The following is a 144,179-nucleotide window of genomic DNA, read 5'->3' as shown; positions in this document are numbered from 1 at the left end:
TTTAATTAATTATTAAACTTTATGCATTAAGTTTATACTATTCAATTATTAACTTTCTAATGATATTATGACTGACAATCAACATCTAAACATGTAATTTTAGATCTTATAAAAAAATCAAAAGTTAGAACAAAAGAACGTAATTTTGATCTAAATAAATAATAATATTTGTCTTTTTCCCTATTTTACGTAATTTCCTCCTTCTATTTATTCTTCCCTTCTCTCTCCACTCTCTCCTCAACCTCAATAATTTAGTTTTCAGCCATTACGTCGGCCTTCTTCCCTTCTCTCTCCATTTCTCCCTCAACCTCAATAAATGTAGTTTCGGCAATTACGTCGGCCGCTGTTTTAACTACTACGGCCACTTTTATTGGATACCAATGACCAAGTATGAGAATAAGGATACAAAACTACTACTGGAAATAAGGATACAAAACTACCCCAACCTCAATCCCCCTCCACCATGAGCTGCTACACCTGGTTATTTCAGCGGTCAAAATAACCATTCTTCTACAAACATGTTTTCTACTCCCCGAGCAAATAGCGTCGCATCAAATTATCCCACGATAACCAAACCCTCGCAACATAATAGTTCATTCCCTGCAAGAGCAACAAACGGAGGAACACCAATGAACGGAGATGCTTGGACGAGTACCGGTCCTAGGAACGCTGCTCCTGCAACAGGACAAAAGCCCTTTATCACATCATATTGATTGTTGAAGATTTGAATGTTGGATGGAAGGCATAAGATGACAACAAACAGTAGTGTATCGCCCAACCTGTAAGGTAATAATACACAAAGCATGGTTGGTGGGAAAAGTAAAGAAATTGTAGTTTGGGGTTCAGCTGTATACGTAAGATATATGTCCATGTGAAATCTGTGGTGTAAATCCGTATCTAAGATGATCGTATATGTCGGCTTCAACAATTAACATGGATTTTGTGAGACGTTTGAGATTCTATGCAAATTTTTAAAAAGAGGTCTTTAGTAAAAATTACAAAATTTAAATGCAATATATAGAAAGATTAGTGATATTCCTAACTCAAATTCTAACAGTGTAGAATAGAAAGATAATAAATATGAGTTTATTTTTTATAAATTGGAGTTAGACAAAAAAAATAAAATTTTTATTATAATAAATCTAAATTTTTAGGTCCTTACTCTTTCGGGGCCTGTGTCGATGCTCAAGTTGTACATGTCACAACCCCGCCTCTGGTTTCTGCAGGGGGCAGGCTTTTAAGAAGTCTACCTTGTCAGAATCTCCAGCAACAATTAATTACATCGTACCAAAAAACAACTTAAAACAGATTGATTTCAGATTACTCAGTTGTATATCAGATTTTACGATGCTAACAGATGGATTCGATTTGACAGCAAAGAACTAGAAGAGAGAAACCCAAAATCCTTGTTGTTGCAAAGAAATAACCAGGAGTAGCAGCCCATGTTGGAGGGGGGTTGAGGTTTGGGTAGTTTTGTATCCTTATTTCCGGTGGTAATTTTGTATCAGTATTCCCAGTATTTGGTCATTGGTCTCCTGTGAAGGTGGCCGGAATAGAATAGTGGTCGGCGTAATGTCGAAATTTGGATTCATTGAGGTTGACGAGAGGAATGGAATAGAAAGGAAAGGGGAGGAAGGAGAGCAGAAAAGAAATGAAAGGAAAAAAAAATATTTTTTACTTATACAAAACTACGTCATTATGATCTAAATTTAATTTTTTTCTAAGATCGTGTCGTAGCCGTTTTTTGGGTGGCCTAGAATCGGGCTTTGACTTGTATAAAATGTGTTAGAGTTGCTACCGATTATTTTAAACAAATTAGGTTGACCGAACACTTTAATTTACCATTTTATATTATCTGTGTTTTTCCATAAATATATATCGGATTCGAGAGTCGATACAGTCAATGAAGGAGCACCCCAGTTGCTCTTTCGATACCAATTTAATTTATCGATTGTTAATTACGAAAATAAAAAGTCAAACTGAAATTAAAGATTCGATCTGAATTACTTACCTGTGATCGATTAAAATTGCCCCTAAAACAATCAAAATTGTTAGATTGTAAGATAAATATTAAATAAATCAAAGAGGGAAAATAAAAAAATAAAATTACATTGAGAAAATTACAAATAATAAAAATATTAAAATATAAAAGATAAATAAAAAATAAAAATGTTTTTTAAATATAATAGTAAATAGATGAAAGAACATTTTAAAATTTAAAAAAGAAAGAAAAAGAAATAAAATAATAAAAATTTTAAAGGATCAAATGAAATTGAGGGATCAAATTAATGCTAAAAGTGAACTGCAAGGGAAAAACAAAATGTTAGGGGGTAAATTGTAAATATAATAAATAAATTAAGGATTAATTTGAAATAATACAAAATTCAAGGGAAATTTACAACAGGTGACCAAATGAATAACATATCAAAATACCAAGGACTATAAAAATAATTTAACTATTGTATATTTACAATTTGATCCCTCGATTATAACACCCAAAACCAAAAAAATCATTTTAAACAAACAAAAAAACAACAACAATAAAAAAAATCTCTCAAAAAACACTATCCCCTTTCTTTTCTCCGGTCGAACGATGGCCTTCCCATCATCGTAGCCCACCACCAAGACACGGTCGACCGCCACTCGGCCGTTGATCCGGCGGCCAAAAAATATTTCAACTACACCCATTCGACCCAAGACACAAAACCGAGGCCCAAATCTCGAGAAAAAAAACCCCTCTCTACGTAGATTTAAAGAAGAGTTTTCGAGTTTTACCATTTTGGCGACGATCTTCTATTTTTTGACGACCTTTGGCTTCCCCCAACCTGTTTTTCCAACGCAAGACCGATTATAACATTGTTTTTTTCCTTCAAATGTTATCTTTTGCTTTATTTGTTTTGGTTCTTGCTTTGGTGTTTCGGTTTTTTGTATATTTTGTTGATATTGCTTTTTTTTGGGATTTTGCTGCTCGATTTCTTGGTGTTTTGGTATTTCGGTGATGCCTTTTCTCGGTAATGTTCTTGATGGTTTTTCGGTGCCTTTTCCTTTGCTTGGCCTGCCGTTGAGGTCCCAAATATCTCGGGGTTATCTGACTCATTCGTTCACGTTCCCGTTGTTGGTGGTGTGGTCAGAAATCTCGGCCGACCTTGGTGTCACTCCTTGGCTGTTGACCTCCTTTGGCTAAGCATAAAACCCTAATTTGATTTTTGAGATGGATCAAGCCCCTTAACCGGGTTTATTGGGTTAGACTACCAGGTTGGGCTATTTGTTGGACCATTACTAGACTGTTTGACCCGATTAGACTGTTAGACTTGGATCTTGCCTTTAATTTTGACTTGAAATGGTTAATAAAATATATAAAAAATAATAATAATAATATAATATAATAATAATAATAATATATATAATATAATATATATAATATAATATATATAATAATATATAATATATATATGATATAATATATAACTATATAATAATATATATAATATAAAATATATAACTATATAATAATATATATAATAGCATAATAACTATATAACATAATTAATATATATACTATAATATATCTCCGAACGAAAATAGTGTCTACATATCCAAATCTATGTTATTTTGCTATTAGCTGTAATGTGATTAATATTAGGGTAAAGTATAGTAATGGTCACTGAATATTTTTGAAGTTTGCATTTAGGTCCCCCAACTTTTAAAACTTGCAATACAATCCCCTAATATTTATTCCGTTTCCAATATGGTCCCCTAACTTAAACCACCGTTAGAAATTAGGGTAAATTATATAAAAGGTTATTGAACTTCTCAGACACTTGAATTTATGTCCACCAACTTTTAAAACTTGCAAAACAGTCCTCAATTTCATTCTAAACCCCAATTTCCAAAGTAATTCAATTTCATTCTAAACCCTAAATTCCAAAATAAATCAATTAAATTCAATTATGTCAAATTATTATTATTTAATTTCATCTTATTTCATGTGATACGTATTTTTATATAAATATAATAGTATAATTCTTATCTGTTGAAGAAATTTTTTAATTAAAAAAAGTAGTTAGGATATAGAAGAGGTTGAAAATAATTCGAATTTTAAATTTATAAAATGTTATTTTAACGTATAAATAAAAGTGTAAACTACTAGGTTGACAACTTAACTATCTAGCCCTTTTTACTTTTGTCATCGATCTTTTAAATTTATCAATCATACAACATAATTATTTAATTGTTTCAACTAAGCCACTAGTTGTTACCAATTGATACAAATGATGAAGTGACAGTTAAAAGGAATTGACATTATTATACATTCAGTCTTTATTATTTATATAATCAATTTGGTCCTAAATTAAATAGAATTTAATAAATTAATCATTTAATTAGGATCTGACATGTGTTAGCACATGATCATGACATGTGTCATTGGTGACCCATGTCACCGCCTAATTATTTATATATGCTATCAATTTGGTCCTAAATTAAATAAAATTTAATAAATTAATCATTTAACCAGGATCTGACATGTGTTAACACATGATCATGATATATGTTATTGGTGACACATGTCACCACCTAATTAGAAGAAAATTAAGTTACAAAGAAGTAAAATTTGGGTCTTGGGCAAACTCAAACCTGAGTCAAGCAAATGAAAGATACAGGGTGGAGCCACTAAGCTAACACCATCGTTTGTGTTAAGAGATATACAATAATACATACTAATAGTATGACCAATGCCAGAAAAAAAAGAATATAATAGAAAATGGAAATAATGAGATTTGAACTTCGGCAAAAAATTTGAAAGCAATAAATTATGGGAAAATATTATATTTTTTTACAATAAAAAATATTATATTTGATAAATTGTTTGATAGATTTAATATATTTTTTAAATATTAGTTGATACAATATTTTAAAAGAATAAATTTAAGATTTATATTTTTAAACTAAATTTAATAATTATATTTTTCATATTTATAATTCATGATTATATATATAATCTTAAGTTGAGTATTTCTAATATAATTAATAATTTTAATTTCTTATTAAAAATAAAATATTCAAAAAATATAAATGATTCATACATTAATATATGAATATATTTTTTATTTATATATCTAAATATAAATATACATTTATAATATATTTTTATTCGTATATAGAAATATTTTGATTAAAATATAAACATATTTTAAATACTAGTTTATACAAGAAAAATAAAATATATCAAAAATATAAATGATTCATAAATTTAAATATAAATTGAATCATTTATATTTTCTATACATCTATATTTAATAAGAAAATAAAATTATTGGGGGACTGTTTTGCAAGTTTTAAAAGTTGGGGACCTAAATTCAAGTGCCTGAAAAGTTCAATGACCGTTTATATAATTTACCCTAATTTTCTAACAGTGATTTAAGTTGGGGGACCATATTGCAAACGGAATAAATGTTGGGGGTCTGTATTGCAAGTTTTAAAAGTTGAGGGAACTAAATGCAAGCTTCAAAAATGTTCAGTGACCATTACTATACTTTACCCTAAATTTTAATCTAATACCCATAAATATTTTAAAATTTAATTAATTTTAAATACAAATAAAAAATTTCAAATTAATTAAATAAAATATAATCATAAAATTGTTAGGAAAGAAAAAAAATATATATTCATTTATGTTTGCTTATTTTCATTTATTGTGTTCGTTAAACTTTGTTGACTCTAGAGGGGATAGAAATGGTGGACTCTAGAGGAAGGAAAGAGAATGCTCCTAAGGAATTTAAAATTTGTTGACTTAAAAGAATGAGAAAACAAAGATGACCAACTTGATCGAGTATTATAAAAAAAATTCCGATTAATATGAGGTAAGTAAAAGTCAGTATCTGTTCGAAGATAACTCTCAACCATTCGACATTAAACATTTATATCCGTGACATTTTTGACAATTGAACCCGAAATCTCAAAGAATAACAATAATTTTTTACTACCAAGATTATTTGGTTCGTGGAGTACTATATAATTATTAAAAAAATCTCTAGATTAATTTATAAACATTATAAGAATTAAGAGAGAGGATATAGTTCTTTTACGGTAAACTATATTGTTAATCAGTAAACTGTAGGTTACATATTTCAATATTTTTTATTTAATTAATTATTTGAATAAATATTTAAATATATCTTAATCAGATTCATATAGTAAAAAATATATATTTATTTAAAGTTAAATAAAAGTATAAATTTTTTAGTCTGCTTTTTAATACAAGACAAATATTCTAAATTAGAAATAAGAAAAAAAAGCAGATAAACTTAGGTGTCTTGTCATCCAAGTGATGCTATGCAATGGTTGAGTGGATTCGTTAAGCCTGTAAATGAATTGAATGAATATGAATCGGATATGTTTATGTTCGTTTATTTAATTTTAATTGAATAAATGAACGAATAAAAAATTTATTGTTCATGTTCGTTCGTTAAGGAATGTAGCTTGTTTGTGTTTGTTCATGTTCATTCATTTAAATGATAAATGAACACAAATGAATGAACATAAACGAACGGGTATAAACAAACATAAATAAACACAATAAATGAATGTTAACGAACAAAAACGAACGAACGTAAACGAACACAAACGAAAGAATGTAAACGAACACAATAAATGAAAATAAACAAACATAAATGAATATAGATTTTTTTCTTTCCTAACAATTTTATGATTATATTTTATTTAATTAATTTGAAATTTTTTATTTGTATTTAAAATTAATTAAATTTTAAAATATTTATGGGTATTAGATTAAAATTTAGGGTAAAGTATAGTAATGGTCACTGAACATTTATGAAGCTTGCATTTAGGTCCCTCAACTTTTAAAACTTGCAATACAATCCCCCAACATTTATTCCGTTTGCAATATGGTCCCCCAACTTAAATCACTGTTAGAAAATTAGGGTAAATTATATAAACGGTCATTGAACTTTTCAGGCACTTGAATTTAGGTCCCCAACTTTTAAAACTTACAAAACAATCCCCCAATAATTTTATTTTCTTATTAAATACAGGTGTATAGAAAATATAAATGATTCAATTTATATTTAAATGTATGAATCATTTATATTTTTGATATATTTTATTTTTCTTGTATAAATTAGTATTTAAAATATGTTTATATTTTAATCAAAATATTTCAATATACGAATAAAAATATATTTATATAAATGTATATTTATATTTAGATGTATAAATAAAAAAATATATTCATATATTAATGTATGAATCATTTATATTTTTTGAATATTTTATTTTTAATAAGAAATTAAAATTATTAATTATATTAGAAATACTCAACTTAAGATTATATATATAATAATGAATTATAAATATGAAAAATATAATTATTAAATTTAGTTTAAAAATATATAAATCTTAAATTTATTCTTTTAAAATATTGTATCAACTAATATTTAAAAAATATATTAAATCTATCAAACAATTATCAAATATAATTTTTTATTGTAAAAAAATATAATATTTTCTATTGTAAAAAAATATAATATTTTCCCATCATTTATTGCTTTCAAATTTTTTGCCGAAGTTCAAATCTCATTATTTCCATTTTCCATTATATTCTTTTTTTTTCTGGCATTGGTCATACTATTAGTATATGTATTATTGTATATCTCTTAACACAAACGATGGTGTTAGCTTAGTGGCTCCACCCTGTATCTTTAATTTGCGTGACTCAGGTTTGAGTTTGCCCAAGACCCAAATTTTACTTCTTTGTAACTTAATTTTATTCTAATTAGGTGGTGACATGTGTCACCAATAACATATATCATGATCATGTGTTAACACATGTCAGATCCTGGTTAAATGATTAATTTATTAAATTTTATTTAATTTAGGACCAAATTGATAGCATATATAAATAATTAGGTGGTGACATGTGTCACCAATGACACGTGTCATGATCATGTGCTAACACATGTCAGATCCTAATTAAATGATTAATTTATTAAATTCTATTTAAATTAGGACCAAATTGATTATATAAATAATAAAGACTGAATGTATAATAATGTCAATTCCTTTTAACTGTCACTTCATCATTTGTATCAATTGGTAACGACTAGTGGCTTAGTTGAAACAATTAAATAATTATGTTGTATGATTGATAAATTTAAAAGATCGATGACAAAAGTAAAAAGGGCTAGATAGTTAAGTTGTCAACCTAGTAGTTTACACTTTTATTTATACGTCAAAATAACATTTTATAAATTTAAAATTCGAATTATTTTCAACCTCTTTTATATCCTAACTACTTTTTTTAATTAAAAAATTTCTTCAACAGATAAGAATTATACTATTATATTTATATAAAAAATACCTATCACATGAAATAAGATGAAATTAAATAATAATAAATCTGACATAATTGAATTTAATTGAATTATTTTTGAATTTAGGGTTTAGAATGAAATTGAATTACTTTGGAAATTGGGGTTTAGAATGAAATTGAGGTCTGTTTTGCAAGTTTTAAAAGTTGGGAGACCTAAATTCAAGTGTCCGAAAAGTTTAATAACCTTTTATATAATTTACCCTAATTTCTAACGGTGGTTTAAGTTGGGGGACCATATTGCAAACGGAATAAATGTTGGGGGACTGTATTGCAAGTTTTAAAAGTTGGGGGACCTAAATGCAAGCTTCAGAAATGTTCAGTGACCATTACTATACTTTACCCTAAAATTTATTGAACTTTAATATTTTAAATGGGTCTAGAGAAATTGGGCTAAACATAAATGAACGCACATAAACAAACTAATATAAATGAACATAAATGAACGAACATATTACAAAACGTTCACGAACGTAAATGAACGAACGAGCCCTCTGTTCATGTTCGTTTATTTAATTAAACGAACACAAAATATTGTTAATGTTCTTCGTTTAATAAATAAAAGAACTTCCTGCCTAACGGTTCGCTAAACGTTTAGTTTGTTTATGGGTCTAGGATTCAGGTTAAGGAAGCGCGAATAAAAAAGATGGGAAAACTGCTGCACTTACTTATATATTTTATAATCATATTTAATATTAATATATTATTTTATGTGTTTTATTTAATTTATAAAGAACGTTTTAATTTTATAGATTAAAGTTTATCACTTTGTAAAGTTGACAGAAATAATTGTTGAATTTTCATACTTGTTTATATAAAATAATTATCGACTTTGCTTAACATTTTATTAAAATTGAAGCATAATGGATAATATGAATTAGAAATTTGAGTTTTCGTTTGAAAATAATGGACAGAAAAATAAATTAGAATGCCTAGAGCTCCAATGCAAACATCACAATTAATTAATATAAGTGATAACTCCAAAAACATTCCTTCTTCTGTAGGGTTTTATATTTCGACCATTTGGAAGTTTGTAAGATGATGTAATATATCGGTACAATTTAACGATAGTCTGACGCTGCGAACTATTCCACGGGCTTCAACAATCGAGAAGGCAACTCAAGAAATGCGTGCAAATTGGCTTCGAGCAATAAAACAACTTCACTTGAAGCATTCCAATATCCATACTTTTTTAGACATCGGATGTTCTGTTGGTGTCAGTACTTGCCCATGAGTTCCCTTCTACCAAACTCACTGTAAGTGCTATATACATACTGGAATTCGATCATAATCTATGCTACGTACTCAAATTAAGGTGGGAGCAGCGACAGAATTTAAAGAATTAACTTAAAAGTTTAAAAGGTTTAGAGGTTTAAATTAAAATTTTGATTTTGTTTTGAAGAATTTTAGGGTTTAACTAAATTTTTTGAAATTTCGAGAGATTTAATGAGAAATTTTAAAAATTATAGGAGGGCTTAATTAAGAACATTAAAAAAATTTAAAGTTTAATCTGATTTTTAAAAAAATTTATGAGAAATTAATTATTTTTTTAAAAATTTTAAGGGTCTAAATTATAATTTTTCAAATTTTGGGAGCCATGGCCTCACTAATCCTAACTATGTTCCGCCTCTGGGTGTGATTATTGGATACATGTCATATGCATGCAGGGCCTAGATTTGTCACCCTACTCTCTTTCAGTAGCTCAATATAAGGGAAAATAAAAGACCCCCGTCAGATGGATACATGCAGCCTGAGAAAACACCGGCTTGCCATCGGAATCGTTCAATCTCGTTTCTTTTGGTTATGCAACAGAATCGACAACATATACCGTCGTATTGATTTCGATTTTGGTTTGTTTCAGGAACTGCCTACATCTCTTTTCGCATTGTTCAAGAGAATGAATACTACCACGACCGCATGGGTGCCTCGTCAACATGTTTGAGTATTTTCATTGAAATCGGAAAGCATTTACGAGTTCAAACTTGGAATCGGAAGCCTTTTGATGGCTTCATTTCTAGCGTCTTCAAATGTCAATATAAACTATATTATCATTGGTCATATATGAACTAAATTCTTCATTGCTTCATATTTGACACCTTTTGGCAAAATTATCAATTCACCCTTGATATTTTGAAATATCTTGAACTTGCCGTTTCTTCACTCAAGACAACGTACTTGCCCTTATTTAGTTAGCCTACTATTATTGAATAGATTAATAATGGACTCAATATTTAGGAGTAAAAAATATTAAAATATTGAATTGAATCCAAATCTACCACTAATATTTTAAGATGTTACATCCATCATTTTCATAAGAACAAAATTATTAAAATAAGAAGAGAACAATAAATGTTAAATGCAATGACAAGGTATATTATATTCCAAAAAGAAGACTCAAGTTCAAACCTTGGAGAAGACATTGATGAGAGGGGAGACACGAACTTTAAACATGGACTAGAAATTCTAGATCTGTAAAATAAATCATACAATATCTAAAATAAAGATCCATGGTGATTGTGTTTATTTTATCTCATTTTTTCCGATTAAATTCAATTCTAATACGGTAAATTTAATATTATAATATTATTACTTATAGGGGCGGAAAATAGTGAAGACATGTGGAGACCATGGCCTCCAAAATTTGAAAAATTAAACTTTAGACTCTTACAATTTTAAAACTTTTAATTTGTCTCCCACAAAATTTTTAGAAATTCATATTAAGATTTAAATTTTTTGAATGTTTTTAATTAAACCTCTCCCATAACATCTCAAATTTTCAAATATTTTAGTTAGAACCTATTTTATTAAATATAAACTAAACCCTTCAAAATGTTTAAAAAATTTAATTTAAACCTCTAAGTTTATTAAAAATTTAAGTTAAACTCTCAAATTCTATCACCAACTCCCACCATTGATTACTTATTAGTACCAAGTTTTAATATTCTCATAGCCAATGTATTTATTATTAAATGAAATCTTCAAAGAAATGCTATTTTTACTTTTTGAAAAAATCATCCCAAAATTTAAATTTGTTATAAAATTTAATTAAAAGTTGATATAAGGTTTAAACTTCATACAACTTTTAAATCTTCAAATTAAAAATTATTTGATACTTAAATATATTCAAACTCGTTTTTTTTTACTTTTAATACTCTAAAGTAATTATAAGATAATGTATGCTTATTGACAATACACACCACCATACACAATTGATTATATTCGATATTCTAAAAAAAATTATATTTTACTGCTAAAATCAAACAATACAAACCTACTACTTTTAAAATGTAGTAATATTAGTAACGTCCTTATCATATCAAAATTCGAAATGATAAATGTACTCAGGTGGCGTTTGGTTCGCTGGAATGTTTCTGAGGGAATTGGATCTGTGAAGGAATTAGAATATGTAGGAATTGGAATATGGATCTGAAACCTGTTTGGTTGGCAGGAAATTGAATTAGAATCCAATTCCATATTTTGTTTGGTTCGTAAACATGTCAGATGAATTTGATTTCAGTAATATAAAATGACAGAATTGCCCTTCTTATTTTTTTTTGCTTAATTTTAGTTTGTTTTATAACTTACATGTAACAATATATTATAAAAATTTAAAAAAGATTACATTTTCATTTTATTGATTGATTATTCATTTTAATAAATTATAAAAATTATACTAATAAACATCATAAGTTAAAATCATCCTTATTAGGGATGGCCATAGGCCAGGTTGGGTTTTTAGTCCACTCAACCCGACCCGAGAACAAGGGAACCTCCACCCGAGACCCGACCCGACCCTACCAAAATAAAATTTCACCCGACCAGACCAGACCCGACCCGAATATATGAATTAGAAACCCGACCCGACCCGAAATAATAAAAAATTATTTTTATTCAATAAAAATTGTGACTTAATTGAAAAAAATTATATATAGATGGGTATTATTGTAATTATTCCTAAATATATAAGGTAAAATTATATATTTTTTCGGGTCAGGTCGGGTATTTTTCACCCTAAACCCGACCCGAATATCACACTTAAAAAAACCGACTCGACCCGAATATCAAACTTAAAAAAACCCGATCCGAATCTGATTTTTTTCTAAAAAACCCGACCCGATCGGGTCGGGTCCAGGTTGAGTGATCATCCCTAATCCCAACCAAAATATGTTAATAAGATATCAAAATATTGATGAGGGTAGTATGATCAAATTTCACATTCCCTCTTCCAAAAGATTTCAATTCCATCATATTATGGATGAAAATTACTCTCTCCCTTGTTGAAATTGGATTCCAATTCCCCCTTTAAAAACTTGAACCAAACATGGAAAAGTAGTAGAATTTGATTTCAATTCTCTCTAATTCCAAGAAATTCCAACGAAACGCCACCTCATTGAATAGCCTCAACAGTTAAAAAATTATAAACAGACATTACACTATAATCACTCAATGTTATTTTAAAAAATAACAAATAAAAATGTTGTGAAAATTTTATCTTTAATATAAAGTATATATTGTGGATTGAATTTGCATATAAATGGAAGCACGTGCGAAGAGAATATGGCCGACAGCATGTGGAATGTGGTGTTACAAACGCATTGGCCGCCATGTGATTCGGTCATCCAACAATGTTTCTGGTGTGGACCCGTCTCAACAACGTGTAACTTGATTCTATTTGTCAAACAAAATGGCTTAATATATGAATAACCCATTAATTTCCTTTTTCTAATAAATTAGTCCTGAATTTTTGATCAAATTGTCTCAACCCTTAAACTTTATCAATTTATTTATCACTTAAACTTAAACTTCAAATCAAGTTTAGGAAGTTTGATCAGTTTATCCCTTAAACTTTAAAAACACGTAATAAATCTTAAGATCAATAATGTTAATTTTGAAACATTCTATCGACATAAACAACTAAGGTGATAACATAATTAACAAAAGAAGAGAGTTTTAGACTATATTTTAATATTATTATGTTAATCTCGAGGTGAGTTTGTATCATGTTTTCAAGTACCAAGGGTAAAAAGTTAATCTTATTTAGGGAATAATTTGTTTGAAAGACAATTTAAGAATAATTTGTTTGAAAGACAAATTTAATAACTAATTTATTAGAAAGATTAAGAAATAACAAAAGTATATTAATTTTGAACCCAGGTACTATAATTAAGCTATACAACTATTGTTTATAAAATGATATTTAATACATTTAAGATTTCATGACCTCAGTTATTAAATGGAGAGTTGTTCTCCATTGAAGTCATGGGTAGTAGATGTGTGTGGTATGTGTGCTTATTGTCAATGATTAATAAATAATATGAATATATAAAATTATTATCTTATAATCATCTTAAACTATTAAAAAATATTTGATCATAATTTAAACATTCATAATATGAATTTTCATCGTTTATTTTTTTCTTTCTCAATTATTTGGGATGATTACAAGATAAGAATTATTTATAATTTTTTAATTATTGATAATATATATTTTACAAACGTTACTTTTTAAATTTAAAATATTTAAAAAAATAATATTTTTTTAATCACTAAAATTCCATTATCGACTTTCCATTATGAGGGGGGGAAAATACAACGAGGTATCCGAATTTGACGTGACTTACTAATGATAGTTTTCTTTTTCACCTATTGCGTGTATACATGTATAAGCGAAGTTTGGCCTTTAATATTTGACACTGTATAAGCGAAGTTTGGCCTTTAATATTTGACACTTCATTCTATCTCACGATAATAGAAAGTTTGACTGAAATTTAAATTTTTATAATTTTTTAAAATAACGTGGATGATTATAAAAAAATATTTATTTAATATTTTATATATTATGAATATATACATATCATATAAACATAGTTATTTGAATAAATTTTTTTAAAAATAATATTCTATTTTACTATTAAAATCACTGAATATATTTTTTTTCTCTTTTAGCCTAAATCTTACGTGTTTAATTGTTTGGTTAAATTCCGAGGACTAGTTTACCTACTGCTATTACACAATTTCAAGTAGTCTCAAAAGACAAATTCAAAGGTTAAAAAGAAATAAAAAGAGAAAATGATATTTCAAAAAGAAGAAAAAATATCGGAAAGGATAGAGGGATAAGAGATATTGCTTTAATTGTTATTTCTTAGAAGTGAAAACAAGTTCTATTTATAAGCTTAAGGATTAAAAACGAATACAGTAAGACTTAAAAAAAGTAAAATGATCCATAGGGGCTTTTTTTTTTAATCAAAATATCACCATTAGACCCAATAATTACCTATCAGGCACTCTCTCTCAAATATTATCGATCTGACACTCTTACTGACACGGTGACAATAAAGCGCATATCGCCATCTGCACCTTCGCAGGGTTCTGTCCGAGCTGGCACCATGTAAGGGGAATGCACGGATAGCCATCCGCGCCTTCGTCGGGTTTTGAAACGTGGTATCGAAAATGCTATCGACAGATGTCTCATTCTTCTCCAATCTTAGACGTGTATCACATGTCCTTTTTATGTTCGGTCGTGAAAAAACTCGTTGGTCTTGCCACTATTTTTGAAGTCATTTCAATACTTAATTCGTATATAAATAATTTTACTGAGTATATAATGATTTTTTTCATTGAATTGGTGGTCAATTGTAGGAAAATATCATCATGATTTACCTGAGCAAATGGAAGAAATATCATCAATGGCTGATACAGAGGTATGTATTTAAATTTTATTATTTACTTTTAATTGTCGTTATATAATTAGAATATTATTTTGATAAGAATTATATATATTTGTTTTAGTTTCAATGGACTCTTTATTCTACTAAAAAATGAGGATTTCCATCCCACATCACTTGAGAGGCCAATTAGATGTTTGGATGGCGGTGGTCCATATGATATGTTATGCTATTATCGAGTGGCATCCTATTAAACGCGTGCTCCGCCAATTTGGTTTCGTACAATCTATTCCAGAAGCACCTAAGAAACTCGACGATATGCATATCATCGATAGACAAGGAAAAAAGTCGATTGGCTACTGAAGCACATCGAGTGGGTAATGATATGGGAGGATCGACGTGGATACATTCCTCGTACGAAACCCATTTATGTGGATGATTATTGTGAATGATTCAATATGAACGGGAAACCGTTCTTACTTTTCGAGGAAACACGAGGTGGGATCATTCATCGACGTCAACAAAGACATCCATTGTCACTGCATCATCATCCCCCGACTCGTGGACGAAGAGCAAGCGATTATAGCTCGTCCTCAGCTGTAGCACCAGAATCATCGCAGTAACTACCGTCTACACCGGTGTATATTTCGCAGTCGTTTTATATGGCATCGTATCCATTTCATATGCCACCATAGTCGGGTCAGACGTCAACCCTTTCATATTAGATGCCACCGCAGCCAGGTCAGATGACATCACAACTGATTTAGATGCCACCGTCAGAGGTTTTTATGACCCCTCATCGCAGATATTATACTTCCATGCTTGTAGATCCAGCGTGGGGTTCGTATGCTGTTTTTTGGCGGGTGAAGATGCACCATATACACAAATACCGGACCAAATACCTCCGGCACAAATTTTGCACTCATCGATGTCCGTGTTTTCGCAATTTTCACAGTTTTCTAATGAGCGGTGGGATAATTAGTCATACAACTTCAAGGTCCTTATTCTATGGATGTGCTACATCGTCATCTGTCCCTCATCAACAAAATGTAGCTTCTCTTGATGATGATGATGAACAAGTTATATGAATAAATCCTCATCTACAGAGACTATCATTACCCTCCGGAACACATTTAAGACGCAAGCATTAATAGAGTTGTTTAGTTTGTAATGTTATTATTTAATTTTGTTTGTTTGCCGGTAATTGTAAAGTTTTTATTTAATTATGAAATTTTTATTTATTTTGTTTGTTAATGTTTTTATTATGTAATTGTTTGAATTGTATCGTTTGCATTTAATATTTTTATTTAGTTTTTTTATTGTTTGAATTGTATGTTTTCTTGTATTTAGTTTGTAATGTTTTTATTTAATTTTCACTTGAGTAGTGTAACACCCCAACCCATATCCGACTCGAATACGAGTCCGAGACGTCGCATTGACTTTTTAAAACACTTTTTCTTACAAAATAACAAAGACATTTGAACTTATTTTAAGAAAATACGATAATATACTATTATCTTATATTCGAAATAAAATTTTGAGGTAAAAACGTATTTGTGAACAGTAGCCTGCTACAGTACCAATTAACAAAATTTTCCAGATTGCAAATAGGGAATCGGTATCCTGTTACAGGAAATTGATTCCCCTGCTATAGTACTGCTACAGTACTTTCGTAAAACGTACATAAAACTCGTAAAAATTTAACCGTTCATTACTATACATTTACATAAATACGTTCAAAACATTAGAAAAGTCGATCAAAGCGTTCGTACTAAAACATTTCTTATATTTCTTACATTTATTACATTTCTTATATTTCTTACATTTCTTATATTTCTTACATTTATTACATGCCAACATATTATACACAATCAAAATACATACTTTATCAATTACTTCTGATATGATATTCTAGCAGTGTTGTTGTTATTGCTACTCCTATTCAGTTATTCTTGATTCCTGGTACCTACGTGTAAATCACTTACACGCTAAGTCATAGACTTAGTGATGCATAATGATAATAATAAAAATGTCATAATGAAATGCAATATCATGAAATCATATACTCAATCTATGCAATTCACATAACCATGTATCTTGCCAATAATATGATCAAATCAACCATCATGAATTCATATAATAAGTTCAATATATTCAATAGGTTTAATAGATTCAATAGCCCATGAAACAATACTGAGAACCCGAGGTATGTGAGTATTGTGAGGTTGTGCAAAAATGCTGTCACCACAACTCTTATAAATTTGCACTGAAATGCCACGTAGAATTTGTCCCAAAGGACCGCGTAGAAATGCACCGAAGTGCCATATAATATGTCCCTAAGGACCACATAGAAATTCCTTAAGAATCATATACATATACCAAGGATCCAGTAGGTGTCTCAAAAGACCTCATACATGTTCCAAAGAATACATATATGTCCCAAAGGACCACGTAGAATTTGTCCCGAAGGATCGCGTAGACCCTCTACTCTTGGCATACCAACTATACATATAGTTCTCATCTACATAACATGGGCTTTTACAGTTCACATAGTTCATATCGCGTAGACATACTGTTTCCATACTTTTATCACATACACACATAATTTTCATACCTCTATCACATAGCTCATACAACTTTTCCTGCATATTCATGTTACATAATACATATAATATAAATTCATGTCATGTATCATAATATGGAATGTGATAATGTGTCAAAATATTGAATCTAGACTTATCACAAGTCTAGAATGGAATATACTATTATATTCATGCTATGCATATGCACTCACCTAGATATCTTTTCCTTTTACTCGATCAATCTTACTTGTCCCTTGTTCCGAAACTCGTTTAGGCTCGATATCTACATAAACATAATTTTTGAGATAATTGTCAAAAGTCTAAACCTTATAATTTGATACTAATAGCTTAAATGACTTAATGAACCAAACTTTAACTTTTTATTTTAGGGGGAATCGGTTCCCTCTGCATAATCTGTAAATTTTATCCAGAAATCTACTGTTCAAATCCGAAAATCATCAATTCTTCATTAGATTTTCCCATACAAAATTCCTTTCATACCACCAAACTTAACTACAACCATTTTAACTAACTTCTATCATTTCAACACTTTAAAATCTCTCATCCTCCATTCAAATTCTTAAAGCTAAGAATCATACAAAAAATTCAACATGTTCTAAATCCGATTCTAACACTCCATACTCCTTAATTAACCTCTTGACAAGTCAAAAATCATATTCAAACTTCAAAAACTCATCCATATCAAAATTTCATCTAAAAACCATTCTTCAAATCCACCTCTAAAACACTTATCTTGTTGTTTTAATGTCATATAAGCTTTCCTTTAGCTTATATAACATCCAAACTTTCATTACTAAACTAAAAATCAAAGAAACAACCAAGATTTAGATTCTTACCTTGAGCTTGGATGCTTCGCGTTGAGAGAAGAAGATGAAGAATATAAGTTTCTTATCTCTTCAATTCATCCACATGGGTATTATAATACCCATAATTAATTATTTTATTCTTTTATTTGTTCAATGACCCTTTTACCCTTTTACTTCTCATTTATTTATTAATTCATCCTACGCTAACATCTTTTAATTAATTCCTTCACTTTTTGATTTATTTAATTTGGTCACTGAATTTTTAAAATCTTACACTTAAATCACTAACCCGGTATTGAGGATGTTACAAGTAGCCTATTACTCGGTGATGCTCAAATGATGGAACACATTAAATGAAATAAAATTTTAATTAAATAACACAAACTTAGATTTCATAAACAACTATTACATCATCACAACATCAATGGTTACTTGATGACAAAATATATGGACATTTTTCTTATTGTGTCCTAGGTTTCTACAATGCCTTCCTTTATATAACTCATAATCATTGACTGATGAGTTAAATTCGTATTCATCAACATTAGGTATATCCACAAATTCTGACCCATACATTGCACCATAGTCAACTTTATATATGTGTGCTAGAGGTTCGGTGTGTACCGTATTTGTGGGAATTTCATCTACATCGTCATCATCGGAGTCCATGTTGAACTGTGCTGATTATGGCATAATGAATAATTCAGTCTCAGCACTATCCACACCTAGGTCACGAAGAGGTTCTTCTGGTAGAGATGAGGATTCTGATGTCGACATTTAGGTCGAACAAGCTGGTAGTTGAATGTATTCCCCTTGAAATTGAAGACATCTCGACATTGAGGTCGAAAAAGCTCTCAGTTGAATGCCTCCCCTGGAACTTGAAGGCACCGTGTCCGATGGGTACTGCACAGATTGTTGCATCGAGGACATCTCCATATTCAGGTCAAAAAATTGGCAGATGAATGCCTTCCCCTTGAGCTGGAAGCGATGTTGCCATATAGATTGTTTGTGGAGTCACCTCAGTACAGATCCTAACAAGTTGCTGATGAATGTCTCCCCATTGAACCTGAGAGGATGATACCATGATGTGGATTTCCCATTAACGAGTTAAATTCATTACGCATTACTTGAGTTGGGCTGTCAACTTGATCAGCTTGTTGAGCCAGCCCATAGTGGGAGCATAATGACATACCACGAATTGCAGACACTTCAACAAATATCGCATACATATGTGTATCAACGTCTCAATATTGATTGTGAGAATCAACCATCATATCAACATCATCATCGCTGAAGAGTTCGAACGTTGTATAAGTTAACGAAAATGCTACGGTTGTAAATCTGTACTGAAGTGAGGACAGTCCTATAGTACTTCCAACATAAACCTTCATTGAAATTTTAGTGATTAGCGCCTAAAGAATGATGTTTCTCTTGAATGATATTCTGACAGAATGATTTGATGCGAAGACGACGCCGATTCCATCTTCTCGAATTTCTCCATCATAGTAAACAATAGCTGAAATACACGTCATTTTGAGAGTTTGAAAGATTGAGAGTTTTATATTTACAAAAACAATAGCTTAAATATTTCTAATTAAATAAATGATATATGAATTAAAATATAAACTAATCCAACTTTTTTTAAAAAACTAACAATAATTTAAATAACACAATTTCATGTTGTTACAGTATCAGCAAAATGTCTCGAGGTATGATATCGCTTTCCAATTTTACAACCGTAAAAAATAATATAAAATAATGTGTACAATAAAATTTGTTCAAATAATTAAATATAATAATAATTAATTTTACCTTATAAAACAATAACAATATATACTTAGTTTGATCGAATGATTTGATAGAAATGAAAATAAGCAAATAATTTTAGTGTGGTGATGTTTGCATTCAGAGGAATTGTTATTTATAGGGGAAATGATCGTTTAAAAGCTACGTTTTTAGGCACGGATAATAATCGAGTATCAATAATTCAACGTGCATAATGGAAGGCGTGTTAGAATCCCATGAAGGCGTGAATGGCGATCTACACCTTTCTCTTACGTGGCACCAGCTCGGACAGAACCCCGCGAAGGCGTAAATGGCGATACACGCTTTATTGCCACCGTGTTAGAAAATGTGATAGATCGGTAATATTTGAGGATAAAATGTCTGACAGTTAATTATTAAATCTGAGGGTGATATTTAGATAGAAACGCCTAGTAATGGATGACAACTCAATTGGAGGGACCCAACATTGAAAGCTTATCGTGGTTTGTATCTTTCAATAATTTGGATATAAACGTATTCCATAAAATCAGGACTTGGACTTATCAATCAAAAAAAGATAACGACATAAACTATTATGACTTTGGTCCACTCTCAAATTTTGTTAGTTTACACCTGTATTTTAAATTTATCGCTCTACTACTTTTCTGTCATTTTTTTTTTGAAATTTTTATTAATACATGTTTCGTGATTAATTTTTTTATATATAATAATTAAATAATTTTAATTTTTTTTTATAAATTGACAGTATAATTCACATATGAAACATAAGAAGTCATTTTAAATCTCAACTGATAATTTAATATTTCAATGAGCTACGCATAAAAATTCGATTTATTTTTCAATATGGTCTTATATATATCATAATTAAATTATATTTTATAACAATTAAATACATATATTTAAAAATAAATATATAACTATCATCACATTCAATTATACCTGTAACAAATACATCAAACACAAACAAGGGTATATTAATGTTCGTTTGTTTAACTTTAGCCGAACAAATGAACGAACACGAACTAATAAATTGATCAAAATTTATTGTTCATGTTTGTTTATTAAGAAATGTAGCTCGTTCATGTTTGTTTGTTAAAATGATAAACGAACACAAACGTGCGAACGTAAACCGAACACAAACGAACGAGAGTAAACAAACATAAACAAATAAACATAAAATTAATTGCGTTTGTATTTGAAAAAAAAGTTTTTTTCCTATTCAAATAGTTTTAGGGTTTCATTTTCTTTAATTGATTTGGGTATTTTTATTTGAGTTTAAAATTAATTGAATTTTAAAATATTAATGAGTTTAATGTTAAAATTCATTAGGTCTTAATATTTTACTCAGATTTGGAGATTGGACTAAATATAAATGAACGAACATAAACAAACAGATTACCAAACTTATATGAACGAACGAACATTTTATTCATTTTCATTCATTTAATTAAACGACCATAAAATCTTATTTATATTCATTTATTTAATAAATAAACAAATATAAACTAATTTTTTATCGAAGAATGATAACGGTTCGCTAAATATTGACTCGTTTACCTGACTCATTCAATGTAGAAAAACAAAACAAATCAATCAATAAAGAAAATTATGATTGCTACACATAGGAGAGTTTTTGGCCGTCTTAATTGACCTTACAATACTAAGCTGGGACACTTTATGCACCTGTTTTAATTTAGTTAATTTTTTAAATATTATAATTTGTAATTAATATTTTATTTTTTTTATATTATTAAATAAAAATTAAAAATCGTACATAAGAATCAAACAAATAATCATACATTTATATAAAAATTATTTATCACTCACTAATAATACTTTATTAATTAAATTTTGATAGATATATCTTTCATTTTAAATAATTAAACTCTGATAAATATATTTTTTACTTCAAATATGTCGCTCGTTCAGGGGATATGATAATAATTAGTAGGAATAAAATAGTAATTAGAAATAAAAATATATATGAAATAATATTAAATTACTAATTGTAAAATAAACTCTTATATAATAAATTTTATTCCCAACTTTTGAATTTCCAGGGAAAGAAAATTTGTGCGAAATAAATTGTGGAATTTTATCATATTCTGACGAAGTCATGTTAGTTTATACACCTAAAATTATGGCGAAATCATTGCTGCCACAGTCATTATTCCTGAGAAAACTTTTCTCAATATTTTAAATTAGATATTGATTTTTTTATTAAAAAATACATGTATAATATGATTAATATTAAATTTATCCCATGTTTCATTAATGCTGTTAACGTAAATATTACACACGTATAAATAATAAATTTGTCATACAAGCATGTGGCCTATTAAATTGACCAGGAGAATACCAATAAAATTACAGCTAATGCATTAACGTTTTCTAATTTTATTAAATTTAATAATACTTAAATATTATAGTTGAAATTTATTAACATAAAAAATTTATTACTCGAACTTGAAATCTCAAAAAAAATATATAATTTATCACGTAGATTACTTAATAAACTCAACACTATTGCGTATTAACCATATAGAATGAGAGAGAGTATAGGCTTTATCAAGTAGTAATTAATAACCTTTTTGGTTACACCTGTTGTGAGTATATATATTTGAACATTTTGATTCATGTCCTTTTTGTGGTAAACAAAAACTAGCAATTTAATCATCATGGAGTTGATATGAAGACATAATCAATTGTGTCTTAATGGGGATAAAAGCGATCTACTTCTTCCATTATTCGCTTAATTTCCACTTTTCCTTTCTTTCAACTAACGACATTTTGCATTAAGTTCAACGTTTAAATTATGAGACGTATACAAGCAGCAAACCATGACACAATATAGTAATCACATTTTTTTCTATAATATTTATTTCATTTTTTTTATAATTTTTAAAACAATTTTTTTTATCTGTGTTAAATTTAACTTTTAATCATTTTAATAACTTAATATTTTAAGATCGTATCCTGACATTAAAATAATTTAAGATGAAAATATTTATTAATTTTTAAAATTATTGTGGATAAAAATATTAAATTTAGTGACTTTTTTGATAAATTAAATCTAGAAATTAAATATTATTATATTTCTTTTAATATAATATAATATAATATCAAATATGTTGTTTCTAGAGTTCGATAGGAGTGTACATAGATTGTGCTCGGTATTCATATTTAATTCATATCCGTTTAAATTTTTAGTATCGTTTTCATGTTCATTTATTTATTTTTGAATGTGATCGTTTCCGGTTCGTTTAATGTTCGTGAACATGTTCGCTTAACGTTCACGAACATATTCATTTAACTTTGGTGAATATATCTGTTTCATGTTCACGAACATATTCATTTAATATTTATGAACATTAACCAACACTCTCTTTTACCCTTCTATTTTCAAAAATGGCTATCTCTTGTTCTCATATGTAATGGGGTAAGGGGGAGGTAAGATAGTAGGCTGCCCCAACACTATGTTGAGAGCAACTTCCGTAGGAGACCTCTAAATTATGAAATACCCTCCATGGGACTCGATCCCATGACCTCAAGATTAAGAACCTTGTGCTCTACCAACTGAGTTGGATGGTCATTTCTTACCCTTCTATTTTCAAGCTAGAGAAAAATAATGAAACTACATACTAGTCTTTAAGTTTCTTAGGCTTCACAGTTTAAACTCTAAAGTTCACTCTATGTTAAATTTAACCCCTACATTCATCATTATTTACTTTAAATGTAAGAAAAAATGAAAAAGAGAATTAGATAAACGAGCCGATAAATAAGTTTGACCGTAAACATAAATGAACTGAATACACATATGTTCGTGTACATTTCTATATTAAATGAACAAAAATATTTTATTCATACTCATCTATTTAAATTAATAAACAAATATTATACGAATAATTTATCGAAAGTTCTGTTAATTTACATCACTAAATTTTTGTTACTTTTGAAATGGTTTTACGAGAGAAATGAAAGGGAAAAAAGAAAAGAAAATTGAATTTTGTCGAATCATCAGCTTGGAGGGAAAGCAAAGCTTTAATGTTGTATCCTTAAACTTAAAGGTGTCCAGAGGTAGGGAAAGTCATTCTATTATTTTTATAATAAACCTCATAATGCTTGCTCCTATTTTTTCAAAGTGTCGATTGGATCCCATCCCCCACACGACACACACACAAATAACAAGCATTTTACTATTTTATTTTATAAATTCCGAGATTGGATCTTCTGAATAAAAAAACAATAATATTAATAACATATCAGTTGTTGTACTGACTTAATAAAAATAATAATAATAAACAATAAAAATTCTCCAAGATAACATTGAGTTTAGGTGCAGTTCCATGTGAAACCTTTTCTTTTTCTCCCTTTCCATCTTTATATAAGCTAAACCACTTTTCCTTCACAACTCGTCCCTTTCTGTTTAACAGTTTTGAGCAGCAAAATTAACCCAAACCCCCATGGGTATGGGTTTAGTGTTATTCTCTCTGTTTTTGTTGTTTTTACAACACACAAAAGGCGAGGATTTCAATGCCATAAATAACAATGCCAACAACAGAAGCAGAATCTTAGCTACAAGCTGCAACTGGTTCAGAGGGAAATGGGTTTACGACCCTTCGTATCCTCTCTACGACCCTTTCAAATGCCCCTTCATCGAGGCCGAATTCGATTGCCAAAAATATGGCCGACCCGATTCCAATTATCTCAAGTACCGATGGCAGCCATTCTCCTGCAGTCTCCCCAGGTAAGTGATTGCGATTCATTTTTTATATATACACCTACAGAGTTTTGAAAGCTTTTTGAATCGTGTAGGTTCAATGGGCTGTATTTCTTGAGGAAATGGAGGGGGAAGAAGATCATGTTCGTGGGCGACTCACTGAGTCTGAATCAATTCCAGTCTTTGACGTGTATGATTCAGGCCTGGGTTCCTAATTCCCAGATTTCGTACATCAAACGAGATGGTCTTACATCGGTTAGCTTTCTGGTAGGTCCGATCTTCTTGATTTGATGCGTTATTAATTATGTTTAGTTAATAATGGTTGATTTGAATCTGGGCTGGGGACAATGCATTCATGCCTGTCGTTTCGTCTTCCATTTCTTTTTCAATCTGTTGGGAAGGTAAAGCTTCCATTGTGTAATTGGTTTCTGTTGCTTACAACAACAAACAAAGCACCCCTTTTGCTCATAAAAGCAGTATCATCTCTTTTGTTCATAAAAACAGTATCACCTCGCTTTTTCAAAATCCTTTTTTCGGCGCATTAGTGGAAAAGATTAGTAATTCTAATCCTTTTTCAAATGTAAATTTTTTATATTTCGACGATTAAGATTTTTTTAACTTTTTACTACTTCAAATGTTTAATATCTAATTATGTCTAGAAAAACATTTAAATGCATAAAGAATTTTTCGTTAAAAATAGATGTCTAGCATTTTTTATGTTACCATTTTAGGTGCTCGGTTCTTAACACCGTTAAGAATCTCTGTTAAGTGACATGTGTCACGTTCTTATAATTTTGAAAATTTTTATTTAAAATAAATAAAAAACCTAAAATCTTCAAATCTTTAAAAAAACTCAAAACTTTTAAAACATTATTTATAATCCCTTTGTCACTGCCGATCACCCCCAACGCCGTCAATCGGTCGAACACTCAACGATGTGTGATTGACCAACCACCCACGATGAAAATCTCCATACTTTTGCAATTGATCGAACACCAAATCCCCATAAATTTATAAATTCCTAAACATAAATCCTTTAAAACCCTAAAACAAAATCTTTCATTTACATCATTTTTTGGTGTTCGATCGGATGTGAAAATATGAGGGTTTTGGTTGTGGGTGGTTGGCAGGTCACACGTCGTCGGGTGTTTGGCCGATTAACGGTGTTGGTGGCGGCAAGCTGTGACAACGAGATTAAAATTAAATATTTGAAAAAATTAAGTTATTTTATTTTATTTTTTATTTTAAATAAAAATTCTTAAAATTATCTGAACGTAACACGTGTCACTTAACGGAGATTAACGTCTGGGCACCTAAAATGATAATAGAGAAAACGTTACACACCTATTTTTAACGAAAAATTATTTAAGCATTGAAACATTTTTCATATATAATTTAAACACTTATTTTTTAATTAAGCCTACTTCAAATTATTACTGATTTTTTTCCTCTCCTAACATTTGATTCAACATTTATTCGGGTCATTATTCCTTCTTCTTCAAATGATTGGATTTGTAATTTTTCATATTTAGTTAATTGATTTTTATTTTGTCCATATAAAATACTGAATTTGAATTTTTTTTGTCATTGTAATGAATAATGACTAGATATTTTGAGATAGTGGTAACTCAAGTTTAGGTATTAATATGAAAAAAAATTAAATATTAAATTGAAAATAGTATAATTTAAAGACTAAATGTGATATATTTTTTATGAAGAATATAGAGTTAAATAATTATGAATAAAAAATAAAGTTGCAGGGGAGAGGTTGGTATTTACATCTTTTTAGGAGAGAGTTTTGGACATTGGTGGAAAATTACTTGACGACAAGTACGGTACATGAGCAATAGAAAAGGACAATTGGGAGGGACTGAAGTGAATTAGGGAGGTGGTGTTTTGTTGAATATAAGGGTGGAGAGAGGTAATTGTGCATTAAAAGTGGGAGCACATCACATGTCAGTCTGCTATTTTCTGTGGCTCTCACTTATCCATTCATACCTGTTTTTAATTATCATAAAGGATTAATATAATCTTTAATATTTAAAAAATTACAAATTTAAATGTATTTAAATTTATATTAATTTTAAATTTACTGACTTGTCTTAATGTGCTGTAATTTAAATGAGTTTACATGTTAAATTTGATTAATGTTTGTAGGGTGTGTGCATTACTAGTAGACTAAAAAAATCTAAATATTTTTTATCTTATAGTTATAACATATTATTTAAAAGTATTGTTATGTTAATCTTCAATTTAAAAATTTTAATAAGTTAGGTATACATATGTTAACTTTTTTTAATTCATATTATATAAACATATCTTACAATTCATTATATATATATATATTTTAAAAAGTTTATTAAATTTTAATTTAATTGATACGGTTATTATTACAATATACAAGAGAAAAGTTTGTTCAAACTATTTAAATGTATGCTATTTTTAATTTTTAAATCTCAAAAAATTATAATTGCAGAAAAAGATTAAAAAGTATGTTTATAAAAATAGTATAATTTTTCTTTTGAAATATGTAATAAAATTTGCAGGATTACGATGTGAAGATATTCTTGTATAGAACTCCATACCTTGTTGACGTAGTGAACGAGAGATTTGGAAGACTGTTGAAGCTTGACTCGATCAGGGGTGGAGATTCATGGAAAGGGATGGACATGCTGATCTTCAACACCTGGCACTGGTGGACCCACACCGGAAGATCCCAGCCGTAGGATCACTTTCTTTTTTCTTTTCATACACAGTACCCGCTCCCATTGGTCCCGACATATTTCAAACACAAATCGCCATTGTGATCCCGCCTTGTCTATTTTCTCTTAACAAAATAATTCTAATTCTATTATTTTAAGATTTAAAATTTAAAAATCACTTACCAAATTAAAATACATGTTGATGCCTTTTACTCTTTTCAAAAAAACATTGCATGCATTTAAAAAGTTCTCTCATCACGTGACTATTTTTTGAGCTTGCAGGAATATCTTGCATAATAATAATAATGTTAATAACAATAATTGGTGCGGATATTGTGCAGATTTGATTACATAGAAGACGGTGGTAAAACGTGGAAAGACATGAACCGTATGATTGCATATTACAAAGGATTAACAACGTGGGCCAGATGGGTGAATCGCAACGTTGATCCTTTCAAAACCAAGGTCTTTTTCCAAGGCATTTCTCCTACCCATTATGAGTAAGCAACCTTAACTCTCTCTCCTAAACTTCTCCTTTGCCTTGCAATTTTTATTCAATTTAAGTAGTTTTAATCATTTTATTATACATAATTTTCATTCATGGAGTTTTTCTCATGGAATGTCGATTGTACTTATGATAGGAGATAGGTCTAAAAAAGTTGGCGGAGTAGTTGCTTCTTTTAAAAATTTTATATTTTAGTATAATTTAGATATTTTTTATTGATAATCTATTTTCGCTATACTCGTTTTTTAAAATTTTATAAATTTGTTATCTAGTATAAAATCATGTATCTATTCCTACTTATGATGCGGAGAAATAATGTGATTTGCAGGGGGAAGGACTGGAACCAACCAACACAATCATGTACGGGACAGACGCAACCATTCTTCGGAATGAAATATCCAGCAGGCACGCCTATGGCATGGGTTGTAGTGAAGAAGGTCCTTAGTCGGATCAAGAAACCAGTGTATTTGCTCGACGTTACTGGACTCTCTCAGTATCGAAAAGACGCACATCCGGCCACATATAGCGGCCTACACAACGGTAACGACTGTAGCCATTGGTGCCTTCCGGGTTTGCCAGATACTTGGAACCATATATTATATGCAAAACTCTTCAGTTAAGAACTCAATGGAAGCTTCTTTGGAGAAAATTAGGTTTAGGAGAGGTATAATTGACTGATTTTGTAAGGAAAACCATTTGTTTTCTTTCGACCCTAACGAACTTCCATTTCTCTGATTTATGGTGTGGGGCAATAAGAGAAAATTAATCACAACTGTAAATTTTAATTTGTTTGTTTTAGTGGAAAGTTGAACAAATCTTATCAGCCCATGTTGTAATTTTCTTGTTCTTCTTTAAGTCAATTACATTTGTGCGTCATTTATAAAAATAAATACTCTGATTTTGTCGCAGGTTTTCTCTTACATTGTTGCTTTATAAATTTCTTCCTATAATAATTTTATGGGTAAACTACATGTTTAGTATCTAAATTGTCAGTTTTATTTCGTTTTAATATCTGAACTTTCATTTGTTTCAAAATCGAATGACTTCCACTGCTAGTATCAAATCTATGACGGTATCCAAATATTTGTTCGTTAAAGAACTTCCATCTGCAAATTCAAGATAACAATAATTAAGTCAAGTCAATGGCAGGGAAATGGTGAAAGTGGAAATATTTAAGCTAAAAAGGATCTTTACAAATACCTTTGGGAGTCGTATAACCCTTTTCCATTAGTCGGTGGTAATGAACATAAATGAGGAAGTCGCAAGAAACAGAGGGACGTTGGATGTTGACGAGGACTCATTTAGGTTGTGGAGAAGTTGCGCTTAAAGTAGGGTAAAACGTGTTTTACTGGTCGACTTGCAGAGGGAAGGAATGTCTTGGATGGCATCGACATCCATTGGCGTAAGGCCGTCGGGAATGGTATGGAAATGAAAAGAAGGAAGATCGTCATGAGGTCCTTAGGATTTTGTTGTTGTTGTTGTTGAAATAATCTCGGGTGATTACAATACAATATATGTACATAATCTTTTTTAACCATTGACAATACACACACGCTTACAGATGCAACTACTTAAGCCTAGGCCTTCAAGGAAGAACAACACTTCCTTTAACCACTGAGACCACTCAATAAATTTGAAGTCATTAGGACTTGAGCAATAAATTTGAGGTCTTTGGGACTTAAGCAAATGTTTGTAGTTAAACTCAATGGGACTTAAGTAAATGTTTGTGGTTAAACTCAATGTTGACAAAGGTGATATAGAAGCCCCTGTGGTGAAGAATCTTAGATAGTTGCATCATGTGATTGATTTGCCTCCAACCAGATATATAATATATGCTCTAATTTATAAAATATGAGAGTTAACTCAATGGTAGCTCCTTCAAGACATATGTCATTATTTGATTAGAAGATTAAATTTATCAAATTAATTTAACGTTAAAATCAAATTGATAGAAAGTATAAGCAATGAGAATTAAATGTGTAATTATTCTAATTTTAGTAATTATCACGTCAGCTCATCCATTAAATATTAACAATAAATTAATTAATTAACACCATTTAAATAATTTAAATATTTTATTAATAAATTTGCTTGCTTTAATATAGCAATTCTACACAATGATTAAAACTTTTTATATCATCAGTAAAGTGACCCTAAATTTGTTAATTAAGTTTTTACAATTCATTGATAATTTATTATATAATATTTATTAATTTAATTTAGTTTAATAAAATATGTATTTCAAAACATCACCCTGATTTGGGAATGTTTCTAACAATAGAAAAGTGATTTTTTGCCTCATAAGCAACGTTGAACACCTAAAAATTGATTTAAAATCATGGCTGGAAAATTGATTTTTAATCTAACCTCATAAGATAAAATTTCTAGCTTTTATTGTGGAAAATCACTTTTGGGTGAAATTATAATTTTATCCCCAAATACTATATTTTTAATTGACAATATAATGTCTACATTTTATCTTTTTGAAATCAACTTTTAACATCAATCTTAAATAATTAAATTTTAAATTGCACTTTTCAAAAATATTTTCAAAAGTATTTTTACAACACTTTTAAAATCATTTTTCAAAAACAATATCAAACTGACCCTAGGTATAAAAAAATAATTACCATTTTCAAGAGTATTTAAAATTTGATCGCATAATAATAACCACCAAAAAACCTCGACTTAGTGTTCCCTCCATACTCGGAATATTAGACAATGTCAAACAATCGTGATTCTTTTAAACAAAACCTAAAGAACTTCTTAGTAAGATAAATAGAATAGAATATATTGAGTGGTTTTAGTAGTAAAACAGAGTTTTTATTTTTCTAGAGGTTTTAAATTTGAATAAATGTGTCTACATGATGTATATGAGTTATAAATAAATTAAAAAGGTTCTTAATATATATCGTATTATAATCATCCAAACTATTCAAAATGAATAATATAATATATCAAGCAAAGAAATCAAGATCGAGATAGGCCAAATCCAAAATCATCAAACTTATTTTTTACATTCGTCCTTAGGATTTAAATTATATTTTGACCGTTTGAAGATTTAAATTTTAAATTGTTGTATATTTTAGATATTTTTTTGTATTTCTATTATAAATATGTTTCTGTCTTCTAGAATTTTATAAGTATATCTCACCTTAAAATTTTTATAAACTCATCTCCTAACAGAAAATTCTGCGTCCGTCCCTATCTATATCATTCATCTTCTAAAAATACATTTTTCTTCTCATCAACTACAATCTTTTCATCATTCGAATTATCGGGTGGAGTTTACTATATTTAAAAAAACAAAACCTAAAACAAGTTTTCTTCTTTCTTCTTTTTCAAGAGGCTTTGGAATGGTGAGGGTTTGTTGATGTGGTTAGGTTTAGGTACAAGGATGAAGAATCGGCGATGGTAATGGCTGTGATTCTTTTCTTGATTTTTTATTTCTTTCTTTCTTTCTTTCTTTTTTTATTTTTTTCTTTTCTATATTAGGTGAGTATTATTTGTAATAAGAAAATTATTTAAAAATGTTTATTAATAACATCTTCTAACGTTGTTTTATTCCTTATAATAAAATAGGGTAAACTACACCATTCATCATAGAACTTTACCATCTTTCCTATTTTACTCATTATACTTTTAATATTTTTTAAATTTACTCATTGAGCTTTCGAATTGCTCATGTTTTAGTCACTACAAATTATTTTATTATTACTATTATATGATGTGATATTTTTTATTATTAAATATAAAATTAATTTAAAATAAATAATAAAATAATATTTTATTATTAAATTTAAAAAGATATCATCGGCACCGCTCATTCTTATCACTGTTGACCACCTTTGACCTTTGGAACCGGCAATCGTTTGATCCTAAATTGTACTCAGAGACTTGCTTTGACACGTTGAGTCAAAATCTGGTGGTTGTTTCACCGAAAAATATCCTAAAACCCGCAAATATCGACTGAAATATTTTAATTTCCTCACTTTCGATCTTTAAGTAGACTTCGGAGCATGTTTCGACAAAATGAAGTTTGGATTCAGACTCAGGAAGTTGAGGCGAAGCGACCCATAAACTTTGAGATTAAAAGACCACCATCTACGACCATCGATGTTTCAGTTTCCTCACTTTTGATCGGATTCGGAGCATGTTCCGGTAAAATTAAGGTAGGTTTCAGACTCAGGGGTCGAGACGAAGCGACAGATGAAAACTGGGACCAAACAACTACCATATATGACCGTCGACGGTAGCATCCAACGACGATGAACACTAGATGACCACCGTCTGATTTTAATATTATATATTAAATTATTTTTATATTAAATAATAATAAAAAATACCACATCATATTAAAATAATTCAGAGTGACCAAAACAATTACAATTAAAAAATTCAATAAGTAAATTGATAAAGTTAAAAATACAGTGAACGAAATAGGAGAGGGAATAAAATTTAATGAAGAATGATGTAGTTCACCCTATAAAATAATAAAAATAATAATGAATTAATTGAATAATTTAATTATATTTTTTAATATAGTTATAGTCTTACCAATAACTAAGTGACTTATGATATAATTTATTTTAAAATAAAAACATAAAAAAAGAATATGAAGAATCGAAATCCAAGTTTTGTTTTTATAAATCGACAACTCTAAATCTATTATTAACCGTTTTAATTTTTTAATAGTTTAGGGTGATTGCAACTTGTAAGGATGTATTTGTTTAGATTTTTTTTAATTTTATGACAATATACATATTCTATAGACGTATTTGTTCGAACTCAAGATTTTTAAGAAGAATGACCTCTTTTTAGTCATTGAGACAACTTGACGAGTTTAACAGAATTTAAATTTTAGATTAAAGTAAAATAATATATTTAAAATAAAAATACCTCACAGGTATCAAACTAATAATAGAATATGAAGTTTTAGTTTAATAACGAGATCATAAAATGATTAAAATTTGAAAATTTCGAGATTTCATATTTGTTATTTTTATGATGCATATAAATCTTTGATATATATAGTAAGATAATTCTGATTGTATACATACTTTGATAATTGATATTGCTCCATAATTGAGAATGACCCCAACTTGTGTAGAAAGTCAATAAAGATAGAATAAAGTCATTCATCTTTTTATTAATTGTTTTAGTCAATAAAGATAGAATAAAGTCATTCATCTTTTTATTAATTGAAAACACGATAAGAGTTAAATATATAGAGTGGTTTCAGTAATAGAAAAATATGTTATTTTTATTAGAGATTTTAGTTTCGAGTAACATCAACATGGTGGATATATATTATCAATTTATTATAAAAATAAATAAATATTATATTATAATCATTTTAGATTATTTAAAATATATATATACACGTGGGAGATTTAAGCAACGCATTTGAGAATGGAGTCTTTGGATTAACACCATGCATAATATTATGAGAAAATAACCTCAGTGACCAAAAATCCCATATAATATACGATTTTAACTAACTTTTTCCGGATTTGCCAAAATGACCAACAAAATCGCAATGCGATCGCTAATTCGCAACGCGATCTCCATTATAGCAAATTCGCGTTGCATTTTCGCAATGCGATAGTTGAAAATCGCGTTGCGATGGTCTACAGTGTCGTTGCGATTTTCCCAATTCGCAATGCAAATAAGTAAATCGCAACGCGAATTGGGAAAATCGCAATGCGAATAAGTAAATCGCAACGCGAATTGGGAAAATCGCAATGCGATACTGACTATCGCAATGCGATAATACAAAATCGCAACGAGATACTTACTTTCGCAACGCGATACTGACTTTCGCAACGCGATACTGACTTTCGCAACGCGATTCTGACTTTCGCAACGCGATAATACATAATCGCAATGCGATTTTCAAAGCGCCATTAGTATCCTGGCCAAGTATTTTATTTTTAAATTCCAAACACGAATATTAATATATTGGAACACTGAACCGTCCACAGTATATCCCGTAATCGCAACTCATAACCTAAAACCTAAAACCTAAAATCACAACTCAGTCCCATCTCCATCTCTCACTCTCTCACCCATCTCCGACGAAATCCGTCCCCATCTCCGGCAAAATCCGTCTATCTCCATCTCTTAGAGCCACCCTCACAATCAGAAATGGAAAATCAACCAAATCAACCAACGAGGGTTAGTTTTTTTAATTATTTTCTTTTTGAAATTTTTGCATTATTATTAGGTTTTTCATATTGAAATTGATGATAAGTTTACTGTTAATTTCAATAATAGATTAACCATTTCACTTAGATTGCTTATTAAATCAACCGAGAATCGCAACGCGAAATGCAAATCGCAATGCGATTTTAGTTTCGCGTTGCGATTCTCGTTGCGATAGTCAAATTCGCGTTGCGATAGTCATTTCGTGTTGCGATTTTCATTTTCAGAAACTATTCTTCTTCTGCAAATTGAAACTTGAATGAATTGCATTAATTCAACCAAAAAACAAAGACAAATACGAAATTCACAGTGTTGCAAATTTAAGTTTGAAGAATAAACTACTACTCTTTATGTTTATTATTGTTTTTGGTATATCTTCACAGTGTAGTTTTTGGTATATCTAATTTAGTATGTTTATTGTTTTTGTAGAACTTTTATTCGGCTCAATTGACCTTGAGAAATAAAGTCAGCCTGGTCAAAACAATTGCGTCGAAGCTTTCACCTGCACAAAGAAAAATGTTTGAGGATACATGCTTCAGGCCATGGCTGAAAGTACAACATCCCGGTGGAGATGCGATGTTGACACACCTGTTTCTTCAAACCATGACTAGCGATCTACCAAGACTATACACGTCGTGATGAAGAGATATGGTTTGATTTTCCACCGGCGTATACGTGTTTTGGGCGGGAGGAGTTTGCTTAATCACCGGTCTACGCTTCGGACACGATGATGTAGGTCGGTACACTAGACACCTTACCCGCCCATCATGGCTATCCCGGGTTTTTCCTGAGCTGGAGAGGCCGAGTCTACACGTAGAAGACCTGACAAGATTGTTGAATAATAAAGACGGTTTTACTCGGATGGATGACGTCGACGTTGTCCGAGTATGCCTTCTAATTCTTTTGCATGCCGGCTTTTTAGGCAGAGAGGCCAGACAACCTATTCCAAATGATCTAATCAAATTGGTAGAAGACCTAAATGCGTGGAATCTGTTTCCGTGGGGCTCGTATTTATGGAAAGCTACATGGAATAAGTTATCGTCTGCCTTAGATGATAGAAAAAGTTTGCATGGCGATGGTTCCAAATACACTTTGACAGGCTTTATTTGGGCCTTTAAGGTAAGAATTTTTATATGATGTTTCCAAAATTATAAGTAATTATTTAACAATTACTAATGTTTGTTATTATATTGTTTGTAGATTTGGATATTTGAGGCCTTTCCCGCCATGAAGACATATGCAATAAAAACTTCAAATGATATTCCCAGGGCTATTTCCTGGAAGAGGAAACGGACCTTGCAATGGGAAGATTTACTACGGTATACGACAATAAATAATGTAAGTTAACATAAATACTACCATATGTTTATAAACAAGTTATTACTAGTACACGTTTAACTTTGTTTGAGCTTTTATATTGTTAGGAGGCCAACACTCCTCTACAGAGGCTGACACCCACGGAAGCTGAGCTTGCCACTGATTGGCCATCAAGAAAACGCTGACTAGCTTGCCACCAATCAGTGGCAAGCTCAGCCTCCGTGGGTGTCAGTCTCATTAATGGAATGTTGTCCTCCTAAAAATATAAAAACTCAAACAAAGTTAAACGTCTACTATTAATAACTTGTTTATATATGATAGTATTTGTGTTAACTTACATTATTTATTGTCGCATATGGTATTAAGTCTTCCCAATCCAACAGACGTTTCCTCTTCCAGGAAATAGCCCTGGGAATATCATTTGAAGTTTTGATTGCATATGTCTTCATGGCGGGAAAGGCCTCGAATATCCAAATCTACAAACAATATAATAACAAACATTAGTAATTGTTAAATAATTAATTATAATTTTAAAAACATTATATAGAAATTCTTACCTTAAAGGCCCAAACAAAGCCTGACAAAGTGTATTTCGACCCATCGCCCCGCAAACTTTTGTGGTCATCAAAGGCAGACGACAACTTAGTCCAGGTAGCTTTCCATATATACGAACCCCACGGAAACAGATTCCATGCATTTAGGTCCTCTACCAATAATATTAGCTCCTGATGAATAGGTTGTCTGGCCTCTCTGCCTAAAAAGCCGGCATACAAAAGTAGTAGAAGGCATACTCGGATAATATCTACGTCATTCATCCAAGTAAAACTATCTTTCTTATTAAACAATTTCTTCATGTTGTCGACGTGTAAGTTCGGCTTCTCTATTGACTCATCAGGAAAAACCCTGGATAACCATGATGGGCGGGTGATATGACGAGTGTACCGGCCTACATCATCGTGTCCGAATCGTAGACCAGTGATTAAGCAGAACTCCTTCCGCCCAAAACAAGTATACGCCGGTGGAAAATGAAACCATATCTCTTCCTCACCACGTTGTATACTGTCGGGTAGATCGCTAGTCATGGTCTGAAGCCACAAATGGGTCAAACTAGCATCTCCACCCGCATGTTGTACTCTCAGCCATGGCCCGAAGCAGGTTTCTTCAAACAATTTTCTTTGTGCAGGTGAAAGCTTCGAAGCAATTGTAGTGGCTAGGCTAACTTTATTCCTTAATGTCAATGAAGCCGAAAAAAATTTCTACAAAAAAACAATAAACATACTAAGTTAGATATACCAAAAACTACACTGTCAAGATATACCAAAAACAATAAACATAAATAGTAGTTTATTCTTGAAACTAAAATTTGCAATATTGTTTTGTCTTTTGGTTGAAATGAAAATCGCAACGAGATAATGAGAATCGCAACGCGGAAATGACTATCGCAACGCGAAATGACTATCGCGACGAGAGAATCGCAACGCGAAATGAAAATCGCAACGCGAAATGAAAATCGCAATGCGATTTTTGTTTCGCGTTGCGTTTTTTATTTCGCGTTACGATTCTCTCGTAGCGATAGTTATTTCCACGTTGCGATTTTCATTCTCGAAACTATTCTTCTTCTGCATTACTTCAACCAAAAGACAAAACAAAGACAAATACTAATTTCACAGGCTAAACAGTTTAGCAGTATTGGCAGCAATCGAATGAATTTAATAAGAAATCTAAGTGAAATGGTTAATCTATCATTGAAATTACCAGTAAACTTATCATCAATCTCAATATGAAAAACCTAAAATAATGCAAAAATTTCAAAATAAAAATAAAAAAAAACTAACCCTCGGAGGTTGATTTTCCATTTCTGAATGATTGTGAGGGATTTTTGACTGTGAATGGTTGTGAGGGATTTCGCCGCGATGGGGACGGAAATCTTCGGAGATGGGGACGGATTTCGCCGTAGAGAGTGAGAGATGGAGATGGGACTGAGTGTTGTGATTTTGGGTTTGAGGTTATGAGTTGCGATTACTGTGGACGGTTCAGTTTCCGATTTATTAAGAAAAAATTCGTGTTTGGAATTTGAAAAAAAAATACGCGTTAATACGAATGGCGCTATGTAAATCGCGTTGCGAAAGTCAGAATCGCGTTGCGAAAGTCAGTATCTCGTTGCGATTTTGTATTATCGCATTGCGATAGTAAGTATCGCATTGCGATTTTTCCAATTCGCGTTGCGATTTACTTATTCGCATTGCGAATTGGGAAAATCGCAACGACACTGTAGACCATCGCAACGCGATTTCCAACTATCGCAACGCGAATTTGCGATAATGGAGATCGCGATGCGAATTAACGATCGCATTGCGATTTTGTTGGTCATTTTAGTAAATCCTAAAAAAGTTGGTTAAAATCATATATTATAAGACATTTTTGGTCACTGAGGCGATTTTCTCTAATATTATTCCATTCAACGCTCAGGAGTGAGCACTATAACATTCTGGAATTCTTGTTCCCTTTGGCCTCTCCTGTCGTGTACACAACGTGTTAACTATAAATTAATATTTTATCGAATAGAGTATTATTTTGTGATTTAAATTTTATTTATTTGTTTTAAATGAAATTATTTGATTTTTTAAAATTTAATTATAATTATTTCTAATATTATGAAATACACTATTTTAACCATATAATAAGATGTACATATTATTTTTTATATTTTCAAAAAATAAATTAAAATGAAAGAAAATTTAAGATATAAGAAAATTAAAGATCCTTTAAACGATCAAATTACTTAACTGGAGATTAAAATGAATTGTTTTATAATTTTTAAAATTTTATAAATTGATAAAATTCGAATTTAAAAATCGAAGCAGAAATTTAAATTGTTCGAATAATTTAAAATAAAATGGGCAAATTTTGGATATAATAGAATTTTGCACTTTAACAACTAAACTGTAAAGACCAAATTCCCAGAATCAAGAGGCAATTTTTCTCATTACAAGATCCTTTTATATTTTACACCCCCCCTCCCTCCAGTAATCGACAGTAAAGCAAAACTGCTTGTACTAAATAAAAAACCAAATGCAATAAAAGAAATTTTGGTGTCAGATTTCAGATTTCATTTAGCAGATGGAATGCGCTGCCGATGGGCGTATAATTAATGTTATCATATCACAGAAACCACACAAAGAATATCTACTTAGCTACAATCAAGAGCCAAGAATACAACAATGAAACTTGGCCTAAATTTCACCCTTACAATCATCGAACATATAACTTGCAAAGAGATGTGTGTGTGTGTATATATATATGATAGCCATGTTTAAACCCAAATAAGAAGTGAGAAAAATAAGCAGAACAGAGCAGGCAGTGAAGATTAAAAGAGGAATTAGCAAGGGATCTGTTGGGTGAACCATTTGATAACATGAATTGGAGCTTTGATCAACTCCAATGCCATCTCCACTATCACCGTCACGCACAAACAACAAGGACAGATGAGTGTCAACAACAACCTGCGAAATCCCCCAAGCCATGAAATTAGAACAATACTCATAGGTTGATTGATTGGCGAAAAAAATTAGAGAACATTAAGACCCATATCCCGAGGAAGGACTCACCCCACGATCCAAACAACAACGCCGAGAATAGAGATGATGAGAGAAAGTAAAGCAAAGGGAAGGCTGAGGAGGAAGCCCAGTGGCCTGCAATCTTCACTGCACATGGTTTTTCGCTTCTTTTTATTCTTTTTTATGGTCTGGAGAAAAATATGTTTAGATGAAGAATAAGTTTGTGTGATATCGACTTTGCTTTTGTATTGATATTATGACGATATTGTCCTTGGGTAGAATCACTTACCAACTTTTTTTTTACACGTTGCTTAAAAAATCCTCACTGAATTCATCATATTCGTTTTTCCTCTTTTGCTCAAATTTTCTATTTTTCTACCTTTTCTCTCTCTTTTTGTTACTGTTATTTGTTGTTTTCTAACCCTTTTTTTTTGTTTATGATTCTTTATTCGTAAGATGTGTGTAAGGTTTTGATGATAAGTTAAACGATGGCGAAGGGTGATATTATGAGGTTTTGGGTTTTGGTGGTAGGGATAAGGTGTGTAGGCCGAGAAGATGATTTGTGAATGGCTTACTTTGAGGTGTTCGGGGTTTAGTTTAGATATTAATATCACATATTTAAATTGTGATTACGGTTTATTTTTTTATTGCATTGTATTTATCGTGATCGCAGTTATGATCGTGTTTTTTGTTGTGTTGTGTTTATCGTGATTGCGGCAATAACGAGTGTTATTACGAGTATCACATTGTGTAATAACGGTTTCTGAAGACACTTTTACCACTATATAATGACTGCTATTCCAATAACACATTTATCAATACCACATTCATATACTAAGTAATCTTTAACCACCATAATTGTATCAAAATCCAACTTAATTATCAATATAATTTGAGTCAAAATATAATAGGTAATAAATTTTAGAGATTGAATATAAATATGTTTCTACCTGCGAATCTTCATCTTCGTGAATTTTGGACATGCGAACATAATACTTATGTGAACCTTCATGCATGGAGATCATACCCTACAAGTAACCACGTGTCGATCACCTATTATCCTTGCGAAAGCACCCCGCGTAGTATCACCAGCAACCCCGCGTATTAATCTAAACTATCACTTTTTAAGACATCCAATCAATATCAATGACACGATAACTTCTGATTGACACTTGTCCAGAACATTATAAATAACCATACAACAGAGAATAAAAAACGAACACTTCTTTATCATAAAAATTAGACTAACACCCTCAAAACCACCAGAATCGTTCTTTTATCACTTTCTATTGATTACTTTACGGATTAATAAAATCATTAAAGAAATTCCTTAATATTAATTAGAAAGTTAACATTTTTATTTTGAAATTATTGTTGCTAGTTTTAATTTTGCAAATCTTGTTCATTATATGTTAAACCAAAAATATTAAAATGATTTTTTACTTTTGTAAAATAGAATAAGTGTATGTTGGTGTCATAGAAACTTTTATGTGATGAAGACTTAGAATTAGTTTTCTAAATTTTTTTAAGAGGAACAAAAATTATTAAAGTTTAAAGTAAAGTGTATAAATGTACCTTCGATTATAGGGCGTTACTTTATTGAGTTCTTTGATTATTAAAAATTACAAAATGGTTCTTCAACTATATGATGTTGCTTTGTTGAGTCATTCGACTATTAAAAATTATAAAATGGTCACTGACTATTCATATTCCAAACGCCATTTGTTGATAAAAAAATTGACATTTGTCTAAGTTGGACGTTAACATGTGACTGATATATGATAGTCATTTGTGATTCTGAGATCCAATTTTAACATATCCTAGTCAACAGATTAAATTGTTGCTGTCAAATTTTTAACAAAAATGACTAGTTTGGAATATATGAATAGTCAGTTGACATTTTATAACTTTTAATAGCAGGGGACTCAATAAAATAATACCATATAGTTGGAGACTATTTTATAACTTTTAATAGTCGAAAAAATCAATTAAATAATATTATAGTTGAGAGACTATTTGTATACTTTAAAGTTTATTTGTCAAATAGAGAAAGAACAACTAAAAAAATAGTAAATATTATCAATAATATTTAGAGTAAGTGGATAATAATTTTCATTTGACACCTCTTCTCTTACTTAGGTTGTAGATTTAATACTTATTAAAAGTAAAATTCTCTTTCCAGAGAAGGGCAAGAATGTCAAGTTGAGTTTGGTATAACTGCTGTCAATGAGATTATCGTTTTAGGATTTATTTTGAAAAATGATCACTTTTTCATTATAGAAAATCAAAGAAACCATAGAGTGGATGAGGGGTTAAAGGTAATTTAAAAGTACCATGATAAGAACAAATAACATCAATTATTGCAAGGATTAACAGGAGAATATATTGCTAATTTTAAAGTAATATATTTACAGAGGAGGATGTACAAAATGAAAGATGAAAGAGAAGGGTGAATTATGTGTTCAGTCATTCACTTATTCCCTGATTCCATTTTGGTTATTTAACTATTATTTTAAAAATGGCACTTTTTCATTATAGAAAATCAAAGAAACCATAGAGTGGATGAGGGGTTAAAGGTAATTAAAGTACCATGATAAGAACAATAACATCAATTATGCAAGGATTAACAGGAGAATATATTGCTAATTTTAAAGTAATATATTTACAGAGGAGGATGTACAAAATGAAAGATGAAAGAGAAGGGTGAATTATGTGTTCAGTCATTCACTTATTCCCTGATTCCATTTTGGTTATTTAACTATTATTTTAAAATCATGTATAACTTACGTTTTTATTTTATTTTGGTCAATCATTGTTAAAAAATAAACATAACTGCTGACGTGGTAATTTTCCCCCAATGATTACATGGTATTACCTTATGGTGATATGTCATATGGCCCAATGGCATGTCTTGATTGCTCCATGATTTAAAAAAAAATAGTTGGGTGATCAAAACATAACATTGGAAATAAATGAATGACTAAATACATAGTTTACCCAAGTAAAAAAAGAGAGGAACAGAAAGCAACGTCATATGGCCCAATGGCATGTCTTGATTGCTCCCATGATGTGAACTTCATTATCCTACTCTCCCTTTGCTTGCTTCTCCTATTATTTCTTGCTTGCTCCTCTAGTCCTTTAGCAAAAAAACATTATTAATCCTCAACGATATGTCGAGTGAGAGAGGGAAGGATATAGCCGAAGGATCATCGACGATTAATGATCCTGGTTCCGATCAGCAGCAACCGCCGACACCAAGCCGATACGAGTCGCAGAAGCGAAGGGACTGGAATACTTTCGGGCAGTACTTGAAGAACCAGCGTCCCCCGGTTCCGCTATCACAGTGCAATTCGAACCATGTGCTAGACTTCCTTCGATACCTGGATCAGTTCGGGAAGACCAAGGTTCACCTCCAAGGTTGCATGTTCTATGGACAGCCTGAGCCGCCTGCTCCTTGCACTTGTCCCGTTAAACAAGCTTGGGGCAGCCTCGATGCTCTTATCGGTCGGCTTCGAGCTGCCTACGAAGAAAACGGAGGTTCACCGGAGACCAACCCTTTCGCCACCGCTGCTATTCGAGTTTTTCTAAGGGAAGTGAGGGAGTGTCAAGCCAAGGCTAGAGGAATCCCTTATAAGAAACACAAGAAGAAGCCATGAACACTTGTCTTAATTCGTTTGTTTTCTTCTCCATTTTCCATAAATTTCAGTTGAGTATATCACCTTCACTTTAGAATGCTGGATCTGCAATTGTTTTCAGTTTCATGAGATCAACAAGTAGATTTGGTTTCTGGATCAAATGAACTCTTTTTTAAGATATGCTTTTGTTTACGTTCATACGTACTATTATTTTGCAGATAGACATCTATGAAGCCCTGCCCACTGACATACTAAAGACAAATCAAATAATGTGTCACCTATTCGGTGGTATACCAAATACATATTAAATAATCCTCAATATTTGTGTACACCTCATATTCTCATTGCTTCCACTGAAATATTGGTTAATTACTTGATTTTTATAAAAGTATCACTGTATAAATAGTTAATTAATTATAATATCTAATACTTAGCGTCCAACTTTTCTGTTGATTAAACCTTTTAAAGATTCTGCAGATTTCTTGCCCCCAGAGAATGGTCGAGTGAGATGTCATATTCATATAAACCTTTCTGGTAAAAAAAGAAGAACAATGTCATGATTAAAAAGCAAACGAATGATAAATCGACGTTTAAGGTTTCTTAAGAAACCAGCTTTCTTGAAAGTATTTTACTATTCTTTCATGCTTACTTGAATCTAAATTAACCATATTTCACCAAGCCCTTATTTATTTTCCCAAAAAAATAATTTGTAAGATATATAAAATATTAAAAACATTTTTTATTTAAATGAAACTAATGGTTAATGCATTTATTTACTTTTTGTTTAAAGACAAATCCAGGAGATAATACTAGAATTATTAACTATCAAAGTTAGTCTTTCAATATATTGCACGCCGACACATATCAAATTTTGTGGGACAGCAACGGCAATTTTACTCCGTCTGCTGTGTATACATGCAAAGCGTAAATCAACAAAATGTTCGATAAATTATTCGTGAATCGTTCGCATAATATTTATTTAATAAATAAAAAAATAAATAAAATTTTTATATTCATTTATGTATGCTCAGTTCGTTTATTGGCTCGTTTATCGATTCGTTTATAAGTTTATTTAAAAACGAGTTTATATATAAACTGGAGTACTCGATTCGTATAACATTCGTTTATAAACTTGTATACTCATTTATCGTTCGCATAATATCAAATTTTCAATTGTGTTTTTAAATTATTTTCTTGTATGATTTTATTTTTACTATCTACCGGTTAATTTTAATCTTTAATGATTTAGAAAATGAGCATGATCAATGGATTAAAAGTGAAAATAAATGGGTGAGATTAATAATAAAAATAAGGAGATATTCACTTAAAACAAAATAGGTAGTCAATCTCAACCATTTATTTTTGCTCATCCAACGATCTTAAATTTATGTAAAACTAAAAGAGTTTTACATTAATATAACATGATCCTATCCCATGATCAATATATCTTAGATTTTGTACCTTTTTAGATTACAAATCTTTTTTATATTTTTTATTTAGTAAAACCGTTAGATTAATAAAATGACTAGAATTTAAGTGATAAAACAATAATTTCTTTTATATATATATATATATATATATTGAGATTTATTGAGGGATTTCTATTTTTTTGTAAGAAAAGTCGTTTAAAGGGTTGTTTGTCAGTTAATTGGTTAATCCTCTAACATGTTTTATATTATTTTTGTAAGATGTATTTTTAACGGTATGTGATGATTATAATATAATATATTTTTATAATTTTTTTAATTAATTAACAACATATACATATATTGTAAATATTGTTTGAACTTAGATCTTTTAGAGAAAACAACATTCCTTTTACCACTGATACTACTTAATATATGCTTTAAGGTGATTTTTTTTTTGGTTTTAATCTTGAAATTTTATCTTTTATTTTTGTGAGAATTAAAAAAAAATGAGGAGAAAACTTTAAAGTAGCATCCTCAAGACATCATTGTCAAAGTTTATGAGGTGAGAGCGTCTTCACCCAAGAAAACAATGGAATACGTTGGAAATAAAATAAAACACATACACTTTTTTAAAAATTAAGGGTAAAATATATAAATAGTCTCCAAATTTTTAGGAAACTTACATTTTGGTCACTCAATTTTAGAACTTGCAATACAGTCACTGAATTTTTAATTCGTTTTCAGCAAAATCCCTAACGTTACCTCTGTTAGTAACTCCGTCAACCCTTCTTCTTCTTCTTCTTCTTCTTCTTCTACTACCAAATTGTATGAAGACAAGCGATATTGTTTTGGTTTATTAAAATTTAAAGAGCAGGCGTGAAGTTGTAGCAAATGAACGGATCTTAAGTTACCTTTACCTCATTATAATCTGTGGGAAGTTTGGAATTCAAAATAGTTCGACTCTCCAAAGAATAAATACATGAAGTCTTTAATAAAATTCTATGCTTTGAAAATGGAGAAAAAAATCAGAGATATGAAGAGAGAGATGACCAAGGGATACTGTGACAAATAAGTAATATCACCTATTAGTCATCGTTTGAACATTTTCTTTATTCATTTTTGTTCGACCTGCTGTTTTTGGTTCGCAAATCAGAAGGTTTAATACGTTTAGTGTTTATCTCCTTTGTTTTTCCCTTTCTTTTTTGAAGATTAGAAGCTGTGTTTTCTGTTTTGGTTCTTTGGGGGGGGGGGAGGGTAATTTTCTTTTCATTTGGACTGCTTTCATCCATGGATTTGATTATTGACAGAATCTGTATTTCTCCCCAGATTATTTATTATGAAATTTTGGCCGTCACGACTCTTTGAAATCTCATGGCTGTCATGACTCTTTGATATAGAACAACAACAACAACAACGACAACGAGAAAGGCACATAAAAAAGAGGTGGTGAAGGGATTTTACTTTAGAGAGTACGTAAAAGAAGAAGAAGAGAGGTGGTGAAAGGGTTTTAGTTTAGAGAGAAGAAGAAGAAGGGTGGTGAAGGGGTTTTAGTTTAGAGAAGAGGAGGAGGAGGAGGAGGAGGAGGGTCAGCAACTTTGTTGAAAATGAACTAAAAGTTCAGTGATTATATTGGAAGTTTTAAAAGTTGAGTAACCAGAATGCAAGCACCATAAAAAATAGGGGATTATTTGTATACTTTACCCAAAAATAATACCAGATATTTTGGGACTGTCGATTGCCTATTAGATGATAAATTAACCTTTAAGATTTTTTTTTAAGAAATCAATTAACTCGAAGATGAAGTTAGGATTAAATAATGAAAAAAGTCGGATCGTCAATGTTTAAAGTTAACATAAATTTAATAAATATTTAATTTAAAGTTTAGAAATTATATTATTAAGTTGATACATATTTAAATTAACGACAATTATCATTAACAAAAAAATTAAGCATAATTCACAAAGCATTTATTTATTTTCCCCAAAAAAACGTGTAGATTGAAATGTGCAATACATTTTTATACTTTACTTGGATAACCACATAATATTGATTTCATATATAAATTCAATGCGATTTAACCCATGAAAACAGCAACTAATTTTATCACCGAAACTAAAAAAGGCACAATAAATAAAAAATAAATAAATTGATTGCGTAAACTATACAGTTAAAAAAAACGACAGTGTGCAAACAAACAAATAGAATGGTATCAGCAAAGAGAGTACTCGCAATCAAGCAAGCGAGAAAGTATGTCCTCACAACTTGGCCGCTCTTCCGGTTCTGCCCAACAATCTGTACCTAAAATTACAAAACAAAACAATTATAAATGATAATTATAACAAATTAAACTTACCTTATACGGGTGGTTACTAACCGGGGACGAACTTAAGATTTAATGTTAAGAGCAAACTTTTAAAATTTTAGGAGGGAACAAACTTATAAAATTCTAATAGTGAAAATAGATTATCAATAGAAAATACAAAAAAATATCTAAAATATATGATAATTTGAAATTTTCAGAAAAATAATTATTGTTATCACCCCTCGTCCATCCCTTGTTGTTATCATTAATAAAGAACTAAAATAAATGAATGAATATATTATGACAACTTGGAAAGTGTAAAATGTAAGAAACTTTTGTTGGTAGACCTGAAATTAGCCTGCCTAGGGGTCCCTCAGGGATCTCCAACCTTGACCCTTCATTTGCAATTGCATAAACTACCTGAACCCAATGTAGAAAGAAATGAAAATGCTTCATTAGGTAATTGCATAAACAGAAGAAAAATAAACAAGGCCCAAGTTACCGTACTTGAATGTGAGTGTTAGATATGAGTATATATACGATACATTTTTTTTTAGTTTTTTTTCGTGTATTTGGAAGATCCTTGGGAAATATTCCATACTCGTGTCTGAAACAAATGTCGAAATGGGTACTTGAAGCAGATTAAGGAGTCCAAGTCCCATAGCATAAGACAACAAATGATTTGAAAAATTAAAAGTTTTTAAGTATCCCAACATACCCTTTCTGGTGGTACACCTTCCCATGGTTTATTTAGAGTACAGAGTTCCCACATTATGACCCCAAGGCTGAAAACATCACATTTTCAGTGAAAGGTTCATTGCGGATGAGTTCAGGAGCAATCCATTCGGTGTTCCTGCAGATACCGAGTCAATCATAGGTCAGCTGTACATTTCTCTCGACAACCCAAAATCACATATCTTAACAGTCCACTGCTTATTCACAAGGCAATTTGCACCTTTTAGGTCACGATGAACTACCTTCATCCGGTGTATGCACATCAACCCCCTATAAATATAAACAAGAGGAAAATCCATTTAGTCAGCAATATATTTTTATCTTACTCATGCACGTCTACTCTACAAAGTATTCCTATGCTTCTGCCAAATCAAAATAGAAATAAATATGAAAAAAGGTCCATATTTTTCTTAAGAATCAATTCATTTCACAAAATGAGAAACAATTTCATATGCTTCGTTCAAAATCCCACGCAAGGATCTTCTCCCAAACGGGCAAATAATGCCCAATTCAGACATAAAAATATTGGGGGGAAATATAAGAGTTCCACATAAAAAGTAGGGAATAATGATTTTTATAGACAAAAAGGAATATCATTTCAGAAGAGACTATGTTAAACAAAGAGACTTACTTAACATCAGGTTAAATGATACACCTATACACACATGACACATGTGTAAGTACTCAAAATTTTATTATATTGACATATCCCACAGATTTAATAATTTCACCCCCGGGAGGGGGGGGGGGCGCTAAAAAGAGAGGTAGAAAAAGAACAGAAGGGAATGTAAAACTTGAGCAACAAAAAATGGACAGACTGAACCTTGATTCCTCCCTAAAGTTCCTGCTGATGGATGTTTGTGAGATTTCGTGAAAGAGAGTTTTTCACTGTCTGTCTTACTTCAGAACAGAAAACACAGCCTGTTAAATAGGATGTGTGTTACAAAACTAGAGTCCTAATGGGTTTCTTTTCTCCTAAAATCTTATCAGATAAGAACTTATCTCCTAAAAAAGCAAATTAGATAAAACAAAAACTGATCCTAGAACATGATAAAGACTCCTAATCGATGCTTCTTCCTACACTCCCCCTCAAGCTGGACTTGAATTCATCAAAATTAGTCCTTGGAAGGGCTTTAGTAAGGATGTAAGCAAGTAATAGTTGAGTGGATATGTAACTATCCCATTGTTGACTTTCTCTGATACGAAATGTCTGTCGATCTCCACATGCTTAGTTATGTCATGTTGAATTGATATTTTAGCAATACTTATGGCGGATTGATTCACTTTTCCCCTTGAAATGTTCCTTAGAGTCAACTTTTAACTCCCTTAACAGTCTATGAATCCACATTCCTTCACATATTCCTAAAGCAAGTGCTTGAAACTCAAGCCTCTGCATTACTCATTTAAATTAAAGATTGCTTTTTGCTTATCCATGTAACTAGATTACCCCAAACAAAGGAGCGGTCACTTGTTGATCTTCTTTTTGTTAACTCCCCAGCCCAGCTTGCATCAGTTTACATTTCTATCTCGCGATTTTCAATTTTTTTAAAGAGTAACCCGTGTCATCTTTAGGTACTAAGGAATCAATTTATAGCCACTAAATGTTCTTCACGTGAATCATTCATATGTGACCTCACAACTCATAGCCTGGGATTTGGTTTCTTAATTCCTCTGGGATGTGCTCCCCATAGCCTCAAAATGTATTTTAAATATTAAGTCATAGAAAGATGAATGTACTTCGTAAGAGATGTACAGGCCTAACTGTAACACCCCCAACTTGTACCCGACCCGGATACGAATCCGTGGTGTCACATTAACTATTTAAAACCTGTATTTATATAAAAACTATAGAAAATTTAAACTTTCATTAATATAAAGTTAACCATTTACATCAATATGTTCATCATGTATGCATGTTCATAACTATTGAACTATGAAACTAACATAGGAAATATATTTATCACAAGTCTTATTTCCATTGAATTATACCTAAAGTACGCACTCACCTTGGCCTCACTTAGTTTCCAAATCCACCTCTATGATTTCCTTTCTTTGGATCGAATCCTAATTCGGTGATTGTTTCGGAACTTGCTGGTGCTCAATATCTACACAATCATACATTCCAATTACTATAATTCCATCCTTAATATCTTAAACTAAAAGAAAGATTTAATTTTCTTTTCCAATTGAAGTAGTATCGGTACCCCCTATAGGGTATCGATACTTCTTTAGCTGTGGTATTGATACCAATCCGGGTATCGATACGCATTTTGCATCCGATGTTTTTGCTTCAAACATGATACCGATACTGTCCTTATGGTATCAGTACCCTTGATATCGATACTACCTTTCAGGTATCGATACCCCATGAATGCCTTTGTTAATTTCAGACTTATGGTATCGATACTGTTCGACCAATATCAATACCCCTATACCAAATATCCCTATTTTACTCTTGAAGTATCGGTACTGAATGAAGCAGTACCGATACTCAAGCCCAGATTTTCACATTTTTACCTCGAAAATTTACTCATTTCAACTCAAATCTTTCATGTTTTAACCCCTTCAATACTCTTAATTCACGTATACATATTCAAAGCAATTTTTTATGCATTTAACACCTCTATATCCTCAAAATCTCATCTTTCATATGGAAATTAAGAATCACACCAAATTTTCAACATGTTTTAATCAATTTACCACTTGAATGACTTAAAAAGTACAATGATCCCATCTCCATGTATTCAGTAATGATTGACAACTGTGGTGGCTCAATTTTATGCATTTAACACCTCTATATCCTCAAAAATCTCTTTCATCATGGAAATTAAGAATCACACCAAATTTCAACATGTTTTAATCAATTTACCACTTGAATGACTTAAAAAGTACAATGATCCCATCTCCATGTATTCAGTAATGATTGACAACTGTGGTGGCTTTGTGCATGCACCTAACAACAGGATAACTGTAGAAAACAGCACTCGGTTCACTAAATAACGAAGCAAAGCAAACTTGTCAATGGTTTTATATAAAAATGTATACATGAGATAACTTATTGGAGGCACATACTGTCAGTACTTATTTTTACATTTTTTCCGTTTTTTACTTTGGTCTTAGTTCTGAGTAGGTTTCTAGATGAAACTATCCCTAATAAACCAAAAGAATTAAATTTTTTGAAAAGGTAGGAGAGTACCATTGGGATGTCGAAGGCTGCTGTATGAACAAACACAGAAAAACACAAAATTGAAAAGAGGGTATTGTCAGAAAAATATTTAGATAGGAAAATATTAAAAAAATTCCAACACATCAACAGAAAGATACCTAAGAATGGATATCTCATTGCAGAAGTCTTCCGCGCTTTCAGCCGTAAGATCTTGCTCCAAAAACATCTTAATTTCTACATTTGTTCCATTCCATACATCATGCATACTTAAGCACAAAAAGATTAAAGTTTTGTCCATTCTAGAAAATCAGTAAAAGCAGTGCCCCAATTGCTTTTCATCCTCTCCTATATAGAATTCTCAACGGAAACAAGTCAGAGATGCAATGGTATAGATCAAATAGCCAAATGATAATTTCTGGTGGGAACCTAATCTTGATTAAAAGTTTCATGTGTTTTGTGATTCTTTTGGCTCTTTCAAGCAATATTGCTCTTTCTTCTTTGCAAAGATGACAAGGAGAAAGACAGACATGCAGCACCTTGAAAACAAATATGAGATATCATCTGTCATATCGGTTAGGATAGTTTGGGAGGGGTTTTGGTCAGATCCTGAATTGATTTCAGAGGTTGTAGAGGTATTCATCTTCTAGGTTCTAGTGGTTTGAAAAAACCTAGGCAACTGATACAATGTATTTAAAAGGAATATTGAAAAAGAATAAACTGTTTTTTCTCTTTTCTTTTTTCATTGAATGCGTACAGAAAATAAGCCCTTAATAGGCTGATACAAAGTCTTTATGGAGGACTCGGACTAATCTAGTTAGACTTTTATCTACATCTTTAGAATACGATTTTTCTACATCTTCTAGGATTAGACTTTGTTAATAATCTAATTACTAACTAGTTTATACAAAATAAAACACTAACTACAATTACACGTCTGCAATCTACAACAACCAATCGACTATCAGCATTGCTAAAAACCATGTCCACCATGACAGAATCAAACATGCTGAGATAGATAGACATTTCATCTCTGAAAAGGTCAACAATAGTTATGTAAAAATCAACTTTGTTCCTAAACAGAAGCAACTAGCTGATGTTCTCGCCAAGGCCCTTCCAAGAGTCACTTTCAATGAGTTCACACCCAAGCTGGGTCTCTACAATATATACTCACTGGCTTGAGAGGGAGTGTATATTGGAGTTGTAACACCCCCAACCCGTACCCGACCCCGGATACGAGTCTAAGGTGTCACATTGACTTTTCAAACTTTGACTCTTGACAAAATTCAAAGAAAATTTAAATCTTTCATTAAAGTAAAAGCGGTTCAGTTACATAAATTGACCACAATACCCAAAATCAATCAGAGCATAACTAATTCAACCAATTAGTACATGCCAACTATAGTCAAAATAACCAAAAACATTTAAATCCTCTATTTTCTGATCTGAAATTTTGTAAGGGAGGTGCTGACCTGTCTTACTCTTCTTCTCTTCTCTTCTCGCTTCTGTAACCTACGTGTGAAACAATCACACGCTAAGTCGATGACTTAGTGAGGCATAAAAAAACACATATAATGAAATTCATACCCACTAATCATGCATGATTGTTTTATGCTATCAAATCATATAGCTCATTTACATATACATCAACATATATATGCACTTGTACCATGTCACGAGAAACACACATATCATTATATCAAAACATACATATTTATGTACAATCATTTCTATTATTATCAATTTGTACATTAGTCCTTATAATTTTATACTCTTATCCATAATATCCTTAATTATCACATCATAGCACATATATCAGTTCACAACGAACTAAACATATAATCATACCAAGTTTATTTATCTTATTATTTTTATTAGCCCATGAACACATGTGAGAACTATAGATATGTGAGTCTATAGAGGTTGTGCACTAATGCTGTCACTACAGCTCGTATAAATGCACCGAAGTGCCACGTAGAATTGCACCGAAGTGCCACGTAGAATTGCACCGTAGTGCCGCGTAGAAATGCACCGAAGTGCCATATAATAATGTCCATAAAGACCACATATCATTCCTTAAGAATCATATACATATACTAGGGATCAAGTATGTGTCTCACAAGACTTCACACATGTTCCAAAGAATATATATATATGTTCCGAAGGACCGCGTAGACCCTCGACTCTTGGCATGCCAACTATACCCCTAGCTCTCATGACACATAACATGGGCATTATCATTTATGTCATTTCACATGTTCACATATTCATATTACCTGGGCACGTATTCTCATAGTTTTTGAACATAGCTCATTATCACATTTTTCATATAATCACAGTCACATAGTTCACTTACACGTAGATCATTTCCATATAATTCACATGTTACATATCTCAGGTTCTTGTATTCATATAACATATAATCACATAGATTACTTTCACATATACATGTTCTCATATAGTTTCTATCATTTCTCACACAATCACATTTATTCATGTATAGTATTTCATCTAAACCGTATAATAATGGCATATACTCATATCACCGAATAACTTCACCTGAATATATCTTTTGTTCATTTCAATGCTTAAATCATATAACACAAAAGTTTTCCTTATGTCATTTATGCTACTTATTCATATAATCTTATGTTATCTCCTAGGTGAATGCTACCTAACTTATCTCATTTTCCATTTATACCAGTTTAATCTATTTATTTAGTTAAATTTTACTTAAATCCTATATCATAATTCTCTTTAAATATACTTCTTCTCTATAACACTTATCTTATAGTTTGGCATCATCATTTATACTCAATTCCCTTCACTAATAATATATTATTCTTATATTACTCTATAGTCTAATCTTATTTAACTCATCACCCTTCTCCTGTAGTCATATAAATCTATTATATTGATTCTTATAATTGATCATATTTACTATGTAACATGTATGGTCACCTATCATATAACCTATTTCACATTCTCATGTAATCATATAGATCATTTATATTAATTCCTATAACTTATCACACTGCATGCATTCACAAAAATCATTTAATACATACTATAATATATATATCACATATACCCAAATCAAACATATGCATATGATCATACATTCAGGCCTTCTAATATAGGAAATAGACTTGTCGCAAGTCTTATTTCCGTTAAACATCATAAACTAACTTGTATGCACTCACCTGGCATCACTAGTCAATTCCAATCTCTTATCTTTCCCCTTGATCGATCTTACTTGTCAATGATTCTGGAACTTGATTAGGCTCTGAATCTACATAATTATACATTTTAAGACAATTATTAGATACCTATACCTTGTAATTTGATACTAACAACTTAAACGAACTTATTAAACCAATATTCACAATTTTCCTTTAGGGGGAATCGGTTCCCTACTATGGGAGTATCGATTCCCTCATGACATTCTGGAAATTTTTGTTCGTTTGAAGGGGTATCGGTTCCCCTTGAATGGGTACTGATTCCCCTTGCCCATATAAATCATATTTGAGCTCGAAAATCACTTCATTTTCAGCTCAACACTTCATACTTCACTCCCTTTAATATTCCTAATTTTCATACACATACTTAAACTCATTTCTACTCCATAATCACTTCTTTAAACTCAAAATTCTATCATTTACATGGCATTCAAGAATCACACTAAATTTCCAACATGTTCTAAAACTCATTCTATCACTTCATATCTCTTAATTTAACCCTTGACAAGTCAAATTAAACTTCAAAATCTATTAACTCCTTCTATTTCAAAAATTCACTTAAAAGCTCATTTTTCTTAATTTCTCATAACTTGCTAATCTTTGAGTTTTAAGCCACCTAAAGCTTTACTTAATCTTTCTTAACATCCCAAGAATCAAAACAAGCTTTAAAGAGAAAGAATTAACCAACTGAAGACCCACTTACCTTATACAAGGCTTCACGGTGGAGAGGAGGAAGAAGAAGACTGAAGAATACTCTGGAGAAATTATCTCCTTTCCCACGTTTTTATATCCCTTAAAAGAGAATAAAAAAAATCTTCTCTTAGAAAAGACCATAATACCCTTGTTATTTCCAAACTTTACCATTAAATCCAACATCAACTTTCTTCAATTAAATCCATGAACTTTTAACTTATTTCGAAATCGAGCATATAGTTTTTAAAATTTGCAATTTAGTCACTGACCCTGATTTAGGATGTTACAGGAGTCGTGTAATTACTACTATTTTATTTATTGTTAATTATTGTATGTTAGTAGTAGTCAGTAGTTGTATTCCTAGTCTTATCTAATCTATAGTGTAAATATGCCTGTTAGTAGGCTCTTTTCTGTATGATTTCAATGAGAAAATTAAGAGAATAGAAACAAAATTCTTTTTACCAAAAATACCTATTTTCTACAATATATTTTTAAATATGGAAAGGCGCCTTCAAAATATACATAAGTAACCTTAAATTACAAGATTCAAAACAAAACAAAAAATGCCCGGGGAAAGGGGGAAAAACATAAGAGGACAAGGTATCGAAGAAAATAAAGCTGGGCTAGTTAAGCATCAAATAAAATCATGTACACTATTTAACAAGAAAAAAAAATCAACCTTACGATATCATCACCAATCCCCGGAGCCATCCTAACACTTCTTATTCTACGAGCTTCTGATTTTGGTGCACCTTCAGATCTGTAGCTGTAATCACAGTTCAACAATAACAGTAACAATTAGTGCAAAATTTGGCACTTCAATCTAGAGTAATTTACAAAATTAGGCAAAGGGGATAGAAATCAGATTACTTAAAGTTAGTGTATCAAATTAAAAATAGAAAATCCAATTCAGAGCAGATCCATATTAATAAGCAAGAGAAAAGCTACCAGATAAATAAACAAGTGACTTATACACAGAACACCATAATCTATCAAGAGCAGTGGTAAAGGTGGTATGAATAAAAAAATTGCAGATATTACAGAAACCATAAGAAGGAAATTCCAAGCACTTCTCAGCACCCTCTCCACACCCAACTCAAAGACATAAAGGAAAAGTTTTTAGCAGCAGACTAGAAGATACTGGAGCAAGGAGGATCAAGACTCTGCATGTTTTGACATAAAGGCCTCAGACCCATCACAACTTTACTATCTGAGCATAAAAAATACTTTTACTCATACCAACATATGTTTTTCAGTAAATACAAGAGCAAAAATCATGACTTCTGGCTGAAAAATGTGGGTTATATTTACTGAAAAGTGTCAAACAAGAAAGAGCCTTGATGTAGCAACTCCATCAGCAAAATCTATAGGTGAATTCCTATTTCCACTAAGCATGGACCTTGCACGTGTTTGAAATGATGAACGTTCTGGACTGCAAAGATATTGAAATTTTATAATGAACAAGAAATATTAACATATCAAGATTTCAGAATGAATAAACTTTTTTTCTTCTCGGATAAACTTTTTTCTTCTTCTCGGAGATGGATAATCTCACAAAACTTACCGCATGCATGACAGAGAAGGGGAAGCAATTTCAGTTGCTCTCTCTAGTGATATTGTATGTAAATTATTTATATTGTTAAGTGGGGTTATATCTATTACTGCATTTTAATAGGGTTTACGGGTTTAGGCAGCTAGTGGTACATATTAGTTTTTTGGTTAGGTTTAGGAGGAAGAATATTCTGATTTTCCCCCTTTATTATGTATTTTGGTTTTCTTTCCCCTAATTCTTCTATTCCTCTCCTATTTCATCCTGATTGTTGCTGCGAATCTCTGATTTTCTATCTAAACTACTGTTCTCCAACTTATTCTACATCAGTATATCAACATGGCATTCCATCTACAACAATTGAAAAATAACTAGGGGGTGCAACATGAATATAGAGTCAAAATAAAACCGAACAAACAATAATAGAATTACACTACTTACATTTAGCATATATAAATCCAAAACACAAAAGGGGATGACAGGAACCAAGAACTGGCAGTCCACTGTTCAGTGATGACCTTTCTTCGGCTACTACGCCGGAAATTAGTAGTGATGTTGGGTTCTGTATATGACAGACTGTGGGAGAAAACGAAAAAAATAAATTAGGACTTTGTAATATCATACATGCAGTAGCATATATAATTTTCAATCAAAGTTGTCTTTTATCTAGTCAGATATCACGATAATTATCACCTTAACTTCTCATCAATAGAGGTGGAAGATCGTAGCATCATATTTCGTAATGAAGCACCACTTACATTGGAAGAACCATCCAATTTCTGATGGAACTGAAGGTTCTCATCTTTCTCAGCACTGCAGCAAAGAATAATACCAATCTATTTATCTAAAAGAAAAGAAAAATATAACATAACTTTTTAAACATCTCACAAGCACTTGTGATCAAGTAAATTATGCCAAAGAAGCTAAAAATGAAGGTTACATACAATTCGGGGATGTATCTACTGACCTGTCAGGATCAGCTCTCTCAGAAAATCCATAAAGAGGACTGTTTGGCTCCAATGGTGAATCACACGAGTCATTTTCAGCAGAGTCAATCTCTGTTGTCACTGAGATATGGGTCATAAGACTAGCCTTTGCTGAACATGGAATCAACTGACCCGGAAACCGAATAAGATCAACCAATAGCTCCGCAGAATTTAAAACAACTATCACAGACATATGCTTATATGAATCTGCATACTCAATAACCCCATCATTTGGCAGACCCTGAAAGAATCATGTATGAGAATTGTCGTAGCCTTTTGTTCATAGATAAAAGAATCTCTTGAAACATATTCTACTTCATTTAAATTATATTTCAGAAGATCTAAACTTGATATTTATTTTTTTTATCATTACAAACTTGGGGAAGGGGGATGGGGTTATCAAGGCTTGAACCCTGGTCTTGGTTCCAACATCAACTTTTTAAACTGTGCTAGGTCGGGTATCTGATATGCATGAAAGAAGGAAAAAAAATCCCTTAACCTAACCCAAAAATTGATGAGGTAGGGAACACAAGAAGCGCTTACCACCATGAGCCTACTTTCAAGCCCTACCGTATCTGCTAAAACTTTAAACAAAATTGCCCGGGAACGACATGAACCGTGCTTTATTTTTCCCAACATCTGGGCACTTCGATTATCAAACATGTGAAAGGTTTCTTGTAGTGCAGTTCTTGCTGGACTTTCAGCAGTTTGGCTCTTATGAAAATCAGAAACCTACATAAATAGCAGGAGTTCCAAAAGGTAAAACAAAGAAAGCTACAAGAATCAGATTAGAACTTTGATTTAGAAGATCAAATAAATACTTATAATGGACTTTGCAAGAGGAATAAGAGTAAGAAAGAGAAATGGAAAAGAATTAAGAAGTTATGGTCTTGTCCCATGGTTCAAGGGTTAAAGTAGCCATCTTTGACTTTAGGTTTCAATTCCTACATAATTATTAATGTTATTGCAGAGAATTAAACTATATGCACACACAAGGACTTTATTCCATCAACATTTGGAAAAACACTAAATTCCAAGTATAGAAATTTTAAAGAAATGTAATATGATTCCAAAGGCCCAAACATAAACATCCGTGTTTTATTTCAGGCAGTTTTTCTTAAATTGTCTGCATTCTATGGGAAAGCAATATTGTTCAACATTTTAGCAAAAACCAATAGAAAATAGCCTGCAATAAAGGGAAATAAACACTTCATTTTGTTTTACTATTTCCAATATATCACCAGAACAAACTAAAATGTATTAAAAGTGGTAAAGTAGGAAATTATTTTCACATGGTATGGTAAATAAGTGGCACCAAAAGAGTCACCGTTTAAAGCTCATTCATGGACTGCTGATGCTTTCAATAAAGGAACTTGAATAAAGCTGATAACAACAGCATAAATAGCATCTAGTCATATGTGGTTAAGAAATAGACAAGGGAACTGTCGCCAATCTGGAACACAGGCAATGAGAACAATGGAGAGGAGGGTGAGAGGAAGAAAGGGTATAAAAGAACAAAATATAAGACTATTCTCACCATCTCGGAAATTTTTTTAACCATTGCAGCAGGATTTGAGTTCAATCCTTTAACCAGTGCCGCAATCAACTGCTTCAGCATAGATAGCTTTTTATCTTTCTCAGCATCCACAAGAATGATATCAGCTCTATAACCTTCACCACCCAAAGCATGAAGCTCTTCCAACGTAAGAATAGTATCAAAAAGCTCCTTAAGCCTTTTATTCTGTGAATGGTAATAATTATACTTGAGGAATAACTATAATAAACGAGACTAAATCTAAGTGCATTTATCATGCAAGTGTTACTGTTAGTTCACCAACACACTTGGCCATATATCAACCAAATATCAACATTAAACAGGCAGAAGTGCATATTTTGTTTTCATGTTTCAAGGAATCTGTAAAATCCTTGGCAGAAATTCCTAGCTATGTTTCTTTGGCAAGGTAAAAAGCATTCATTGAGCTTACCATATTCTACTATTATGTTGTATTATCACCTTATTCCCATTTTCTCTTCAACAATATGATATGCAGTACCTTATACTAATAATTTATAACCTGATGAAGCAAGTCATTAGTTCCATATCACCTGAAAAACAATGATGTCTATAACTTGATCCATATTAGGAGTTTTGGTAAGCCAAAAAAACTATCAAATTGTTACGTGAGTACAGATTGGCCAACCACAACTGGCTAGCAAAATCAAATAGATTTAACAGTTCAAATGTTACCTCTCTCTCACTCTCTTCTTGGAAAGATTAAGGATGTCGGAATAACTCAAAAGAATGGTTCAAAGGCAATTTCAGATAAGAAAATGAAGGAAAAATACAAATATAGGAGAAAAGTTATCTTTGAAAAGGAGGGAAAAAGCAATAGAATGAACTTTCAAGCTACCAAGGGTATAAAGTGAAAATAATACACATTAGCTATTAGAAAATTAGTATAAATAAGAACAAGGTAATAGAGAAAGATGGAGAAGAAGGATAAACTCATTATCCTTTGAAATTTTAAACCACAAATTAAGAATAGTTAACAGCAAGTGCAGTACAATTGATCGCAAACGAGATGAATCAATCCTCACCGGAGTGACAGAATAGAAACCATTTGGAATTGGCTCAGAAAGCATTCCATTCTCCCACAAAATCTGTGAAGCTGTCCAAGATGACAAAGAAACAGAACCAAATTCTTCAATAAAATCTGAAGGCCGCAATGTAGCACTAGAAGGCCCCTGCTCTACAGGTCTTGTATCATCACATGTCTCCTCCATGTCTTTAAGCATGTGAAATGCATTACCATGTTCAGCTCTACTTCTTACCCCATAAAAGATCCTTAAAATCTAGGAATAGTTATCAGGGGAAAAAAATTCAATAACAAGCTTCTTTTTGTACTGATTTGTTTGTGCTGGAGGCCATCAGACCTGCAGCACAAAGAATATTAGAGGACAAGGGTAAATTCTTTTTGACTTCAGTAAGCCTGCAAGAGTCCAGCACCCATTCTTGAAGGGGAAACACCTACAAGCAAATGATGAACGAACACAACCCAATATGATCAAATATGAAAGTAATATGTGACATAAATGACATCAAACTCCTCTACAAAACCTTTGCCCCTAATAAGATCTAAAAATATGCTCATATCAACTTCCACTTATCATTATTTCACAACTAGACGAGCTACATAACATTTTCTCCACCAAGATAAAGATCACCAACAAACCCAAGACTTAACCCAGTTGGTTCATGTATTCACTCTCAAGAGATGGCATCCAGTAGAGCTCATTAGGGTTCCAAAAAAATAATTCATCATCACATAATATTCAGCAGAAAACTTTCCATAAAATTAGCAACGTTATTTAGATCATCCTTAGGCAGTCTTCATATTCTGACAAATAATAAATAAACACGAATAACTAAGAAAATCAAATTTAGATAAAAGATCAAGGAATAGATGCCCTAATACATATATATACAATTTAATCTTTAGGCGCTCTAATTGATAATCACAATTATTAGTCTTCTCTGATCAAAGATAAAATTAAAATCCAATCAGAACATGAAACAGAGATAATTCTGTTACCAGGAATATGTTAGGGCTGTTGTAATTGGTTAGAATTGGAGGGAAATGTTGTTGCTTGGTTTGTTAGTTACAAATAAAGGATTGTAATCAGCTGATGTACATCAATACTGAACCTTTATGGAATTCATCCTGGAATTTCTACAAACACCTTGTCTACACTTCTCCTCTACTCTTTCTTATATTTACCAGAACCTTTTCGACATCGTTCTCATCATCAGTGATCCTGACCCGTTCCTTTTTCAACCCACGTACCATATTCAGTCGAACATCTTTAAATTAAAAATTAAAAATTGAACGGAAGGGATAAAGAGAAAAGAAGATTTTTACCACCAGCAGGCCTGTGCATTTGAATCGGAAACCGATAGCATCTGAGTCTCCACTCCTCCGCCATGAATTAGTCTCATCTTTTTTTACATCGCACTCTCCTACACAAACTCACCAATTTGTTTATCTATATTAAAAATAAAAGGGAAAAAACAATGACATGCGAGAGAGCAAAATGACAGGGAGAATGGATCCTTATGAAGAAAATGTTTTATTTTTGTTATAATAGTTACACAAACAATTATTCAATGCAAGAAGGAAGAAATATAAATTTCTACAGCCTGCGCCATTATCTGCGGCTTTCATCAGCTTAGAATATTTCAGGCCGTTACATTAGTAAAACGAATTTAAGCTATTAATATTATATAAATATATATAAGTAGATTTACAAATGAGATCCAACATGTTTAGTAAAACACCTATTCCTTTTATTTCTCAACAATCCGCTTAAAGTTCCCTTAGTTTGTATCAGGTCGTTCCCTACCTTCACCGTCAGCAGCGGTCTCACCATCGCCATTGTCAGTTCCTTTAGTCCGTACGGTCATGGTTTCTTCAACTTGGTAGTAACATCAAAATCTTTCTCTCAAATTTAAATTTCGGTTTCTTACATTAGATTCTCTAATAAACCAAACGAAAAACCGATGGAGATGTACCGTTGGATTGTTAGGCAAGAAGGTCTTGAAGTTTCCTTTTCTGTTTTTCTTTTAATATTAATTGTATAGCATGAATCTACTTACTTTTGATGGTAAAGAACTTGTTACTGTTTTTTAAGATTTCGGTTCAAACATCAGAAATATCAGTATACGAATATTCAATATCAAGAGGCAAACACTTCCATTAATCGAAGACTGATGAAAGACTGAAGTATCGACGAAGAAAACTGTTGAGGTAACAAGACTGCGATGTTGAACCGTGAGCAGTGAATAAATTTGACATTTTCCTTATAAAAATCAATTTATTTTGGCAGATACTTGTTTTAGCATTTAGATAAAATTTACACTAAGAAATAGCACTTGATTTCCTATATTTGCAGCAAATCTCCTAGATGAAGGGACCAAGACATAAAAATGAAACAAGACAAAACAAAAAGCTAGAAAAAGAAGACCAAATTAAACTATTAGTCGCCAAAGATTATTCAGGTGTAGGGTAGTCCTCATCGGTCGGTGGAGTCATTTCCCACTCCCCATCTTCATTTCTCACAAGCCCTTTGTTCTTCTCCACCCACCATGAACCGGGCACCAAGCACTCATCTTTTAAAAACGCACAAGACTTGTTCACCAAAGCCAAACTTCTCTTCACTCTCACCTTAAACTCTCCTTTCTCTCCATTCCACCCTGCTACTATGTGCAACATTGCCTGCAAATTATGCCAATCACTGGGGTTCTTCGAGTCCTTCAAGCTCGGAGACTTCCTCGTATCGATTACCAATTCGGTCCCGGTATAAACGTACCCCAACAACAAGCTAGGGTAGTGAGGAATGATATCGATCGTGTTCTTTATATGCAAAATTGTAAGATTCGGATACCTTTTCATTCTCTCATCAAAAGCCTTATTTCCCACCTGTGGTGAACCAAATACAATAGCTGCAACAGGAATATCGTCGACTATGCCATTCTCAACCGCATCAAAAGCACTTAAAATTGATAAACTAGCCCCCAAACTATGCCCAGTGAACACTATGCTTACGTTTTCATCCATGTGTCTCTCTTTCAACTCTTTAATCTTACCCAAAAGCTGTGCCCTTGCACTTATTTTTGTAAAAGATGATTTGGGATTGTCAGAAATGTAAAGCGTCAGCCAGCCGAGCATCACTTTAGGCTGCTTCTTGTTTTCATCATCACTGTCACTGCTGCTGCTACTATTACCATCTTTTTGGTTGTTGGTATTTTCATCGACTCGCAAAAGGGGTTCGACAGGCTCAAGCTTGGCGTCAAGGACATTAATCCACTCATAGTCTCTGGTGGTTCCTCGCCACACTACGTAGATCTCGCGTCGACCGAGGGCTTTCGATGTTTCGTCGGACGTGGTGGCGATGTAGCCAATCCAGTTGGACTCGCGGTCCCAGGATTCCCTTGACCTGGAGTGGAGCAAAAAGGCTTCGGGGAGAGAGACGCGAGCAGTGGCATAGAGAAATGACTCGACTCTGTAATCGGAGGAAGATTCCAGCATGACTTTGTCGAAGAAAGAGGACCTACCATAGCGGCTTGCGCCGCAGAACTTGGAGTTTTGGTCGTTGTTGAAGGCGTCATATGTTGCTTGGCAGAAGTCACCGCAGCGGAGGATGAGCTTGCGAAGTGAGAGATCAAAAGGATCGAGAAGCGAGTCCCAGTTTTTACTACCGAGCAGTTCCTCCCATGACGGTTCTGGTAGCTGATTTGCTGCCATGAGAAAGCAAGCAAGCTGCCCACAATGGTGAGGCTATCGAGCAAGGGATGTATGTGGCTTTGGTTGTTTGAGAATGCTCAGCGGAAAGATTAGTACTACTATTTTATGAGATAACGAAGAAGATTACATACAAATCACTATCGCATTTGCAGGATCTACTAGGTCACTATGGTACAATCATATATGATTTATTTTTGGGGAATTGAAATTATACTTCATATATATATATATATATATATATTTGAGAGAATTAATATGTGAAATAATCATCTAAAAGTAATTAAAATATAATCTGTAACATATATAATAAGAGTAGCCAAATTTAGAGAAATAGAGTTAAAAAATATATAAATATGGATCCGGGGATATAATTTAAAGAATTAGGGTGAAATCTACAATAATTTCAAAAGTGGTCGTGTCTTGGTTGAAAAAAAAAGGATTTAAAATCGTTGGTAACTGTTGGTGACATTATTGGAATTGCCGACGGTTGTCGGCAACTTTAGTTTAATTTTTTCTAATTGCAAAGATTAAAATGAAAAAAAAATCAAAATTAAGAAGATCAAAATAATTTTTTTAAAAAGAAACACACAAGCATCATGTACACCTGTCAAGCCGTGCAACATTAGTAAGGGAATGTGAGTTTTATCTTTAATAATTCAATAAATATATATATTTAAAATGACATATTTAAAAAAATATATGTATCATCTAAAAAGTGTGCGATTTTATTCATTACATTATTTAAATATTGATTTTTTAAATATTTAAATAGAGTTATTTAAAGGCTAAACTCTCGAGATAAAATTCTCGAACAAATTATTTCACGAGATAATGCTCTCCCAAGATTAATTGTTCAAATAGGGTGAAATTTAAAGTGTTGGCCGTAGGTCGCCATGTCATCTGGTGACCTACTAGGTCGACATGTCTTCCCGGCGAGCTATGAGAGAGATTGCATGTACCATGCTCGTTCCAACACGCTGGGCATCCGAGGCCATCCGAGCGAGCTATGCTAGGGCATCCGAGGGCAAGAGGAATCACGCGAGGAGCAGGAGGGAGTGCATGGCGACCTACAAGGTTGCCAGGAGTGTATGGCGACCTACGACCAACACTATAGATTTTACCCTATTTGAACAATTAATCTTGTGAGAGCATTATCTCGTTAAATAATTTGTTCGAGAACTTTATCTCGAGAGTTTAGCCGTTATTTAAACATACACTTAATCATTAAAAACAAGAGTTATACATATGAACATAAACATAATTTTATGTTTAGGGTGAATTTCTAAATTTTTAAGAGTATGAACTTATAAAATTTTAAGAGGAAAAAGACAAATTATTAATAAAAAATATAAAAAATTAAAATTATATATAATAATTTAAAATTCCCTGCTACTCATGCTAATATTTAACGAGCATTGTTCTTCTTTTTAAATAAAATTACTGTGATTTTTCATTTTAGTCTAGATATTTTCTTAATCTGATTTATGTTATTTTTGAAAAAATTGTTTAGCGTCTAAAAACTTTATGTTATTTTAAATAAAATTACTGTGATTTTTTCATTTTAGTCTGGAGATATAATATTCAAAAGTTTAACAATCATTTCAATGAATTTAATAGAAAATTGTTTCTGTGTAGGGCTTGCTTCAGTCCTAAAGGTTCATTTCATGCTTTTTGATGTGACAAAATTGGTTATAACTTAGAATCATAATTTTTTATCCACGAGTTTAATTCAAGAAACTATATTATGGGTGTGCGACAACGTGATGAGTTTCAAGGTCTTTAACTCTTAAGGGGATTGTTCATCTTTAGTGATAGTTGAAATAAAGAAGTATTTTATTTATGAAAAAAGTGTACAAATGATCCCCAATCGTAGTATTATTTTGTTGAGTTTTACAACTATTAAAAATTATAAAATAATGTATGACTATTAAAAGTTATAAAATAATTATCGACTATAAGATATTTTTTATTAAGTCCCCGACTATTAAAAGTTACAAAATAGTCACCTGACTATTCCTATATTTCAAACTCTTCATTTCCCTTTAAAAAATTGACGACTACCTAATTAGACGCTAATTTGCTCGCTGAAATATGATAAAAATATGATCACATAATTGTTTGAGTTGTATTTTGTGGATTAATTATTTGTTTACATTATGACGTCGAGTCAATGCTTGAAATATTATATCGTCGAACTAGTGCTTGAACCAACGACAATTCCAATAGACATCACTAAAAATGTGATTTTATCATATCTCAATCAGTATGTTAATGTCCAACTTAGACGTCCATCAATTTTTTAACAGAAAAATACGAGTTTGGAACATATAAATAATTAGATGATTATTTTATAACTTTTAATAATTGAAAGACTCAATAAAGTAACATCTTATAGTAGGAGATCATTTTAAAACTTTTAATAATCAAAAGATTCAATAAAACATTGTCTTGTAATCAGGAGATCATTCATAAAATTAATATCGAATTTTGCTAGTTGTGACTGTAACTATAATATAATATAATATAATATAATATAATATTCATTTAAGATTTTTCTTAATTATTAATATATATATATATATATATATATAATGTATATTATCATTTTTAAATTTTTGTTTAGTGACATGTAAAGAAAATGTTGAGTCAATCGAATAAATGAAATAGTCAAAAGGGGATGAATTAATAATTAAAAATTTTGATGGAAGCTTGAGAGAAAAATATAAAAGATTGAACACAAGCCTTATGTTATAAAATCCTATGGAGGTTAGAAAATTAACATAATTAGCAAAAATTGTAATGATGTCTTTTTATCCATCAATTTCCATATTATTAATTATTTTATTTAGAGATGAATTGAATTGATGATATATAAAAGTTGTAATTATTTTACTGTCTAATCATAACTAATAAATGAATAAAAAATGAATATATTTGCAAAGATAATATTAAAAATTAAAATACATCTAAAACTAAACTATAAAAAACATGATAAAGAATTTCATCCATAGCTCAAAATAATTTAATCTATTGAACCGATTTAAAAAATTAGACAGGTAATTATATTATGAGTAAATTTACAGCTAAGTTATCATAATTAAAAAAATCACAATCAGATCATTTTATTTGTCGATTACAACACTCATATCATCTTATTATTAAGTGTATAATGAAGGTTAGTTCTGTTAATTACATTTTAATCACTTAATTGTGAGTAAGTTTACATTTTGGTCATTCAATTAGTAAATTTATATCTGATCAATCAAATATAACTAAAAAAATATCATTTGTTGCTCTCTTAATGGAAAAATTACATGATTGTTACTATCCCTTAATAAAATAATTAAATTATGATTTATTGGAATATGGTTATGTAATTATAAACTCTCATAACACCATGACCTGAGTTGTAATTTACCTAAGAAAATCAACCTGAACCCCCAAAACCCGATGCGGGTGAACCCGAATCCATTGCTATCTTTCAATTCAAGCTTTGCCCGTTTGTTCACGGAGACTTAAAACAGAAGTTGAGATCGCTTCACAGTTCTTTCTCTTCTTCATAGATCTCTACCCATCGCATTCTCAGCTCAATATATCAATTTATCATCAGCTGAAAATGGCGGCCGTCGCAGTTCACCAGTTCGCTCAGTGCATCACTTGCCATGCTTGGAGTCCCGATCAATCCAGTAATTTCTTATACACTTTTTTGTTAATTTCGAAATTCCGTTCCCTCTCTTCATCTTTATGCTTCGTTTGATTGCTGTGAAATAAAAAGAAAATAATTTCATTTATTGAGTTTAATGTTGTTGTGATGTAATATTTGTCTTAGGAATGTAAATTTGAAGAGGAGAATGAAATTAATGGATCCAATTTTTATTGATTTTCCGGGTTTTAAATATATATATTTTCATTTGAAGCTTCTATTAATTAATGTTTTAGAACTAAAAATTTGGTCCTTGTTCTTTTAAATTGCATGGGATTATGTTTTCTTTTGATTCTTTCTACATATTTAGTTTACTTTTTTCTCTTGCCTGTAGTGGTAGCATTTTGCCCAAATAATAATGAGGTTCACATTTATAAATTGGTGCAAGACAAGTGGGAGAAAGTTCATGCTCTTCAGAAGGTACTTTATTCAAAATTTTCCCTATAAACAACTAAGATATGGTTTATTCCATATAGTTATGCAGTATTTCTAAAATCATCTCCGAAAGTTATTTGGAATTTCATTTTGGAATCATGTTATCTGGTACTTTTGGGACACCTCAATTTTCGCACTGGATATGACTAGAACCTAGCTGAAGCCTCTTTTTTGGTGAAGAATATAAATGTTTTTTGAAAAGGAAAATATGAAATGATACGTCGGATCTTGTCTGAAATCTGAGTCTTTCTTAATAAGTAAATAGAAGTAATACCGCTGCATGGAAGACGGAGGAAGATTTGGATTTCAACTTATTGTATGATATCAGACCACATTTATACCGATTCTGTCTTTAACTGAACAGGAAATATTATGTGCATGGAAATCAGAATTAGGAATCTAATGCAACTAGCAAATTTATTAGATTAATTCTGAATTGTGTGATAGGGATTAGAGAAGTTGTGAGAAAGTTAAGCTTGAAAGGTGAGAACAGAAGTGTTGCAGCCTGGTTGTTGGTTGGGAAAATATGATCAGACTTCAAGATTCCCAAACTCACTCTTCCTGAATGCAAATGTTTGGAAATAAATTGAACTGATATTTAATAATAAATTTTGAATTCTTAACATTTTCCATGCCAGAATTATTGGATATGCCTTGAACAAGTTAATATATGAGAAACACTAAGTTATAATGGAAGCACTTTAAACTACAGCTTTCCTGTTGAGAACCATACTAACAGTAAAACCTGAGGAGCTCCTCGGTCTAAAATCTTTCGAAGAATCCACTTTCTTCTTGTTGAAGACAAGAAGCCTGTTTAGTCTTCTTTGTTCTTTTGGAAGGGAATTCTATCTAGCTTCATGTTTGGTTACTGAATTTTCTTACAAAATGAAAATCTATCTAGTTGTTGAAATCACTACATTCATGGATGATGATTCATTTCTTTGTTAAATTTTTCTTGTTTTATGTTTGATTTTTGACCAATATGATGTTTCTTATGTCTTTCCACAGCATGATCAACTTGTTTCTGGGATAGACTGGAGTGAGAAGTCAAACAGAATCGTTTCTGTATCTCATGATCGGAATTCGTGAGTAATTATCTTTTTTTTTTAACACAGACACACACATGCACAAATGACATTTTTGTAGTTTGGACATCCTGTTTCTCTTTCCCTGGCCTGGACAAATTCAATTGAACAGTGCCTACATGATCCTCGTGTTTGTCTTGTCTTGTTTTGATATTGTTTCACTTCTCTATAGCACTGTTATTGTGTTCTTTGTCTTCTGAAATTTTTGATCCCATTTGAAGATATGTTTGGAACCAAGAAGGACCAGAGTGGGTACCAACTCTCGTCATCCTTAGGCTCAATCGTGCTGCACTTTGTGTTCAGTGGAGCCCCAAAGGTACATAAACATAATTTCACCTGACATTATTAGTCTTTCTTCACTTCTTTGTACTGTGCAATAAATTAGCTTTATACACAGATTGGCACTTTCTTGGGTCTATTTATTGGGGTTTCCCCCTTTCTTTTCAACAGTTATTAGAAAAAAAGCATAGCACCATTATTTTACAATTTGTCAAATGCGTATTACTTCAGGGTTCATTGTTCTAGCTGTGTATACAATGATTCTTCTTCTCAAGCTTATAAAATAGACTGGCATTTGACTTTTGAGAATATAAATTATGTTGTGGACTAGGACTTCAGATTTTCAGTTGGGTTATTTGATAAGAAAAAATTCCTAATGAAGTCAACAGAACTTGTTTTTGTGCTCCTATTTTGATAATTCTTGCATGTCCATGCTCTTATGATTGTCGAGGTCTGAATACCTCTGGTAATTGTAGATCCATTATTCAAAAGCTCTAACCAATTTATTTCTTCCTGTCGTTTAACTTCAAGAAAACAAGTTCGCTGTTGGAAGTGGTGCTAAAACTGTATGCATCTGCTATTATGAGGGAGATAATAACTGGTAATATGTTGCTCCATTTCAGTTGTCACCTCTCCTTTCTCTTAGTATCCTCCAACTTGGTTTATATATATATATGTATGTACATGCATACATACTTATCTGGTTTGTTGTTTGTAGGTGGGTAAGCAAAGTAATCAGGAAAAAGCATAATTCCTCTGTCACAAGTGTTGCTTGGCATCCTAATAATGTGTGTATTTCCCACTTCACAGCATTTTGGAGAAGTCTTTTTTCAATTCTTAGTGTAGTTATATGGTGGTTTTGTTATTCAACTTTATCCTTTGATGTGGATAATTGTCTTATGGTAGGGTTCATCTATCTTCATGTATTATGGAGTCTGGTTTGACTCCCATGGCATTGCATCGAAAAGAAAGAATTAAGGGAGAAGAATTTTAAGATAAAAGCTAAATATGTTTGACATGAGCACATTAGCTTAATGTTTAATATAATGGTTAAAGAAACCCATTCCAAAACCATCTATTTCTAGCAGATTAACAAATCTTGGATTCTTGGTTAATTGTATGTATACGTGTCTATGTTTTCTTTTATGTATATATATCTAAAATCAAAATCTAAGTAGGATACTATACATTAGATTATAGCTATCAATGGGAGAGGCATTGATTTTTTTGAGGAAACCTTTTAAGTAAAAAAATGGACATTCTAGATATCATATGTTAAGAATTTTATTTGTCTTCACCTGCAGAATATCATAGCGTCATACCTATGCCATTTGGGGAAAAAAATAGATGCTTTTGAATTCATCTCTTAGATTCTGTTTCGTTAACTGGTATATGATCTATATTTTGGAAGAGAATGGCAAGTCTTACGTCTATTTTGAAATTCTTTTTGGTACAGATTCTACTTGCTACAACATCCACAGATGGTAAATGCCGAGTATTTTCTACATTTATCAAAGGTGTTGATGCAAGGTATGCTAAATATTGGTGTCTGGAGACTACCATTATTCTTCTTTGGGCACATTAGTATCATGTTTCCATTTTAAATTTCCCAGGGAATCAAAAACAGGCACTTCTTCAGATCCAAAGTTTGGAGAGGTACCATTCATGCCACCCTCTTTAGCAATCAATAATTAATGGTTGCATTTGATATGTAGGAAAAATGGTTCCAGAACTTTTATTTGTTAATCCATATATTTCCATGTTCGCTGTTGTTATAAACTCTAACAATAATTCAACCTATTAAAATCTTGAAAGATGAATATGGGTAATAGGCTAGAATTCTGCTTATTTCCATGTTAGTGATGCACCAAATTGCAAAATGTGCAATTAACCGCCAAAAGGGAAAATCTTCTTTAGTCATTTGAACCTCTAGCGATTAGGAGGTCCAGTTCCATGCGCAATCTATTTTTTCTTTTATGAACATCAATGTTTTGAAATTGAAACTGGATAGCCTTTATTGATGAATGATCTGAATTTGAATTTTACTTTTTTACCTTTTTTTCTTAGTTTAATGACATCAGTGTCCAGAATGACAAGGTAATTTCCTTGGCAAGCAAACCTTATTTTATGGTTTGCAATTGTCAAAATTGCAATTCCAATTAGAAAGGAAACATTATCCCATGATAGCCATATAGGTTTTTTTTGGCAATTTTCTATCTCTAGTGCATCTCGTCTTTGCCCAGGGAATGATATTTTCTATAAAACTTGTAAATAATTTGAACATGTTGCAAAGCATTCATCCATTGACAGTGAATCTTGGTAAAATCTGTGACGTCAAAATTTTCATTAGTAGAAACAAATATAATCTTAATTAAGCTATACAGCCACACATTGTTGCATCCTTTGATGCCTCATGTTTTGGAATCATAGTCAGAACTATAGTTTTTATTGAAACTAGCAGGACACTGATGTCCTGACTCCTGAAAAAGCAGAACATATTAGAGTTGCAATTAGTTTTCATTTGAGAGGTTAATCAACATTTTGAAGTTAATTCTTAATATCTTCCTTTGTGTCAAAAGAAGTAGAAGCATGGAAGGACAACTTTCATGTTTTGTTTAATCAATTGGTCCAAGTATTTAACTTGAAGGAAATAATGCTGAATTCTTATTATTTGTGTATCTGAGTTTCTTGAAATGCGGAGTTGAATCAGTTTCCCAAATTATTCATGCCTCATATGGACCCATGAATGTTTATATCGACTACTTTGTCTTTGCTTAACTGACTTGCTTAGATTCTTATTTATTCCATCTTTTATTTAGTTGAAATCAGGGGTTCTGGAGTTTCATTAACCTTTTGTCAATGCAAAGAAGAGTTAACATTTTCTTTTTCTTTCTCGGCACGTACTCAACAGCAAATAGTTCAGCTTGATCTGTCATCTTCATGGGCATTTGGGGTGAATTGGTCGCCAAGTGGCAGTACTTTGGCTTACGTAGGTAAGGAATATTTCTATCTATTTGTCATGTCCAAAGATAAAGTTTGTGGCATGGTATTTATTAACTTGAAAAAAAAAATTCCCCTTAAACTACCAATTTTGTATTGACTTGGTTAATTGTTTGTTTAGTTTCTAGTTGAGGGAAATTTGGTGGAAAGTAATCTAACTTTACATTTAATTTTTGGTTGGGGAAAAGGCCTCATTGCATGAAACCTCTAAACTAAGTTGGTTATGCATAAATTTTGATATAACTTCATAAGCCCCTAGCTACCTTTTTGGGGGAACATTTATTTTGGGTCCTAGATCTGATTGTAAAAGAATCCTTCTTAACCACCATTTATCTATTTACAGGTCATAATTCTATGATTTACTTTGTTGATGATGTTGGTCCTTCCCCTTTGGCCCAGAATGTTGCATTCCGTTATTTGCCTCTTCGTGATGTGGGTCAGCGTTCACTCTTGTTAACTGCTTTTGTTTCCCTTTATTTTGAGCCTAATCATAAACGTTATTTTAATCTTCATTTTTATGCAATAACATGAATTTCCATCAGGTCCTATTTGTTTCTGAGAAACTGGTCATAGGCGTGGGATTTGACTGCAATCCAATGGTTTTTGCAGCAGATAAATCAGGGTTATGGTATGTGCGATTCTCTGTCATTTTAATTTTCTACACTTGCTTCATTATATCAATAAGGTTTTTGGTCTTGTTTTCTAGGAGCTTTATCAGATTCTTAGGTGAAAGGAAAGAATCTTCATCAGGTCCAAAATCTGGTTCTCAGGTATTTGTATCATAAGACTTTTAGCTATTCTGGTTAACCGCTAGGGTAGTTTGGTGTTAAGCTTTTGTTCTGTTTTGGGTCTTGTTTTGTTGTGACTTCAACCTGGATGTTATTTTGGGATGTTTTTCCCCTATTAATGCAATATAGTCTGAGGTGCTCTTTTCCCCCTTCCGCTTTTTGTTAGTTCGCCCTCTTGGCTCTCTAACAATTATGAAGGGGTTTTTTAACGAGGCCTCAAATTCTTATAAAAAAATACTTTTAGCTATTCTCATTCTGTAAGTGTGGATTTTATGGGTGAGGCTGGGGAAGGGGCAAAGGCAGATACTTCTAAGAACAACACAGACAGCTTCTAGGCGTGTTTATTTAAGTAGATAACTTGTTGTCAGGGCTCTTATCAGGAATAAGATCAACAGGTTGTCTATTCACTTGAGTGAATCATTACATTTGTTAAACGTTAGTTTGAGCTGTGTCAACTATTTGTTCTCAAACAAAAGTCTTGTCAGTAAGATCTTAAGAACATCTTTAAAAGAATAATATCGAAGATCATGTTTCCAGGTGTCTCTATGATTACTCTAGTCATTCTCATTTAATAGCGATTCTCATTACAGTGGAGAAAACACAATTGTATTTTTTAAACTTTAGTATGCTCCTGAATTTGGTTTTAGCGAAAGTGGAGGTGAAAAACCATCAAGATCAAGGTGTCTCATTATTCACTTTGGCCATTCTTAGTTTTAATCATCCAACTTACAACCAAGGGGGCTGTAGGTCAATAAGTCTAAATTTAACATAAGACCGCACCCAATTGCCCACTTAACTGAAATGACATAACACAACCCAACATTTACCCTACATGTAGGTTCAATACTAACAGTTGAAGTGAATGGGCTTAACAAGTCAAACAAACAAGGGGCAACAAAGAATGTGAATGACAAGAAACATAAAAACCTTGGTTGTGATATTGTGGTAAATTTTAGGACAAGAATCCATCCTGAAACAGAATTGCCAATAGATGGAGAGACCCTTATTTATGTTTCCCCTGGTAACATAGCAGACTCTACTCCCACTTGGTGACGCCTTATAATAGGCTTGTTATCCTAAAATACGATGTCCAAGCCACAATATAATCACATAATTCTAAACTTGAAGCATGTACCTTGTGGCAGGTATGTTGACCCACATAGGAGGGGGAGTGTTATGTGGTGAGTAAAAAGACCCCACATTGAGTTTTGGCAGTGTTCACGGGACCTAAGTCCAGCTTGCACCTATTGCTTTTGGTTCAGTTCTTCATCTCAAATTTCTCATAAATTATTTTGATACCATTTGCAGGAGATATCCTGCGGCTATACTTATAGAATATTTTTTATTTTCTTGAGATGTTTGGTACAGAAAAAGGGAATGAATCCAGAAAATCTCTCTCAAAACTTTACCATATCAATATTGAAATGAACATACTTATACATCTCTAGTATTGCAGCTTGAAATAAGATGGAAAATCCAAGTATTTTACTCTTTGGTGCCAATATTGTGAATTGAAAATGAACCGTCTTCGATAACACGTGGAAAGGATCTAACTTATTATTTCCGTGGCTTATTTTTTCCCTTGTGCAATCACGGACACCATTTCTTGAGGTCTACACGAGTACTTGAATTAATATCATTTGAACATTATTTACCATTGCATTAAAGTCCATCACAATTTTTATGTTCAGCTATGTCTTTTACTTATTCCTCAAACCCCAATATAGCTGTTTTCATTCCTATTTTTTAGGACACTATTGGTTCTTGGCATTGAAAAATAAGAAAATGAAGTCGCTGCGAGCACCTTTTTGTCCTAATGGTACCTTGTCCTCTCAAGAATATGGGGAAAAGTTTTAAGCATAGGATTTGGAGCCAAATCATTTTAATCTTACTTTTTTATTTCTTTCTTTCATGGTAGGAAGAGAAGGGTGTTATAGAAGTTGTGGAAAAGTTATATTCCATTTTAACGATTATTTCTATGACTACAGTAGACTGAAGTTCAATTAAATATTAAGGTTGGGTGGTGTTGTAGTAGTTAAGGAAGGCATGAAGAGATGGTTGGATTCCATTGCTTGAAACATTTTTATAGCTTCAAGAGAATGGAGGTAGCTGATATGCGGAAGTACTCGGTATCTTTGAAAGAAACCAATGCAGCAAACTTTTACACTTCTCTAATTGAGAACCCTAGCATCTATTTTTTATACATCTCATTTCTCTGAAACTCGCTGGTAATTTAGTGTTATTCATGAATAATTTTGGGTTGAGCTTTTGCATTTTGTCATTTCTTTTCAGTTTTCTGAAGCATTTGGCAAATTTTATGGTCAATCAAGGCAGGGATTGAGCAATGATACAGTTGAACCTTCTAAGATTCAGGGAGCTGCTCATGACAACTGCATCAAGTACTTCTCTGCCCATTTTGTTATTATTGAATATGATATAGTTCTGAATATGGAGTGGATAATCGATGCAAACATTCTCTTGTTGGAACTGCAGTTGTATTGAACTTCTAAAACAAAAAGGTATTAAAACAAAGCGCTTCAGCACCTCAGGTGGGTTTCTCTGCTTTTGCTACTTAGAAACTGTAATCTTTCAGGACTAGGAATAATCTCAGTTGGGAGCTTTTGGACTCATATTTTCTCATTATTCTGCTATTCAAATATTACAGGAATGGACGGGAAAGTGGTAATCTGGGATCTGGAAAACCAGCAAGATCTTATGGAGTATCTCTAAGTGTGTCGTGAATTTTTTTTCACTCGTTTGGTCAGGTAACAGAATGCAATAATAGTGAAGCATGTGGTATATATATACACACACATATATGTTGTGTGTTGATGATATTTCATCTGATTCTGAAATCTTAGATTTAATACATTATTAGATTTCTTTTTTGTGTTTGATTCAGTGCAGCGGGACATTAGTTCAGAACTCTGCAATGCATATTATGTTTGTGCTTTTCAACAAGTTTTGTTTGTGGATTGTGAAAACAGCTACATCAATGGTCGGAATAGGTGAACGGTCGGTGGCCAGTGAGTGTAAGATTAAGAGGCTAGGGTTGTCAAGGACGGACACAATATCTTATGGCCAACTTCTAAAATGTTAAGTGGGGCGAACTTATAAAATTTTAAGACATGATAAAAACAAATTAGCAATAAAAACAAAAACAAAAATAAAAAAATGAATGAATGAATTTTTTTCCTTCATCTTTACTGTCCTTTTTTTGTCACTTAGATTAATATTTTGGTTGGAAGTAAGACGGTCAAGTTATGAACTTTTGAGTATAATCCGAAGTTATTCTTTGAACAAAGAATACTCGTTTTCTTTTTTCCTAATTAACGGAGAACAAAATTTTTAAATTTTTAAAGAGAATTTTTTCTCTCATGATAACTTGATTGTCTAACATCAAATTTCAGATATATCTTGTGGAAAAAGCAAACAGACAATGAAAACTTCAAAAAAGAATCGATGGCAACTGAACAAAATTATATTGTAGTAGTAATGATTTATACATTCAACAACAATAGATTATCACCGGCTTTCAGCACCACCGAGTGAACCAAGGGATTTCACTTTACCCCATACAGATTACACGAACATGTATGACCAAATATTCACTTAAATATTATAAAAAATTATTGAAGCAATTATTTCATATAGAAATAGTTCAGCTGAATCACAGCCGAAACACATATATCACATAAGGGTGAGTGTTCGATCGACTCAAGTCAATTAAAAACATTTTTAGTTATTAATTTATATTCATTTAGTGGTTTTAAAAAAATTACTTTTATATTGTGTGAAAATTTTAAAAAGTGTTAAAATTTTCATTTAGTATTATTCCTTAAGCAAGGTCAAGGGTTCGAATCCTAACATTTGCGAATGGAGCAAATTAGGTTGGGAGGGTCGCTTTCGCTTCTGCAGTACCTGATCTGAATTAGTCGGTCAATAGATCGGATTCCGATGATCAATTCTTTGAATTAAATTTAATGAAAAAAAAGAAAAAAAATGAAGTTAAACAAGGTTGTTAATTGTATTGTTTTATTTAAAATTAAAACTAAATTACAAAACAAATTTTCAATAATATTTATATCACGGACTTATTCCTAGTCATAAATCGGAGGAAATTGAATATTTAAGATTAATCAATTTCACATCTAATGTATATTGTATCAATAATAATATTAACCAAATTAAATTCAATCAAAAAATTAACAAATACTTAAAAAGTAGATTTCAATGTTATTAACTTATATTTTAATTAAAAGTTCTCGTAATTTAGATATAAAAAGTTTATTCTAAATTAAACTAGTTCAATTAAAAAATAATTACTGTAAACCAAAACAAAAATAATAATACTTATTTAAAAATAATAATACTAAAATCAGTAATGATGTATAACTAATGTAAATTATCTCTTTTCTTTTAATAGTCTAATGTGATTACAGGTAATATTTATTTAGAATCTTTCTTAACCATAAAAAACGCACACACAACTTGCAAACGTAACTGTTCGAACTCAAAACTTTTAGAGAGAATAAGATTCTCTTTAATCCGTGAAATAAAAAAAATGTAATAATAAATCGATAATCATATCATCCAACAAGTTATTATTTAAAAAATAAAATTTGCAAATATCCTTATCTTTCTGACATTAAACTATGTTTCATAGTTTAAAATGCAAATTAAGAAAGAAAATTTCAAAGTTATATAAAGATAATTGTATTGTGATATAGTAGTAGTACATGAGAATTAATAGGTAAATTTTCACAGTGATACAGTTGAATTGAGCAAGAAATCTTGAGATTTCTTCTCATAGTAATAGCCATTAGAGGAAGAAGCATCAGCAGAGAAGATCATAACTCCATTAACACTAAATCCATTTGCTTCCAAAAGCCTCAAAGCAGCAAAGAAGTCGTCACCTTGAATTCCCCTCCCATTCACTTCATAGCTTGCCAACAACTTATCCTTGTCGAACTCTCCAGCTCGAAGCTTGAAAGCTTCAACATAAGATCTGGGTTTTCTTACCTTATCGGTGTAGAACTGGTAGTTAACGAAATCGATCACTTCTCCGTATTTCTCGAACAATTCAATGTAAGGTGCGGTTGTTTTATGGTATGGAGCAATGGTGGCTACAGAGATGACACTTTGGTTCTTCAAGAGGGTGATGAGTTCACCTATGCAATAAGCGAACGTCGAGTTACGTCTTGGGAAGTTTTCGTAGTCGATATCGATGCCGTCGAGATGATATTGTCGAGATATCGACAACAAAGACGAGAAGGAGTTGGATATCCATCGTTGGACGTCGACGGGGTTGTACCAACGGAGGACTTTGTTGCCTATGCTCCACCCTGAAAGACTGGCTAAGGCTTTCACATTGGGGTGACTTTGCTTGATGGCTGCAATGGATTCCGGGGTTAATGCGCTTGCCCTAATGGGGAGAATTTTCCGTTCTGGGAATTACCGGAGGGATCGGAATCTATGGCAAAACTGAGTAGGAAGTGGAAATCGATGCCATCTTCGATCGGAACAGCGTCGAGTCTTACGGGTGCGCCTGTGGCTCCAATGTATTCCATCATCACTTTGCCATCTGAATCATTGCAGAAGATGAATTTAGAACATGCAAATTGTGTGAAATTAGATACTTACAACAAAATTGGTGTGAGAAGAAGAGAATTGCAGAAACTTGGAAAAGGAAGAGGTGAAACTTGAACATGTTGTTGAGTTGATTAGCAGAGGGAAGTTTAGTATTAATTAGCACATAGGTAGTTTTAAGAGCTAAATTTTCCGGCATAATTTGTCAACTACAAAACTATAATTGGAAAAAACGAGGTTCATCCCTGTGTCTTGTGACAGCTTAGATGCTCAGGCCGGCGCTACATATTTTTTTTAGGAAATTGCACCATATTTCTACTCGCCCTCTTTTATTTTATTACTATTTAACCTGTTATATGCTACGTTGTCCCTTTTTCTTAAGTGTTTGTATTCTATAGATAAAGATAAATTATACATCAGAAGTAATTATCTCGAGACAAATCGAGTCAAAAAAATATTAACTGTCCAAAACAAAGTGCCCAAGAAGCTAACCTATGAGCAACCATATTACACCAAAACCCTCATTGCTAGCTGCACTTTGTTAATCACCATCGTTATAAGATGGGAACAAAGAAATAATGCAGTATATATTCATCATTCTTGAAAAGCTATAGAAAAACTATCAATTTACAGTGTATATTTGGAAGGATGGACATCATCTACGAATGATGTCAATATGGCCGAAAACTCCTCATCGTTATCATTGAGATTCTCGAACGTTGGAACAGAAGACAAATTATCAGAGACATTTGTTACCAGCAGCTTCTAGGATAGACACGATGGGAGGAGAGTTGTCGTCTTTGAATGGTGCTTCATATTGAGCACCATTTTTTGGGCCCTTACCATCCTTGTTGAAAAGGACACAGGGGACATAAGAGTCGCCTTTCTCCTTGAGTTTATACTCATGGATTAACCAATCTGTTCTCTCACCTCGTGGTGCTTTCCCGCGATGGAAAACCAAAGTCTTAATTGAACCCACAACCTCGTTATTATGGTTCACAGGCTTATCCCATCCAGTAGTTTTCCAATAACCATCTGTAGTTGCACGATTGGACCTAGTCCCTTTCTTCTCAACAGGGCAATAGAAGAACCACTTCAAATTCCCAGTCTTCAAATACGAGAGGTTGGGTAGTCCCAAGGAGCATATTTATACATATCAACTTCAGCAATGGCATTGACAGATAGCTTCTTCCCCTTTACTTTTCTCTTCAAAAAGTACATCATTAACCCAACATCCGTAGGATGAAATCGGAACCCCGGCGGCAACGAGTTCTTCCCCATCACCCAATTGAATCCAAATCAAATAATATAGATTTGGGCAAAGTCCAATACCCAAAATAGCTGTTTTGAGTGCAATTCCAGAGCCTCCTTCGGTTGACGATGATACAAACCCCTGTTTATAATGTTTTAACCACAAAAATTTCATTAATTTTTATGGTTTGAGAGATTTCTCATTTATAATGATATGAGATGTTCGTTCGGAATTCAATTGGAAAGAAACATTATTCGAATAAGACAATATCGTACCTTTAAACTAATCTCATGATACAATTTTCAAAAGAGACTAAAGCATTAGAATGTTAAACCTTTGAATGTAAATTTATCATTTTTAAAATAGAATTATAGAAAATCAATCTGACGAGAAGAAAGAGGAGTAAAATGCGAACATTTATATATCGATTTTACTATTAATGTCAACCCGTGAAGGGCGACAATTGACCACCAACGATAATTAGAGGGGTTGATGATATTTTGTATGGACCAAATTAATACATAAACTAAAATTAAACTCATAACTGAAGAGATTTTAAATTTAGTGACAAAATCGTTACACAAACTAAATTTTTTGTATGGTTTATTTTTTTAGTATTCAATATTGTTTGTATAAATTCTTATTATATCACGATAAAAGAAACTATATGTCTAATGATTCAAGTATACAATTTTATGAAGAGAGTTAATTTTTACGAAAGTTCGAATATGAAAGTAACTATTTTAAGTCATATTCTTTAATTATTGTATACTAGTAAATATTTGATGGATTAATAATGTACGGTTTTATGTACGATCAACATTATTATAAAAATCTTAAAATTATACTTTTAAGGCTTTATTATACGAATGACCCTTGAACTTGTATGCTTCTCACAAAGCGGCCCTTCAACTTTTTTTCATATTGGCCCCTTGTATACCGTCAAACATATCGACCCTTTTTTTGTAATGATGTTAAGTGAGATGATATGACCCATCTTGGGATTGTCTCACATCATCATCTCATAATTTTAAAAAGTATTATTAATTTAAAGATTTTAAAAATTAAAATCTATTGAAATATATATAATTTAAGGAAGCCTTTTTCCTTTTTATTTTGGGTAAATTACATGTATAATACTTAAAATTTTTATTTTTATCTTATTTTAATAACCAAACTTTTTTTTTAAAGATTGTACCTAACATTTAGCTTATATTTTAATTTGGTACATTGCCATTAAAAATTTAACAGAACTATTTATGTAACATTTTTTTATATTTTTAATGATGATGTGCCATTACCTTATGGTGGTACATCAACATCACTATTAATTTTTAACGAAGGGTATCAAATTGAAACATAAACTAAACGTTAAGTATGATTTTGAAAAAAATAAAGCTTGAGTACCAAAATGGAATTAAAGTAATAGTTTAGATACTAAACTCGTAATTTACCCTTTTATTTTTGTCCTACATCTTTTATTCTTTCCCAAATTTCCATTTCTCTTGTAAAAACAAAAGGAGATTTCGAAGAAGTTGGTGTCAAAATATGAGAATGTGCATTTCTTGTAATATGTCATTTTTGGGTTCCACCGTTCCTGATTTTTATCAGCTTATATTTCAGTTTGCCGATCATATGTCATTTCTCTTAACGTTCATGAATTTATATCATGTTTTTTTGGAATATTAAAGACATTTATATCTTATTTGTATTTTCATATACATATCATGTTATATTTGTTATTTTCCCTCATTTTTTTAAATCGATGAGGTTTTATTAACAATAAAAATATAAGTAGGATGAAAAAGAAAGAAAACCACACAAAAAGCATCCCATAGAAGAAAAAACAATATCAAAATTACAGAAATTAGTTGATGGTTGGTTGTTATTAGTTAGTTATTAAGTTATAAATTAATTAGTAAAATTTTATATTATAAAATAAACTTATAAAATTTTAGAAATGGATAAATTCATCAAATTATAGGGGAACACAAATATAATTTAAATAAAGAATATAAAAAAAATACAGACCCAGAAGAGCTGTTTTGAGAATAATTCCAGAGCCTCCTTCGGTTGACGATGATACAAACCCCTATTTACAACAGCTCCAATGTCATTACAAATAGGGAGGCCAATTATTAGGCTACAAGCAAATACAACCCAGAGTCTAATATAGTTTATTCAAATACATTTAAATCTCAAAATCCCAAATAAAGGAAAACCAAAACAAGAAAGGGGAAATAGATTAAAACAGACACCGGCATTTGTAGCAAACAACCAGGTATGATTCGAATGAAGAAAAAAGGAGTCTTAGAAATCACCTGGAAAAAATAGAGCCGCCGGAGAAACAACCGAGCAAGAACCAGAGAGAGAGAGAGTAAGCGGCGCCAAAACGAGAGAGAAGTTGTGGGCAAAAGAGAGTCGCCGGGGAAAAGGAGGAGAACGCACCCACACAGAGAGTAAAACGAGCGCCGTTGGAGGAAAAAAACGAGGAAGAGAGAGCGAGCCGTTAGGGCGTTGTGGAATTTGAACTTATTGGTCTTCTGATATAGGCCGCGACTCAGCTGGGCCCCAACACGGTTTTAATTGTCATGATATCCGCTTATTTTTTATTAAAATAAAATCCTTATTTAGAAATAGTCGTAAATTAAAATGTACATTAGAATAATTTTTTATCATCATTGAAATAAAATAGCAATTTAAGATCACATACGAATTATATAAGGAAATATTAAAATTTAACTAAGAAAACTCGAGTAAAGATAGATACAAACAGATCTGATCGCATCGACAAACAAACCACAAAAGATAATAAAGCTATTGAAATACCAACGAGAAATCGCAAATCAAACTCGAGCAATGTCAAAAGTTATCTGTGAACGCATAACAAATATCCAAATAAAAAATGTGTCATAAAGGCAGAGAAAAATGTGTCATACAGATATACTTATTGAAAATAAAAAAACAAGAGAAAATAAAAAAGACGATAAAAAATATCAATGGTATGCAACTAACATTAAAATTGGTGTCGTCACCCATTAACAAGAGAAAATAATTACTTACTAATGAAAAAAACTAAGAAAAAATTAGGAGAAAAAAAAGATGAACGCCACCGATTATATGGTTTGTACTAAAATTGTCGAAATTTATTATCAAAATACATTTAAGTTTCACCAACAAATAGTTAATCTAGTAGGATGAGATACTAAATTACTTAAGCATGATTAGGGGTTTGAACCTTAGTATTTGCGTATGGAGTAAACTTGGTTGGAACAATCGTTCTCGCTTCCGCAGTATCCGATCTAGATTAATCGATTAATATATAGGATACTAATGATTAATTTAAAATACATTGAAGTTTCCGTATTATATTTTAAATTACATTAGGCCAAAGTGAATAACTGTATAAAATTTAAAAGGTTATATTTATTAATATATCTTATATGTATAACACCAAAATAAGTATCTAACTAGACAAAATTTAACGGAAATACTACTTTGTTTACTTTGTTAGGTATAATGACCAGTTTGCTTTTTTTTCCCCCTCAAGTAGAGGATTAAAATATATTTGAATTTAGTGTAAGGATTAATATAGTACCTTTTTCTAGAACATATATATAAATGTTAATATATATTTTGATACATGAATTTAATTTCAAGGTTTAATTTGGCATAAAGGTTTTCTTTTTTCTAATTAGATAGGTAATAGGTTCAATTTGTATATAATTTTCTCTACTCCAATTACGTACTTGAAATTAATTTCTTGGTTCAATTTTGTACGTGAAGTTATTTTTTTAATTGATACTATTTTTAACCAATTTTAACCCAAAAAACTTTCCATTTTTAACCCATTTATCCCAAATTACTTACCATTTTAAATCAAATTGAACTAGGTTTGTAAACGAACCGAATGAACATGGATGAGTGTATGTTCATGTACATTCATTTAACTTTAGTCAAACAAGCAAACGAACACGAACAACTAAACGAACGAAATTTCTTGCTCGTGTTCGTTCGTCAAGGAATGTAACTTGTTCATGTTCATTCGTTAAAATAATAAATGAACACAAACTAACGAGTGTAAATGAACGTAAACGAACAAACATAAAATTATTTGGATTTGTATTTGAATTTGAGATTTTTTTCCAAATAATTTTAGGATTTATATTTTCTTTAACTGGTGTGGGCATTTTTTATTTGGGTTTAAAATTAATTAAGTTTTAAAATATTTTGGGTTTAAGTTGAAATTTATTAGATCTTAATATTTTAAATGGGTTTGGAGATTCGGCTAAATATAAACAAACGAACATAAACGAACTGATTACTGAACGTTCACGAACGAGCCATTGTTTGTGTTCATTCGTTTAGTTAAGCGAACATAAAATTTTATTCATGTTCGTTCGATTAATAAATAAATGAACATAACGTGTGAATTGTTTCCAGGCCAAATTTAAACCAAAATAATTACCATTTTTAATAAATTTGAACAAAAAATACTATGTTCAGGTACCGAATTTGAGTATGGATGTCAAGTTTATATGTGCATTATATGTATACATACATAAACAAGTAGATTTGAAACCACGTCATACATTGCACTGTCATTGATTGATTAATAAAACATGATCAACGCCTCACCTTCTGTTCTAAACCAGAAAGAATAATCTGCATCGCATTAAAATCGCTTAACAACATGTACGCAAACACCCAAAAAATTGTTCAACCAAGTTCTCACTACCATGATCAGAGTAACATCTCATGTCATATCCAAGAAAATTTAAGAGCAGCAGAAGGGAAATTCGTCTTTGAGATTTACTAGTCGATACATAGATAGACATATATCACATACTTCAGTTTTATGGATCAGGACTAACCTCCCTTCTTTGTATGTACATGAAATTGCAGAGGCGGATTCATCCAAGATCATCTCCAGACATGAGATTAAAATTCAATGTCGAAACAAGATACCATTGTCTTTGAAACCATGGACCTCGCAAATGGGATATAGCTCAAGCTGTACCTGTAGATCATGTAAAGAAAGAGAGTGAGTAAACATCATGATTTGCAGGCAATAATATAATAGTTAATAGAAAATAATGGCAATCAACCGATTCAACTTCCATACAGGTGAACTTCATCTTACATGAGGAATTACAGCAGTACTTGCGAAGTTTTTAATTCAATGGTTTTGTTTTATTGTTACTTATTTGATTCTTGTTTCCAACAAAAAGGTGCATTTAGAAAGAAAAAGAAGCAGTCAATGCTTCTAAAACTTAAAATTAACTTCAAGGGACATGATGCACACAGCACACATATATGACCAATTATGTTATGCTCATTCACACATTTTCAAAAGGAAACCCCAATTATGTTATGAAGATTGAAGAGTAATGAACACATATACGACCAATTAGAATTATAAAAAAAATGGATTTGTCTTAAATTTTGTGCTTCCCCAGGTAGTTTGTAGACCAAAATATCTCCAATGAGTAGAAGCACAGCAGAGGGAAACTCTTCTTACCATTCACAGAGAAACCTGTGAAACAGAAACGGAAAGGAAAGGAGAGAAAATTGTTTGATCAAAGAGGCAGCAACTGATGGCTACTTAATGGCTGCCACCACATTGGAGATGGGTTTGCTGGTTAAGGGATCTGCACCACTAGTCATAGCTAATTGGTTTTGACAAATAAGTATAAGGGCAAGGTTCATTTTCTATTAAACTAATCGATTTATTAAATTTGGTTGGTCTTTTTTAACATTTCCAACTACAAGAAAATCCTAATTTGAGCATTGCCACAACATAAACAATGTCATTTTAAGAACAATATTTGTTTAAGTTTACCAATGAGAACAATGCAATTACAAACCACAAATTCAGAATCTCCAGTCCTTGGGCATTTTACTTGCTAGGGACTAGAAGATGCAGATGCAAACCAAATCCAGTAGTATCCATAATGTAAGATTCTAGCCTACAATGGAAGACAAACTAAACCATACCCCACTGAAATATGCTTCCCACATTTGTACCATGGCACTTTTGATAAGACAAGAAACTAACATATCCTGATCCAAAACCATTTTTCTTTCGCTAGAGGTATATGTTGCCTACTCATTTGTTTCAAATGATATTCGTGACGGATAACAATTGTTTGGTTCTTTGGAGAACCATATTTTTTTGCAATATTTAAATGTTTAAAAGCCATATATAGTGAATCGAGTTTGACATACCAAATCAGTGCACCAAATTCTAATATGATGGCCAGAAGTGTCAACAGCTTGTTACGAACCTGTTCAGTAAGAAGGGAGTGCTAAGGTTATTACTTAACCTACTACATTCCACAATAAGCTAAAAAGAATGTAAAAGAAAAAGAGATGCGGAACTATAGAAGTGGAAAGTAAAAGGATGATAGTTTCTTACATAGAAGGCACAAAACAGAGCAATAATCATACTTGCAGTATAAACAGCTGTTGCATATATACGAACAGGATCAAGCATCATTGACACCTGCCTTTTGGGGCCAATGAGGAATGCTGTGCTGCCATACAAAAGACTCCAACTTAGCATATGAAATAAACACAATATCAACAAAGAAAAATTATAAAAGAAACAGAGCAACTTTGACAAGGGGCTACAAACACCAAAAGGTTGCATAGACGCTTAGGTATAAACAAGCAGCGAAGAAATCAACCGTCTGTAAAAAGTTCAGAAAATGACATTATATCTCAAAATAGAGATTTATGAATAAGAATAGCAAATTTTTACATAAAGAAGCAACAATAATAACTTAAAACATGAAGAAAGTGACTAAATTTAATTCTTAAAGGAGCAAAAGTTACTGAACTTTAGAGAATAGTCTGGCTCAGCATAGAATAGAATCATCAGAACTTCATTACATACATGTACCCATGCCATGATCAAGAAGCTCAGCATGAGTCCAATTCAACTTTGCTAAAAATTTGGAACTAAGATCCTTCACTCAAATAATAATAATAATAAAAGATCAACTTAAAATCAATAGAATGTAGGAACAAGGCTCTCTCACACACACACATAAATGCACAAACAATTAAACCTGTGACTACATGCACTTGCAGAAACACAAAAGAATAATGGCATTCTATAGTTTAACTAACAAATTAGGAGCTTGACAAATAAACATATAAACTTAGATACAAACCTTCCAAGTGCAAGCAAATTTCCAAATGTAAATGTGATTCCAAACTTGATTGGATGGAAGAAAACAAGGATTGACTGTGAGATAAACAAGAAAAAAAGAGAAATTAGATTGGTATATTCAACATCAAATTCAATGAAGCAAAGTGAAGCAAGATAATAACTACATAAAAAAATTTAAAGCACTGTCCTATTAACCAAAAAGTCTTGTGAACTGAACTTCCAAATTTTCTGGCAACATAAAGAAACAATACCAATCACCAACTTGATTTGTTGAAAAAAGTGTGGCGAGTGTAACAACACTTACATTTCACAAGTAAATAATATTCTAGGGAAGCTATCTTATCTTAGCAGTGGAAGCTGAGATAACTAAATTTCCAAACTTCCGATTAAAGAAATCTACACATAAAAAATTAATGCAACAATACATCAAACGAACATTAAAGAGAAAAAATAGAAGACACTTGCAAATACTCAAGAGGATGTGAGGTAAGAATTGGTAAATTAGCCATCATTATTTGAAGACACACTACACATATCTTATTGAACACAAATCTCAGTCTCCCAAGGAAAAGCAAGCATCCATAGACTAGAACTCTCAGAGAAAGATCGAAAATATAAATATCTTGAGAGGAATGAAAATATTTATATATATATATATATACACACACACACACCTCATGGAACCTCATGCAAATATATTTATAGCTACCAACCCAAATTTCTGAATAGTTGAAACTTTTAGTAGGTTTAAGGAATTATTGTTGGCAGATTTTATCAATATCTCATCCAGGATACATGCATTGTATTATTTTCTTCAAGAAAATTTAATCACTAGGAAATGGTAATTTTCCAGAAAAGATCAATGCATAAAAGCATGAGTTTTAATGAAGGTAACTAACTCCATAACTATTGTAGTCTAAAACACTTCAAAAGTAACACTTAAGTACATTAAGAAATGTTCTTTCAATAAAGCACTTCAAAAGCATCAGTTTCAAATATAGTAGTTTGTGCCTTGTGCAGCTCAGGTTTTTTGTTTTCTTCTCTCTTTTTTCAATTTCTTTTTGCAGCATCGCTTCATTTAAGCTTTAAAATGAAACACTTATATGGAAAACAATGTGAACAATATATATATATATAAAGTAGATAAAAGTAATCATGCATCTTCAGCTATCACTAAAGAACTTGAAAGAAGAAGAAAAAAATAGAGAGGGGACAGGGGAGTAGGTGGTCAAACAAAGAGTATTACATGAAAACTGAGGAATGCAACCCTCGCAGTCATACATCCTTCTTTAGGCTCTTATAGTAATTAAAATCATTTCTATAATTTAGAAATAAATCTTCAGTTTAGTTAGTTACCGCTTAAAAAACTTTTTATCTAAACATTCATAGCTATTTGAAAGGATATTGGCATTACTCATTATACTGAAAACAAATAAGAACAGATTACATACATCTACATACATAAAATTAATATTATACGGTAAATACTTACCAGGAATGTACAAGCTAAGCCAGAAACCAAGCAGATCGCAAACCCATAAAACCTCTAAAGCACAAGAGAAAAAAAGCAATTAGTTAAAAGCACAAGAAATTAGGCCCCTTTTTATCCTTACTTTCAACTTCTACAAGAATTACTAAAAGCACAAGAAGACGATGACAATTGACAAACAAAACCATAACTGTTAAAAGAATGAGAAAATCACTAAAAAAACAACCCAGAGTCTAATATAGTTATTCAATCTAAACGAGCAAAAAGGAAGCTGAAGCCGCTCTAATCAATCTTACTCAACACCTACCTGTTAATTTGGATATATAACTATACAATGAAAAATTGACAAAAATGAATTGTTGTTTTTAAAAGCATATAATTGCACTGACTATCATGAGTTGACAACCGAGGAACGCTAACTGAATGTTGCCCGGATGGCCGGATCTCAAGTTCGAAGAAGATTATGCGAATTCCAACCAATATAAGAGAAAGCAATACAAAGGGGGGGGAGCAAGAAACCTGTTGGGTGGTCAAAGAGCACTGGCGATTGAAATCGTCCATGAAAGAGAATGAGTTTCCATCTTCTATCGCAGGCTGTTGTTGTTCATCTTCCACCTCCATTCCCACAAGCATTTTCATCTTCTCAAACGCATTGTTCATCTTCTCCTAATCGTTCTCTCCCGGGAATTCCTTTGGTTAGATTGGATCTGATCCACTCTGCTTTACCCGGAAGAGAAATTGTTTAGCAATTTCATCGGATTTATTCTCTGTTGTTTTAGCTTTGATTTTAAGAAATTTCTGAAAGCTGCAGTGCTCCCAAATGCACGTTCTTTCATGGGCTGAATCTGATATTGGGCTCATTTTCTGCACTTTTGTTGAATTCTATAAACGCAACCCAATTGATTCAAATCCGAATTAAATTCAATTTTATCATAAAAATCAACATATAAATACAAATAATTTTAGTCTAACTCAATTTTAATCAACATATAAATTCAATTTTGCGCTTTCTCGGTTGTTGGATTTAGCTGTTGAAAAGTGGGTGTTTCACTTTCTTCTCAAGTGTAAAAGGGTTTATCTCTTGTGCTTTGCGAATGACCTTTTTATTTTTATTTTTTTAAGAGTTCGTTGAATTTATGGTTAGTGTGTGTTTTGTCTTAAATAGCTTTTTACGTGATGTATGGTCTCAAGCTTAATGCTAGCAAAAGCGAGTTGTTTGTTTTTGGGATTTCTCCTGCTCTAAGTGAGGCATGCAAAGGATCTCCAGCTTTTAGATTGGATACCTTCCTATTCGCTATTTAGGGATGCCTTGGTGACTACTGAGAATGATTGTGCCCATCTCCTTGAGAAGTTTAGTGTCAAACTCAATCATTGAACTGTCAGACAGTTGAGTTATGTTGGTATACTTCAGCTTATTTGAGCTGTACTTTTTAGTCTTGCAAACTACTGGTGTAAGCAACCAATTTTACCTCAAGCTGTCATAAAAAGGTTAGAGCATATGTGTTCCAGTTTTTTTTTTTTTTTGGAAAGACTCTGATTCGGCGTGGTGCTCATGTTACCTGGACCCAAATCTGTTGCTTGAGGTATGTTTTAAAAGTTAGTTCAAAGTTTGACAATCAACTTTGAAAAATATTTTTTAAAGTTTGGTAAATGTTTCTTTGAAAAATATTTTTCAAAGTTTGGTAGAGTTTGTTGAAAATAGGAATGGGTAAATTCATTTAGTCATTCTTTAAGGTATTTTCAAATATTAGTCCCTAAGTTTCAACTATAAATATCATAGCTCATTTAGCTTCAAAATCATCCCAAATCCCAAATCATTTCTTTCTCCCAATACTAGAGAATTTCTTGTGAGTAGTGAGTGTTTTGTAAACACCTGTAAATTTTCTCTCTTAGTAAAAGATATGCGGCAGTCCGGAGACGTAAGCACAATTGGCTGAACTCCGTTATCAATTTTTGGGTATTATTTTTCCGCTTTTATTTCGCATTCTTACTAATCTGGTTATAGGAAATTACTTGTACTCGGTTTATTTCCTAAAGACTGGTAATCAGAGTTTTTGGTTGTGAATTTTGTCAATTTTTGTGAGGTTACTATTCATTACTATTCACGTGAATAGTAAAAATTTTGTCGGCGATATGAGTTTGTCAACGGAGGTGTTATAATACACGGTGGTTCGCACAAATTATCAGAAACGATCCGAATAAGCCAGATTCGAGTGGGAGCGATGGCTGCAGACGAAGGGAAGGTGAAAATTGAAAAGTTCGATGGTGCGACTTTGGCTTTTGGAAGATGCAGATTGAAGATTTTTTGTACCAGAAAATTCTATATCAACCTCTCTTAGGAAAGCAACCATAGGGCATGAAGAATGAAGACTGGGCTCTTCTCGACAGACAAGCCCTCGGAGTTATCCGACTGACGTTATCCCGCAATGTTGCTTTCAACATAGCAAAGGAAAAGACCACGACAGGTCTTATGGCGGCTCTCTCTAGTATGTATGAGAAGCCATCGGCCTCAAACAAAGTTCGTTTGATGAGGCGATTATTAAATTTGCGGATGACGGAAGGGGCATCGATGGCACAACACCTAAATGAACTCAACACAATCACAACCCAGTTGAGTTCAGTGGAAATTGAATTCGATGATGAAGTTTGAGCTTTAATTCTCTTATCATCTCTACCAGACAGTTGGAATGCTACTGTTACAGCAGTCAACAGCTCGTCGGGAAACAACAAATTAAAATTCGACGATGTTCGGATCTGGTATTGAGTGAAGAAATTCGACGGAGAGAATCGGGTGAAGCATCAACCTCCTCAGCCTTGCACACGGAGTCCAGAGGGAGAACTTCAGAAAGAAATTCAAATTGTGGCAGATCGAAATCCAGAAGGGGCAAATCAAGAACAGGAAAAAAAGAACTTACCTGTTACAATTGTGGCAAGAAGAGTCACTTTAAAAGAGATTGTCGAGCACTGAAGAAAGATATCGGCGTACAGGAATCTGCCAATATGACAGAGAAAACAGGTGATGCCATGATTCTAAGCATCAACAGTCCGTTTGAATCATGGATCTTGGATTCAATGGCATCTTTCCACTCCACCCCATGCCGAGAAATCATGGAGAACTATGTCAGTGGTGATTTTGGGAAGGTTCATCTAGCCAATGATGAAACCTTGAAGATCGTCGGAAAAGGAGACATCCGACTAAAGTTGTCAAACCAGACAACCTGAAAGCTGACAGGAGTGAGACATATTCATGGCCTCAAAAGAAATTTGATTTCTGTAGGACAGCTTGATGGAGAAGGTTATAGTACAACCTTTTCAGGCTGTGAATGGAAGATTACCAAATGAGCACTCGTCATTGCCCGTGGTAAGAAGACTGTACTCTCTATGTAACCTCAAATTTAGAGAATATTATTGCTGCAACAGATGCTGATGGAAAATCAAACCTATGGCACCAAAGGCTTGGTCATATGAGCGAGAAAGGGATGAAGACACTTTTGTCAAAAGGGAAGCTATCGGATCTAAAGAATGTAGATGTCGGACTATGCGAGGATTGCATCTTTGGCAAACAAAAGAAAGTCAACTTTGCAAAGATTGGTAAGACCCAAGGCTGAAAAGTTAGAGTTGGTTCATACTGATGTATGGGGACCATCACCAGTTCCATCTCTTGCAGGCTCATTATATTATGTCACCTTCATCGATGATTCTACAAGGAAGGTGTGGGTTTATTTTCTGAAGAAGAAATCAGAAGTCTTTGATACCTTCAGAAAATGGAAGGCCATGGTGGAAAATGAGACTGGTCTGAAAGTCAAGCGGTTGAGGTCTGACAATGGAGGAGAGTACAGAAATCGTAGATTCAGAGATTTCTACACAAATAATGGGATTAAGATGGAGACAACAGTTCCCATGACACCGCAACAGAATGGAGTAGCAGAGCGTATAAACAGAACCCTGAATGAACATACCAGAAGTATGAGGATACATGTCAGATTGCCCAAATTTCTATGGGCTGAAGTTATCAACACTGCAGCTTACTTGATCAACCGTAGGCCCTCAGTTCCTTTGGATGGCAGAATAACAGAGGAAGTTTGGAGCAAGAAAGAAATAAACCTTTCACACTTAAGAGTGTTTGATTGTATTTCTTATGTACACATAGACTCTGCTGAAAGAAGTAAACTTGATGCTAAGTCCAACAAATGTGCATTTGTTGGTTATGGCGGTGATGAGTTCGGTTATCGGTTTTGGGACTATGAAAATCAGAAGATCATCAAAGCAGAGATGTCATTTTCAATGAGAATGTGATGTACAAAGACATATCAACTGTAGAATCAAGCAGCTCCAATACCGAAGCTGAAACAAAGGAATTTGCTGAGTTCGAGGAGATTTCTGGAAATGATGTTCAAATCAGTCATGAAGAAGTTCAAGAAGAACCAGGTACACCGGAACTAAGACGCTCCTCCATAATTCCTAAACCAACCCAGCGGTATTCACCTTCTTTGCACTACTTGTTGCTGACTGACAATTGTGAACCAGAGTGCTATGATGAAGCAATGCAAGTGGAGGATTCAGTCAAGTGGGAGCCTTCCATGAAAGATGAGATGGACTTGCTTATGTCAAATCAGACGTGGGAATTAGCTGAATTACCACCAGGCAATAAAGCGCTCCACAACAAGTGGATTTACAGGATCAAAGAAGAGCATGATGGGAGCAAACACTACAAAGCAAGATTGGTTGTCAAAGGTTTTCAGCAAAAAGAAGGTATTGACTACAATGAAATTTTCTCTCCAGTCGTAAAACTGTCCACAATCAGACTGGTGTTGAAAATTGTAGTTGCAGAGAATTTACATCTTGAGCAGTTAGATGTAAAGACAGCTTTCCTTCATGGTGATTTGGAGGAAGAAATATATGAGACAGCCAGAAGGCTTCATAGAGTCAGGCAAGAAAAACCTGGTATGCAGGTTGAAGAAGAGCTTGTATGGTTTAAAACAAGCACCTAGACAGTGGTACAAGAAGTTCGATAGCTTCATGGGTAGCAGTTTTACCAGATGCCAAGCAGATCATTGTTGCTACATTAAGAGGTTCGACAATAGCTTCATTATTTTATTGTTGTACGTTGATGACATGCTCGTTGCAACTCAAACATGCAAGGATTATACACTTGAAGCAAAAATTGTCGAAGCAGTTTGCTATGAAGGATCTGGGCGCTGCAAAGCAATTCTTGGGATGAGGATCAAGAGAGACACAAAGTCGGGGACTTTGATGTTATCATAGGCTGAGTATATCAACAAAGTACTCTCCAGGTTCAACATACAAGATGCTAAACCAGTAAGTACACCTTTAGGTGTTAATTTTAGACTCTCCAAAGAACAGTCACCAAAGACGAAGGAAGAACGTGCACACATGGTGAGGGTGCCGTATGCCTCAGCAATTGGAAGTCTAATGTATGCCATGGTTTGTACCAGACCAGATATTGCTCAAGCAGTGGGAGCTGTTAGTAGGTACATGAATAATCCGGGCAAAATACACTGGGAAGCAGTCAAATGGATCCTCAAATATCTGTGGGGTACTACAAGCAAAGAACTTTGTTTCAAAGGTGGAGATACGATACTGACAGACTATGTAGATGCTGACTTAGCCTATATTGACATCAGAAGGAGCACTACAGGGTATGTCTATACTCTAGGAGGAATTGCAGTGATTTGGGTTTCTCAACTACAGAAGATAGTTGTTATCTCCACAACTGAAGCAGAATATGTCGTTGTTACGGAAGCTAGCAAGGAGATGGTTTGGTTCCAAAGTTTCTTGGAAGAGTTAGGCAAGAAACAAGAAAACAATGTCTTGTATTGCGACAATCAAAGTGTTATCCATCTAGCAAAGAATCCGTATTTTCATTCCAGGACAAAGCACATACAATTGAGATATCATTTTATCCAATCTCTTCTGGAAAATGGGATTTTGAAACTTGAAAAGATTAGTGGAGCTCAAAATACGGCAAACATGTTGACAAAGACGGTGACTACAGACAAACTGAAGTTGTGTTCAGCTTCAGTTGGCATGCTAGAATAACAAGACCAGAAATACTGCTGCATTGATCGAGGTGTGAAGACAGATTAAAATCAGTCTTCAAGTGGGAGATTATTAAAAGTTAGTTCAAAGTTTGGTAAATGTGTCTTTGAAAATGTTTTTCAAAGTTTGGTAAAGTTTGTTGAAAATATGAATGGGTAAATTCACTTTAGTTATTATACTTTAGGGTATTTTCAAAGATTAGTCCTTAAGTTTCAACTATAAATACCCTAGCTCATTTAGCTTCAAAATCATCCCAAATCCCAAATCATTTATTTCTCCCAATACTAGAGAGTTTCTTGTGAGTAGTGAGTCTTTTGTAAACACCTGTAAATTTTCTCTCTTAGTAAAAGATCTGCAACAGTCCGGAGACGTAAGCACAATTAGCTGAACTCCGTTATCAATTTTCGGGTATTATTTTTCCGCTTTTATTTTGCATTCTTACTAATCTGGTTATAGGGAAATTACTCGTACTCGGTTTATTTCCTAACAGTCTAAAGGTGGGTTAGATCTAAAAGATATTCGAACTTGTAACAAAGCGTGCATCATTCAGCTTATTAAGAATATCCTAATTGGAGATGGTCCCTTGTGGGTGGCTTGGATTAAGAAATACATCCTCAGGGGTGAAGAATTTTGGCATGTGGGTGTTAAAACTAATGTTAACTGGATTTTAGAAAAAAAATTGAAGCTGAGGGCATTTTCTTTCCTCTGTTTGCATTTGTTACTGGTGTGAATCTGCAGTCAGACGTATCTGGGAGGGAATTGCGGGTTAAAGGGAATAGAGTGGCTTAGCACAAACTTGTTTGGTTTCCTGATCATGTCCCTAAGCATGGTATTATTGATTAGATAGTAATTCTTGGGAGGATTCCTACTAAGAACGGACTTATGAAGATGAAGATAGTCACTGAGTGTAGATGTATTCTTTGTGATGTTGCTTTGAAAATCAGAGATCACCTATTGTGTGAATGTGTTTTTACATAAAAGTTTGGGGACATATTTTGGATATGTGTGGCAGGCAGAGAAGGGCTGTGAGATGGGAGAAGGAGCTGGTTTGAGTTGTTTGTCATCTCAGTGGGAAAATGCTTCGTTCCAGCATCCTTAAACTTGCTTGGAATGCCATCATAATACTATATTTGGGAAGAGAGAAATCATAACGTGGTCGGATGTGGGCTGCTGAGGATGTTATGTTTATCATCATTGAAGTGATCCAAATTAGGTTGAGGGGTAAAATCATAGACATGGTTGATGGGTTGAATTTTTGTCTTCGTAATGCTTGGGGTTTTTTATGGTTAAGGGCCTCCTGATTTATCTCTTGTAATTTGTAGTAGATTCTTACTTCATTTGGGTAATATAAATGTGTTAGGTATGGCTCATAAATATACCGGTAAGGGTTATTCTTGTAAATATGTACAAGAGTTTATTTATTATAAAAGGAGATGTAACCAAAACTTATGAGATATTGAATAAAAATTCTAGCGTCGCCTAGGGCACCGAGGACGTAAGCACATTATTGAACCTCGTTAAAATTCTTGTGTTATTTCCGTTTTCTTTATCCGATTTTTCAACAAAATGAAATTTATCTAAAAATTTTAATCGAACTCGATTTATTTGAATTATAATAAAAACAAGTTAACGACTTAAATAATTATAAATATTCAATTTATTATTTACTTTTATTGAATTTTATGTATAAAAAGTGAATAAATGAAAATTAAATATTCAAATAATAGTATATTCTTTTAAGGACGGCTCATATAAGAATTAAACATTCGAAAATGGTAAACGTACAATGTTGTCAAATATATTCGACTAATGGTCCGATCATTCATTTGGTTGAATAGGAGTAACATTTTTTTAATATATTTAAATAAAATATTTTACTGAATTTATTAAAATCATTGTATTCAATTAAATTTGATGTATATTTTTTTAAAATTAATAAATTTAATCTTTAATTTTTTTTTCATCTTGACTGTCTAATTTTAAATTGTTTTATTCAATTAAATGGTTGTTAGAATTATTGTGGTATTTTTTTATATTGACCTTTGACTTTTGATAAATAATTATTTTAATCTCTACGTTGTTTTATTCTGTTTTAAAACACTTTAATCTCAACATTTTTTGAGGTAAAATAATACAAATCGTTAGTTAATTAACGGTCAACTCATATATTTGACGTGAGACCGTTACGTATTCAAAATAGTAATGTGACATATTCCGCATGTTGAAAGTGATATTATGTATGGTACATGCACTGGCAGAGCCAATGTATTACAAGGGGTGTCAAATGACTCCCCAAAATGTTTAGAAAACTATTTTTTTTATAAATTTAATATAAAATATTTAAAAATAAAATTAAATAAATAATTTTTTTTTTAAATATGGGTACCTTTAAACATAAATTGATACCCATTATTTATTTTCATCCACTTAAAAAAAATTATACAATTTTTAATTTTGACGCCTAAAATTTTTTTTTAGCTCTGCTTCTGAGTATATGTTACGTGTTGAAAATGATAATATAATATTCTTAAACTAATGATAAATGTTTATCGTTAATTAATTAATAATTTCCATCCAATCAAGAATTATTTTATATTAAAATAAATATTAAGAAACAAAATACTTAAAAATTAAGAAACAAATTGGTGTTCAATTGGTTTTTTTTTTTTGCATTATACCTATTCGATAATATATAATGTAATGACGGAAATGATTGCAACTTCTAACATAGTTGTAATTTCAAAATAATAATAATTTAAACTTATTTTTAAAATATAGAAATATAAATTTACATTTTTCACCCATAATGGTGTGATAAATTGTAGTTTTGATTTAATTTTAATTTGATACTGCATTTTTAGTTTATACGATTTAGGTTACAGAAAATTATAGAATAGCAAATTTTCAGTTAATTTTGCGGCAGTTCTTTCGAACTTCTCCCTTGGGGCCTTCCTTAACATCAAGCCTCCCCATCTTCACCATTGACTGCTGGAAATCAAGGAAAAACCTTGCTTCGTTCATGACGTAACCATTGACAATGGCCCTCGTACCGGTCGCCGTATACAACACTTGATCCGAGAAAAGAACCCCATTTTTTCTCGTCAATGCATTGAAGTAATCATTGTCGAAATTTTTCGGCGTGTCGTCGAAAGATTGCTCAGCATTATCGCCTGCTCCACATGTTTTCGATAGTGCCTTGGCGAAATCGGAATCTAGGGTCGGATCTTGGTTACTCAACCTGTTCTTGAACGATGAACATCTTGCAACTCCTAATGTATGTGCCCCTGTATTAATGTACACGACCCATAATTAATTTGTGACACCAATTCAATAAAAAAGGTTACGTATAGTATAGATATAAATTACCGGACAAAGCGACCATATCTGTAGTAGTGAAACCTCGCCGCCCAAAGGCGTTGATGAGCTGAGAAGTGTTGAAGGAGGGGAAAGGCAAGTTGATTGTGTCTTCTATCTTAGACCTCCTTCCATCTCTTCTTCCTTTTGGTATATCATATATTGGCCCCCTGCCTGTTTTTCACCATTTAGTTGAACCGAGTTACGGATGTAGTTAGAGTATTATTCACGTAAATCACACACATCGAGTTTAGAATAATTAAAAAAATCTAGTAAATATTATTGATGGGAACATAATAATTTCATTTTTCGTGAGTGATTCATCCTTTCTAATTTGGATGGAGAATCGTGATCAATATTTTTGTATAACAGTTGGTTGATCGTGAAGAAGGAGAAGAGAGAGAAGAAGTAAGAGACTGTAAAAAGTGTCAACCGTTGTTTCAGTTATGTTGAAGAGTATTTATAGTGACCAGTCATATGATCTATGATGACCATTAGTAGAGTAACAAATTAGGTAGATTTAATAATCAGACTTTAGATTTTATTTTGGTGAATCTATCAAAAGTTTTATCTACACATTATATTTGACTGATGGAATGTTGACGATTTTTATCATGTTTAATTTTACGAATACTTTTGGAGGCTGTTTTTGGAGACAAAACAAATGTATAATGTAGGTTAAGCAGTTAATTACCCAGAAAATTGCATCTCCAGCAGCCATTGCAACAATATCGGCACACGAGGCAATGCCGGGGCATTGCTCTTCAAGTTGCTCCTTGGCATCATCAATAACCTCAAAGCCTCTCAAGCTCAAGTTCGCAGGGGAATCTTTTTCTGCGGTGTTATCCTCTGTCGAATCGACGAGAACGGACCCGTCACATCCCTGTTCAGTTCACCACATATTCGAACACGAGTCGGATCAATTAATCGGAAATGAAAAAGGAAAGGAAAATGAGAAAGAGAAATTAGGGACCTCAACGAAGCAATCATGGAAGTGCATTCGAAGCAAGGCAGCTGCTAGGGATGGATCATTTTGCAAAGCTTTGTTAACAGCGTTCTTCACTATTGACTCGGCAAATGGGAAAGTGGTAATGTAGTAGTCCATGCGGAGACTATTTGCGCTGCCGATGACAATCAGCATCACTAGCAACGTAGCCATCGCCATCTTTGCTAAACTCGAAGGCCAACCAATGAACTGAATGGATTCAAAGAGAAAGTATAGCTTGCTACAAAAGTGGACAGGAAATGCATATATAAATAAGTTTATTATAAGAATAATGCCAAAAAAAAATTAACCAACTTTTAATTTTCGTCCTTATTTTTCTATAGTATTTTAGTCGTAACGTTTCATTTTAAGAGAAAAAAACTTCAAATATTTGATTAAATAATCATTTTAGCCATTATTCTTTGTTTTTGAAGCATTTTGGTCTTAACACTTCATTTAGGATAAAAAAATTCTAATTTGAAGCGTTTACCTTTTATTGACTAATAGTTTCTATCAGCAAAAATATTTTTTTACCTTAAAATGAAATATCTAGAATTAAAATACTAAAAACAATAGAGACCAAAATAAATATTTAATCTAAGGCTAGAAATATTTTTCCATCACTGTGAACACACTCATCTTTATACTAATAGTGAATTAGATGATATTATCTTTTTACAATATTCTATTTCATTTATACAAAATACGAAACATTAGAAATAAATAAAATATGACAATCTTAATTAAATCAATTGCATGTAGGACTACACGTAACACATTTACTATACTTTAGATATTCATAATGTTTGCAAAAGTTATACCGAACAATTTTCTTCTCTCAATACAATTTTATTAGCAATTTTTTTTAAAAAAAAAAATCCAATTTATTTCGTTCGTGAAAATTATTTTAAATCCATATGAGACAGGTTCAATAATAAAATTAAGGTCTCGAATACTTTAAAGTCTTTAAATCTGGCTTTATGTATATTATGTATAGATTATCATCATTTCTTTATGTGAGTGCTATTCAAATTTATTTTAATTTTTCAAATGTAGGTTGTAATATTTGATTTTGATTATAATTTTCTCAAAAATATTTATAAAAAATCTTAAAATTTATTAAAATTAAGAAGAAAAATAAAAAATGGCAGAAAATTGATAATACTTTTTTTGATAAATTTAGGATAACTACAATATAATATATATTCAAATATTATAAATCATTTGACAATGAACATTCATACATTCATATATGAGGTGGTCAAACTTAAAACCTCAAGGGATAACAATAATCTCTTGCTTGGTTGGTGCGAAAAACTGATAACACCTAAATAACTTGGAATATATGAAAAAAAAGATAAATTACATTTTTAGTACCTAAATTATTATTTTTATTCTGTTTTGATACTTAACTTTTATTTTTTTCAAACCATATATAATATTTAGTTTAAGTTTCAATTCGGTACCATGTTGTTAAAAAAATTACAAGATTACTAAAGTGATATTTTTTATAAAAAAAATCAATGATGATATGACATTACATTAAGGTGACACATGAAATCACCGCAACATCATCATTAAATTGTTAACGATAGGACACACATAAATTAAACGTTAAGTATAGGTTTGAAAAGAATAAAGTTTAGGTGTCAAAATGAAACAAGAGTAATAATTTAGATAGTAAACTTGTAGTTTATCCGAAAGAGAACCGTAGAAAACATTGGGATAGGAATGAAATGAAGGGAAGTGGAGGTACGTGGAAATTGGTATGCAGCTGTTTTCCATGTTGAATGGTCTCATTGTCTTCCATAGTGGACTGTGGAGGGAGAGGACTTTGTTGGTATTTTATGGAATTTGCCACCCAAATCCAATTATCCTATTTCAGTTGTTTCTACGCGTACAACTTAAAAACAAATTGGGTAAAATGTACAAGATATTGTTGCTTTTTTGTTTTTGTTTTTCTCATCAAAATTGTTATTAAATTATAAATTGATATGATTTTAATACAAAATTTTAGTTTTACATACAATTATACCACTGAATTATTAATCTACTAACAATTAGATGATATGATATTTTGGTGTTGATGTAGAAGCAAAAAAATTATATTGTTTATTTTATCTCACCACTTTCTTCAGTAAAATTAGAATTTTTCACTCATTTTTATTTGTTGTCGGAAATCGTCACTAATTCACGTTTTCTGTAACTCCTATAAACAACGATGAATTTGTATTATCGTCTCCTATAATTTTGTTGGTTTAAATTTTTCAAAAATTTCTTTAAAATTCACAAAATTGAAAGAAAAAAAAATACATTTTTTATGTTTAGGGGATTTCTAGGCTTTGAGGGGTTTGGGGATTTTGTTCAAAAATCTAAATTGTAAGTAGTATTGGTTTTGAGAAGACGAACAACATACCTCAAAACTAGTCTCATGATCATCGAGGAGATTTGATAACACATTGAACCTTAAAAAGATTTTTATTAATTTTGAACTGATTTTGTAGAAAACCAATCCAATGAGAAGAATAAAAAGTGAAATGAAAACATTTTGGTATCATATTATTGCTAATCATAACTGATGACCGACAATTGATTGTCGGTAAAAGTTTAATGCCTAAAAATGAATCATTTTGAAGTTTAATGACAAAATCGATATATAAAATAAAAAGTTTAAAGAGCTGTAAAAATGATGATATTACATTGACGAAAATTTCCGTTCATATCATTGTAATGTTTATCATTTAATGAATCAATGCTATAATTGTATATAAAATTAAATATTTAATGTTATTTTGAACAAAAAAATAAAATTTAATAATATTTGAGGTAATTTACTCAAACAAATTATGATGTTAAAAATGACTAAATGGATTGGGAACTAAATGTTAGACGCTGAATCCAATCAATATTTCAAATGGATCTAATTTTATACAAAATCATTTTATGTCTAATATTTTTGTTTAAATCCTTTTCGATTTTAAGAAAATACTTTAAATTCAAACATCTAACCCGATGGTTCAACTGGTTTGGATAAAACTAAAAGAAAATTTGTAGAATTTAGTTAAATATTTTTAATTTTTTTAAAATTCTATATAAAATTCTATATAATATATATTTTTCAATTTTATATTTTACATAAATTTTAGAGCAAAATAATATTAATTTTAAGAGTAAACATACAAGATACTACTAATTTTTAAGTCTAAATTTAAATGGCATAATATGAATACATTTTTTTTACTATAATGATATGGACAAAACAATGTCATTTTGGTGACGACGAATAATGTCTTAAACAAAATCGTTTTAGATATTAAATTTTAGGGGTATATTACTTTTGAGTAGGTTTCATGAAAAATCAATCAATGATAGAAAAAAAAAGGAAATAAAATGCAAATGTTTTAGTACAAAATTTGCCGTGAAAGACGAGCGATGATTGACTATCAGTAACGATTGAAAAAATGTAATGCCAAAATTTAAATTTGTTTAAAAATTCAATAACAAAAGTGACACTTCATCTAAAATTTGATGTCTAAAATAACATCATTTTAAATATCAATAATCATCGTTAAAATGATATAATTTTATCCGTATCATTTGAATTCTAATAGACATACTAATATAATTAAAATAAAAATAAAAAATCAATGTTATCAATAAAGAAATTGAAAGTCGAATTTTATCACGGAAAATTCAGTGAGATATCTTGTGTAGTTTACCCAACAAATTATTTTAATTTGTGGAATTTCAACTCTCCAAATTTCATTTTAGAATCGAAAAAGAGACTTCAGCAAAATAAAAGCAAAACGGACAAGATGATAGTCAAAAGCCCCAAAACGGGATCATAATTTCTTTCTACTTGATCCTTTTTTTTTCCCATTCTTTTTATAAAATTAAATAATCTTGGCAAAAATATATACAAAGAACAAAACAACGGCCTTTAGGCCAGTTCCTTTAATGTACACGTTGATGAAGCCTCCCTTCAGAACACCCCCACATTTCAACCATCATGGGGAGTTCAAGCTCTTTCCGTAGCTTCTGGTCTCATTCTTGCATAGACCAACGCTTGGAGTCGTCCGCACCAACTCTTTGCTGCATCGGTTGCAAAGAAACTTGGCAGGCACTGCCTCGGAATCCTTAGTTCCGGAACACCTCGTGTGCTGCCACACCCCACATACATCGCAAGCCAACATCCTTTCCCCATCATCATCCTTGGCTCCGCATTTGCAGTCCACTGTCCACCTTTCCATCCCTCTTTCCAACCTATATTTACTAACCCCGATTTTCCATGGACATCTAACTCGAAGTCGAGCTGATCCCGTTGACCCCATCAAGAGCTTGACCTGGGTGGAATCCTCTACACCTCCAAAGCCAACCAACTCCTCAGCTTGGAATCTTCTGAATGCCAAATATACTTCCTGGAAAGCCCTCAAAGCTTCAGTCTTAAGGTCTGCTACAGTTGCTTTCTCTGGTAAAACTACTAGTTCTGCAGGTGGATCCGGCGCGATTTCTTTATGTTGATCTGTAAGCTCCAACTCACATGAGATGCAAACTAAATCTCCATTCCCACTCGATAGCGTCTCATTCTTGTAATGTTTCACAAATTGCTTGCAGTCAAGGAGCTTCTCAGCTGAGCTGATGGCAAGATTTCTAATTTCATCAGGAGGGCAGATCGACATGGTTTGAGGATGGAGTATGGATTGGTACAAGAATTTAAGATCCTGCTTAAGAATTTCCTTGCATGGAGGACAGTTAGAAACACAAGTATCATTCCCACTGGTGCTTGCAGACATATTTCGAGGCTCAAGCCTGTAACAGATGAAAACAAAATATTAGAGTATGTACTGTAAATACTACAACTGCTTTTTGGACAAGTAGAAGTAAAAGTAATAATCCCATGATTAGTAAATTGTTCAGAGACTGTAAAATCTGATGGCTGCACGGGCAAAAGACAGGTTTATGTGAACAAGGTATTTAAAGACATCAAATCACATACCTATACTCAAGAGAACCAGAATCAGGATTGCGTCTTGCATTGACAACCCTTCCTTCACCTGCCACTTTCCCACGAAGTTCCATGAGGCAATTCTCAAGGAGAGCTGGAGGAGCAACTCTGCAGACAGCTCCCTTAAGTGCACGTGAATTTACCCAGTTGGACCCAGATACTGCCCGAAGCACTCTAAACATGGCCTCTTCAACACGTGCAACATCAGCTCTACTCCATGATAAAACCCCTGAAGAAGTACGTTGTCTCTTGAAGGTAGGATCCCCGACCCTTGAGGTAGACTTACGAGCATCATGGATCAACTTCATTAGAAAACAAAAGAGGTCCTTTATTTTTACAAGTTTGCTCTTTGATAAAGACTGGTAAAATGAGATAACGTCCTGTAGTTGGGTGCTGGGTTTCAATCCTTGCAGCAGAAAGATGGATAATGGAAGGCTACAAAGAGTTTCAACAGCTGATTTATAGGATTCAACCGTTAGGGCAAAACTACCAGTACCAAATTCATAACCCCATTCCCCATACCATGGACGGCCTTTGGTAATGGCATGAAGAAGTCGGTACTCCAACCCATACTTTGTTGATACATCCATCACGCTTACCTTCCTGTTTGTTTGATAATGCAAAACAGCATCACAATAACATGATTAAGTTCAATCACAAAGCTAAATGCATACAAGTAATATATAAAACTGTATTGAACAAGACAGGACAAAAAAGAGCACTGATCATAATATTATCTAAGAAATTTCACTGCAAAGACCCTAAATAGGACACATAAACAGAAAATTATCAGCACCAGATGATATGCTCAACCATATTTTTTAGGAAGAAAAGATTCACACTGGCCAAATTAAATATCTGCAAATTGCATATAAGGTATTTAAATAATTTGATAGGTTTTTTTACTAATACAAGATAATTTAAAGGAATCAATACCAAATGTTACCAATCTTTTCTTCTACTCCCTTTTTTCCGCCATAGAAAGAAGGGAGGTGTTGAGTTGTTGATGGGATTTAAATAGATCATCTAACTCAGCATATGTGTATTGCAAAAACGAATTAAAAACGGTATAATTAATTTCACTATTTGCAGACTCATACAAAGCACAAGCAATAACTTCAAGAATACGATTTGCAAGGCAAGGAGAGTGGTCAATCTTGGACATATACGATCAAATTTGCAAGGAAACAAACACTTAGATATCTAACCTGACGGCAAGGGTTTTACACAGTCGGTCCCAGAAATCCATGATATGACATCCTGAAAGAACCCTTGAACCCCCTTCCCTGCCATTGACCCTAAGAAGGTGGCCATATCCATTAGAATGGATTACACCGTGTAAAAGATGAGTTGTGTCCTCCAACTGGTGATACACCCATTCCTCAACATCATCTGTAGTTGCCACATGGCTGCATGACTTGGACCTGGAAAAAAATGATGCAAAAAGAAGTTAGACACGACAACTCGAACAAATCCATGCAATGTTATGCACCATGATAACACATGCATACGTAGATCAATGGAATCACCTTAATTCTGACAAGTGCAGGTTATCTCCACAACGCACACATGGTTTACGGTTGCCACCAATGGCGTTACCATCAGCCGTTATGATGAAGTGGTAGCGTTTTGAACATACCGGATGGCCGCTCCACCCTGATAAACACACCAACACAAAAACCATTATTTAGACATGACGTGTCAAGAAACAAATGGATAATTTACTAAAAAAATGCCTGCAAATAAACATAATTTAAAAAATAAGTGGATGATGAGGTGTAAATATGCAATTGGGTAAGGAAGAAAGAAGCTCAAATACGAATAGATGGTGACGCGTGAAGTATTGATCAGTCTTATTTAGTAAAGATAACTTAAATAAGAATAAAGGAGATGGGTATAATGGTAAAATAACAATGCAGAAAGATGCAATGCCAGCTGTTCCGGAGCCCTAGATGATGGTGTCCGGTCAACATCGAAACCAACCATTCAAACACACGTGCCACCCCACCCACAGATTACAATACCTATAGTTCATTATTTATTCCTATCAACACAATCCAAAATCAAACAAATTTATCGTTTCATTTATTTTCTCCCGAGAAACTCACAGCTCATAGACATTTTTTTAACTCACCTAACACCATTATTATTATTATTATTATTATTATTATTATTATTATGTTCTTTGTCTAATGTATATCTTCTTGTTAATTTTACAAATTATCGAAAAAATAGTACTAATAAATATCCATTTATTTTTAGTATTATTAGGAAAGCATCATTTTTTAAGTGTATGTATTCCCCGTTATCTAAGGAAACTGCAACCGGCGAGCTAACGGAGAAAAATCGGAAACACGGAGAAAGTGACTAGATATGCGTGTAAGACATAGAATCGGTCAATGACTCGGTCCGAGCCCACTTACCAACGACTCGGCACTGATCACAGTAGATGGATCTAGATCTAGCGACATCCTCCTCCACCACGTCTAGGTAGACCACGGAGGAGGAGGGATCGGAGCTTTCCGTCGCGTCGCCGATTCTCAAGACGATCTGCCAGGTCATGACGTGAGGAAATAGCGACGAGAGAGGTGGCATGAGCGCGTGCTTCGACAGGAAAGACCTGATGTTGGCGCGAAACGGCGTGGCGGCGCCAGATCCGGAAGCGGAGGTGGAATAGGAAGGGAACGTGAGGAAGTCGTAAAGATCGGCTGTTACTCTTCTCTTCATCCTTTTCATCGGCAAACCGTTCACGACCATACTTAAAGCAATAGCGGCGCGTGTATCGGATTCAGAGCGCGTGATAGAAGATTGAAGAAGCAATCAAGTGGATCTAATGGGGTACAAGAGGGGGTAGGAGGAGGTAGGAAGAAGAAGAAACGATGTGTGGTTTGTTTTAGCGGTTAGTGTTGAGATGAGGGAGAGAGCAGCTTCGGTGTTTGATCATCAATCAATCAATCAACGTTAATATTATTATATATGATCTGATATTTTATCGCGATATTATCTGCCGAGACTTTATTAAAGTCCGTTTCGTTTGAAATTGAGAAAACAAAAGGAGTGGATGTGGATGGGGTTATTATATCCACAATACGACTTTCTTATAATGCATTCCTTCTGCTGCTTGTCCGTCCGATTGCCGAAGTAAACGACAACCAACTTGTTCCTTGTTCCGGAAGAATCATAGCCATAGTGGGATTTGAATAATTGAAAAACATTATTTTAATATTCCCTATTAAGTCGGTTATTCATTGTTTAGGATTTGTTTTGATAAATATTATATAATCAGTTTTCCTAATCCTATTAAATATGGTTTTTAATTCTATGATGTAATTAATTATTAGCTACCTTCTATGCTAATATTGAGTCATTATTAAATTTAGGGTTACCCAACTCATTTACATTAACTGTATATAAATTATATAAAATGTAAATTTTATGAATACTAGGAGTAAATTATAATTATGACAAATACATTATCAAAGTTAATCAAATCAACGATTCTTTAAATATGTTTAAATATATTAATTTTTTTATATAGATTTAAAACTTCTTATTTATACTCGAGAACATGTCATATTGCATGAAGTATCATTAATTCGTGTCATACCAATAAATAATCATAAATTATTCTTGTTATAAATGATTTTTAGTAAAAAATCAAATATTTCTCATCTATTTTTTTTATGTATAATATATATTCATATTTAATTTATTAATCATTTATAATTTTATGAGGTGAAGAAATATTATTGTAAAACATGTAATTTTTTTAAAATAATATCTAACTTTGAATTATTAAAAAATAGATCTTATACATTAAAAATAATATCCTTATCCACTCGAGATCATAATGTTATTTTTTTGTCATATTATATTATATATATAAATATGACAGTTATGAAAAATATTTAAAAATATAAGTTTAATATACTAATTATATTTTATTGTATTTATTCTCAAAAGTTATATAGTGTAACAATTAAAATATTTTTATAAATTTTCATTTAAATATTTATAATTCAATATTAAAGTTTAACTTGTTGAAAAAAATTTATCACGTGGATAATTTAGTAAAATATATATCTAAGTAATTTTATATTTTTCTAATCAAACATTATAATCTTATATTCGTGCTAAACAAACCAAACAATACAACATTATCATTGCATTCCAATAATCTTATTTCTAAAGATAATTTTACATTTCATAAATCAAATGACTAAAAAAAGATGGACCAAGACGATCACTCCTCTTTAAAATTTTAATTTTTTTTTATATTTTACATTTTTTTTACGTTTATTATTACAAATATAATATCGTCCCTAAAATTATATATGTATCTTAAATTTTTATAAACTCCCCCAGATTTAAATTTTTCTTCGGTCCTGATCGTACAATTGTATAAAATTATTCTCAAGTTGCTTTCCACCTATTCATCTATCCACCAAACCCTAAAGAGATTTGTGAGTCATTTCATTTCATAATTCTACTCAGCCCCAGTCTCACACTGCCCACTAATCTGCTCTCATCCCTCTCTGCCGCTCCTCCTCCTCATCGGAGTTAGCCTGCACCCTTCATCTATCCTATTCTTAGAGGTAAATTTCTTTTTCTTTTAACTATTTTTATGAGGTAACCCTAGTTTTGTTTCTTAGTTTCGAGGTAAATCATTTTGTGAGTTTATTGATTATATTGCTTGTTTTTCATTATTAGTTAATGGGTTTTCGTTGTCTCATTCTAATATTGTTGTTTTTGCGATGCCATAGTTCGTGCCACCATTTTTGTATAGGTTAGCAATTTTGCTCGTGTTAATCATGTCATGCCATGGAATATTTTAAGGTGTTGATTTTAAACATGTTGGCGGTGTTAGTATGTGTCTAGGTTTTGACGTGTTTAGCATTTCGTATTATGTTGCTAAGTCTAAGCAAATCCAATTTGTAAATGTTTTGATCTTTGCAAGTAAAGATTAAAAGAAATGCTTTGTGATCGAGTATGTTCAGCACCGGTGTCTAGCTTAAGACACTTGAAGACCATATACAGGCATTTTCATAGCTAACTGTTGTTGCCCTTTGTGTTTTTTTCTTCTTCATTTTTTGGGGAGGGGGATTTCGTCTACTTCTAAATGTTAATCTTATGGTATGTAACTATAGAATTGTGTTTGGAGGATGAGTTCAAGAAAAGGGAATGGAAACCCATCTTCCAAGGGGAAAGACTTATTTGGATTCTCTGGCACCAAGTTTGAGCAGCTTAGCCAGGGTGTAGAGGACATGAACCTGGGTTTACCTCAAGACGATGGTGATTGGGAGGTTATTCAAAGGAAGTCCAAGAACAAAGCTGGAAGCAGTGCTGCTAGACCTTGGGGTACTCAGAATTCCAATAGTAACTTGCGTGGTGGCATGAACACCAATGCCGGATCAGGAAGAGCCTCTGGCAATGCTTGGGCTACACATAAAACTGATTCTAGGACTGCAGCTGGCAGAGGAAATGCAAGACCCCAAACGTTCAACAAGACTTCCGAGAACAACAATGGGCCACCGTATGGTCCGAATCCTGTCATTCGCCTGCCTCTTCAGCATGGTTGGAATTGGAAATCTAGAGCTGGGTCCAATCCATCAGAGGGGTCACAAGATGGTAGTGGGAAAAACAATGTCAGCGCTGAGGTTGAAGAGGATGATATTGATGATGTCAATGATGTCAATGATGACTCGGATGATAATGATATAGATGATTCTGATGATGAACTTCTAACTGATGACTTTGATTCAGATTCAAGTCAAAAGAGCCATGAAACAAGGAAGAATAATAGATGGTTTAAGAAATTTTTCTCAAGTTTGGATGCCTTGAGCATTGAGGAAATCAATGACCCAGCAAGGCAGTGGCACTGCCCAGCTTGCCAATGTGGTCCTGGTGCTATTGACTGGTATCGAGGTCTTCAGCCTCTAGTGACACATGCCAAAACGAAAGGAGCAAAAAGGGTGAAACTGCATCGTGAACTTGCTGAACTCTTGGATGAGGAGTTGTGTAGAAGGGGCACTTCAGTTGTTCCTGCAGGTGAAGCTTTTGGGAAGTGGAAGGGTTTAAAAGATGAAGAGAAAGATCATGAAATAGTCTGGCCACCTATGGTTATCATAATGAACACAAGGCTGGAACAAGATGAGAACGATAAGGTAGTGTAATATCTTGCGCAATTTTTATTTTCAGATGTACTAAAATAATGAAGCTAATTGTTTCTAATTGAAGTGAAAATACTCTATTTTTATATCCTACTCTACATTTCATTTCTATTGTACTTCAGTGGACTGGTATGGGAAACCAAGAGCTTCTTGATTATTTCAGCTCGTATGCTGCTGTGAGGGCTCGCCACTCATATGGTCCACAGGGGCATCGTGGAATGAGTGTTCTGATTTTTGAGAGCACTGCAAGGGGTTATTTAGAAGCTGAACGTCTACATAAGCATTTTGATGAGCAAGGAACACATAGGGAGGCTTGGGATCGACGCAGGGTTTTATTTTACCCAGGTGGGAAGCGCCAACTTTATGGTTACATGGCTACAAAGGAAGACCTAGACAGCTTCAACCAGCACTCTCAAGGTTCTCTCTATTTGACTGAAGAAAACAATTTATATAATGCAGGGATAACATGCAAGATAACTTTAAATGCACAAGTTTTTTCTTTATCTTTTCCCCCCCACAAATAAGTAGTTCTGTAGATACTTATGCAGTTGGTTGATGTGCTGTATAATTTATCTATTGTTGATTAGGCAAATCTAGGCTGAAATTTGATATGAGATCCTATCAAGAGATGGTTGTTAACCAAATCAGGCAAATGAGTGAGGACAATCAGCAGCTTATTTTTTACAAGAACAAAGTTGCAAAAGAGCAAAGGCTAAAAAATGCACTTGAAGAGTCTTTTGGTATTGTGACTGAGAAGCTCCGTAAGACCATGGAGGAGAACAGAATTGTAAGACAAAGAACCAAGATGCAGCATGAACAGAACAAAGAAGAGGTAATTACTTCAATTCTTGATAGTTTTATGTCTGTGTTGAGCTGTAGTCAGCAGCATTCTTCATATACATGTTGCCAGAAATTTGGTTCTGGTGTATTTATTACTAATTTTATACTATAGTACATATTGTAACCTACTGGTTTGTGATATCTTACAAGGATTGATTAATGGCGCATGCTTGCAATTGCTTATCTTGCTTGATCTTTAATTTTGGATATGTTCATATCTTAGGATCTTCTATTACTGTCTCATGTAGTTTACTATAATCAACATTGCCTTCTGCCCTCTTTTTCTAGATTGCAGTTTTTGTTTGGCATGTTTTGGTTCCATCAGTTCACATGCAGTGCACTATTTATGTATGTTTTGTTCCAATTTTAGATAGTTTATTAGCTATGTTCGTTTTGTTGTAGGCGGAAGAGAAAGTGATAAAGCAGTCTTCTATTTTTTTATAGCTGGTTAGATATTTCATGAGATGCTGCTCTAGGTTGTCATGAATTGCTTAAAATCCTTGACCTTTACCCCCAAAAACTATTGTTGTGCCACAGATGTACACACATCCTGCTTTGTCCTCAAAAAGAACTTGTTATTCAAATGAGCTTTTGTTGTTCACTAATTATTACTAGTAAATGATGGTGGTGGTGATCGTAAAAGTTTCTGTGTATCTGGAACGGAAGCTTCAATTGGCATTACATTTTTATCGTGAGGACCAATGTTTCCACGGTAAATCTAGCTATTTGCTAGGCTTGCAATTAAGGCATGTAGTCAGACATGAAGCTGCTTCGGCTTGATATAGATTCATGTGTTAAACCATCTATTCCATGTTGGCTGATGTTCAAGTAGATGTAGATCGAGTGATCTTCTTCCGGATTCTTCTACTTGATAGAACAGTCTTTCTATTTTCTGCTATTTGACTATATCCTGTTTTGATCTTCCCAGATGGATTACCAAGAGCAATTCTTCCAGGAGCAAATCAAATTCATCCATGAAGCCAGGGATGAGAAGGAAGAGTGTTTTGAGAAGTTGCAGCAGCAGCAGCGTGAGAATGTCAAGCTATCTAACCCCAATCCTTCAAACACAGAGGAATACAAGCGCAGGTACATAATTCTGTTACTTTTCTGTAGTTACCTGTGTGATTTGACCGAACATGTAGTCGTTTTACATAAAAACATAGCTACATCTCATAAGACAAAATGTTGTAAAATTGATTTGTGCTCATCTTTTCTTTTGGAAAAATTGATTTGTAGGGCGGATGAAATTGCAAAATTCATAAAGTTCCAGGATGAAGAGATACAGGCTTTCGTGGCTGAGAGGGACAAGCTGATTAAAGCACATGAAGAGAAGATGACTACTATGAGACAGAGGCATTGGCAGGAAGAAGTTAAGCTGGAAAAGGAGTTTGATTCTGAATTGAGCCACCTTATGGAGAAGTACACTCTGGATGGTTCGAAAGTCGGCACCGGCAATGCTTGACGACGGTATGTTAGGAAGTAGTAACAGACATTGAACTCTGTGTTTCCTATGGAACGTTTGTGATGACACTGAATATTTCTTCTCCACTCGAGTTATACAACTCAAAGAATTGAAACCCAGGTAGTAGCTTCAGAGACTACATTAAGGGTCAAATCCCAGTAATATAAAAGAAAAAAATGATGAAAATAGTTTGCTTTGTTATGCTCGTGTTGTTTGCGTGGGCATGGTTCAAATCAAACACTAGTTTCTAATGACTAAATTATACAAAATTAACTTTAGTATTAAATTTCAAAGATTTCCTCCAAATAAAATAGTCTTCCCCCTGAAAAATTGCATAATGATAATTCATTCAACATTTATTTCTTGTTTTGATATAACTACCCGTCAAATTTACTCAATTACAAAGTCCACTATAGGGGTGATTTTCTTATTCAAAATTTTTTCATTCACAAGGTTGGAATTTAAATTTGAATTTGTTTAAAAGATTTATATCTCATCTCATTAGATTAATTGGTGTCTTATTAGACTAGCTTATTATTGACCAATCACATTATTTTTTTGAATTAATCACTGGTATTCGATCTATATACCGATTAATCTAGATTGAGTACTGTAGAGGCGAGGACGGCCTTCCCAACCCAGTTTGCTCCATTCGCAAACGTCAGGATTCGAACCCCTGACATTGCTTAAGGTACCTAGTGTCTCATCTTATTAGACCAACTGATTGTTGGTGACCAATCACATTATTTAATTTAGGGTTAATGCAATGGTCGTTTAGGGTTATAGACTTTTGGGTGTATATTGTTAGGTTGGAGTATGTTATACATATTATAGGTCATGGATTCAATATCTATTAAGAATAAAGTTTTTTTTCTCTCCTTTAGATAAAAATTATTCAAATGATAAAAGGTGGTAACCTATTCTCATGAGGTTTGATAAGAAAAATCCACGAACTCTTAAAAGTCTAAATAGATTTACCTTTATAAATGAGTAATGATTCATTTTAATGTAATGTAAATGAAATTATAAATTATATTATATTCTAATATAATTATATACTAAACATAATGCATATTTTGACTTAATATAAATAAATATAATTTTATAAAATTATCGTGGATGATTATTATATTTTTTATCACCACTTTTATTTTTGCATTTTTAAATATTTTTTATGACAATGCATGTAATATTTTAAACTTTATTTTAGTCTAATTTACATATATTAAGTTTTATATGATTATATTAAGAGAACACAAAAAATAAAAAACTTAAACGCAACCATGAGTCTCGTTAAAAAAATTCCTTAAACCTAAGTGGAAAAAAAGAGTATACCATGGCTACGGAAAACATCAAACAGTCCGGAAGGTGGCAGAGTATATCAACAAATCGAACACAAAAATATACACTGCAGTAAAATACCACTGTCTAATTCCTGGGCTGCATAAGAACAAAAGTAATCATGCGGCAGAAATAACAAGCCATCGAGGAAGATGCATTAACCATGGAAGAGTCTTTTCCCCGAGCAAACTTCACCTAGCTAGCCCACACCAAATCAGTAAGCAACACTAGCAACCAATAATCTTCAAAACAGTCACCAGGTTACCACCAGACTGTGTTATCAGCCCGAATATGAATCGAATACATGACATCAAAACTACAATGGAGCCGAAATTAACAATCTGCAAAAGCAAATACCAGGCCACCTACGCAAATCTGTAGGCTGAGTGAGATCAAACAGTCGAAAGCTACGTCCAAATTCAAAAATGAATCCATAACATCAATCTTCCACTAAGAGTCCAGAAATTTAAATCTCAATCCCCAAAAAATCAGCAAGAAACAAGGACACTACCAACAGCAAATGTTCAGCAGGAAAGAACCTGATCTAAAAATCAGTAGGGCGACTTACAAACGGGGGAAATACACGGATGTAACAACGCCAAGCGCCTGCATCTATCCATCGAATTCAACCTTTTCTCAAAACAGAGCGACCACATTCGAAATCAATGAGCCAATGCATAGCAAAATTATACTAACCAGATGAAAAGAATCAACCAGTCAAACAAAAACTATTAATCACGAAGACAGCAACAATCACGTCCAATCATAACAAAAATAAAAAGAATTATTTAATTAGAATATAACTTTATAGTATATAATTTCAATTTAATTGTTTTTAGTTTTTAATTTTAAATTAAGTCAAATGCAATTTAAATAAAATTTAACTTTATAGTATATAATTTCAATTTAATTATTATTTTTAATTAAAATAATAAAAATAAATAAATAAATGCATATATTTTTAATAGTTTTGGGTGATTACAAGATAAAATTTGTTCAATCTTTCTAATCTTAACAATGCACACATATCAAAATGTAATTGCTCGAACTCAGATCTTCTAAGTACAATATTCTCTTTTACTATTGAGATCATTCAATGGGATTGTAGAAAATGCATGTTAAATAATAAAAATGGTGTATATATATATACTAAATAGATCTTAAGGGGGTATATGAGCTTTTCTTTAAACTTTTAGGGGGTAAATGGGTACCATTCAAGCCATAGAGGGCTAAAAGTGTCTTTTACTCAAAAAGACCTCTTAAGTCGTTCTTACTTTTGAAATAAAGAAAATCAATAATTTTAAAATCAAAAGTAATTTAATCCCTATAATTACATTTGAAAATAAACAATTAAAGACAATTAACACATTTTTTTTATTTTTTAGTTTATTTTAAATAATTTTTATTAAATAATAACATTTTTAACAAATAATTTTGATTCTAAAAATTCGACATATAATTTGTAAAATTTTAAAAATTAAAGGGTTGATTTTTTTTAGAATTAAGATTATTTCAATAATTGATCACTTTTGAATTTGACAGACGCTAAGTTACTCTTATGTTATTGAGAGGACCAATTTTCCTAATGTCAAAATTGAAAGGACCTAAAATATTTTTTTACCTCTCTCTCTCTCTCTCTATATATATATATATATAAGCGTGTGTATGAGCGCAAACAGACGAGATAAACGACACATTAAGGTGCTGTTTGTTTTTGCAGAGGTAAAAGGTCTGCAGTTTGCGGATCACATCTACATGCATCTGCAACAGAAGATGTTGACTAAAAGTCTACAGTCTGCAAGAAGAAGACTGTTTGTTTTTTAAAGTCTGCAGACTACTAAAATAAACTGAAATATAAATAAACTGATTTTTTAAACTTAAAAGAGTTTTACAATACTGAAATTTAAATAATTTTAGTTTTACAATGCTGAAATTTAAATAATCTATACAACTATAATAATAATTTTTTTAAATAAATCAATTCATATTTTGCATTAATTGTTCAGCAATTTCATCTCGTAGCTGAGAAGCGGTTTTTTTTTGCAAAGGTTATTTTTAGGTGATGGTTTTTGTTTTTAATATTCTTTGAAGAGTTTGAAAGAATTTTAAAGATACAGTACCATAATCTTATATAACGCAATTTTTTGGGTTACTGCAATTCACTTTACGAACAATCATCGTGTTTCTACACACCTGAACGACTTCAATCTGACTAATCAATTATAAAGCTAACCACTGTGTTTTTAATATCACAGTAAACCCAACGATACCGGTACGAGTTACATTTTTGTTTTTTGTACTTTGCGCGAAAGCTGTTTGAGGGAATGCTTCACCGAGATGCAGAACACAAATGGATTAGTACGCTCAGTGAATGTACCAGATACGGTAGGCATTGCGAAGCTTTATCCCTTTTCATTCACAAGGTGCGGTGTTCATCCAGTTTTGGACTTGATCACCAGGTTTTTGCACCCATTCTTAAATCTTGTGCTGCCCTTCGGACCACCGCTTTGGGAAAGGCTCTCCACGGTTGTATACTGAAACTGGGCCATTTCTATTGCCAATCCGTGTCCAAAGCACTTCTTAACATGTATGCTAAATCTGGAGCTCTCCATGATTGCCATAAGTTATTCCGACAAATGCCGACTTCGGATCCTGTGGTTTGGAACATTGTCTTATCCGGGTTGTCGGGTTATCGGGAATATGATGATCAAGTTCTTGATTTGTTTAATTCAATGCGTGTTTCCAATGAATTGAAGCCAAATCCTGTTACATTTGCCATTGCTCTTCCTGTGTATGCTCGGTTAGGAGATATAAATGGAGGGAGGGTTTTGCATTCCTGTGTTATAAAGTCTGGATTGGAGGCACATACGAATGTTGGGAATGCATTAATATCGATGTACGCAAAATGTGGACTAGTAAGATCTGATGCTTATGCTGCTTTCTGTAGCATTTGCGACAAAGATGTTGTCACGTGGAATGCAATCATTGCAGGTTTTTCTGAGAATAATTTCTTGGATGACGCGTTTAGATTGTTCAGGGAGATGCTGAAAGGGCCAATAGCACCTAATGTTTCAACAATTGTGAGTATTATACCTGTTTGTGCTTCTTTGGCAAAGACTGTTGCCTGCTACTTGGGAAAGGAAATTCAATGTTTTTTACTGAGGACTGAGATGGGAGGAGATGTTTCTGTCTGCAATGCCTTGGTGAGCTTCTATTTGAGAGTTGGGCACATAGATAAAGCTGAATCAGTGTTCCGAAAGATGGAATCAAGAGATTTGGTTTCCTGGAATGCTATTATTGCTGGTTATGTGGCAAATGGTTATTGGCTGAGAGCTTTGGATTTGTTTCAGGAATTAATCTCTGCAAATATGTTTGAACCAAATTCTGCGACTCTTGTTAGTGTTCTTTCTGCCTGTGCACACTTAAAGGATCTCCAGGTTGGAAAAGTGATCCACGGGTATATTCTTCGGCATTCTTGCTTATATGCAATTACACCGGTGTCAAATGCCCTTGTTAGTTTCTATGCAAAATTCAATGACATAGGAGCCGCATATCAGACATTTCTGATGATTCCTTGGAGAGACTTGGTTTCATGGAATTCTATTCTTGATGCATTTGCAGAGTATGAATATGATGCTCAGTTTCAGGGACATTTAAACTGCATGCTGGGGGAAGGATTTAGGCCAGACTTCATCACTGTCTTAGCTATCATACAGTTTTGTGTCCGCGTTTCTAGTGTAGTAAAGGTTAAAGAAATTCATAGCTACTGCCTCAAGGCTGGTATGTTACTAGGTGATTATGAACTTACTGTTATAAATGCAATAATTGATGCATATGCCAAATGTGATAAAATGGGATATGCTTCCAGGATATTTCAGAATTTATCGAGAAAGAATTTGGTTACATTCAATTCAATAATCTCAGGTTACTTGAATTCTGGATCGTATGATGATGCATTTATGATATTTAATGGGATGCCTATAAGGGATCTCACCTCTTGGAATTTGATGGTTCAAGCATGTGCTGAAAATGATTGTCATGCTCAAGGTGTCAGCCTTTTCCATGAGTTACAAGCTCAGGGTCTGAAGCCTGATGCAATGACCGTTATGAGTATTCTTTCTGTATGTGCTCAATTGGCCTCTGTTTATTTGTTGAGGCAATGCCATGGTTATGCTATAAGAGCTTGTGATCAAGATGCTCGTTTGGAGGGAGCTCTTATAGATGCATATGCAAAAAGTGGTAGCATATGGATTGCTCATAAGCTTTTCTATTTAGCTCCTGTTAAGGATCTGGTTATGTTCACTTCAATGATTGGTGGGTACGCAATGCATGGTATGGGAAGTGAAGCACTTAGTCTTTTCTCTTATATGCTTGAGTTGGGGTTGAAGCCTGACCATGTTATCATTACTGCTATTTTATCCTCTTGCAGTCATGCTGGCCTCATTGATGAAGGGTTGAAAATATTTAATTCACTAGAGACTTCTCATGGGATGAAACCAAGCATTGAACAATATTCTTGCATTGTGGATCTTCTGGCTCGAGGAGGACGAATCAATGATGCATATTCTTTAGTTGCTGGTATGTCTATTGAAGCAAATGTCAGTGTGTGGGGTGCATTGTTGGGTGCCTGTAGGACTCATCACGAGGTGGAATTGGGTCGTGTTGTTGCGGATCATCTCTTTCAGGTTGAAGCTAGTAATGTTGGGAACTATGTTGTAATTTCAAACCTATATGCGGCAGATGCTAGATGGGATAGTGTCATGGAGGTGAGAAAACTGATGAGAACAAGAGATTTGAAAAAACCTGCAGGATGCAGCTGGATTGAGGTGGAGAAGAGAAATAATGCCTTCATAGCCGGAGACTATTTTCATCCTAAGAGAGAAATCATCTATAGTACTTTAAGTACCTTGGATCAACAAATGAAGGAGCCGTTTCTGTATGATAAGATCAATGTGTTCATGTATAGCAGCATTTAGAGCAAAAGAAGGATAATGCCGTTAAGTTGCTTTTATCCTTAAATGTTATTGATCAAAATCTTGACAGACTGAACACTTTTGTTGGTAAGGGCGTTCTAATTTAGTGGATCAGATCCATTGGATCCTCAAGTGAATCTAGTCTCGGTGGTTCTATTTGATATTCCACAACTTCAACAGATGAATTGGATAGAGGCAGCCAGAGCAGAAGGTTTCAGTTAACTATTGATATTTTAGCTTCTGCTGGGATTCAGTTAACTGTAAATAAATCATTTGCTTTTCTATATACAGTTGTTGACACTTGAATTATATTGTAATTTTCATTTTGAAGGTGATCTTCCAATGACAAAGAACAAGACATGATGGACGACTACTCATTTTTGTTTCTGAAGTTCAATGAGTCCATAAGGTACTAGCCTGCTATGCCTTCTTAAGGAGATGGGTGTCTTTTTTATTCATTGTGTGAATTTTTAAATTGAATGTTTCAAGTTATATATTACTTTAATTTTCAACATCTTAGAATTTTGTGTACCCTTTCTGCATAAGTTCAATATATATAAAAGTTAAAATTTCTAACAATCTGCAGCGTGCTAAAGTGGTCTCACTCGCTAGTTTGCGACTTCAGAAATATCAGGTTCATCATACACTTCCTATTTTCTAATCTTCATGTCAGGGTATATCTGAAGTATTTCTTTTTCTTTTTGATCTGTGTCATGACCTTAGAATTTTCTATTTGTCTTGATCTTCATGTCCAGATTAACAAGCATATCACTGCTTCCTATGTATGAGTAGTATGAAATTCAGTCGGTGTTAAGTGACTCAAATTTAACTCAAACAAAATCTTGAAAATATGTCGAGTCAGAAAAAGATGCTAAATAAGTTAAAGATTTAAGTCTAACAAAAACCAGAAATTACAGTATTCCTCTAATGCCGATCTGATTTATTAAGCCATCATGCTAATATAGTTACTATCAAGTTCTATTTTTCGTTTCTTGAAGATAGGAAACTCTGGTATCGTGAAGTTTTGATTTTCTTCAAGTGTTGACTTTACTATGCTATTTCAGATGTTATCAAGGTTCTATTGTATGTCTTTTGAGGTAAAAAGTTTCTGGCATTATTTTTACTTTAATTTTATATTCTGGTAAGTCCAGATTTAGTGTTTGAACTTAACAGACTCGCTTCAGCGTTTAATTTTAGTTGAGGAGTAGTCTTAAAGTTGATCAATAGTTTTGAGATTAGAGTATCTAGTGCTTGTTGGAATAAGATTACTACAAAACCAGAAATAATAATTTAACTTGTTTCAGTTAATACAATACTGTACAGAAAAACACTATTTTCTTCATATAATTTAACCGAGATCAACTGTTATAGTGCTGATGTAGCGGTTTACTATGTTGTCATGACAATCGCAATGCTGATGTCATAACTCATTTGTGAATGACAGCATGAAAGAGGGGTTGAATTGATTTGTTAGTTGACTTCAATGGTATAATCAAATTTTTGGAGTTCGAGGGTATAATTGATTTTAATTAAAAATTTGAAGGTTTATTTAAAATTTATTAAAAAATAGAATTATTAATTAAAATAATCATAAAATTTATTTAAAAAAATACTAATAATTATTTTAAAATTATACAACAGAAGACTTTTCTAATAAATTTTTTTATTTATTAATATTTTATAAATATTTTTAAAATTTAAAATTTTATATTTATATTTATAGGTATAATTTATCAATATATATCTTTTTATATTTTTTATTTTATAAAATGTTTACTAAATTATTTAATGTTTTATTTTTTATATAAATTTATTATTATTTAATAATGATTAATTTTTTAAAATTTTAATAATTTCTTAAATTCTTAATTTTATACTTAAACATTAAATAAGTCTTTGAACTTTCAATTAAAATTATTTGTGCCCTTGAACTCGGTTAAAACATCAATTATGCCCTCGAAGTTGACTAAAAATTTTAATTCAATCTCTTTGTCATATCATCATTTACACGAAAACTGTCACATTAGTATTTTTAGACGGTCACGTTAGCATAATAGACCTTCACACCACACCAGTATCGTAACTATAAACATCGGTCTAAGGATAAAATTAATGTAATTAATTGACATTGAGAGTAAAATTAGCACAATTAAAAAGCATAACATTATCTATTTGAGTTTACTTTAAGGTAAAACAACTCATTAAGTTTTTCTTTCTAAAAAGATGATTTTACTAGTTAAGTTTTTCTTTTTATAAAGATGTGATTTTACTAGTTGTACCTAATTCCGAAGGACGGATAAAGACTTCATTTTACTAAATCATGCATAATTTTCAAGAATATATTTTCAAACTTAAAAACGATTTTAACAAAGCAGGATACAAAATATCTACATTTTAATTATCAAAAGTATAACTTAAAATCAGATTAGTTCTTGTAGATTAGTCCCTAAAATCTAATCTGGATGTTTCAGTAATTCTCTACATACTAAGGGTCACATTCACATAAATTAATTGAATACAAATATTATTTTTAAAGAAGGAAATATTTCTGGTGGCAGGTAGAAGAGAATTATGGTCTGATCCAGTAAATGCTTCATGTTGGCAATTGATCTGCACTCCAATTTCATTGTAATTTTGAAGAACATGTCGGTCTTATGATCCTTCCATGAATGCATGCATCATCGAAAGGAATAAAAGGAAAATCATGCTTTATCGTTTGTTGTTGGAGATGTAAGAGGGAAGAGAACAAGTAATTGTGGGTCCATTTTTGCTGCTCTTGAGCGTGGTGAAGGAAGCAGATAGAAGCGTCTCTCTTTGATAGCCCTTTCTTCTTCTTCCGTGTTCAATTCACATTTCACTAATTCTTCCAACTCTTCGTCTACCAGCTGTAAGGTTAGCTTGGAGAAAATTGATGATGGAGTTCCCACTGGACTTGTCCGAACACTCGAGCTTCCCGATCTTCGTGGCGACGTACAAGGTTTAAAGCTCAATGGGGGTTTAACTATCTCCAGTTTCGGCCTCATCGTGTTTTGCCGTCTTTCATGGAGTTTGGGGATCGGCCTTTTCAAGCCGGAACCCATTGTGGCTGCTGCTTGTGCTGGATCGCTCTCCAACCGACCTGTTAACCGCTGCACGATCTCTTGGAATGTGTTGCTGTCTGTTTGCACGAATGCGGTCAAGGGTTTACAAGTGGCTGCAGTCTGGCTTCCAGGTTTTTCCATTCTCACCTCTCTCTTGAAACAAGCTTTTATTTCCAATTCTATGGTCACGACCTATATATAACCGGAACTAACATAAGATTTTATATAAATGAAACGAAAACAGCTTATCAATAGAAAAAAATAAATAAATAAAACATTAGAGAATTTAAAATTTTGAAATGATCGACTCTTCGGTTCATCCCTGCATTTAACAATTTACCCTTTGAAAATTTGTTAACAATTTATTGAGAATGCTGTTGAAACCAAACATTTTAGCTCCAAAGATGGAAACTTCTTATGAAAGAAAATGGAAAAAGAAAAGCGTACCTGAAATGTGGCTCTGGTAATCGACGAGAAATGAAAAACAAGAGATGGGAATTCGGCTATGTTCAAAACCATCCATATATATACATGCATTCATAAAAGCAAAAACAGATTGTAATGCTTAAGAAAGAAAGATGGTTGGTTATATGTTAAGTTGCAACCAAATTGAAGTTAAAGGTTTTATTTTGACCCAATAAGCCTTTTTTTTATTTTATATATATTTGAGGATTTTATGTTTTTGTTACGGATTATAACGAATAAATGAATTGAACGGAATATCTTTTAATTTATCTAACATATCTTTTTTAATGAACACGTTAAGTAATATCAATGGTAAAAGAGAAAATTTCTCCTTAGAGATCTTAAATTTAAGCAGTTGTGTCTGTATTATGTGTGCATTGTTAAGGGTAAGTGAGGCAAAGACACCAATCTATCCGCGACAATATTATGGGCGCATCGAACATAGTGTACACGAACCTCCCAATCTCTTTGCATAAGTTCTTTAATCACAACAAAGAGAATATTACCATGATCAGAAACAGATTTCAACAGTCCGCTTATAGCCTCCATGTTATCTAATTTCAGTTTTGTTTGCCGATATTTAGTTTATTATGTGTATAATTTTTTTTATAAAAAATATCTTTATGGGAAGGTGTGTCATAGCACGAGTTGACACGAGAGTTAATTAAGGTTTTTTTCTTATTTTTAGAGTGGACATATAAAATTCTACGGTGAATATAAAATAGTATATATTTAAAGACTTTTAATCATTTTGACAATAAATGCTTACGTCCTTGCATACGCGGTGTTTGAATCTAAAAACTCAAGAAATAACAATTCTCTTAACTCTTGAAATCGTTTAATTCGTGCATCATCCCATCTTGTATTAGAAGGATGGTGAAATGCTTTTGTGAGGTGTTAACGAATGTCGAGGACGACCTGTGATCACTGTAAAAGGCTTTTGACAACTTAACCTTATGTTAGTAATAATTCCCTAGGCTTATTGTATGGACATATCATTTTGATTATTTAGTTTATTATTATCATAATCTGTATTTTTATTATATAATAATATCTTTATAATAATATTCTTAATTATTTTAAATGTTCATAATCAACTATTATTGTAAAAACAACAATGAATTAAGATTAATATAAAGTCTGATTAGAATCCATTAGATGAATATGAGCATGAAATACAAATCAAATTCATATATATTATTGAGAATAAATATGAGATCGATTAGTTTTGAGATTAATACATAGTGATTGATTCTTTTAGTTGGGAATTGTGGTCATAGTCGTTGCACCAAAATGTTAATGGTCAACATCAAGGGATAGAGGTTGCGGTCTTATGAAGTAGTTCAATTTTAGTGATTTGGACGTAGTTTTCAATTTTTTAAGTCAATACCGAGATCTAGTCTCAGGCTCGACAACATGAGTTCGATAGAGAAAGAAGAAAGGAGAGAGGAAGGCTTGAGTCTTTTGACCTTTCTCTTAAGAAAAATAGAGAATTCTTTATATATTTGGTATCCTTCAATTCATGTGGTGTTAGTGGATTGTCAAATGGTTAAGAATAGGTTTTGTAGATAGATCAACGTTACTATAAAGTTATTGTGTTAATTTATTAAATATATAAAACTATTAGATTAGTCCACTTATTATAAGGTTTGTTGGGTCGGTGGGCTAATCTTATATTTTTATATATTTAATAATTGATTTGCACCATTTTCTTTTAACATATAACGATTCGAAGGTCAATTTTTCTTTTTAAAAAAGAAAGAGCAAGAAAACACAAGATTGGATACAATGCTTATATACATTACTTATGTTTAATTGAACTTATAGGATATGTGTAATAGTATTTCGTAAGATAAGTTTAGGAATTTTATTAATCTATTTAAAATATATCAACAACTAGTTGATCTAGTAAGATGAGATACTAGATTCCTTAAGTAAGGTAAGAGATTTGAATCCTGACGTATGCGAATAAAGTAAACTAGATTGGGATGGTCGCCCCTGCTACTGCAGTACACGATTCGGATTAATCGATTAAAAGATCGAATATAATTAGTTATACAAAAAAATCTATTTAAAACATAAATGGATAATGGATAATTTTTATTTGTCTTGATACATAGCTTAAGTAATGAGATTTTCAATAACTTTTCACAGTAATTTGGGTAAACCAACGAAACCCAAAATAGGAACTTTTTGGCTTATCATGGAAAGAAATCAAAAGATGTAAATTGGTTAATGTCTATATAAAACTCAAAATCTCCAAAGGCCAAATCCCAACACTTCAGCAATTTGCTAGAGAAATATGATGGCCAAATATACTCTCGTGCTTGCCCTTCTTTTGACTGGTTTGTTTTCTTCATTCATAATAAACAAAATTTCTTAGGTTGAAAATGAATTTGAGATATTTTCTTTATTGCAGTTATTTCAATGGTATCTGAGATTGAAGCAAAAAGCTGCATAGAGGTGTTAGATCAAACCAATTGTGTGATCAACGACTGTCAGAAATTGTGTTTCCAAAGGTTCCAATCAATGGATGGCCGATGTCTTGTTAATGGAGGATCACCTGCAGAACCCCATTATATGTGTGTGTGTTTTTGATTGTCCTCTTTTCTCTTAATTATTATGTATTTCCGGTAATAGATTCAAAAATATTTTTAAGGTGGACACATATATATTAATAATATAAATTTTCTGTATGGGATGAATACAAATAAAATTTGAAGTTAAATACAATTAATAAATAATTATCTGTGAAAAAATTTAAATTTCTGGATGAGAGAAAGGACTGTTCAAGATCAAATTTGGGATCTGTAGGTATACTTTGTCGATGCACTGATTTAACTAATATGTTTTTGTTTTAATTTTTTAAAATATTATACTTTAAAGAAATTAATTAAGATAATAATTTGCGAATTTAATTTAAAATCTCAAAAATAAAAATATTTTATTTTTTTATATATTCAAAATATTTTACTTTTTAAATATATATTCAAAATATTTTACTTTAAAGAAATTAATTAAGATAACAGTTTTGAAATTGAGAGATGACATTTCCATTTAGATAACTATTTGACTAGGCCCGTAAACGAACCAAACGCACACGAACGGAGGTATGTTCATGTTCGTTCATTTAATAAATAAACGAACATAAACGAACATGAACATAAACGAACACGAACATAAACGAACAATTTTTTTTGTTCATGTTCGTTTATTAAGGAATAGAACTTGTTCATGTTCGTTCATTTAATAAATAAACGAACATAAACGAACACGAACATAAACGAACGCGAACATAAATGAACACGAACATAAACGTTGGAGACCCTACCTAGGGGTATAAATGAGCCGAGTCGAGCTTGAGTATTGCTGAGCCCGACTCGAACTCGAAAACTTTCAAAGTCAGCTCGACTCGACTCAAAAACTCTCGAGCTTAAAATTATAAAGCTCGACTCGAACTCAAAATATAATATTGAAACTCGACTCGAATTAAAAAAAAAATTAAGAGCTCGATTCAAGCTCGATTCTGAGCTCGACATTGCCCCAAGCGCAAAGATGCTTAAACCTATTCTCCCCCATCTTCTTTTATATAAGTTACCAACCCCGAGCTGCTTGTTTGCTACTGATGTGGGATTGCATAACTTTCCTCCACTTTCTTTCTTCCTCTCTCCTGCAACAACAGTCGAGATGAACACAATTGTATTTCATGTGATTGTCGACCTTAATCTTTGGGGATCAAACAAACATATCCTTAGCTTTGTGTTATGTAGAAGTTGAAAATTGGGAGATGAGAGAAGTAGGTTAGTTTATTGTTCACACCAACTCATACATCAAAAACCATTCTTTCTTGGCTGGCTAAACTTCCATATCTAGATGGCGCACAAAATTTATTTGATGAAACGCGTTAAAGAACTTCTCAACCTATGGAATAAGGCCTCACCATTATTGGGTTCTTGAGTTCAAAGTAAGCTGACTTGAGTTGCTGGTTGATCACTATTTACTTGTAAATTCGAATACTCCATTATATATGAAAGAAAAGAAGATTATTTGAGTAGAAGAAATGGTGTTTACTTAACATCCCTTTCGGAATCCATCACCTTTGGACTTGGTTTCTGGGACTCCTCTTTGCTCATCGAATAACCAGCTGGTGGCGCAGTCACATAGGGTTCCGGCGTAGTGGATGTTGACGGTGCTGGGTATGCAGCTTATGGATCGTTCAAAAAGAACTAAACCATGTTAATATTGTGTGGTTTTCCAAATAAAATTTGGTTAATTATGGAGTTGGTCATCAGAATATCAGATTAATTAATATTTTTAAGATACTTACAAATTGGTCACCAAAATTGATTTAAGAAGATTGGGTTAAACATAAATGAATGAACATAAACGAACATAATCGAACGAACATAAACGAACATAATCGAACGAACATAACCGAACGTTCACGAACGTAAATGAACGAACGAGACCTATGTTCATGTTCGTTCATTTAATTAAACGAACACAAAATCTTGTTCATGTTCGTTCATTTAATAAATAAACGCACATAAACGAACTTCTCGCCGCACGGTTCGTTGAACGTTCAGTTCATTTACAGGCCTACATTTGACATTGAAAGCTTACACCTTTGACATTCATGATGCTTAAACCCGGAACCTCAAAGAATAACAATATTTTTATAAAAAAAATGTATCAAATAATAATCTTAGTAGACACTTTCATTTTTTAATTTTTTAATTAGTAATTGTATCACTTTTTAAGGTAAACTATCAAAATGGCCATTTTCATTTTATATTTGTTCGATTTTTGTCTTTAATTTTTTTAAATAATATTTTGGACACAAGGACGTTAAAGGAAATTAGTTTGATGATGTGGTACATCACTAAAATGGTTAACTTTTAACTTAACCCCTGAAATTTAGATAAAGTATTAATTTAAATCTTAAACTTTAGATAAAATATCAATTTAATCATTAAACTTCAGATAAATTTTTAATTTAACATTTGAACCTGACCAACGTTCCCTATTGCTCACCACCATCATTGGTCATCGGTGGCCACCATTGACCATTGTTGTCTTCCATCGTGTTGAACGAGCCCAGTGATAGGATTTCTAAACAGATGCAACCATTAACGAGAATCATGAAACCTCTGATCTCGTTGGAGCCCTCTATCTTTTTCTCTTCGAAAATGTATTTATTTTCTTTCTAGGTTCCCCAGTTGCTTCCCGGGGGAGGATGCAAGTGTTGATGTTGCTACCATTGTCTTTGTTGTCATCGCTCGAGTCTGTTACCGTTATTGGAGAGGTTGACCATTCAACTACTAGAAGTTGTTACTGGTTAAGGCTTCATTAATGGGCCAGGGTGACCCGGTGAAAGTTGGGTTGGGTATGGATGTGGGTAGGGTATGGGCTGAGTAGAGTTTGGGTGAATGGGTAAGGTTAAACCCACTGGTTTAATAAAATCCTTCCCCCATAACCGTTGATCCCTCTTCCCCAAAATCCCCAACTCTTATCCCAATTTCCAAAAAACTCAATCGAATCAATTCTCGATTTTTGGGGCGTTACAAGGATTTTTTTAGTAAATGTTTAGATTGAATTCGGGTTTAAGACATTAAATAGAGTTGAAAGGTTATTGTTTTGGCATTATGCCAAAATTAGCTCTCAGCGTTTATCATAATGGTTATTTTGGCCCTTATTCTATTTTTTAGAGTATTTTGGCCTAACTTTTCATTTTAGGGAAAAAAGACTCCAACATTTGGCAGAAAAATTACTTCGTCCCTTATTCTTTTTTCTAGGGCATTTTAGCCTCTAATATTTTATTTTAGGTAAAAAAAACTCCTATTTTGGAACGTTAATCGTGTGTTAACTAATGATTTTCATCTATAGGGAGTTTTTTGTCCAAAGTGAACGTGGAGGCTAAAATACTCAAAAAATGAATAAGGGCCAAAGTGATCATTTTAATAAACGTGGGGGCTATTTTTGATATTATGATTTTTTATAAAAAAAATAGTCATAGTTGACGGTAACTGGGGTAATGGTCAATGTCAACAAATGATGATGAAAAGAGCAAAAGGAAGAAGAGAAGAATAAGGGAAAGAAGAAATGAGAGGAGGAGAAAATGAAAGTAAAAGATTAAACGGCGTCGTTTAAGAACTATTCTTAACGCACCGATCATACCATTTTCTAAAGCGCCATCGACCCATGTGACCATATTCATACTTGAAAAGTAGGGTTATTTCTCATTGTGTTATGCATATATATAATAATTGGTGGACGTCTCCGAATGCAAGATAAGTGCAATTGATGGCTATGACAAAGAAGTTTAGAATGTTGTTCATCCTTAAATACCAACAAAATCAACTTAATATGCCACCTGTTGCATTAAGCCTTGGAGAGAAGAGAGTATTTAACCAAAGGCAAACATAGGTCCACAATCCACGTAGTAAACATGTCATCAAATAGCAAGGCACAAACGAAATTCAATTAAATTTCTCTTATTAGGATCATGTGTGAGTCTATTATTACATTTTACATCCTTGTTTGGGGAGGGAGGCACTTGGTATGACGAGCCTGTGCAAAAATTCTGGCTGTTTTTTTCTTGCGAAACTCGACATTCACGACGGCAACCGTCTTCCCAACTCGCAACGCCCTGCCTTCTATCTCAATTTCCTCCTGCATAGCATCATTAACAACAACATTACGAAACTGATATATAGATAGACGAGAAAGAGCATGAACCAAGCGACCTGAGTGGTTAAAGGAATGTTGTTATGCTTTGAGGTCTCGGATTCGAGCATGATGTCTATAGGGTTGTATGAGCGTTCATTGTCAAATAATTGAAAATCTTTGAATAGATATTACCTTATATTCAGGTAGACTAATAAGAAAAAATAGACGAGGAAGAAGAAAAATGAAATTGAGTGACGTACATCGGCAAAAGCAGTATCCAAATAAGAGACAGTGATCTCCACGGAGACTCCAGTGGGGAGTCCATAAGTGTGTATAACCGCAGAACCAACCAAGTCCACCAGTGATGCAGTGCCTCCACCATGTAACACATTCATTGGATTCTTTCGCCCCGTTAACACAAAACAAAACAATCCCATATTAGTAATCCAATTACCTAATTCATTTAGAATTTCAATTGAGAGAAAGAGAGGGCAACCAGAAATCGAACTGGGATTTTCATGGAGCAAAGCAGTCGGCCCTGTTCGATCAACTCGACGTGGAGTCCCAGACCCTGCATGATGAAGTCCTCAAAGAATCGAGAAAGTATTTCATTGCCGTCCAGACCTTTCTCCAAGTTTTTCTTCACTGTTTCAAACTCCATTCGCTTTTTGGTCTGCTTCTTCCTCGCAATTACCTAACTCAATTGTCAGCAACAGCATGAAAAAGAAACTTATTATATAATGTTTCATGCGCCTATGCGTTTTATTTTTGGGGTGAAGTACACAAACGGTCCCCCGACTAAAGAATACTATTTTGTTGAGTTCTCTGACTATTAAAAGTTATGAAATGGTCCCTTGACTATATGGCATTGCTAGAATCCCACAACTATTAAAAGTTACAAAATTATCGTATGACTATTCATATGCTCCTAACCTACCCTTCTCTGTTAAAAAGTAAACAGAAGTTTGAGCTGGACGTTAACCAGCTGACTGTGATAAGATAAAGTTTGATCACAAAATCTTAAACGACTATTATATCTCAGTCAGCGGGTTAACGTTCAGCTCAGACTGTCATCAATTTGTTAACAAAAAAGGAAGAGTTTGTAATATATGAATAGTTAGATGATCATTTTGTAATTTGTAATAATCGATGAACTCAATAAAGTAATATCCTATAGTTGATGGATCATTTTATAACTTATAATAATCAAAGTACTCAATGATGCATCACTTTATAATCGGAGAACCATTTATGTGATTTACCTTTATTTTTTTGTAGAAAGGAAGTTCACAATCTTTCATAAATTTTATCGAATCTAAGGTCAAACAATACCAAACTTATATTTTCAATGCAATGTTTTAAGCCTCGAATCAATCAAGTGATTTATATATATATATATATATATATATCTTAAATTATTTTTTAATAAATTGTATACAGATAGTTAAAAATTGAATTGAATGAGAGTTGCATACTTAGACTATATATATATATGGGTTAATTTTTAATGAGGCCATTATCTTTTTTTTAAAATTAATTTACATAAATGATAAATTTTGTTTTGATTCCTTCAAATCTTAAAATTATAGATTAATCCATTTAAAAATTATACCCTTAACTAAGGTGCGGAGGTTCCGGATTCACCCCCACATCATGACGACACTTTTGAGAGTGTATATTAGAAACTTTATTTAAAACGACAAGAGTCCCTAAACAAACAACTATTATATAAGATTCCATCAAACATAGTACAGATAAGAAATAGACAATTAACGTCATTTTAACTATACATTTTACTGTTATTCAGAATTTAAACACAATATAGATTAAATAAATAATGAAATTTTTAATTTTTTTTATTCCATGTTCATTCACAACATGGAATAAGAGATGGCTTGACAATTTTTTTCTTTTTTAAAATGATTATAAGATAATATTTACTCATAATCTTTATTAATCATTGTTGACGTATATACTATATAGATATAACTATTCGAATCTAAGACTTCAGAGAAAAATAACACTATTTTTAACTACTAAAGTCATATAACAAATAGGACTTGATAAACTTAACTCCAAATAAACCTTTGGGAATTCATGTTTTCAGAAGTTCATCCTATTCTAGTTTTACATGTTTAAAACTCTGATACATTCTCCCATCTATATTAGTACGACAATTTAATAAAATTTTAAATATTAAGATCTTGAATATTTTAAAATACTAATAATTCATATATATATATAATATATTTAAAGTTATTTCACTATTTTTAAATATAATTTTTATATTATAAAATATTAAAATTAAATAAAAATTAAATTAATATAAATAACTACAATTTTAAAATTATAAATCAGTAAAACACGTTGAAAAGCTCGCAGACAGAAAAGCAACCCAAAGCCCCACATGGCTCTGCCATTTCTCTGCGCTTTGACTTAGCCTTTTGTCCCCACTCTTCTTATTATAAAAATAAATAAATAAAAGGATAATACGCATAGTTTTATTATGAGTTAATATAATTTAAATTAATTTAAAACGATTTAAAATTTATAATATTTTTAGGTACAATCATAAATGTTATAAAAAATATAACATTTTTGTTTTAACTTAAAGTGTTATTTTGTCAAATCTAAAAAAATTGTATTTTTAATAAGATTTTTTTAAAACTTATATTAACAAGTTACTTTTAGAATTTTTAACCTACTTATATCCGAGTTGAGCTAGTTTCATGAATCATAAAATAAATAAATTGAACAAAGACTTAGGCTTAGCTTTCACCTAGTCACGGCTTCAAACCCTCGAAATCACACAAATTTTAGAACCCCAAATTGAACAATTAAAAAAACACTATAAAATTTAAAGTTATCTAGTTTAATATACGGGTTATAAATTCTTTTAAATTTAGAAACGATTAATTAAAATTTATAATTAGATATTTAATAATCAAATTTTTAAATATAAATAGTATCACATTATTATACACATATCATAAAGTTTGATACTAACAATCATATGGCTATATATTTTCTTTATAATTTATATAAATAATTTGTTTTCATTTTTAAAACTTTATATGTTTGTTTCATTTTTAAAATTTTATAAATTTATCTTTAATATAAAATTACATATCCGTCCATGATACCACCTTACAGCGTCTTTCATCTACCTCCATTTATACCCTAGGCTTGAACATTTAGAACCACCGGACGCTCTATTTACCATCCAATCCTTAAACAGCCACAGCCTTAAACTCTGCTATTAGTTGAAAATATTTTATACATAACAGCTTTAGAACATTACACGAAAAATTCAGGCCTTGGACAGAAGATAATTAAAGTGTTAATCGGTGGAATGATGGAAATACAAAACAAGGGGTTGCTTTACAGAATAATAAAAATACTAAACTAAACCAAAAGATTCTTTTAAAAAAGGAAGCGGCTGTTTCATTATCTTTTGCCTTTTATCTCTTTTACTGCCTAAAAAGTCCCAAAACTGAATTATAAAAATGGACCAACATGCATGCGCCAATCATGCATACCTTTTACTATTTAACTAAACATGAAATTCACTAGCAAACCATATAATTATTTTTAAAAAATAGTTTATTTGACTGAACAGATATTTCAATTAACTCTTGACTGTGCTCATTGAGATACTAGTTTAATTAATATAATTGTAAGATTAAAATATCAAATTTATATATAGTTATTATAATTTATACCATTAAAAATTTAAACCAATTCAATCATAAACAGTGGTTTGCAACTTACTGGGAAAAAGGCAGTATAGGTATAGAGTTTTATATACACAAACCAGGCAACTATATCTAATAATAATAATAATTAAATAAAATAAACAACTTCAGAGTTCAAAAAAATAAAAATTAAATATTCAAAACAAACAAAATGACAAATTTTATAGTGTATTTTTCATTGTTCAATTTGGGGTTCTATTTCTAATCAGATGTAGTTGGCATGGTCTTGAAGCGATAGAGGAGCTTCTTCTTCTTCGAGGTGGGATTGTGGATGGTGAGAACAACCTTGCCAGGCTCACCAGTCTTGAAATTGTTGCACACCACCGAACAACCAAGTACCTTCTTGCTCTTCTGGATTATTATGGTGTAGCTGTCTTCACCGCTGGGCATGAACTCTGCACCGTAGCTCACATCCCATCCAACAACTCTCACCTCCCATGTCACAGAACATGCCTGCAAATACAGTGTTTCCAGAGTATCCAAAGACGAATGTGGTATTAAACGTTAGTTTTACACGAATCCCTAGAGCCATGGGTCAAAATGTTTCATTGGATTCTCTCGATAAAAGTGAAAGCTGAAGGCCATTACTTACCTCAGTAACTGGTAACTCAACTGTGTGCTTTGCCGCTGGTTTAACAGTTTCCTCGATGACGGCATCGGTGTTGGCGAATTCACCGTCTTTGCCCAGTCCTCCATATTTGACTGGCACTTGCTCGGCAGCGATGTATCTATATAATAAATATACAAGATAATGTCATTTAAACTGAGGTTTATAGATAGAAAAAGGAGAAAAGTTTCGATATTTAGTGACGAACCTGAAAAGGGTATCTGCAGATTTAGAAGGGGCTGCAAAGACAAACTTGCTTCTGGTTCTTTGTGTCAAAAATGGACTTATCATCTTATTGACTGCAAGGTACCACCATGGTACATTGATGAACATCTGTCTGGCTACAAATTCTGGGTAGTTGTCCTGCAGCAACTGAAGCGCTTGTTTGGTTGCTTGTCTAAGCTCCCATTTGGTAAGTCCCGGGGAATTCTTGAGGTCATTGATTTGAACAATAGTGCATACTCCACCGGGGCTGAAATCTAGTTTCCTGATACTCTTTTCCAGGAATTGGATTCTCCATCTCAAGAAATTTTGCCTCTTGTCTTCATCAGAGAATGTTCTCTGGTAAAGCTCCTTGTTTTGGAACTCCCCGAACACATTATAGCACACCGGGTGTCCTTCTTTGTCAAAACCGTGCATGAACACCACTTTCTCTAAGTTATCACCCAAATCTTGTTCCACAAGTTCATCGATGCCGAACTCTTTTCGCCAACGGATGGTGTTTTGGAGCATGGTGAATGCCTCCTTCACCTTGAAATCCCTGGCTCTTAGAAATTTCAGGAGAATGACATCGCTTCTTTCGTCTGCGAGAAGTGGTACGCCCCATATAGATATCTCCTGTGGGAGCACTTTTTTAGCATCATCTTTTTTTTGTTCTTCCGGCACCGGATCGGCGTTTGCTTCTACTGGTTCTTTAGCTGCTTCCGGTGATTGCTCTGTTTGAACTGAAGAAGAGACCGAAACGACTGTATCTTCGATGGCTTCGACAGTCTTGGCACCGTCATCTTCCGGAGAGGCAGAGCCAACAGAAGCAGCAGCCTTCTCTTCTGTATCTACCGATTCAATGCTTTCTTCCTTCGGCAATTGGTTCTTTGTTTCTTCTTCTGATTTGGGCTCTTCTTTGACAGATTCATCCTGTGGCTCTTGTTGTTGTCGTGGCATTGCAGACCCAAAAAACTCATGCTTGTCGAGGGCTTCTCGAACAAGCATTTTAAGTTCCTCGACAGCTTTCTTTTGATTGTCGACAAGATCAGCAACCCTAGTGCTTTCTTCCTTGTAAGAACCGGACTGAGGAACTTTTTCATCACCATCACCATTTGTCACCGCATCCGATGTCTTAGTCTCTAAAGCCTCCTTACGCCCAGCCTGGTTCGGCTTCACTGATTCTTCATCGCTTTCAGGTGCCGGCGGTGGCTCTTTCGCTGCAACCGCCGGAACCAACGGAGATTTCTCATCTTGTGGCACGTCGGCAACATCCACAATCGGCACCTCGTCTGCCTGAGCATTCATCTGAACTTCGTCAGCCATAATTAATGGCTATTATACAAAAAGAATGACAATGAAACTGGAAACGAGAATGGGAGAAAGAGAGTGAATGTGTAGTTTGAAGATGCAGAGAGCACTTTTTAAAGAGATGGGAGAGAGAAGAAGAAGCTGATTTGAGGGGACCCACTACCCTCCAATTTACAATCTGGCAAGCTCTTTTCTGATTAGGAGATAATGGTAGGGCATTAAGGGGAGTTACATAGAAATCATGGGCGCAGGTGGCGGCATTTTCATTTGAGATTCCCATGTGAATGGGCCTACAAACAACTCTCAACGGCAACTGCAGTTTCAAATTGAACCGTTGATGCGTTGGAAAATGGACACCTAGGATCCTCTTCATCCCATGTTAATCATACGCCGGGCCTACCTACTAACATCCAACAATCTCTTCCTTCCGTTACACAGTTCCATCTCAGATTATCAACTTCACCATATTCCCAAATTAAGTTTTTTTTTTTAAAAAAAAATCAATATATTTAATATATCTTTGGATACCAGCGTTACGAATTCCAATAAAAAATTATATTTTTTTGTGATAATAAAAAAATATTGTTAAAAAAATAAAATATTTTTAATAGCTTGAAGTCATCACATCGGCGTGACGAATTCCAATAGGTGAATTTTGAAATTTTTTGCCCGTTGGGTGGAATGGTGGCCAATCATCAAATTTTAAAAAAAAATCAAGGAAACTCGTCACGCCGGTGTGAAGAGGTCCAATGACTACATTGGAGATGGTTTTTAGTATAAATAGGGATTTAGGGTGAAGATTTTGATGTATGAGAAGTGAAAAAAATTGAGATTATCAAATCATGTGGTTGTGGGAAAATTTTGGGTATGATTTGACGAACTATGTTTATGGGTTTGAAAACACGGACTCGGAGACTTACTATTCGGATTCAAACTCTTCTTCAGATGAATAGTAGGAAAAGGAGGCAATAAAATACATAATTGAGGATCATAAGAAGAAGATTATGAGAATGGAGGAAAATAAGAAGAAGTATGAAGATTTACCAAAGCGACGTAGCAAACGACTCATTGACAGGGGAGAAAAAACTAAAAATATTACTATAGAAATTGATAAGAAGAAAAAAAAGACGAAAGAGAAATACGAAGGTGTCTTAATCCGACGTAGTGAACAAATTGTAGAGAGATCTAAAAAAATTGAAAATAACATATTGTAAAAATGTGTTTGTGCCCAAACATTTGGAGTATTATGCAATCATTGACATCGTAAAATTGTTGCATCTCATACATCAGGCTCAACATCCAAACCTTGTCCATCTGAAGCATCCTAAAAAATATTGGAATCATCAACTAATGGTGTGTCGTCATCTTCCAATAATAGAACAATATCTTCATCATCATCACTAAACTCAAAAAGGCTTTCACTGAACCGTCTAATAAGGTTATCATCAACAACACTTGCATGTGGTTTAGAGGATCCTGCTTCTTCTGTTCGTGGTGTTATTACTGATGAGGTCGAAAAATCTATTGTAATTATGGTTTTGACATTAATCTCGACCATATTATTATTTGATGATTGATGAAGTCCAACCATAACAGCTACATCGTCATCATTATCAAGCTGGATTATTCAATATGTGATTGGATTTGAGGAGAACAGGTGCCGATAACTTAAAGATGAAAAATAAGCTCTAAGTTTTCTCTCAATTTTTTGCATCATTTGGCGATGAGATACATCTAGATGGAACATCATATTGACGAGCCTATGTGACTTAAACACAACACCAATATCAATATGTAGAATTTCGCCATTGTAATGGACAATTTTAAAGAACTTGTTGCTCATTGTTTAAACTGTATTTCGTTAGTTGAGAGGAGTGTGTAAGAATTTGAAGATGATCTAAACTCAAGGGAAATAAACAAAAAAGAGAAGTATCATTCCTAAAATTTAAATATTGTAGAGAATTAAAAGGATACATGTCATTTTCTTTTCATTGACATATCACACTAACTCAGCTAAACTGAAATAATTTAGAGAATCAGATAATCTAATGTAATTTTAAGTTAATGCTTCTAATGTAATGTACGAGTACATTTTAATTAACTTAGATAAACATGATTGAGTCAACTCGGCTGAATCAACTCGAACTAAGTCAAGTCGTTGACTTTGATTGACCGTTGATTTTGACTAGAGTTGACTTTGACCTTGATCAAAGTTGACTTTGACTTTAGCCATAAAGTCAAATTTTCTGAAAAGTCATATTTTATGAATTTTCGACGTCCTGAGTCCGAATCCGAAGTTAGTTTTGTCAAAATCAGAACCAAAAGCCTCCGAACTGACCGTCAAACCTAAACATGCATGTGCACTTAAGTATTTTTTTAAGAATAATTAAATTAAGGTTAATGACTGATCTAAGATATTGTTATTTGAAGTGACAATAGACTCTCTCGATCATTTGAGAGCTTGACCCAAATCCTCTCGATCTGTTCGACATCGTGAGCCAGTGATTATTCGTATGATTCATAAACCCTTAGAATATTCGAATTAAAATATTATTCTGATAATAATTCTATTGCATTATGAATTAGGTTCGAGCACTGCTGCAGAGCGTAGAGAAGCAGGTGCTCAATAGACTTGTGACTAATCCCATTTTGTTATATGTGTTCCCTATGTGTCATATGATTGTTTTATCTGTTTTGAAACGTGATTTACCAATGTTGTTGATTTTTTACTGTTTATGAACTATGGTTATTTGATATATGTTATCTGGTTACTTGTTTCACTGAAAATATGATTATGTCGATTTATGGATCATGGAATTTACTGCTTACTATGAACTGTTTTATTGAGATATTGTTTGGGTAGGATTCCAGAGTATGGAGGTTCAGCTTTGATCAAGCTGGTAATTCTTTACGGACCTAATGTGACCCTTGAGTAGGCTCTGAGTCCCCAATAACTTTTTTAGGTAGGCTTTCAAGCCCTAAGATGCTCCCTTAGGTTGGCTTCTATACCCAATGGGCATGTGGTAAGTCCTTATGGACACAGTTTTGGGGAACTACATTTTAATGTACGGGATGAGGGTAATTATGAGTTTTAAAATTCAAGCTTCACTTTGACTTTTATGAAACTTTATTGAATTTTCTTGACTATTTTACTAATTACATTTTACTTGTACTATTATTAGAATGCACTGAGGTCCCTAACTCACTTCCCAAACTTTTTTTCCCTTTTATATACTTCATTAAGCTTTATCATTCATCATTTCAACACTCACACCTCATTCTCTATCATTACAACTCAAAATCACTACCACCACTATTTTCAACTCAATTTACTCAGCATAACCCCCTCATGTATCACACACCTCCACCACCAATCCATTATGAATAACATCCATCAATAACCAATCATTAAAACTACATCATCCTCATCGTCACATTAGCACACAAATTCAATCCTTAACTTATATCTCCATTTCATTTAAAACTTCAATCTTTACTAGTCACAAATTTCAATTATTTCACCTGAAACTTCAACCTTCACTAGTCACTAATTTTATTGAATTATATTACACTTAAATTCTGATATAAGCTTCAAAATATTTCTCATAATTAAACCTAGTGTAAATTAAACTCAACAACTAAATCGAATAAGGATAACAACAACTAAATCGAATAAGGATAACAACAACTAAATTCAAAATCAAAAGTGAAAGATATGAAATAATAAGGAAGATAATGGATTTTTCTTCTCTAGGTTATTGAGAATTTCAAGCTATGATTGTTTGTTATATGATCTGACCCATCAACTGATGGTGAAAGTCACAAGAAATGATATAAGTTAAATCTAAGTCGATCCAATAATCTTCGACAGAGATCTATAAAAGTTTTGTCTGATACATTGATTTGATTTTGTAGAATTCAGTTTTTTTAAATTAAATTAAAAACGATAGAGACAATGAAAAGGAGAAGTTTGATATCAATTTTGACTGAAGAATAACGACCGACATATAATCACTATTTAATCAATATATAATTTGGATTTGTCATTTATAAATAAAAAAATATTATGAACCCAATAAGTTATGTCTTTAACCCCTTTCTTATTACATTTTTCCTTTGGGTTTTCTTCCTTCTTTTTCATAGAATACAAAGATAATTTAGCTGTTTTTAAATTAAATTGAAAGAGCAAAAGAAGTTTAAAGAAAAACAATTGTTTTAAATAAACTTATATAAAAATATGTGAAAATAATTAATAATTTAACTTGTCGATTTAATATTTTTTTGAAATAATTTAAAATAATTATAAAATAATATATGTTCATAATTTTTATTAACTATTTTCAATATATACACCATGTAAAAAAAATCTACTTAACTCAAAACTTACCGAAATAATTTTACTTGTCATTTCAAACTGTTGTAACTCAGATAATGGAGATTAAAAATCGAATCGCCTTTTCGTTATAAATTGGTAGTATATTTTATTGATGAAAATAAATGAAATATGAATGATAATCTTTTGTAATTTACCCAAAACAAAAATTTCAAGTTTCTCAAATTGTAAAATTATTTGGGCCAACAAAGGAACTGTATCGTTAGCAACAATTCCCCCCTCTCCCTTCTTACCACTATAGCAGATTTGGGCTTCAATCAACTTTTACAAGTGACCGACAAATTTTATTCAGGCGCAAATTGAATTGGAACGTGGCTTAAATTATTTTTTAAACATTTTATTAAAGTTTATTTGAATAAATTTGATCGTTGAATCTGTTTAGTTTCATCTTAAATTAATTTGATTAAAAATTATTATATTTAAACATTTATTTTAGTCCATTTATTATGAAGATGGATTTAAATTTTTATGTATTAAAAAAATGACATTTTAATCAAATACGCTAAAGTTATTATTAGTTAATTTAGTTTGATTTATACGCTCTTTGAATTCCTCTTAACATATAAATGTTTTTTTTGTAAATTTTTACATAAAAAATTTAAACACTTATAAAATTTAAATATAAAAATAATTAATATCTAACTTCAAATTTCATTATCTTTGCTTACAATAATATATGTCATAATATAAACATGAATTATTTTTAAATGACATCAAAAATTATATATTGTAGTTATAATAATTATCATTATATAATCATTATAATGACAATAATAAGTGTACTATCCAATTTTGTTTAATTAGAACTATATAATGATAATAAAAACGTGTACACCGTCAAGATTTATACATAAAATAATGTAATAACGAAATTTATTTGAGAAAGTCTAAATAGCATAAAAAATATACAATGAGTTCATAAAATCATACTAAACTTACATATTATGGATGTTCCCAAAGGAAACTCCAACTGCTACAACTATAATATATTTAAGGATAGGGCAGTGGATCCACCTGAATATTTTAAATTGGTCCGTCCGTCCCTGAATATATTTGTTTAACGACGAAAAAGAGGGATACTCTGTTCATGTCTAAAGAAATTTCCGGGATCAACCAAGCTCTTCACATGAATCAATCTGTTGAAGTTTTTGTTGAAATATGGAAGACCCCATTTGCTTGCTTGTTTATAGCTGGTGTATACGCCATTGTTATTAGTTCCGAGGTCCAGGTCCCGGTAGTTCATGTAGGCTCGCCGAGGCGATTTCGAAACGTAGGGTTTCATGTATCCGTATAGCCTTCTCATGAAGTTTATATACCACTGAGATGATGCAGCATCTTCTTCTCCCCATCCCACTGCATAATGAATGTTGAATAAATTCCCTGCCCTATGAGGGTACGGCGATTCCGACTCCGGAATATCGTCCATGTTGCCGCCATAGGGGCTGAAGATAAGCTGCAACGATTCGTCTTCGAAAAACCATTGCCAGAGGCCTTCTAGTCCGGTTTCGGGTATAGGTTCCGTGACATAGTCCGATTTCCCTTTAAAGATCACTGCAGTGCCTGTCCTATTGAGCAAGATTTCTAATGGTTCACTTTGTGGGATTTCGGCAAAGTAAAGGATACTTTGGATCCAACTCATTTCAATACAATCTTGTCGTGTTATTCCGAGCTCCGGGAAGCTTTCTTGCATCAATGGAAGAAGATCATCAGTTCTACCAAGATACAAGGAAGTGAAAGAAGCTTGTATTGTTCTTGTTCCATCTTGTCGGCTCGAATTCACAGCTCTTAAAAAGAGTCTGATGTACAAATCTTCATTGATCTTTGGTGCAATGGATTGCCATTTGTGAACAAGCATTGTTCCATTCTCTTCCAGTGTTCTATTCACGGTAAAGACAGTCACAGTCGATGGAACGGTGACTAAGTTCACTTTCCACGCGACGACGACTCCGAAACTGGCTCCTCCGCCGCCTCGAATGGCCCAAAACAAATCTTCGCCCATAGAGTTCCTATCAAGAAGCTTTCCATTAACATCGACGAGCTCTGCGTCGATGATTTGATCAGCAGCGAGTCCGTATTTGCGCATCAGCATGCCATAGCCCCCGCCGCTAAAATGACCACCGACGCCCACAGTGGGACAAATACCGGCCGGGAAAGCAAGTGTTGCAGTTTTCTCCGCAATTCTGTAATATACTTCACCGATGGTGGCACCGGCTTGAATCCATGCGGTGTTATTTTCCGTGTCGACATCTATGGATCGTAAGTTAATCAAATCGATTATCACAAACGGGACTTGAGAAACGTAGGAAAGGCCCTCATAATCATGACCGCCGCTCCGTATCCTAACCTGCAAACCATGACTTCTCGAGCAATTAACGGTTGCTTGGATATGGGAAACGTGGGACGGCGTGACGATGGCTAAAGGCCTGAGGGTTGTAGGTGTAGAAACCCGAGCATTACGAAGGGAAAAAGCAAAGACGGACGAAAATGAAGAGTTGATTGGAGTGTAGATGACAGTGGAGATGAAATCAGAGTTGCTTGGATGCCTAGAAAGGCATTGGAGGAAGCTGCCGTGTTGTTGGTGAGTGTCACCCAAAGTCGGCCATGAAAACGACAAGAGAAGAGAAACTAGGAACAGATGAGGCATTGGGAGATTGTCATTAGACTTCATTTTTTTGGTGTGTTTGTGAATTGGCTAAGGCAAACCAAACATGGGGATTTTATAGCACCAAGGTGAAGGTGAAGGTGAATGTTGAATGCTTTGCGTTGCGTTGCCTTGCGTTGCCTTGCGTTGCGTTGCGTGTGAATTAACACTTTGACTATTCCCATTTTAGAACCGACCATGTTTATCACATTTTCAAAAAAAAAAAAACCATGTTTATCACGTAGGGTTCAGTTTTTTAGGTGTTTCTACTATTAAAGTTTTTATTTGGTTGTTATACGAACACGACATCCGTAAGAATATATGAACATGGGAATTATCATTAGATTTCATTTTTTTTGGGTGCGTTTTAGAATTGGCAAAGGCAAACCAAACATGGGGATTTTTTAGCACCAAGGTGAAGGTGACTGTTGAATGCTTTGCGTTGCGTTGCGTGTGAATTAACACTTTGACCATTCCCATTTTAGAAACCGACCATGTTTATCACGTAGGGTTCAGTTTTTTAGGTTTTTCTACAATTAAAGTTTTTATTTGGGTGTTATACTTTGCGCTCTCGAGTTGAAACACGACATTTGTAAGAATATATGAACATTAATCGTGAAATGATTGAAAATTATTTAAACAAATAATATCTTATATTCACTTTGATTAATAAAAAAGTAAAAGAAAAAAACCTTTGATTTAAGTTTAAAATTTTATTGATGTATACTTTACTTTTTTAGTACACTAAAAAAACTTATGCATGTGGCAAAATTAGGCAAATTTTGGTAGTGGACCGATTATTTAGCTCAATAGGGCAATCGAGTTTTTAATCTGAGATATACAACAAAATCTACATTGCAGCTCAAACTCGTCATGCCGGCGTGATGAGTTCGGTGGGATATTATTTTTAAATGGACCCTGTGACGTGGGTCTCATGGGCCAAATATATTTAATATATTTTATGAGACTCGTCACGTGGGTATAATGAGTCCCAATTAAAAAAAAATATTTTTTAAATTTAAAAAAATTAAAAATATATATTATTTTAATGGCCCCGAGACTCGTCACGAGGTGTGAAGAGTTCCAATGGGTAATAATTTGAAATTTTCGATCGTTGGGTGTACTGTTCACCAACTATCAATTTTTTTTTAAATTCAATTAAACTATTTTCAATTTGAAAAAACTAGTCGTTTATAGCCGTTTGATAGAGTAGTATAAATAGAGGTTTGGGTTTGATTAATTTTTCACTTGAAATCAAAGATTCTATTGGGAGTAAAAACTTTTTTGTTGAAGATTTTGTGTTGAAATGACCTCAAGAGAAGAAATGTTACGTCTTGATGATGTTCATATTTCATCGACAGAGTTGACTATAGTAAATTTAATTTGTTTTATTTTATTTTACTTTTGAAAAAATTATAGTATTAATAATAATTTTTTATATAATTTTATTAATTAATTTATTTTTAAATTGTATCAAGAAGAATGAGGCATTTGTCATCAAGGAATGACGAATGAAGAGCCACAAAAGCGGATTATGATGTATCTTCAACAATCTGGATCATATCCAACGACGTTTCTTCATGGTTTTAAGGTGATGCCGACATTGATATCGATGTTGATTGAGCGTTGGAGGCCCAAAACGCATACATTTCATTTTTCTTCTAGTGAAGTGACAATAACATTGGAAGATGTCGTGTATCAACTTGGCATTCCGATTAATGATATGTCATTCATGCTTCGTAACAATTATGCACAAGATGCAGTTATTTATGATTTATTAGGAAATGAGGCTCTGGTCGATGTCATTGATGAGATGTGGATACAGATGACGTGGTTGGTAAGAGAATTTAGAGTAGATGTCCAATTAACGGAGTAAGAGGTGAAATATACATCCCGAGCATATCTTATGATGTTGATTGGAGGGATCTTGCTACCGGATAAATTGGGCAATTGGTGCGCACCCAATATCTTCTGGTATTGGAGGATTTCCTTGTATTTCGCCAATATATTTAGGGTTATGTAATTTTGGTTTTTTTTTTTGTATCGTGAACTTTGCAAGGCTAGCATAGTGGTTAGAGGACAAAAAGTGGATGTAGTGAGTTGTTTAGTTTTGCTCCAATCATGGGCGTGGTATCGTCTCCTGTTTTTTACGCATATTACATCCGTTCCTATGGAGTTTCCTCTCGCCGCAAGATAAATTCCTATATTTAAAGTTTTGATATTTTATAATATTTATTTAAATATTTTGAAAATGACAATAAATAATATAGTTATTTTTCTTTTTTTGTTTAGACGGCGACACCGAATAACCGATACAAAGTTGTCGGGTTAAACCAAAGTAGATATCCAGATGAGGATCGATATAGCCGGTAAACATGCGATAAATATTAATAATTTTTGCATTAACATTGAAATTTGTAATATTAATTCTTTAATTATACTAACATAATACTTTTAACAGTTTAATTGGTTGTCTTATTGTGAGTCGAAAATCCAACGGCTTCTACCGCCATTTTTCTTTGGAGAGGAGACATGGCGTGCCATAACATCATTGCTACATTTCACAATTGTTGAGATCCATGCAGGAAATGAAGGCAAAATATGCCAAAAAATATCATCTTGATCTTATACTTCCACCGATTATTATCCATCTCAAGCAAGTTATGGTGGATATGCTCCATATCAAGCATCGATTGAGAGTCGAGCAGTGTGGGTAGGAAGTTCCTAGGATCAAGTGTCACCTTCACAACAATTTTTGGCACAAGAAACAGGACAAGTGATGTATAGGATGATCTTCAATACAATCA

General features: G+C 32.4%; 15 protein-coding genes, 1 long non-coding RNA gene and 2 pseudogenes across 16 annotated transcripts; 5 read left to right on the top strand and 13 right to left on the bottom strand.

Moving 5' to 3' along the window:
* The first annotated feature begins 24,691 nt into the window (after positions 1–24,691).
* LOC120139519 (protein trichome birefringence-like 39) lies at positions 24,692–29,080 on the top strand. The gene is made up of 5 exons (XM_039154704.1): positions 24,692–24,992; positions 25,061–25,232; positions 27,512–27,687; positions 28,009–28,167; positions 28,501–29,080. The coding sequence occupies exons 1-5, from the start codon at positions 24,709–24,711 to the stop codon at positions 28,790–28,792; spliced, it is 1,083 nt and encodes a 360-aa protein (XP_039010635.1). The 5' UTR covers positions 24,692–24,708; the 3' UTR covers positions 28,793–29,080.
* Positions 29,081–38,793: 9,713 nt separating this feature from the next.
* Positions 38,794–39,435, bottom strand: LOC120139535 (signaling peptide TAXIMIN 1-like). The gene is made up of 2 exons (XM_039154717.1): positions 39,302–39,435; positions 38,794–39,196 (listed from the first exon to the last, which is right to left on the bottom strand). Exons 1-2 carry the CDS (start codon positions 39,403–39,405, stop codon positions 39,073–39,075), a joined length of 228 nt encoding a protein of 75 aa, XP_039010648.1. The 5' UTR covers positions 39,406–39,435; the 3' UTR covers positions 38,794–39,072.
* Positions 39,436–42,283: 2,848 nt separating this feature from the next.
* LOC120139486 (protein LIGHT-DEPENDENT SHORT HYPOCOTYLS 10-like) lies at positions 42,284–42,997 on the top strand. The gene has a single exon (XM_039154684.1). The coding sequence runs from the start codon at positions 42,421–42,423 to the stop codon at positions 42,904–42,906; it is 486 nt and encodes a 161-aa protein (XP_039010615.1). The 5' UTR covers positions 42,284–42,420; the 3' UTR covers positions 42,907–42,997.
* A 3,487-nt stretch (positions 42,998–46,484) lies between these two features.
* Positions 46,485–59,745, bottom strand: LOC120139500 (annotated as a pseudogene).
* A 52-nt stretch (positions 59,746–59,797) lies between these two features.
* LOC120139511 lies at positions 59,798–61,367 on the bottom strand. Its single transcript, XR_005517648.1, has 3 exons — positions 61,282–61,367; positions 60,882–60,979; positions 59,798–59,895 (listed from the first exon to the last, which is right to left on the bottom strand). It is a non-coding gene; the product is annotated as an uncharacterized LOC120139511 (long non-coding RNA).
* A 515-nt stretch (positions 61,368–61,882) lies between these two features.
* Positions 61,883–63,345, bottom strand: LOC120139509 (phospholipase A1-IIdelta-like). Its single transcript, XM_039154700.1, has one exon. It carries the CDS (start codon positions 63,261–63,263, stop codon positions 62,010–62,012), a length of 1,254 nt encoding a protein of 417 aa, XP_039010631.1. The 5' UTR covers positions 63,264–63,345; the 3' UTR covers positions 61,883–62,009.
* A 3,371-nt stretch (positions 63,346–66,716) lies between these two features.
* On the top strand, positions 66,717–75,509 carry LOC120139510 (actin-related protein 2/3 complex subunit 1A-like). Its single transcript, XM_039154701.1, has 15 exons — positions 66,717–66,949; positions 67,301–67,386; positions 68,410–68,486; positions 68,708–68,802; positions 69,297–69,366; positions 69,484–69,553; positions 70,222–70,295; positions 70,379–70,421; positions 71,677–71,758; positions 72,109–72,197; positions 72,308–72,393; positions 72,472–72,535; positions 74,846–74,952; positions 75,047–75,102; positions 75,219–75,509. Exons 1-15 carry the CDS (start codon positions 66,880–66,882, stop codon positions 75,281–75,283), a joined length of 1,134 nt encoding a protein of 377 aa, XP_039010632.1. The 5' UTR covers positions 66,717–66,879; the 3' UTR covers positions 75,284–75,509.
* Positions 75,510–77,314: 1,805 nt separating this feature from the next.
* On the bottom strand, positions 77,315–78,126 carry LOC120139499 (annotated as a pseudogene).
* Positions 78,127–78,881: 755 nt separating this feature from the next.
* LOC120139498 (NAC domain-containing protein 82-like) lies at positions 78,882–79,423 on the bottom strand. Its single transcript, XM_039154694.1, has 2 exons — positions 79,304–79,423; positions 78,882–79,208 (listed from the first exon to the last, which is right to left on the bottom strand). Exons 1-2 carry the CDS (start codon positions 79,421–79,423, stop codon positions 78,882–78,884), a joined length of 447 nt encoding a protein of 148 aa, XP_039010625.1.
* A 4,579-nt stretch (positions 79,424–84,002) lies between these two features.
* LOC120139488 (vesicle transport protein SFT2B-like) lies at positions 84,003–88,874 on the bottom strand. The gene is made up of 6 exons (XM_039154686.1): positions 88,580–88,874; positions 88,064–88,117; positions 86,573–86,646; positions 85,813–85,930; positions 85,623–85,681; positions 84,003–84,414 (listed from the first exon to the last, which is right to left on the bottom strand). The coding sequence occupies exons 1-6, from the start codon at positions 88,718–88,720 to the stop codon at positions 84,336–84,338; spliced, it is 525 nt and encodes a 174-aa protein (XP_039010617.1). The 5' UTR covers positions 88,721–88,874; the 3' UTR covers positions 84,003–84,335.
* An 8,085-nt stretch (positions 88,875–96,959) lies between these two features.
* LOC120139497 (peroxidase 47-like) lies at positions 96,960–98,654 on the bottom strand. The gene is made up of 5 exons (XM_039154693.1): positions 98,448–98,654; positions 98,169–98,357; positions 97,845–97,890; positions 97,487–97,648; positions 96,960–97,404 (listed from the first exon to the last, which is right to left on the bottom strand). Exons 1-5 carry the CDS (start codon positions 98,637–98,639, stop codon positions 97,025–97,027), a joined length of 969 nt encoding a protein of 322 aa, XP_039010624.1. The 5' UTR covers positions 98,640–98,654; the 3' UTR covers positions 96,960–97,024.
* Positions 98,655–102,341: 3,687 nt separating this feature from the next.
* On the bottom strand, positions 102,342–106,489 carry LOC120139534 (PHD finger protein At1g33420-like). The gene is made up of 5 exons (XM_039154716.1): positions 105,888–106,489; positions 104,994–105,120; positions 104,673–104,888; positions 103,456–104,067; positions 102,342–103,268 (listed from the first exon to the last, which is right to left on the bottom strand). Exons 1-5 carry the CDS (start codon positions 106,219–106,221, stop codon positions 102,467–102,469), a joined length of 2,091 nt encoding a protein of 696 aa, XP_039010647.1. The 5' UTR covers positions 106,222–106,489; the 3' UTR covers positions 102,342–102,466.
* A 1,412-nt stretch (positions 106,490–107,901) lies between these two features.
* LOC120139483 (protein SUPPRESSOR OF GENE SILENCING 3-like) lies at positions 107,902–112,053 on the top strand. Its single transcript, XM_039154680.1, has 6 exons — positions 107,902–108,059; positions 108,612–109,628; positions 109,757–110,051; positions 110,222–110,466; positions 111,403–111,560; positions 111,711–112,053. The coding sequence occupies exons 2-6, from the start codon at positions 108,627–108,629 to the stop codon at positions 111,934–111,936; spliced, it is 1,926 nt and encodes a 641-aa protein (XP_039010611.1). The 5' UTR covers positions 107,902–108,059; positions 108,612–108,626; the 3' UTR covers positions 111,937–112,053.
* Positions 112,054–115,601: 3,548 nt separating this feature from the next.
* On the top strand, positions 115,602–118,455 carry LOC120139496 (putative pentatricopeptide repeat-containing protein At5g08490). The gene has a single exon (XM_039154692.1). The coding sequence runs from the start codon at positions 115,602–115,604 to the stop codon at positions 118,251–118,253; it is 2,652 nt and encodes an 883-aa protein (XP_039010623.1). The 3' UTR covers positions 118,254–118,455.
* Positions 118,456–120,952: 2,497 nt separating this feature from the next.
* LOC120139518 (VQ motif-containing protein 31-like) lies at positions 120,953–121,500 on the bottom strand. The gene has a single exon (XM_039154703.1). It carries the CDS (start codon positions 121,469–121,471, stop codon positions 120,953–120,955), a length of 519 nt encoding a protein of 172 aa, XP_039010634.1. The 5' UTR covers positions 121,472–121,500.
* A 6,823-nt stretch (positions 121,501–128,323) lies between these two features.
* On the bottom strand, positions 128,324–129,125 carry LOC120139479 (acyl-coenzyme A thioesterase 13-like). Its single transcript, XM_039154678.1, has 3 exons — positions 128,961–129,125; positions 128,725–128,865; positions 128,324–128,467 (listed from the first exon to the last, which is right to left on the bottom strand). The coding sequence occupies exons 1-3, from the start codon at positions 129,123–129,125 to the stop codon at positions 128,324–128,326; spliced, it is 450 nt and encodes a 149-aa protein (XP_039010609.1).
* A 3,207-nt stretch (positions 129,126–132,332) lies between these two features.
* On the bottom strand, positions 132,333–134,411 carry LOC120139478 (patellin-3-like). Its single transcript, XM_039154677.1, has 3 exons — positions 133,035–134,411; positions 132,812–132,947; positions 132,333–132,672 (listed from the first exon to the last, which is right to left on the bottom strand). The coding sequence occupies exons 1-3, from the start codon at positions 134,351–134,353 to the stop codon at positions 132,421–132,423; spliced, it is 1,707 nt and encodes a 568-aa protein (XP_039010608.1). The 5' UTR covers positions 134,354–134,411; the 3' UTR covers positions 132,333–132,420.
* Positions 134,412–139,783: 5,372 nt separating this feature from the next.
* On the bottom strand, positions 139,784–141,411 carry LOC120139537 (berberine bridge enzyme-like 18). Its single transcript, XM_039154718.1, has one exon. It carries the CDS (start codon positions 141,397–141,399, stop codon positions 139,789–139,791), a length of 1,611 nt encoding a protein of 536 aa, XP_039010649.1. The 5' UTR covers positions 141,400–141,411; the 3' UTR covers positions 139,784–139,788.
* Positions 141,412–144,179: the final 2,768 nt, after the last annotated feature.

The sequence above is a fragment of the Hibiscus syriacus genome, unplaced genomic scaffold, assembly GCF_006381635.1.
Source record: "Hibiscus syriacus cultivar Baekdansim isolate YM2019G1 unplaced genomic scaffold, ASM638163v2 tig00110761_pilon, whole genome shotgun sequence".
Classification (NCBI taxonomy): domain Eukaryota; kingdom Viridiplantae; phylum Streptophyta; class Magnoliopsida; order Malvales; family Malvaceae; genus Hibiscus; species Hibiscus syriacus.
This window is presented reverse-complemented; position numbering and strand designations above follow the sequence as displayed.

Coding starts and splice junctions, on each gene's coding strand:
- LOC120139519 (XM_039154704.1), top strand. CDS start 24,709: ATGGGTATGGGTTTAGTGTTATTCTCTCTGTTTTTGTTGTTTTTACAA. Junction 24,993..25,060: donor TTCTCCTGCAGTCTCCCCAG/GTAAGTGATTGC, acceptor TGAATCGTGTAG/GTTCAATGGGCTGTATTTCT. Junction 27,688..28,008: donor CACACCGGAAGATCCCAGCC/GTAGGATCACTT, acceptor GATATTGTGCAG/ATTTGATTACATAGAAGACG.
- LOC120139535 (XM_039154717.1), bottom strand. CDS start 39,405: ATGTGCAGTGAAGATTGCAGGCCACTGGGCTTCCTCCTCAGCCTTCCC. Junction 39,197..39,301: donor GTTGTTGTTTGGATCGTGGG/GTGAGTCCTTCC, acceptor GGGATTTCGCAG/GTTGTTGTTGACACTCATCT.
- LOC120139486 (XM_039154684.1), top strand. CDS start 42,421: ATGTCGAGTGAGAGAGGGAAGGATATAGCCGAAGGATCATCGACGATT.
- LOC120139509 (XM_039154700.1), bottom strand. CDS start 63,263: ATGGCAGCAAATCAGCTACCAGAACCGTCATGGGAGGAACTGCTCGGT.
- LOC120139510 (XM_039154701.1), top strand. CDS start 66,880: ATGGCGGCCGTCGCAGTTCACCAGTTCGCTCAGTGCATCACTTGCCAT. Junction 70,296..70,378: donor ATCAAAGGTGTTGATGCAAG/GTATGCTAAATA, acceptor TAAATTTCCCAG/GGAATCAAAAACAGGCACTT. Junction 72,198..72,307: donor GTTATTTGCCTCTTCGTGAT/GTGGGTCAGCGT, acceptor AATTTCCATCAG/GTCCTATTTGTTTCTGAGAA.
- LOC120139498 (XM_039154694.1), bottom strand. CDS start 79,423: ATGGGGAAGAACTCGTTGCCGCCGGGGTTCCGATTTCATCCTACGGAT. Junction 79,209..79,303: donor CTGTCAATGCCATTGCTGAA/GTTGATATGTAT, acceptor CCTGTTGAGAAG/AAAGGGACTAGGTCCAATCG.
- LOC120139488 (XM_039154686.1), bottom strand. CDS start 88,720: ATGAACAATGCGTTTGAGAAGATGAAAATGCTTGTGGGAATGGAGGTG. Junction 86,647..88,063: donor GCTTAGCTTGTACATTCCTG/GTAAGTATTTAC, acceptor TTTATCTCACAG/TCAATCCTTGTTTTCTTCCA. Junction 85,931..86,572: donor AATTTGCTTGCACTTGGAAG/GTTTGTATCTAA, acceptor TTTGTATGGCAG/CACAGCATTCCTCATTGGCC.
- LOC120139497 (XM_039154693.1), bottom strand. CDS start 98,639: ATGGCGATGGCTACGTTGCTAGTGATGCTGATTGTCATCGGCAGCGCA. Junction 98,358..98,447: donor TCCATGATTGCTTCGTTGAG/GTCCCTAATTTC, acceptor TGAACTGAACAG/GGATGTGACGGGTCCGTTCT. Junction 97,405..97,486: donor AGATATGGTCGCTTTGTCCG/GTAATTTATATC, acceptor ACATTAATACAG/GGGCACATACATTAGGAGTT.
- LOC120139534 (XM_039154716.1), bottom strand. CDS start 106,221: ATGGTCGTGAACGGTTTGCCGATGAAAAGGATGAAGAGAAGAGTAACA. Junction 104,068..104,672: donor TGTAAAACCCTTGCCGTCAG/GTTAGATATCTA, acceptor TCAAACAAACAG/GAAGGTAAGCGTGATGGATG. Junction 103,269..103,455: donor TCTGGTTCTCTTGAGTATAG/GTATGTGATTTG, acceptor CATCTGTTACAG/GCTTGAGCCTCGAAATATGT.
- LOC120139483 (XM_039154680.1), top strand. CDS start 108,627: ATGAGTTCAAGAAAAGGGAATGGAAACCCATCTTCCAAGGGGAAAGAC. Junction 109,629..109,756: donor AACAAGATGAGAACGATAAG/GTAGTGTAATAT, acceptor ATTGTACTTCAG/TGGACTGGTATGGGAAACCA. Junction 111,561..111,710: donor ACAGAGGAATACAAGCGCAG/GTACATAATTCT, acceptor ATTGATTTGTAG/GGCGGATGAAATTGCAAAAT.
- LOC120139496 (XM_039154692.1), top strand. CDS start 115,602: ATGCTTCACCGAGATGCAGAACACAAATGGATTAGTACGCTCAGTGAA.
- LOC120139518 (XM_039154703.1), bottom strand. CDS start 121,471: ATGGAAAAACCTGGAAGCCAGACTGCAGCCACTTGTAAACCCTTGACC.
- LOC120139479 (XM_039154678.1), bottom strand. CDS start 129,125: ATGGAGTTTGAAACAGTGAAGAAAAACTTGGAGAAAGGTCTGGACGGC. Junction 128,866..128,960: donor AAATCCCAGTTCGATTTCTG/GTTGCCCTCTCT, acceptor ACGGGGCGAAAG/AATCCAATGAATGTGTTACA. Junction 128,468..128,724: donor TGGATACTGCTTTTGCCGAT/GTACGTCACTCA, acceptor GATGCTATGCAG/GAGGAAATTGAGATAGAAGG.
- LOC120139478 (XM_039154677.1), bottom strand. CDS start 134,353: ATGGCTGACGAAGTTCAGATGAATGCTCAGGCAGACGAGGTGCCGATT. Junction 132,948..133,034: donor TCTGCAGATACCCTTTTCAG/GTTCGTCACTAA, acceptor TTTATTATATAG/ATACATCGCTGCCGAGCAAG. Junction 132,673..132,811: donor TTGAGTTACCAGTTACTGAG/GTAAGTAATGGC, acceptor CTGTATTTGCAG/GCATGTTCTGTGACATGGGA.
- LOC120139537 (XM_039154718.1), bottom strand. CDS start 141,399: ATGAAGTCTAATGACAATCTCCCAATGCCTCATCTGTTCCTAGTTTCT.